Below are 144,179 nucleotides of genomic sequence, written 5' to 3' on the forward strand. Positions count from 1 at the left end.
AAAGGAAAATTGTATGGATGAACCTGGAGAACATTATGCTAAGTGAGAAAGCCAGTCAAAGAAAGACAAATACCACATGATTTCACTCATATATGGAATCTAATGAACAAACTGAACAAGGAAAATGGGGACAGACTCATAGATGGAGAGTAGGATGACAGCTAGTTGGGGGAGAAGTTCGGGGTGGAGGGATTGAGCAAAAAGGAAAAGGGTCTCGTGGACCTGCACAGCAGTGTGGTGATAGCTGGGGGGATGGGGTAGAAGGGGGCTACAGGGTAATGGGAAAATACAATGAAGATTAAAACAAATAAAAATAAAATAAATTGGAAAAAATCCTACTACTTGGTGTATAAATTTTTAAAATATTTTGAAGCATTCAATTTGGACAGATTAATATAGCAATGCCAGAATGATATCATACTTTGAATTTTTAAAATTTATTGATTGACTTTAAAGATGGGAAGGGATACACACACACACACACACACACACACACACATACACATTATTTTGTTGTTCCACTTATTTATGCATCCAGTGGTTGTTTTTTATATGTGCCCTGGCCAGGGATTGATCCTGCAACCTTGAGACGATGTTCTAACCAAATGAGCTACCTGGTCAGGCTGTACCATGATTTATAATGGCTACATAGTATTACATGGTGTAGTTCTACTATAGTTTAACCTGACCTGATGACTAATGCCTACTTAGGTTGCCTTTTTTCACTCAATGGTATGATAAATATAATTGCATAGTACAACTCTAAAATGATTTCTAATTCCACCTTTACTTTCTTCGCTTCCTCCTTAGGGATTGAAGTGGTGGAAAAGACAAAGTTCATATATTCTAAACTTTTTGATTTTTGTTATTCAGGTATCCCTTCTTATATAGAAAGGCAGTTTTGTTTTTTTTTTTAACCTCAGCCTCCACTTACCTAAACACATTTTGAGCTGGCTTTCCATTGTTTTTGGAAGTTCTGTCTCTGTGTCTTTCCTAATCTTATCTTCACCTCCATGCTCTTATTTTTTATTTTTTGTGAATCCCTGGAATATGGCAGATTTTATCTTTCTCTGACTCATTAGTGATTCTGACTCAAATTCAAATGTGTGGGTTCCCTCCCCACACCAAGCAATTCTTGGACAACAGCTGGGTGCCCTACAATTTAATACCATTTTGACACTACCTACTCAGAGATAAAACATCAGATTTCTTAAGGTGAGGATTCAGTCCCATGAGACTGCACCCACCCCAACTCCAGTTCAGACACCGATGATAAATTCAGGTTTCATACATGCTCCTGATTGATCAGCTATAGCTTAGAGGTTCCAACGCCCCTCAACTTGAATTCAATTCATTTGCTAGAGCAGCTCACGCAGAGAAACATTTTACTTACCCTTTTATTATAGAAGGATGTAACTCAGGAACAGTCAGATGGAAAAGACAGTAGGCAGAAGGAGAGAAGCTTACGTGCTCCAAGCTATGCCCCTCTCCCTGGACTTCTGTGTGCTCGCCCACCTGGAAGCTCGCCTGACCTTGTTCTTTTGGGGTGTCTATGGAGGCTCCATTACACAGGTACAACCAGTTCCATCACTGGCCATTGGTGACTGAACTCAATCTCCAGCCACTCTCCCCTCACATGGAGGTCTGGGCTTGGGACAAACAGTTCCGATTCTCTAACCTTGGGGTTATTTCCCCTGGCAATAGTCTCCACCCCTGCATTACCCACAGGGTTTCCAAAAGGTCACCTCATTAACATAACAAAAACACCTGTATTACTCTCACCACTTAAAATTTCCAAGGGTTTAAGAGCTGTGTGCAAGGAACAGGGAACAAGACCAAATATATATTTATACCTCACAATATCACATTAGTCATTCTAGCTTTCACAATACCAGATGGATTGGTCTAAAAAATTTACAGTTGCAGCACTCTTTATATACACTCTATGGTGCAGGTAATTCTCAAGTTTGTCTATGCAACAGAATCGCTTGGGAAACTGGGGGCAGGGGGCGGTGGGGAGAGTATGCTCCTGGGTCCTATTCTGTATAGTGAGGCAGAATTCCAGAGGCTGCCCCCCACCCCCAGAATGTGCATTAAAAACCCCAAAACTTAAAGCTATTAAAGTTCTTATTCATTTTTTCCCTCCTCTTGTTGGTAATGGGCTTCATCAAATCTGTGGGAGAACCTTTGGACGCCCTCCCTCAGGTCCACCCTCAACTGCAGGGTCCGGGTTGGGGCCAGTAGTGAGGGAAAGTTCCTGCCTTCTTGGAACCATCCTGCCTGGTTTCAGAAGCTGTAACCCTGCCAACAGCGAAAAGGCCCCACGGCTAGGGGACCTTGGGAACATAAGATTTAAGGAGACAAAACTTATCCTCCTGGCCAGGGTGCAGTCTCTGCTCCCTTTACTTCACCCTGGAGGGTGGCTAGGTAGTTAATGACAGGTAAGATTCCTCAAGGAAGGGACAACCTAAGATAGGTGCAGCCTTGAAGGGACCATCAGGAAGACTCAGGGGATTATGGAGGAGGGACAAAGACCCTCACCCCTCAGCTTTATCTAGCCTGAGTCATTCTATCTAAAAACTTTTCTTATATCTTGGCTGCTTAGGTTCTGCCGCCTGACTCAGGTCTGAAACAATTTCAAAGAGGGGTGCAGCTCTGTGTCAAACCAACGGTTCCTGGCGGGGGGCAGTCAGGCCTAAGAAAGAATGCATAAAGTCCTATGAAACCTGCTTTGCTAAGAATGCCCTCAATTTAAATGTCAAGGGTCCAAGCACAAAATAAGTTTGCTTCCCAAGGTTTTAAAGCTGATAGGCGTCACACTGTCACCGGACTCTGAGTTAAAAAGACAGAAATGTTATCTGTAAACCATACCTCCTTTCTTTGATATGCATCCCTATGCAAACTAAACTCAGTGTGTCCATTGAGAGAAGAGCTAAACGCCTTTCTCCTATGAGAGACTGGTCAGCCCTCCTTCCCAAGCAGATCATGTGGTAGACGTATTCTCATCCACGGCGGCTGGGGGAGCTCTGCTGGACGAAGCTCCCCCACACTGTCCTTATAGAGTTCAGACAAGGGCTCCGACTTTTGCACCCACGGCACAGGGCCCTGGGTTCCTGCCAGAGAAACATGGTTGGAGCTGTGTGTAAGGTGGTGTCAGTGTAAGAAATGTCTAAACCTGTAAGAATTTTTATGAGTTTATTTGAGCCAAACTGACAATTGCTGGGAAGCAAAACCTCAACGTATTAAGAAAATGCTCCAGAAAAGGGCAGTTCTGCACCCTGCTTTATACATTACGATCAAAGGAGAAGACATAAGTACAATAGGTTACATGAAATCCACTGGTGACAGAGTAGGGAAGTGGGAGAAAGCAAAGTGGGGAAACCTCTGGGGCCGGATAAAAAGTAAAATGGTAGACATGTGCTTCTTTTACACGAATGGGTACAGGACAGTAAACAGCCAACAGTCAACTCACTGACAATGAGGGGATCTGTGGTCTCTGCTCTGCGCTATCTGTGCTAAAAGGAAGTTACCTTGACATTCTAAAGGTATATTATTGTAGATGCAAAAAGACAATAGATGGGCAGCGTGCATTGAAGATCGACTTTTGCCAGGGAAGATTCTAGCCTAGGACATAACTAGCTGTTAAAAACTACTTTTGGTTAGTGAGATCCAATTTTAGACCATCCTTTGTGGTTATTTTAGGTCTCTGAGTTAAAAGGCTGCCATGCAGGCTTCCCCTGAGCTTGTCAGGTTTAGTGTGTGGTCCCTTTTCACCTGTCCACAGTGGTCTTTTCTCTTGGTTTTTATTTCTGCTGGGAAACATCCGATAGAAAAGGAAAGAACTATCAAAAAGGGTAAAATCCCCAGTGTCAACAGCTGAATATCAACCACTTAATTTTTCTGTTTCCCCTGTTGGGATTGTTCCATCCAGTGGTATTAGTATTTCATTTCCATTAAAGACCAAATAGTTTCTTGAACGAGCTTAGTAACTTAGTTCTCCTCTCCTTTATTAAATCTGTAAGAAAATGCATTACAAGTTCTAAACTGAGATTTTTGTATGCCTTGAGGCTTAGGAGACCTGGGTTTGAACTGGAGTCCATCACTTATTAGCTGGGCAAGTTTTCAAACATCTCTGGGCTTCAGATTCTCTAAAGCAAGGATAACACCTAGGAAATGCCTGAAACCGCACTCTCAGTAAATGTTAATTCTGTTCTTTCTTTCTAATAGTATCTCTCAGTTTGTTGACAGTTTTTCTTCTTATGGCTAATTTTTTCCTCATTATAATGGGCTGTTCTAACAAAGTTCGTTCTTTTATTTTTTAATCCCTTCACCTATTTCATCCAGCCCCAAGGAGCCTCTCCTCTGACAGCTGTCAGTCTGTTCTCTATATCTGAGGCTGTATCTTATTGGTTTATGTTGTTCCACAGATTCCATATATAAGTGAAATGTCAGCTAAAGTTTCTATTCACTCATTCATTCATTCACTCAAGATGAACTGGAAACTTGTTTCCTAAGGTGGATTGTCTGTTATTGAATATAAATTACTTCAAGTCTTGTTCCCAACTAGTGTTCCAACTAAAATACTCCAACTTTACATTGTGAAGTATTATTCTCCCAAGCTGCATCAGTTATGAACCCAGGAAAATCTTTAAGTATTGTACAGCACACTGGTCAGGTTCTGATACTAATGAAAATGTAAATTACATCTGCATTCTTGTGAGAGGCCAACTTTTCCTATTTCTGTTTTAACTACATAGGGTGGGGTCAGAGGAATCAGAGGAGGCAGTGACCTAGCTTCTTACCCACTTAGTTAGGCTTGTCTGCCCGTAACAGACATATCCCAGCCTCACTCAAGGTAGGGTGGCTATGTGGCATGCCACAGTAAATAGGTGTGAGCCTATACTCTTCACATCATAGACTGGCAGTGGCCAGAGTCCACCTCCATGAGATTCTGCTTAAAACAGATGATAGAGAGGCAGACTCAGCACAAGCCTTAACCTTAAGGAGCCTTTTCCCATCTGTGAAATGGGAATACCTTCTAACTATCAGATGACTCAAATGGGCATGTAACTTGGCATCAGTGACAGCAGCTTGGATTACAGTAGGTGTTCAATAAAAATTGGTAACAGGAATCAGTTAATGAACGGATAGATTTATTAAAACGAAGGCAGAGTTCGTAAAAGAGAGAGTGTGTGTGTACATGGCCTATGTGTTGGTTGGGGGACTAGCAGGTTGACAAATAATATAATAATATAACTTACAGATAACAAAAAAATAACTTTTTAATTCGAAGAATCACTTAACAATGATGCCATGCTGTACTTCCTACAAAGTAGAACTTGCTGAGATTGTGCAGAGCACCCATATAACCAAATATCTGAGTGGCAGATGATGTGTAAACTGGCCAATCAGTCAGCCCCTCCAAAGTCAGGGTTATCTTATAACAGCATCAGCATTACAAGAATACTGACTTTTAAGTTTGTGTTCGACTTTGTGTAAGGTGGGAAGTATGCCGCTGGAGCAGTGCCCCTCACAGCTCGTTTGCTGATACAAATCATTCACCATCTTTAGGAACAAGTTTAGAATAAAAATCTGAGTTTTATTACAAACGAAAATAAATAAAAAACTTTCCTTCAATTATACAGTATATACAAGGATTTCTGTATTACATCATTTTACATAAAATGTTCTAAATGATGGAAGATGAGCTCCCTACCATTTGAAGACAGGAACTGACTGCTGAAAACCACACACCTACACAGAAAGAAACACGTTTCGCAGGCATGGCCTGTGATCTCTGGCTACAGGCAGGAGCTGAAACCAGAAACATCAAAGAAACTTGGAAGGGAAAAAAAGACATTTAATACCCTAGAACACATCAGCAAAAATAGTCAAACATTTGTAAACAACACTTAAACAAATCTCTTCAATAAGCTGTACTGCTATAAGGTAAGTATTTTTTTATAATTTATTTTAAAAATTAAAAAATGTTTTCAATTAGTTTACATTCTGTATTATTTTGTATTAGTTTTGGGTATATAGCACATTGGTTAGACAATCATATACTTTACAAAGTGGCCCCCGCAGTATTCCCAGCACCCACCTGGCACCAGTTATTACAAATTATTGGCTACATTTCCTATGCTGTACTTTACATTCCCATGACTGTTCTGTGACTACCAATATGTACTTCTCAACCCTTCACCTTTTTTACCCAGCCCCTCCCCCGGCAATCATGAATCTGTTCTCTGTATCTGAGTCCATTTTTGTTTGCTCATTTATATTGTTTAGATTCCACATATAAATGAGATTATACTGTATTTTTCTTTCTCTGATTTATTCCACTTAGGCTAATGCCCTATAGGTCCATCCATGCTGTTGCAAATAAGATTTCATTCTTTTTTATGGCTGTTTATTATTCATATTTTAAACCTTTTCTTCTTAAAAAAGGCCCTTTATTTCTTTTAATACTGGTATAGTGGTAATAAACCCCTTTAGCCTTTTCTTTCTGGGAAGCTCTTTACCTTTTCTTTCTGTCCTTTAATTCTAAATGATAGTGTTGCTGGGTAGAGTAATCTTGGTTGTAGGTCCTTGCTTTTTATTACTTTAAATATTGTGTGCCAATCTCTTCTGACCTGCATGTTGAAAAATTGGCTGAAAGTCTTATGGGAGCTCCCTTGTAGGTAGCTACTTTCCTCTTGCTGCTTTTAAGATTCTTTTTGTCTTTAATCTTTGGCATTTTACTTACAATATGTCTTGGTGTAAACCTCTTTGGGTTTGTCTTGTTTGGGACTTTGAGCTTCCTGGACTTCTACGGTTATTTCCTCCCTTGGCTTAGGGAAGTTTTCCATTACCATCTTTTCAAATGTTTTTAATTTCTTGCTCTCTTCTCTTCTCTTCCTGGTACCCCTATGATGTGAACGATGGTATGCTTGAAGTTGTCCCAGAGGTTGCTTACACTATCTTCATTTTGGGGGGATTCTTTTTTCGTTTTGCTGTTCTGATTGGGTGTTTTCTGCTTCTTTATATTCCAAATTGCTGATGTGATTCTGTCCCATCTAGTCTACTGTTGATTCCTGGTAATTTATTCTTCACTCCAATTAGTGTAGCCTTCATTTTGAACAGGTTCTTTTTTATGGTTTCCATGCCTTCTTTTAATGCTAATTTTTATTTAAGTAAAAGTATTATAATAAGTATTTTTATTGCTTAGGTATACTTCCCTATAGGTTAGATAAAAGCTTTATTTCCTTTCCTGGAGGCAAGAACCCTTGTGCGGGGACTATTTGTGAATTTCTTAGACTGGGGGCTTTTAGCTACTTGTCTGTTATTTCCACCCCAAAACAAGGGTTAGAATACATGGTAAAACCAGAATAAAAAAATTGGCTCCCCAAAAACATCTCTCTTTGAATGTTTGATGGGTAAGGATACTGATGAAACTGGCTGTGGACTTCAGCAATCACTGCAATCCTTTTCTCTGACCATCAGTGATAATCAGGACTTACAAAGTATGAGCATAGCAACACAACTTTTTAAAAACCAAGTAAGGCTGAAGTGCACCTGTGTCCAGGACAATTACAGTAGTGAAAATCTCTAGCAACTTACTATAGAAAAACAATCAAGTGTACAAAAGCCTGTTCACATTCGGTATCATGACTTCAAAACACTATTTCCATTTACCTATCTGCATATTTTTATGAAGTGACTGCATGTAATAATTACAGTAATAAAAAATTTTCCCTCTATGTATGTAGAGCAAAACCACATTAATGATTAAGAAACAGAATCAAAATCTAAACCCTAATGGAAGTTGAGCCTTAGCATCCATGTCTGGATACCTCACGCTCCTCTGTGATAATGAGAAAAACCTCTGAACGTTGACTGGGCCCCTTTTCGTGGAGTGGCAGATGTATACGCAAGCAGTGGTGCTATGGCCGAGTCATGCTTTCCCTTACTCTACAGTTACTTCTGTGCCAATTTTATTTTACTATTAATATGTCAAAGCCCAGGATTACTTTCACCTACGTAATCAAATTATTTGGAAATGATAACCCTCCTTTTTTTAAATGATGTGAGAGTAGACATTTAATAGCAGATTTTGAAGAAGCTAAAGATGACACAGTTTAGTACAAACTGTCCTTTACTTTTATTGCTTGTATACACAAAGAATACATTATAAAACTCAGTGGGAGAAGGAAAAAATAACGAAAGAAAAAGTTACCTGCTTTAGCATTTTTAAGAATAGTTTGATAACTTCTTAGATTAACTTGCTTATATGAAATAGAGCAAAACTACAATACAACCATTATATAATTTTAATAATCACAGCAGTTATGCTTTCAGTTTTAATTTTTTCTTCAAAAACATTAATGTTATAAAAATGAGGTTGATGACATCCTTATTTAAAAGACACCTTGTACTGGTATCAAAATATGATTTATTTTAATACCAACTGAAAAAAATAGATCTCATATCATCTATTACTTCAATGAAGTTTTATTATTACTTTTATTTTCAAAGTTGGTAGCAAAGTTATTTTTAACAATATAAAACTTTTTCTTTGTAAGTGTTGAAATTCCCTTAAAAGTACTGAAAGGCAACAGACATTCTAGGAAGGGCTTGCTAGGAAAATCAATTATTCCAATATTGATAAGTAGGATACTTGATGAATTTATAATTACTTTCACTTCCTTACTAACATTTCCTGATTTGCCAGGTTTTTTACCCATTTGGTATCATAACAGTAGCTAAGTTCAAGCCTTTTTTCTGGAGCCATTATTTCCATTATTTCTCTTCACTTTTTCAAATATATAGTAAAACGTTCCAATAATCACTACAGGAAGGAATGATCATTTAAGTTGGATAGTGCTGATTTACCTTTTAATTTCATTTAAGAGCTATCAGTATTAGAGTCATAAAGCTTTACAGTTTCAACACACATACATGCCATTACAGAATTAAACATCTTTATACCCTACAGAAAGGGTTCCACTTGGTTTAATGTATCATAGTCAAATTTCAGTCTAATGAAATATGCTTTTATTAAATACAGCAGCCACCACTTACCTTTAAATATTTTATAGATGAAACTAAGTTCAGTACTGAGCCGAGGATGCTGGCATCGAAGCCCTAACTTCCAACTCTCCCTTATAAAGGTTCTGCATTTTTAAAACGCACCACCAATTATTTTAGATTTATCATACCCTGTTTTTAACCTGGTATATACCATCTTTCGGAAAAGATTTACTTTTTGAGATGAGATACAAGAACAAAATCATTCTTGAGGTTCCACCTCGAAAAAAGGATGATGTTTGCACATAGCAGCTATAGTCTGAAACCCCTGTTTTTGCTGGGCTAGCCTTCACACAAAGAGCATGCACATACAGCCACGGTTCACGTGTCTGTTTTGAAGTTGGGAACTGCTGATTATTCAAGTCACGGATGTCCTCAATATGCAAGGAGACAGTTGAATTGTATGTCCACCATGAGAAAAGAAAAATTAATGATGAAACAAAGTAGCAAATAAAGGCAGCTGGCATTCAGAACACGCCAAAAAGCTAACACTCTTGATTGTCATTATCAGGGTTTTTCTTTCCTTTAAAAAAAAAAAAAAGAAGTCTTTTTTTGCATATTTTAAAACTTAACGGTCCCAGAGAATCATGAAGTGCCTTGTCGTTTTTGCTGCTGACTTCTGATGACCTCTAGTTGTTTTTTGCATTGCTGGTAGTAAGTAGAAAGGCTTTTGTTTTCATCTAAGAGCTTTTTATGTTCCTGTACCAGACGAGATGTATTTTGCTGGTCCTTTTCATCCTGGTCCAGTTCAGCAACTAGTTCTTGCCTAAAAACAAATACCAATAATAAGATATTCTACACGATGGAAAGATTCCTACCTTAACAGCTGTTGATGAAAGCTCAACGGATTAGAATTTTTATTCTGGGTCGATCATTACCATCTTAGATGCAGCACTCAAACTTATTTACATGCTGGAATATAAACTATCAATCACTTCTGGTGTAACCATAGAAATATAATCTTTTTAATAAGTAACTGTACTTAGATAATTAGTGAAAACAGATAAAATGGTGTAACACAAGTTTCAGAACATTTCCTCTGATACTCTTTTTGACAAAGAAGAATAAAAGGCTGGGAAGGGCTTCATCTGACTATAGGACAAATAACACAAAATTTTTATTGTTAACATTGTACTTTTTATACTCATGTACTTATGCTTTCAAATCATAATCCTACTTAAGTACAGTGCAAAGTGGTAGCTAACAACATTTGCCAGGTAATTAAACTATGTATGTTATCAACTTAAATCTCTTTCCTACTTTAAAACAGTGAGAATAATACAAAGTACCACTTTTAAACTATTCAAGTTTGCAAACACTTTCAGGAAAGACCCTCAGAGTCTTTTATAACTTTATAAACTTTTGAAAGTCCCTTTTATTTGGGGGATATTAAGTAGTAGCTCTTGAAGTGAGGCTACTGGATATACTTAAATATTTCATAAAAAGTCCTCAAAATGATTTCCTAGTAATATTTCTCAGTTAAAATAAGTATTTAAAATTGATTAAAACTGTCATGATTTCACATTTGTCAAGATAGTATTTGGTTTTCTTGCACAGAACTTCTCTTTCAAATGATTAAAGTATGGAAAAAGGCCCTGGCTGGTGTAGCTCAGTGGACTGAGCGTGGGCTGAGGACCACAGGGTCATCTGTCTGATTCCCAGTCAGGGCATGTACCTGGGTTGTGGACCAGGTACCCAGTGGGGGCCATGTGAGAGGCAACCACACACTGATGTTTCTTTCCCTTTCTCCCTCCCTTCCCCTTTCTCTAAAAATAAGTAAGTAAAACCTTAAAAAAAAAAGTCCCAACATTTAAAAAAAAACTATGGAAAAAGTATAGGTTAAATATGTGAAGTGAGAAATATAGAGGTTCTTTTTTTTTTTTAACATGAAGTGTCAACAGTTCCATAATTCGCTCTACAATTTGCAGACTCTAATACAGGATAGGGCAAAAGTAGGTTGATAGTTGTTAATATGAAAAATAAAATGATAATTAACAAAGAATAATACAAGGATAAACTGTGTTTTACACACTCACAACTGTAAACCTACTTTGCCCCACCCTGTATTTATTTCCTTTAAGATACTAGCTTGAATTCACTTAAATCACTGTTATCAGCAAATTGTGATGAAACTATTCTTTCCCTTCTTTGTTTTTGAAGTACAAACAGAGAACTTTCCATAGATTAGTGCAGAAAACAAAAATTTTTACTTGTCTGATGGAAACTAACAGAGGAAACTCTGTCACCATGCATGCACACAGTTTCTGTGAGTTTTTCCCCGCAACAACTCCATGTCAGCTACCATCATAAGTCAGCTTCGGAGGCATAAAACTTCCTGAGGACCATGCTTAAGCAAACTAAAGCATTTTTTTCTTTTAAAGAATTGTAAATAAAGGAATATGAAAATAGTACTATATTTCTTAAAAATGAGACAAAGACAATTTCTACAACTCTCAGAAAAAAACATGTGTGAGTATAAAACTCCCCAGAAAAACATTCATAAGGTATGAAATAAAGCCCACTAACAAGTTATTCTACTCTCCTAACCATGCTCCTGGAAAGAATGTAACCACAAAATGTTTCTAAGATAAAGCACAAGTGAACATGAGTAAATCAAATTATTTTACCTATGTCCAAGAGAACGAGTCTTTAGAACAATAAATGTAAACAGCTTTTAACTTTAAAATGCTGAGAACACTAAACACATTTATGTACCACCAGTTTCCTTTCCTCAGTACTAATATGATATAGTCAAAGAGTTTTTAAAAAAATCTTAATCCTCACCAGAGGATGTATTTATTGATTTGAGAGAGAGAGAGAGAGAGAGAGAGGGAGAGAAAGGCATCGATGTGAGAGAGAAACATTGACCAGTTGCCTCTAGTAGCAGGGACAGAACCAGCAACCTAGTTATATGCCCTAATTGGGAATTGAACCTGAAACCTAGGTATGTACCTTGGACTGGGGACTGAATCTGTGACCTACGTACGTGCCCTGACCGGGGATCAAACCTGCAATCTTTTGGTGCATAAGATGACACTCTAACCAACTGAGCCAGGGAAAAAGGGTTTATTTTTGCATGAAAAATAGCCAAAAAGGGCTTAAACACAAACATATATAAAATATCCAAGCTAGAAACATGCTTAATAATTAGTTTTAAAAATGGTTTCATGTCTTCAAACAATACTGCGCCTTAACATATTTCAAACTCAAAATACTAATGAGTTTTAATTTTTATTCATGAAAGATAACTTACTTTCTCTGTAATAACAATGCAATTTCTGTTTGAACTTTCATATATTCTTGTGCCATTTTACAATGCTGTTCAAACACTGCCATAGATTCTTTGGAGTTTGGGCATGGTGCTAGAGGCTGAAAATTAAAAAAAAAAAAAAAAAGTTAAAACACAAACTAAATCTCATATCTTGCTAAGACTTAAGACAGTGTGATATATTTTTATAACACTGTAGTAATGATCTTTTACAAGTGAGTGTTAAACCATGCCCTAGAAAATCTGTGTCCTTTGGTCACAGTTAACTCAGAACTTAAATTTACACTTATTGTTTTAACACTTGCTATTCCATAAAATCATGCCTAGAGTGCGCTTCGCCTCTGGTTTTACCTTCCAGGTTACCAAGGGTATTATACCAAAATGTGTTTATAGTTCTCATACTCATGAGACACTGCAGTGCATTATTTACATTTTTAGTCACTACGAAAATGCCAGCGTATCACCAAATTTATTATGTACAAATGAGCTTATATGAATTTCATATTTTAGTGCACTAAAAGTAAACAACAAAAATGCTATTCTTAGCAGTTTTAAAGATGTGAGAGTATTTTAACATGACTGTTGGGATAAGAACATGATTTTGCCAATTTTAGATTTGATTAACTTAACTGAAAGACTCGTTTATTTTAACAAGAATAAGGAGGTGCACTGAGAGCATAAATAAATGAATATACATGACAAAAACACAGCTGTCAGCCTTAAAGATACATCGTCCACATTCTTCTAAGAAAACACTGAGTGAGAAAGCAGAGTACTCCTTCACCTGCAGTTGGTGATCCAGTGTAAGGTAAGCCATTGGGATGGAGTTATCTGATCCATTGGTATCTGTAATTCAAGCATGTTGTTTTATTTCATAAAAACATGAAATACTTCATAATTCAATAATTCATTTTCTTTCATAAATTCTTATAAACAAAAGTAGGAAAACATGCATGAAATACTGGTATTTTTTCCTAAAGTAAATAACACATAAGTTATTGTTACTGGTGATGAAGAATCTTGTTTTGAACTCTAAAGATAAACAAAGGATATCCAATTACCAGATAATTAGAATGCAATCATACTTTCAATTTAAGTTGGCTATAAATTAAATAAAATGAAAGCTTGTAAGCCCCTGTTTAATTAAAAACAAAAATAGTGACATACTAAAGTAATAATCATTTAAAAATAAGTGTTAAACCACACCCTAGAAAATTCTGTGTCCTTTTGTCAGAGTTAATTCAGAACTTAAGTTTACTCTTGTTTTAACACTTTTGTGGTTATACAGGACCATGACTATAGTACCCTTTATATTTATTCCAGAATAATGCCCTTTACATTTTAAATTCAGTCCTCACACACTCACTCTACCTACACAAACCCACATCTCTTTCCTTCCTTGATCACGCGAGGTTTACTACCGGGCTGTCTCCACTCTAGCCACACTAGTGTTCCTTAACAGGGAAAAGGGGAAAGCAAGAGACAGATGCTCTTCCAGTGGGTCACCTTCAGTTTCCATAGATTCCAGTGTGAGCCCCCAACCCCGCCCCTCCTAATGAGAGCCACTGCAGAAAATGAGAGATGTTATTGATGGGAGTACATTACACACATAAACACTGGCTCGAAGGCATGCCTCAACAGTTAAATGGGTTAATTTGAACCAGTCAAATTTTATCCAACTATTTGAACAGGTAGCTTTTGTTTGTATTTCAAAAGAGGTAAAACTGCCCTAACTACTTGCCTGAGAAGCATGCAATTGTCTCTTCCCAACATTAATGTTTGTGCACAACAGTTCCAGAAGCAGGCAGGATAACTGTGAATATGGATTTTCCCATTTTGGAAGCAGCTGTTTTTCTACTGTTAGTAGAGAACAAAGAACTAAACAAGTGGGCTGCTGCTTAGCCCTTTTTCTGACAAGTAACTCATTCGAAGAGTAGTGTGGATAAAGGCAAGGTCAGGGTAACACCAAGGCACTGCATCCAATGTGATGAAAAACTAACAGTTTGATGGTTTGATTGATAGTCTAGTTTTTTTTTTTAACTATTGAGAATGTGCTTGTAACTCCAAAAGCTAAACTAAATCAGACCACATGATATAATGCATGTAAGAAATACTATGCAATGCTAGCATACAGTAAGCACTCAACACACGACAGTGATGGTTATTATTATTCTTGTTATTGACACTAAATGAAGAACAGTGAAGGCAGGGCATTTTAAAATACTCAAGTTTGTATTTCAGGTTGAAAAAGTAATGTTTATTAAAGATAGGAGAGTATTGCCTAGGAGAGCCTGATTTACCCTAAAATCATATGCTAACATAAATGTTTTTCTGAAATGGCTCAGTAAGAAGTACAGTTAATTTATTTCTCTGACCAACTCCCTCCTCACCCCCAATAGCAGTTTCAAACTACGCTCCCACAGAACACTACTTTCCACAAAGTTAAAACTGCATGAAAATGACTTCTCCTTGACTTTATAGGAAAAACAGTCTTATAAGGTTTTCAATTAAACATTCCCACTCCTATTAGTTTCTTAAATTTTTGATAGTTGATATATCTTATTAAGTCAGTAACCTGTATCTGATATGTATTTTAGAATTAAGTATAATATACCAATGTTTCACAATGTTCTAGGGGTGGAAAAAAGTCCAAGAATTTGTTCAAACAATTAAAGCCTTTCAGTGGTAGGGAACATAAGGTCCTTTACTGAATATTGGTTTTTCTCTAAAACCAAGAAGTGAGGTTTTACTTTCTCACTTACACACAGATCAAATTTAGTTTTTAAGTCTGTAATAGCAATAATTGATTGTAAGACAGCAAAGGATAAACCATGGGTTTGGTTTTTAATGTTTGAATTGCCAATCAAATCTAATCTCATCTCCTGACTGTTGAGATTCACATTTGTTTGCTTAAATTAGGCAAAAATCTTTTCTGGCCTTTCAAAAACAATACTTATAACCATCTCATATTTTCTAAATACATGTGCAATGTTGTCTTCTTTCTGCCTTATGACTAAAGAACAAGTCTCACAGTTTTACAAAAAAGTCACAGACTCTGCCAGATCTTACCTTAATTTAGTAGCTGATCACACAGCATGATGACTTTTTTTAATGTGTCAGTATTACAATGCTCTAATCAGACTGCAAGCAATGGATGTCTCATACTCCTACCTTGGCAAAGTGCTAAGCACAGGAGAAACTCTCCTCAGGGAGTTTTCCCATGTTCTGTGGCTCCCCCTACTAGGTCTAGCCATCACTGTCACTGGTTACTCTTGGGCACATTTGTTTTTATTTATTTTTTTATTTCCACTATTTTATAAATAGAAACCCAGAAACCCAAGAGTACTCATTATATGCTATGATTATTAAATCATCATACGCTTTATTTTTCTCTGAAAATTACACAGAAAACTCACCCCTTTTTAAAAAATTAACTAATTAAGTTGTTTTAACTTACGTATGCATTTCTAATTTTTTCCTGAGTCAGTAGGCCTTCAAAGAAAAAGTATTGATAACTTGATTATCAATACTTTTCCTTAGAAACTGTACAAAGCTGAACGTCATTAATTATAAACTTAAACTAGAGCTTCAACTTATAAAATTGTATTCACTATTACTTAAAAAATAAAGACCACCCATTTGCAATAATTTCAAGGCAAAGAAAAAATTCAGTTAATATCACAAGCTGGACCTATGTATGATTTCTGGCTATTAGTATTTTATGGTATTTTAGGTTCCAGAAAAAAAAAATGAAAGGGGGGTTAGAAGGGCGGGAGAGAACGCATGGAGCAGAAACCCAGCAGTTAAGTGAGGTGTGTGTGGGAGAGTTCCGATTTTACCCTCATGAACTCACAATCTGTCACATGTGACTGGTATGTCTGGATTAGTCCAGACTGAAGTCAGGGGGCCCACCATGTGGAGCACCAGGTTTAAGCAAACACTATAATGTCAGGGAGAGTACTTCTTCACTGGAGGGTTTAGGAACCAAAAAGAGCTGGTATTACCTGACTGCTGATGATCAAATCTGTCAAGAGCATTTCCCTGTCTGCCTGTGAGGAGAAGCACGTTGTGGGGAACTTTGCACATGTGCTGAGAAGTGGTAAATGTTCTGAGTGATCCTAGGCTGTGCTGTGCTAGGGGTGAAACTTAGAAGAGTTTCTGCTACCACTAAATTTAAACTTACTAAAACTACAGAGTACACACCCCTGGCTAAACATAGTTCCATCTTAACATGACAGAGAAAAGCCACCCAGTTAATTTTTCAAATTAAATTATAAATTTGACTAAACCATGCCAAATATCTATAAATATGTATAAGCAGTATTTTAGTTTGTAAACACAGTAATCTAATTTTTAAATTTCAATTTAATTGCCACTATTAATAACATAGTTGATTTTATATAAAATCCCAAATGGTTTAATTTTCCAAGGTCTAAGAGATTGTTATTTTTTCTCTGACATCATACCATATAAATAATTTTTATAGGAGCATACTGCCAAGTATTTATCAAGGCATTCTTCTAATGCTAAGGAGAAGTTAATTCCACTACGGCGCACAATTTCCTGCTTGCACGTAATGAAACTACTCCAGATTAGATATTAAGGCTAACATTTTGACCAGTTATTCATGTTAGGGAGTTTTAATAACTCTTAACAGACTTTTAAAGGTTTAGTTAACACACTATTTATATAACTGAAATGAAGTTTCCTTATTTAAATTTAAAATTGATTTTTAAAAGGTCATAGTCAGAAATTTTTTTCTCACTCGAGTACCTGATATCTTACTATCTTTAAAACAAAAGGCTGACATGAAGATAATTATTTTTACCATTCTGTAGATGTTAGGTATTGGTCTCTGTGTCAGTATTCAAAAAGACATTTTTAAGTTAATGCTAAATATTTGATTTTATTAATATGAAAATCTAAACTACTGTACAATGCCTGCCTTTATAAAGATTATAGCAATGGCACAACTAAATGACAATAAACATGGTAAATTCAACTTCATAATGGTAATTAGGAAATAGACTGGTCACCTGTGGAATCATCAGGGGTCCATGGATGACTTCGAGGTGGCTTTTCTGAGGTTGGTCCTGGGGCAGTAGCGATCATTCTGATGCTAGGACTGGATGACCTACTGCCCACCTGTAGGAAGTTGACAGTTTTTTTTTTTTAAATGACAAGAAAAAATTTCCATCATAAGGCACAGGACAGAATTCTATTTTTTCAGGAGAAGTCCTGAAACACTCTTGCAAAAACAAAACAAAAAACCCAAATAAATCCTCTAAGGAGGCTGCACATATACACCACACACACACACACACACACACACACATACACACACTGAACACTAATGGTTGAGAGCTTTTGTTTGGACTGCCTCCTGCACTCAGAGGAATAGGTGTGAAGTCTCGGGCCTTGGTAGGACGTAAGCCAGGCTAGAGAATCTCATTCATGCTTAAAGCTAAAACCCAAGAAAGGCTTCACTCTCAGGGAAAGAAGGAAGTAGGAAAAAAACCCTGTCCTACAAAAGAAGGTAATATGTAAATCTGTCTATCTTGGAAGTGGCTGTGGGTGGAGGGGTGAATGAAAATGTATCCACTGTGAATCTGCAATTTCCAGAACTGATGGAAGATATAACAAATACCAACCATAACAAATCCTGAGCATAAAAAATATGAGAAAACCTATATTGAGTTAAACACAGGGCAAATTATAATCAAATTCAAAACAACAACAAATAGAAGACCGTAAAGAGCAGCCATAAGAAAAGATAGATTATCTATAAACTACCAGAAAAATTCGCAATAGCAACAAGGGAAGCTAGAAAGAGGAAAGTAGAATTACCTTCAAACAGATAAAATAGAATAACTGAGACCTAGAATTATTTAGCCAACAAAAATGTGAGTATGAGGTCAGAGTAACATTCTCAGGTGAGCAAAAACTGAGTCTATCATTCATAGATTCTTACCATAAGGGTTTATATAACATGTTCTTTAGGGAAAAGAAAAATTCTTCCCTAATAGAATGGCTAAGTTGAAATCAGGATTATTGGTAAACACAAGTATGGATTCATATACTGAAAATATTAAACAATGAAAACAATGACTAATTTAAAGAATTACCAAACAAATAAATAAGATGGTACTTAAATCTGAATAACAACAGCATCAGCAAGAGGAATGTAAATTTAAAAATCTTCCTATCAATTACAGTTAGGGTAAAAATACTAACTTTAGGTTGGGAATGAGTGTTAAAATTTCCCAGGTAATCACTACTAGTAGTAAGATATCTAACTCCGAAATCAGATTAAAAAAGAATGGAATGAGAAATATATTTAATGAATTCAAAGAAAGATAATAAAGGAGGAAAAAGAGAAATAAAGCATATAATAAGAGATAATAAATTTGTTAGCAGTCATAATAAACATAAATGCATTACACTCTTCAGTTAAGACATTTTTTAAAAAATCAGATAGCCAGGCTAGACTAAATGCTATTTATAAGAGATATATATGATTCACAGAGATAGAGAAAACAGAAAGCTAAAGGATGAAAAAAGATAACCAGGCAAAAACTACCCAAAATAAAGTTATATATATATATATATATCAGAGTAATATATCTTAGAGCAAAAAATTATTAGGAAAAGAGATATAAATGATTCAATTGATAACACAATTCAAAACTTACATGCTGTGCTTATAACAGTATATGCTATACCTATACATAGCTTCCAAACAGATAAAGCAATAAAATGGTAAGAGAAATATTCACGATCAATCATAGTGAGGTATTTTAATCCTCTGTAAATGATACATAAAATCAGACCAAAACCCAAAATATACACATAGCATAACCTAAACTCCATGAACCTTATGTCTGAAAAATGAGAATATGTATTTTTGAAGCACCCACGGAACATTCATGATAACTGATCATGTACTAAGCTATAAAACAGATCTTAAAAAAATTTATTTTCATATAAACTGATCTTTTTGTATTGATTCACAATTAATCTTGAAAAAAATCCCATGTTTTAACATTAAAGACACTTTTAAATAACTCACTGGTCAAAAAAATGGAAATTAAAAAATATCTGAATTGAATTTTAACTCTAATCATGCTAAAAGTTGTGGCATACAACTAAAGAAGCACAAATATTTAATTCCAAGTTCAAGGATGAGGAATGCCTATAGCAGTGTGCAGCACACAAAATGTTTATGGGTTGTTATTGGGTCAGTTCTGAAATTCTCACCCTGGCATTTCTGAACTTCCATCTGCAGGTTTACCTTACCTATACAGAATGTCCCTCCTCTGACAGTTCCTAACGCCTTTTCCCTCCCTGCTTTTAATCTGGACATAGAGTCATTCAAGAACTGTATGGTATAGTGCAAAGAGCATGTATGAAGCTGAGCTATATGTAACTGCCACTTTTATAGGTCAAAAACAGTTAAATGCAGCAAATTTACATGACTTAGTCCAACGATTTTCAAACTTTTTCGTTTCATGGCACACGTAATCTAATTACTAAAATTCTTATATAAAACACACATAGTGACTTAAACCCTACTGCAGACTTTTCTCCTTCAGTTTTGGCTGTATTTACAGTCTGTTCCTACATAAACTTCAATTTGATCCAGAAGTGCTTTATACTACTTTTAAAGTTTGTGATTTTGCAAAAGCATAATAATCTCATATGTACTTCTGTATTATACTCCCAGGATTTAGGAAATGACTGACTATACAATAACCACATAATCAATACTCATTGAATAAGATAACAATACAAGCTGTTGGCACTCAGATGACTGGTGGTGCTGCTTAGGCTTACTTCCCTTTTACACAATGTGTAAGAAGAATAACAATACACACCAAAGAGAACCAGTCAGGAAATAGATTTCTTATTTTTAAAATGCTGCTGTTACCCTTGGTAAAACAAGTACAGATATTATTCTTACTGAGTCCTTTTAACCTATTTTACTGAAAACAGGTCTTGTGATTTAAAAAGAGTACACTGATTTGACCACAGTTTTAATTTCTATTGTAAAACAAGAATAATTTTTCTTCAAAGTGCTAGTAGAGGAGGATTTCACAGTCAACCTAATTTTACGTTAATAGATACAAGTAATAATCAGGTTTAAATATAAAAGAATGGATTTTGTATATTAAAAAGGCCACTGAACATTTGTCATATTAAAATAAATAATCCTATTTGGACCTACTATGTATTACAGCATTTCTTAAGTTTATATCTTTTTCAAGAGAATTCTTTGCTACTTATTTTTCACCTTCTATTTTCCAAGAAACTCTTCTATAGCACCTAAAGTGCACAGTCATTTTTTTCTACTTGAGATTTGCTATTGCTATAAAACTAAAAAATAAGGCTAATATTTTTAGGTCAAGTTTTAAAACTGGTCTTTCCTTAAAGCTACAAGAAAAGTTCTAATGAGCTGAATTTAAATACATAAAAAGACTTCATAACTCAAGGAATATCTTATATATTTATAATATCTCAATGAATAACATAATATGTATATGTTTATAGAAAAAAACTAAATTTTTTTTTAAAAATACAACCATAATTATATATTTTTAATACCTGAAAAATAAAAGGTATAAATAAGAGGAACAGGTAATATCTGACAATTTACAAAAACCTAGTTTGTAGGTTCAATTTATGTTACTGTTTACAATTTGCTATGGAAGATGTCTTATTTTATAATAGCTATTTTTTAAAACAATGACTGGTAAAATTCAGATGGCCATAAACACTCTCACTCTATTAACCTACTTAGGGTGCTCCTTCCTTCAAGACATTTATAATGACTTTATTCTATGCTTACTAAACTGCAAAGTTTAAGAGATATAGAAAACTTGACTTACCAGAGGGACTGGATACGAAAGTGGTTACAAGAATACAGAAATGCCACATAGCAATTTAAGGCAGCAAAAGAATACTAAGCCAAATTTAAACTGCAGGGGCAAATTTACCATGGTAGACACGAATGAGAATTGGACTTTGACCAGAACTTTATCTCTATCATTTATAAAAAGAAATTGGGTGTTGTTTTACAGACAAAAATAAAGCTTTGCTTCTTTTTATGTCTCACCTGAAAGACTGGGAAAATATTTTCATGAGGCAAGAATTTATGGCCAGTACTACTGTTTAGACTGACATTTTAAAGCTATTTAAAACCCTCAGAAATCTCAAGTTGCTAAAATTACACAAGCACTAAACAGAGATTAAATGTTGATTTATATAATATTTTAGCCAAAGTAACATCTGAATAACAAGTATTACAAAGAAATGGGTATCGGTTGGTAACGCACATTTACAAGTGTACTTCCACCATTATGACAGCCACAGCTAATCCAATTAAATTTGCACACAACAGTATGCACTGAACACATTTTTTTCTAATCTGAAGGTATAGGCTCAATTTAATTCTGGCTTCACTTACAGTTTATTATGAAAAAATTTTAGAATTTTATTATTCTTATTTGGTCTTTAAGTTCTCTAACAGAAAAATATAAAATTCCTATGACAACTATTACGTAAGTTTCTGATTTAGTTTTAACACAAAATTATTTACACTAAAGGTACAGATTGAGGATGGACAAAAAGTAGCATAATAAATTACATCTCTTAAATAAAACAATGTATGATAATACATCTCTGGGTATGTGGTAAGAGGCCTTTAAGACAAATATTTTCCATAATCCCTGATAGAAACTTCTCTTCTGATACAGAAAGAATAGAGTGCCAACAGATTTTACTTCTTTCCAAGTGTTTTTTTTGTTGTTGTTGTTTTACTTCTAAATTGTAATACACTACAGAGAAAGCAAGGAAGTGGTAAGAGCCCTGGAAGGCAAGGCTCATAATATTAAGCATCCCCTGTGTGTCTGGTACTTTTATATGTTATAAGCCCAAGGTGTGGGCATTATGGTCCGCACTGGCAGATAAGGTTACTGAAGCCTAGTCACATATCTGACTAGTAAAAGTAGATTTTAAACTCCATACAAAAATTTAGTATGTCTACCTTTCCAAATAATCGTAATTGCATCATCTTGCAGTTGTGATTTTACTGACTTTAGTCCCATCTAAGAGAAATCTCATAAATAGACCTGTATTGGATACATTCCCAGCAGGTGTACACGAGATGTATAATTTTAGTGAACCACAGAAAGGTTAACCCAACTGTATAAAACATAAATTTGTGCAGTCATCTGTAGCCGTTTATTATCAAGGTGGGGTAGACTTACTCAACAACACGATGCAGCAGAAATTCATCATCACCGCAAAACTATTTAATTAATGACAATGAAGACTATCAGAAGCCAAAACACTTGAAATTAAAGGGCTCTGGGATTACTTTAGCATCTGTTACATTCAGTTTTATATGCACAATGGAATGATAAAAGTGTAGAGGTTGGGTGCTTTGGTATCAGATCTGGATTCAAAACTTGGGTGACAGCAATTACTGACAATGAGACTTAGTAAGCTTCTCTAACCCCCAGTTTCTTGATCCACAAAATAAGGAAAATAAGTAATACAAATTTATAGGATGAAGATTAAATATAGTATGTTAAAGGCCTGACTGGCACAAAGTTGGTACATAATAAACAAACAGCATCTGTTATTAAAAAGTGCTGTGGGGATAAGATCTGCCCAAATATGCTCCTTGGGGATTGGGCGTTCTTGGTAGTCTATGTCCCCTAGCCAAAGGCCACCAGGAACACACCTACAGTAAGACAAGTTGGTTTCAATTTTTGTTGCAGTGAACCAAAAAATTCACCATGGGGCACTGTGAGGTGTCTCTGTAAGAGGGTTTTAGAAAGAGCTTATTACAAGATTTGGGATTTTGTTTTATGATTTGGGCAGGCTCCAGAGGAGGGGTTCACTCCAGATGGGGCCAGAAAGCAGGAGCAACTCTATAGGGAGAACAGACCAGAGTGAGGATAAAACTATAACCAGAAGAGCAGCAGCGGTCATTCGATTAGCTGGGAGAAGGCAATATGTGGCATTTTGTGGGTGGCACGGGGACCTTCTTTTTGTCTGTGCTTAGACAGCATCACAAAATGGTCTTGTTTCATCTCATAATGCTCCCAACATAGCCTTGCCTACTGGTGCTCTGAGAAACCATTTACGTTCCAGTAACACTGAGGCCTCAGCATCAGGTCAGTTTGTGAACATCGGGCTGCTTTTTCTCAGCATCTTTTCAAAGCATCTAGGAGGTCAGATCCATTATGTGTGCTTAGTAGTAAGCTTCCTGAATAAATACCTGAATTAATTAATTTAAAAGTGATTTGTGTATTTTGAGTTTACAAAAAAACTTACACAACTACTTTTAATAAAGAAGCTTGCTTGATTCACTATGCCTCTCAATAAAAAATGGTAGTATAAAAACTAAGTTGATTGTAGTTTATAGATGGAAAGTCTAAGTGATTTTATTATAAGATCAGTTTTGAACCAAGAGCCAAAAAATATAGACTCTGGTCAGTTTACTTTCCCCTATGAGATGAAATGTTAAAACTTTATTAGAAAGGTTTCTCTCTTCCTCTGATGACTGTACTAGGTGGGCAAATTATTTTCTTCACAGTCTTCATCAACCCCCGTGGCTGTAACAAACGAACAAACCCACCAACCCTGTGTGTGTGTTTCATCACTACTTAGCCAGCCTCTAAAAAGAACTATGCCTTCAATTTTGAAAATGCATATTGTGCAAACTTTTCTTCTTCAAATATTATTATTTTCATAAGTAATATAAATTACTTAATGCTCAATTATCATTAACATTTTCAGGGGGAAATGTTTTCATAGTACACTAGGGTTACTGTTGGCCATTCTCATCCTGAAGTGGATATTAGGCATTTTAAGCTTCCAATACTTAAGTAATTTTGAAAGAGGGAATCAGTTTTAAAAACTGTCTACACATAAGTTATGCATCACCTATTTTAGAACACATTTTACTGTCATATCACACGCACCCCTCATGACAAATCTGAAGTAATCCATGACAACTCATGTAAATGAGTGTCCTACAACCAGTCTGCCTTAGTTCCAGTGTTTTACTACCTGGAGATATTGTAAACAAGGCTAACAATCATAATCTCAAGTAACACAGAACTTGTGAGGAAATAAGTAAGGCTTTGTATGGTGAGGTCGGTCTTGAATTATAACAATGCCTATTAGAGTACAGAGAAAAGCATTTGTACTAGCAGATGCTTCTAAACTGTCTTAGGGCAAGCTTCTCATTCCTAGTCAATGGGAAAATACTTGGCTAGAGTTTCTCATAACAGGAATATCAATGGCAATAGTAAAGAGTTAAAAAGGCTGAGGTCATCAAGCCTTTAAGGAATCAGAGCAAATACCAGATATGTTAAACTATGTTACTAAGTGCTCTGATTAATACTTTAAGTGCCCGAAGAGGTGAAAAGTGGGAAACTTCTTTCAAAAGTTCCAAAGTTTCACAAAAACAGATATACTGAAAAAGCTGCTATTAATAATAAATAAAATCAAGATCTAGGGTCACTTAATATCATAAAATAAACAATAAATTAATGTGTATATATATTTTATCTATGCATGTGCACATCGGTGTGTATGAGTGTGTGTACAGGCATTGTGAGGAGTAATTTTTATTAACAACTACAAAGAATCTCCAAAATTCAAAGTATGTCATAAAAATGAAATAATAAAACATCTTTCTAGGATAAATGGTATTCATATATCTTACCATAAATTGAACACACTATTTATAATATATAATCCTATAATTTTATATGAATATGGATAATAATGTGATATTTTTATTACTTCAGATGCATACTGTACTCAAAATTTATTTATTTCTGCACAACTGAAAACATATCAGCAAACACCTCATAGTTCCCATTCATTTTAAGAATATGACATATATAAGGTATGTATTATATATGTTAAGTTTATCAATCTGAGTAAGAGACAAGAAGACAATGACTGAGCTGCAACTTTACTTGGTGGGTTAAAACTCTGTACTAGTCAGTTATGGCTTAATTATAACACTGTCCGGCTCATCTACAAAAAAGCAGTATTAAAGAGATAAGGAGCGTTTAGCAGAACAGCCAGAAATATAAAGATGAAGAATGAAAATCTTAACCAATGGGACAGAAGTCATTCTAGAGTTTACCCATCTACTCAGTTAATATTTTTCATAAAAGTATAAATCCAGTGAATATGACAAATTAAAAAATGTTAAGAGTCCTTCAGGTATGTCAGTGTCCTATGTGATTGCAGAGAAATGACATCTTATTAGAGAAATATTTAATGATTCCCTATAGAGGACAATGGTAATGACAAATTACTTCATTACAAAACTGAATACTTCCTTATTAAAGCATATATAAAAATCATGTAACATGCACAGGACACTCTTGAATTAATCCAACTTTCCTAAATTATCCTTCAAGTTAAATTAATAATGGCATGTAGATTTTTTCTCCTAAGAACTTCAAATGCAAATGAACTCTATCACATGTGCAATTGAACTTCTGTATCACAATTTTAGGTCAGTTCATAGAATAGTTTTGCAGGGTATATATATTACAGTTAATTCTTGAATACTACCCATTACTACCATTCAACGACTGAGAATTCAAATGTAAGTCTTACCTGACCAGCTTCTGTTGTAGTAACAGTCAAGTCTTGGATGGATCTACGTCTTGGCTGTCCGTTGCCTTTTGAAAAATAAAAAAATGTAAAATACTGAAATCTAGTCAGACAATAAGGATGTAATTGCTACAGTAGGAAGTTGGAACTTGTTGCTTCTTGAATCTACACAAAATGTTTGTGAAAAAAGTGAATTTGTTATAAAAAGGAAAAAGAGAAAGATGTAAAAAAAAGAGAAACAGCTGCAGTGTTTTAACTCAGAAGTTGCCAGCCTGTAGTGAAGTATGCCCTAATACAATAACCACTCCTACTACACGAGTAGCTGCTGAACTTTCTCCCACCATCTTCTGTCATGTATTTAAATAGATGAATGCTTGGGGGATGGGACTGATGACGGCATCTATTTCAAGGGCCTTACGTTACGCTTCTACAGCAAGACAGCTATCAGGTTGTAAGACATGACTTTTAACCAACAGCGGTACCTTGTTCATGTCAGGGCCTGAAAAGATGCCTGGGCTTTAGAAACTTCTATGCTGTAATAATTTAAATTTTGATTTATGAAAGAATTCTACAAATTTAAGTTTTCAGCAAAAGAGAATGAATTAAGCAATAGCTGCATTCAGCACTTTTATTTGGGCATAGGGATGTTCACATAGTACAAGATGAGAGATCAGCTGTCTAAAAGGAAACACCAAAATATTATGAATAACAGCTGACAAAATGCTCAAAATTCTTTTGATTCTGAAAGCTGTGTTATGTAATTTCCCAACTAGAGTGGGCAGCCCAGGAAGATGTACTCTTAACTGTTGTGGCCTGTTAGCAGGCAGAACTCATTCTTAAAATCTATCCATAATCATAAGTATCTTATTTTAAACTGATGAGGAACATAATTTAGCATCTTAATCCATGTGATCCCCTTATTATATTCTGCACATAAACTAAAAGGACCTTACAATAAAATTAAATAATGTTCAATGCAATATATGTAGTGAATACAAAAAGTCAAATTTATAGCCACCCTTAAAAGTATAAAACATCATCACCCTTTTCCATTTTAAGTTTTTTAGAATTTTGTATAACTGTAACTCAAGAATGTATTACAAATTTCATTTTATTCCAAGTTCCAACTTCTGATTACAAACTAACATAACAAACTGCACATTTATTCACTCACTCACACTAAGATAGTTTTGTGAAAACTTTTAACTATCACTGGTTCCGGAGGGCAAAAAGGATCCTCAGTACTATGACTAATAAGCAATTTTAGGCACATTTCATTCAACACAATCATTCTAAAATTAGCTGGCATGAGACAGGCTTGTAAAAGTGTCTGGAATTCTCTTTTCAGATAAGCAACCTTTGTGAATCTGGGGAACCACCTAGTACATGTGTCTAAAACTCATTACATCACCACTGCAATAACAACAAAAACAAACTCAAATCTACGTGGGGGTAAGAGGAAAGGGAAGTAAAAACTTCTAAGGAAGTAGGCTAAAGAAGAGCTGACAGTTAACAAATGCCATAAAATGAAAAGTTTTTAAGCTACAGCATGAGCCAAAGCAAGCAATATTAAAGCAATGCATTTTAATTTGCATAACCATGGCAGAAACCATCTGGCATACAGTTCAGACAAAGCAAAAAAGGGCTGTAATCGAGATACTTGTTGCTCCAATATTAAGTTTAGGTCATAATTTAGCAATATGAATGTAAAAAAAATCAAACACCTATTATTAAAAATGAAAATTACTAGGTGTGTTCTTAGTAAATTAGATTGATTCTGAATTTGTTTGCAACTAAGTACTAATTTAGAAACTCACTTGCTTTTACGTTTTTTGTGGTTCCTTGATATATGCATACCTATGTTACACATGGTAGTATAAAAGGAAAAAGAAACAGAAAAGAGGGGTGAAATGCCTGATCAAGAAATCTGAAACCTGAAACGATGTCTTTAGTATTCAATTCTGTAATGAATTCTGGAACTTTTCATGACTTATGATAGAAGACAATATTAAAAAAAAAAAAAAACACCTTTCTAAGTAAGAGCAACAAAAGGAATACATTATATCCCTGGGCTACCCTACCTCCCACTCCTAAAAAAGAAAGGGTGGCTGGAATAGTAGCTTACAGGCCAATTCAGTTGTTCCTACAATAATGTCACAAAAACAGAATCCACCTCTTCAAAAAGCTGCTCTATTAAGTACAGCTGATTTCCGGAGCTGGTACATGAAAGACACCAGAGTTCTTTCCTCCAGGGGCCATCATCAGCTTAGGTCTCAGTCACTTCTGTGGCTTTTCTTACCTGTTTAAGCAAGGTCAGGGTTTTCCCTACCTTAGCTAGCTACTCTAATTCTTCAGTTTTCCAAACTTCCCAAGAATCTCAAGTAAAAATCAACACTACATTTTCTTGGAGACATCTCCTAACTAAAATGTTAAAAATTCGGAGATCCATAAGCTTTGAATATTAAAAGTTGTGGGACAATGTGCTCTTTGTGTGTAAAATGTATAAGATTTTAGAAATCTGAATAGCATTTTACTCTGCAGTATTATAGTACTGCTTCAGAGTAAACCAAACATGTGATTTTAAAACATATATTCTTATTTAGGCTGTCACAAATTTCATATTCTTTTTCATATTTACTACTACTTTTTAGAGCCAGGGCCACTGTACAACAAGTATCAAAACTGCATAGTCTGATCCACACATAGGAAGTCCTGAGGTATTACAGGTCCATTATTACTTGACTCAAGAGACTACTAAACTGCTGAATATTGTTGTTAGCCAATGGCTAAGGTTGTCTGCTCTTCCTCATAAACGATGGCACAATACATAACCGTGTTGAAGATCAAACAAAAACCAAGATTTGAATTTGTTTACCTAGGACTAGGTTTAGGCAGTTCAGTCGTTATAAAGAAGTATTTTTAACAAAAATTCTTTTGACCCATGGACACAGACAACAGTGTGAAGGCCAGGAGAAGGAGGGATGGGGGCTGGGTGAAGGTGGACAAAGCAGGGGAAATGGGGGACATCTGTAATAATGTCCACAGCTAAAAATTTAAAAATTATTTTGAGCAATAGTGTATATTTAAAAAATTTTTTAAACTTAAAAATGCCAGGAGTAACCAATACTTCAAATAAGATTATTTGTGCAGTTAGTAAGTACACATAACAATTTTTGTCATGCTTAAAAGAATGCTCTTATTTAAATCTTATTTAAAATGTCAGTTTGTTTTGAATATATTAGATTCAGTATATTGCTTTGGCCAAAGGAAGTGTTATTGAAACTCTAATACCTATCCATAATAGATAAAATAAAAAAATATAGCTATATTTTAAAAAATGCTTACAACTGGGATCTAATGTATTATCAGTTTAGATAGATCAAATAAATATCTGGTAATAACCCATAGCTTGTGGGAAACTGACTTTAAGGAAAAAAATTCTGGAAGGTATTAATAAATTAGGAGAATAAATATGATCCTCCTTTATAATAAATATGTCCATGTAAGATAATAGAGATGTTCTCAAAGTATGGCTTATATTTGTATTTTTAACTATAAAGTACAACTTAAGAACAAGTTAATATTTGGCTTTTATGTCTAATTGTTTCAGTTCCAGTGCCTGCAGTCTCTTATTAAAAGAAAGCGAAAACTGATTAGGTTAATGTTGGACATTTGGGGGAAAAGACAGTAAGAACATTTAATGAAATGTATTACTGAATACTATTTCCATTTGAACAGCATTGTTGCTCTTGCAATTAAATGTAGAATTAAGGTTTCCTGACTCCGTAAGGATCCAATGTCAGAAAAGAGTGTCTCATGGCTGAAGGGCTCTCTTTAATGCAAATCATGAGGAGGAGTGAGGCGGAATTACTCTTTTTCTCTGACTCAAACTGAAGAGGAGAAAATGGATGTTACCTGCAGTCAAAAGATCTAGGTTGGAATACTGCCTGTGAGACTATGGGAAAGACACTCAACATCATCAGACCTAAGTTACCTGTATACCTGTAAAACAGCTATACTACACACAGTTTTACCTGATAATCCTACTTGTAAGACTGTTATGAAGGTCAACTAAGATGATGTATTTTAAACTACTTTACAGAACACACAGAGCATATATCTGACCAGGGTTTCTTAGCACTGGCACTGGTGACATGTTAGGCTGGACAAATCTTGGCTGTGGGAGGATGTCTGGGACAGTGTAGGATGTTTAGCAGCATCCCTGACTTCTGCCTACTACATGCTGACAGCACCTGCTACTTGTGACAACCAAAAATGTTTCTACACACTGCCAAATGTCCCCTGAGGGGCAAATTCACCCTAACTGAGGACCACTGAGACTATTTACTATCTTCTCCTCTCTCCCTGACCGTGTACAGGATTGGCTATATCGCCTACTGTGTGTGTGTGTGTGTGTGTGTGTTCTTAAGCCTACTCATAAGACTTGGATTAAGATTATACTACATTTGCTTAAATTTTCCTGATTCCCTCAAACAAAATAATATTATCACAGCTCAGCAATATGTGCATTAAACTGTTGCCGCTTAGTTAGAATATTATTCCCTTAAACATAGTACCTTTCAGCATGAAAGTTAAAATGGTATCAGGTACTTGCTAACTTTGAAGATAGCCCCTGACTCAAATAACATTACTATGTAAAAAATAGGTTAATTCTATTCTCTGAAGAGCAATAGTGATGATGTACTACAAACTACTTTGATAACCAGAAAAATTAATATAGAAATTGTGTAACTTATTTTATACATATTTTTAATTTATACAGTTTTTATATGTATACTAGTTCCTGGTCACTGGATCTCAATAATAGTTTGTTCATTTGTTTAACAGGCACACATTTATTAAACACTATGTATGATAGTGCTGATCCAATCAACACTGAATAAGAACCCTGACTGGTGTGGCTTGGTGGGTTGAGCATCATCCTGAAAACGGAAAGGCTGCGGCTGGATGCCCAGTCAGGGCACATGCCTGGGTTGCGGGCCAGGTCCCTGGCTGCGGGCATGCAAGAGGCAACCTACTGATGTTTCTCTCCCTGTCTTTCCCTCTCTAAAAATAAATAAAAAAAATCTTAAAAAAATACTAAATAACAAAGACATCAACTCTATCCTCAGTTCTCAGTTTACTAGAGGAGAAAGCAACCACCAGGTATTCAACTATAACACAGTAGTATGCTGAAAGCACAATCACAGGCAAAGTACACAGTGCTGGAGAATTCTCCCAAAGCACACCCATGAGTGTGTGTGGGAAAATTGTACATTTTCTTATCAAAATTTTGGGGAAGGAGGTAAAGGAAAACCTAAAGCAGAGGGATAAAGAAATGATAATTTGGATAACATACATTAACTAATACTGAAGGTCACACATGCCATTTAAGTTTCTATCAAAAAAGGTGATTTAGATTTTATCTGTGAAATCATCACTATAGGAAATAAAAGTAATTTAGCAATGTGAGACACTGAGTACCATGTGTGAGTTAGGTATAAAAACAAGTAATTTGCAAGAAGATTCTCCTGATAATATACAAGAATCGGAAATGACCATGATTCTTTGGCAAGATACCATGCAAAACAGCAAATCTCACTTAATTTTACTTTGCATCTATTCTAAGTTAAGGCAAAATCGTATTTAGCAACTCTCTCTTCAACTTCGTATTTTACTTGCTACCAACAGAAAGAGGCTGGGACAGAAAGCTTAGAGGGAACCCCAAAAGTAGTGACTTAGGAAGAAAAGGAGCCAAGGACAACAAGTACTTTTAAATACAAGTAGTTGTTCCTCTTTCTGCTGGGTGCAAAACAGATCTGGGTTCAATTTATCTACTCACCTAAAAGCTGAGAGGAAGGTGGTAAAGTCTGGGCTGGCATTCTCCCTTCTGTGAAAAGGTTTACTTTGCCTTCTAGTTTATCCTCATTTTTGGATATCTGAGGTATCCTGTCAAGCCCACTTCAGTGTAGATAAGTGTATACAGTTCTCAATCTGTCTCCCTAATTACTGCATGCAAGGTATCTATTTTCATGTCCTATAAAAATTGGAGCAAGAAGCATTTTATAAGTACCAGGGATCATTATTCCGGTTCCACAGTTATTAGACCAACTCAGGTGGTCTATGATACCTGATACGACGATCTCAGGGACATCCAGAATGTTGCCAAATGAAGCAGTTTTACGGTGGCCCGGTTTAGGCTTGGAACAGGCTGCAAAAACATATATATACAGTATACATGCAAACAACCACAAACGGTAACACAAAACAATAAATTACAAAAACAGAATAGTTTTCAAATAGTTATGTTAATAACACTCCATGCAGAAAGGCATGCAGAACTATCTGACTCTTCATCCATGCTCAGAAAAGGCGGGATTAAGAAGCAAACGACTACCAATACAAGATGTTTCACATATTGGCTTTAATTAGCAAAAAAACAAAAGAAAACAAACAAAAACCAAAAAAACCCAAAACAAAACAAAACAAAAAAAACACACAAAATGGACAGAGACAAACAAAGTTGCAGGGTAATGAGGAAGCTAAATTCAAACATGTTTACAGAAACAATCTACCTAAGTGAAACTACTGATATGTGATGGGGCGGGGGGTGGCTAGGATGGAAGCAGGAAAGAAAAGAAGAATTAAAAGAAATAAGCTGCCATGTTTGTTTTAATTACAAAAATACAGAAATATATGTTCAAGTTAGGTGTTTCTTGGAGTGTACTACAAAGTAAAACTCACTGATTAAATGATAATTATTGAATTGAAGTATAAAATGTATAAGCTTTTATAATGATAAATATTTATACTACTTTTGGTAAACTAAATATTTATTGTGGTTTCCAAAGTTTAGGATATAGTCCCACTAAACATAGTGTTGAAAAGCTGGAGAATACGAACCTTTCAAAGTAAGGCATTGCACTAAAAAAATCTGAATTGTGTAGAATTTAATGGCTGTTCAATAGCATCTGTTCTACATTTAGGCAAAAAAAAAAAAAAAGGATAGGGTAATTTAAATATGTGGTTATCTTTACCCTAGTGAACTAGCACGTCCATAGAAAATAATTATAAACCAGTACCTGACTAGAAAATCAACACTAGCAGACATAAAGTAATAATTATAGCACTACTTCCTGTTTTAGAGTCACAATCACTATTTGGCAGGTCTACCCTGAATGGTATCCCCAAAGTGGGAAAGATTCCCCAAAGTGTGAGGGTAGATCCATACTCATCTGACATTACAGTGAGACTCCCTCCCTGCACAGAAACACTTCTGACTCATGGAGACCAGGAAAGCTTGTCAGTGGCTTGTGACTTCCAATCAGCTTGATTGTTCCCGAAGCCCAATCTATGTGGCAGAGATGCTTATGCCCAGCCAATCATTATTTTCCCCTTCTTTCTTAACAGAAACCTCAGTTTTACTCAGGACAGCAATGTTCCCAGGTAAAACTTCACAGATCCTTCTTTTTGTTGGCACCATGTATGGCCAATAACATGTATGTGGAAGTTGCTCTTGGGAACTTCTGGAAAAGCTCCTTGCAAAGCCTGGGCATGTGCCTTTTTGGCCTTTTCTTAATTTTTCCTTCCTGTGGCCTGGATTGTGTGGATGTGATGACTGGAACTGCGACAACCATCTGGACCACAGAGTATCCCTGAGGATGCAAGTCGCACCAGAGGGATGGTGGCACGAAGGGGCAGAAGGAATCCAGTTGCTTAATGACCATGGAGCTGACCTCCAGATTTGTTTAAGTGTGAACAATAAAAGTTTATGGGTCAAAGACACTGTTATTTTGTATACTGTTTTATTGACCTGATTCTAATACTAAATAATAAAATCAGTGATCATGGTTAGTTGAAGGCAAGTATAGTAGGTTGGTCCTCTGGACAACTTCTTTTTGAGAAGAACTCCACACAAAATGAGAATATTCAACTTAGAAAAGAAAAATGAATGACAAAAGACCTAAAAAAACCCTGGTTAGCTAATTTAAAAAATACATATATATATATATTCACAGTTAGAAGACTAGAGGTAAATACATAAAAATGTTATTTATTTCTGAGTGGGACAACTGACAAAGACTGAACTTTTTGTTTATATTTCCATATTTTTCACAACAGAAATGTATTTACTTTTAAAATCAGCTCCCCTCCACCTCTGGGATGGGAAAAAAGCAAATTAAATCAGCATTACTAAAATGAAACCTGGTTAAAAAGAAGGGTAGACATTCACTCAGGTATTAAGACATACAATATTTTTGTGTGACTAGTCCTTCTATATTTAATCATTTTTAAGAACTGACAAAATGGAATTTAAATGTTAGCTTTTTCAAGATCAAATTAAATTAACATGATCTTTTATTTTTACAATTACAATCATTAACCACAACCAACTTAGCTATCTTTGTCATTGGCAGAAGGAGACAACAGTAAGGCCATATCATGTGAATCTAGGATACATTTTTTTCTAATTTCAAAATAAAATACTTGCTATTATTTGAGTTTAGCACAAAATTCTAGTAGAGTCACTTGAGAACTTCCAAAACATCCTGGTTTTGGTAAAATTTCAATTTCTCATACAGATTTTCTGGTCATGTTTGCACTGAATTACATTTGCTTAATTTTATAAGTCGTATATTCCTTATTTGGAATGTGAGAGAAATGTATAAATTATGATAGAAGCTTAGAAAGTATATTGTAAGCTACTTCCTGCTTTAAAAAATTTTAAGACACAAAACCCCAATATTCTCTCTACTGAAACAACTGAAACTATCATTCTCACTCCTTTTCAGACTTTTATTTCCTTTTTACCTGTGGTCGCAGCAATCCTGGCTTCTATCTCAGACATGTCGGCACTCATCCTCTTGCCCTCGGAGGTTGGGGGCAAGCTCTCTACGCTGCTCCCACGGGAAGCTCCCAAGCTTAACCGGCCAGATTCACTCTGTTAAAATTACAGGTCAATTTGAATTACTGTAACTCTTTAGGTTTAAACTGCTAGACAGCTTAGGAGAAGAAAGCATACTAACTGGGATTCTTACAGGTTCTGTTCTTTTTCTGAAAGAAAAGGCAAGTTTTCAGGGAGAGGGAGCTACAGGGCTAAGGGAGAGCAAGCTGCAATAGTGACTGGCCTTTAGAAAAGGGTGGTTGCTGGAGTTTGGAGTTATATGCCCCAATTACTTGTTAACCTAAATGTAAATGTTTCAGGCAAAATGAATAAAATCACATCTTAAAATATTTTTTAACCAATAATAGCAAAAATATAATAAATCTGAATGACATGAAATAATACATTTAAGAAAACTCTTTTAACTGAGTAGTACAGCCAAGAAATTGCCATTTTATAGTTTTAAATATCAACTATTAAAGTTAGGGATCACTGTAGGGAGGGAGCTGCATGGTTAGCAAATGCAGCAATTATCAGAAAGGAAAACAATTTAGTAAGAAAAGATTCTTGCTATATGTCTCTACTCCTAAGCTTATGTTTCAGGCACAATGTTCAGAATTTGTATAATGGAGGATAGCAAATCACTTCGGCTGGTATAACATTATGGCTCCTACTAAGGTTACCAAATGATTTTACTTTTAATTACAAAACAAACCTGTTGCTTTGCCTGATTTTTCAATAATTTTGATTCTAAGCGTTTAATAGTATCATTTGTGGAAGGAACTTGCTCCATATTAGTGTCACTTTTATTACTGGTATTTGTAGAAGCGATGTCCATGAATGAGCCTAGGAAAACAGAAACATTTATGATTATAAATTGGGAATAATTTAATAATTACTTCATTCAATATATAAATTCTTAATTCAATATAAATACTTCATTCAATATATAAAATAAATACTTTTCTAAATTAGTTAAGACATAAATGGAAATAACCAATACTTTCCAAGCTAATGAAGATAGCTCCAAAACTTACATTTTAAATAAAATTTAGGAATAGCACAAAAAGGGAACCAAAATGCTGAACAGTCTTTTCATAGTCAAAGATGACTTTAAAGTTGTTAGTCTGAACCAGTAGTATGAAGTGGTTATTAATCAAGATGGGGAAACCATGGCAGGAGTGAGTCTGAAGGGGGTATCAGGAGGTTATTTTGGAAAATGTTTGAGTTATTAGAATTCAAGTATTGGATATAAGAGTGGAGTTCAGGTCTGTGATGGATCAAAACACCAGCAGATAGATAGTATATAAACTCATGATATTAAAAAAGATTATCAAGGAAATAAGGCCAAATAACAAGAGGCCAAATTACTGAGCCTTGAGAACTCTTAACATTTATAGGCTAGGAAGACAAGAAATAACCATCATACAAAACCATCAGAATAGTGCTCAGAGGTAAAAGACAAAACCCAAGCTCATACAGTATCCTGAAGATCTACTGAAGAAAGTTCTGTAAAAAGGAGAGTGTAATGAACTATATCAAATGGTACTGATAGTCAAAAAAGATGAGAACTAAAAAGTATTCATTTAGTTTTAGTAATTTGGAGGTTAAGTGGTGACACCTTGACAAGCACATATCTAGAGCAGTGGTATATATTAATAAAAGCCCGAGAGGAGTGGACACAAGAGATAATGGGAAGAGAAGCTAAAGAATAAATACAGATTATATGCGCTCTGGGAATGATACCAGTAGAAAGGCTGAAACTGATGATGCAAGAGACAGAAGAACTGCTGGAATGGGACTTAATACATGAGTTCACAGGCCTGCCTTTGGCTGGAGGCAGGGACAGTTCAGCCACACTAACAGACGAGAATGTGGAACAGATGAGCACATTGTAGTGAAGGAGCTTGTGGAAGCCAAGTTCCGATTAATCCAATTTTTTTCAGGGAAATAGTAAACACGGTCAGCTGAGAACGAGGTTGTGGGGGAGGAGGTATTCAAAGTTAGAGGAGAAAGGCTAAAATATAAAACTAAGTCATATAGGAGAGGGAGGAGGGACTAAAGTAAAGCCATTTGTCCAAAGCACTAAATAGGCATTTGAGGATAGAGAGTATGTGTCATCTCCAGCCACGTTCAGCTGCTCTGACACAGGCAAGGAATAAGAGGAGAGTCAGATTTAACCAGGCTTGAGGTTTAGCCAAGCAAGACTGAGACAAGGCTAGAGGGCTGGGGATTATTCCCAATGGAATTATAACAACTGCCTGGAATTCAGTGGAGGAGAAAAAGAACCTAAGAGGACTGAGGGTCGGTGAAAGGTCAAACGGCATATGGTCACAGTATAGGGACAGGGTTTGAAGGTAGTAGTAGAAAAAAAAAAGTACAATTTTTCTAAGTTACAGTATTACTTCTACCATCTTTTTTGATGAACACAAACTATGAATCCCACTACTACTTCATGAAAACTGAAGAATTCTGAACTAAAACAGAAGAGTATCTGTAGACTCTTCTACAAAGAGCAAAAAAATAGGGTGTTCATGGTGAAGAAATATGTTGTTATATATATTTACAATAATTTCTAATACTATTTAATGTAGCAGTATTTATATAAAAATGATTCAAAGAAGAAATGACATTCACAGCAATATAACAGCCAACATTTTTGTATACAGCTATGGAAGAATTCCGAGACTTTGAAGCAGGTCTTCAGAGCTCTTCCAATCTGGGCCTTCATGAAGAATGATGCACCTAGAAACTCAAATTGAAGTCAATCGTATAAAATGAAGAAATTAAACTGCAAATGGGGACATCCTTCATTGCTTCTTAATTATAATTCCATGGGATAGATACAAAAAAGTTTAGTTATTACTATTTCAATCTATCTATTTACCTGTACTGGTGGCAGAATTGCTTTGTCCTTCATCTGAATACTGACAAGGGTATTGTAATGGCTCATCTGCTCCTGGAAAGTACTATATATAAAAAAAAAAGTAAATCCAATTTAAAATTTCTTTAATACAAATTAAAATCCTGTAAAAATTAACAAGTACATTGGACTTATTTAATTTTCATGGAATTTGAATGTAGCAAAGATGCTATTTTACTTTCCTTAAGTCATAACTGAATTAGTAGACACCTAAGGTTTTGATTTTATAAAGATGACAATAATGTGTTCATTTTCTGAATTTCAATTGTGATCAATGCCACGTATTATACCTAAGAGGGTACTTCACACTGAGGCCAAAGTCTTAAAGAAAACAGCAATATTTCTCTTATATGAAATATAAGGATTATATGAAATGCAACAGTATTATCATTTCTCACAATTACATAAAACATATTTATGTTCTCACAGCAGTGACATAAACGTCCAAATTATTGAAATGACTGTTAGTCTGACAACTGAGATTGGTGTGCCAAAGAATAATTGTTAGAACTAATATTTTAAGTAAAAAGATTAGATTATGGATATCCCTCTATGAACTGGACATATAATATTAGGGATATTTATTGCACAAAAATTAGAACTTAGGAAAAAATAAGATTTTCTTCTTAAATTAAAAGATTTTCTTCTTTTTTAAGAAAAAAGACTTTCTTCTTAAAATTTTCTTCTATCAAACTGCACATCTGCGATTTGAACGATTTATATATCCCAATGTTTGAAGGTATCTGACTACAGAGACTAAGTTGTTTCTTTACGAACATCTTCAGGCCCCAGAATTCCATATATAGCTGGTACCCAAATATGATGGTAAGTTTTAATCACATTAGTTTGAGGTGATTTGCCTGAATTTTCAACAGAATGAACAAATTAAATCTTTGGCCATTTAGGAAATCACTTAGCTATATTTAAGGCAATTGAAAAATTCTTCTATTGAGCATATTGTTCTGAAATTCAAGTACTTTTATTAAGTATATTAACTTTTAAAAGTCAAAATACTGCTTGATAGATTCTGTTAGTGAACCAAAAACAAGAGGCCTAAAATTACTCAAATAATTCTAAAAGTATTTCGTTTATAGACTAGGGAATTTTGCTAATCATTTAAAAGGGTTGTTCTAAATTTAAAAATTCTATAAATTCTAGAAAACAGTAACTTTTTAATAGCAGATAGAAGACTGAAAATGTACAATGAGAAAACAAAAGGTAAAAAAAATCACTTAAATAAATGTGTCGGAATGCAATCTCTCTATGGCCTTGTATAAATAACTGCTTGATGAAGATTTGCACTAAAGAAAATTAAAAACTTAGTTTAGCAGATAGAGTAATAAAATACCTAAGTCCTATAAAGGCCTTTGAGATCACCTAACTCAGCTACTCTCATATTACATATGAGGCAAAAGGCAAGAAACAAACACATTTATCCACTAAGTTAAGCAGCTGAAAAAAAAGCAAGTCCAAAAACCCATCTGGCCAAAAACCTATCTAGCTGCCTTTTCATTATAAAGAACTAGATTTTTTTTCCCCCCAAATGTTTCTTCCTTTGATTATGAGTAATAAATGCCCTTTGCAACTTGGAAAATATGGAAAAGTATAAAGCAAAAAAAAATTAGCTATAATTTCCTCCTATCTTAAAACTCCATTAAAACTCAATATATATCACATTCCCCTAAACCCAAAGCCCCTCAAAAGAAGGATTATACCCGCATCAAGTGAGTCATTATTTTCACAATTTCCTCCATTGAAGGGCGCTGAGAAGGATCTTTAGACCAACAGCGAGTCATCAGGCTCTCAATGGGCTTTGGTAAATTTTTGATCAGTGGTGGTCGAGTACCTATAATTCAAAATTAAAGGAGGGTGAGAAAGAATGTATTTACCCAAAGAATGTTGTCAGCTTTTTATATGTATTTCTAAATTAGTGTTTATTTTAGAGACCTTGTAATTTAAGATTTTTTGGAGTAATGAAAGTGCATTTCTTCCTTTGTTTGGTCCTTTAGTTTAACACTGTATTTTCATTAAGAGAAGATACACCATTTCAAAAGTTAAATTAAAATTTTTATATGCAGAATGGCAATAGTAAGACTAAGAATTAATATTTCATTTGTTACAAATTTCCTAACAAATAATAATGGCTTCATGTGTGTTTTATTAAAAGAAAAATGGAATGGTAGTTTGGGGTGATCTTGAACTATATTTTCAGATTCATTACAACATTTCAAATGTGTTTAAGAAATCATCTTCCATATATAAACAGCCATCTCCAAATGACTCTTTTGTTGGGGCAGACCTTTTGCCTGCTGTGAATCAATCATTTCACAGGCTGAAAACTGCCAACTTTTGTGTAATTATCAAAACTGTAATATTATCAGTAAGGTCCCTAACTTAAAGGTCTCAAATACAATGAAATCTATGCAATCTTATCAATTAACAAGTTAGTTCTTTTATCCCTTACCTCACTGCTGTTCCATTATCATCTACTGACAACTGACAGAGAAAAATGCTCTAGCATTCTCTACAATGACATTAAAGGAAGTAAAATGAAAGGTAGTACAGGAAATTGGTAAAGTATTAAGATTACTCAGGTGATGGTACTGTTTGCTGGGTCTACAAATGACCTAAACAGTTAGGGTGATATCTGTTTGTAACACTTGTAGGCTAATGTATTAAAACGTCAGTAATCAGAGTTATTATGATCAAATAACAGAAATTAAGTAACAGAGGGTGATGTTAAAAGTTTGGAAAATTAAGCAATTTTCTTTCATGAAGAGTTTATTTTCCCAAAGCACATATGAAGTCACTTGATCAATGAAGAAGATGAATTCTAACATCATGGATGGTTAAAAACATTCTAGGTAGGGATATAAAATGAATAAAAGGGATATAAGGACAGTGAATCTCAGTCAACATAACTTCAAAATGAGCACTGGAGTCAGAAAGATGTGGACTGGATCCCAGCAATATCAGTCACTTATCTTGTGACCTTCGGCAAGCTGCTTGACCTCTCTAGGTTTCCTAGGTCTCAGTTTCCTAATCTGTAAAACTGTAAAATGAGGCACTAATAGTACTCACCTCATAAGGATGAATGACAAGATATTAAAAAATATATAAATCACTTTGTGTTTTTCCTTTCTGAATAGCTTAAGTAACAACTCATTACCTTTTCCTTTCTCTTCTCTTTTCCTGAGACCCTTGTGCTTCTCAGGAAAAAAGGCTATAAGCTCCCCAATAACCTTAACCATGTGAGAGATTTAATTAATTAGTTTATTTAAGTTTAACATTTATTCCCCCCCAGAGTCCAGTCCAACGCTTCTCTGGCCTCTGCAGAGAGGCAACCGAAGTGGCTGGCTCCTGGGGTCTAGTGATGGCCTTTCCCAACCGGCAGAGCCAGCAGACCTCCACCCCCCAGCCTTGGGTAAACACTGGGACCACTGCCCAGTCCTGCCCTGCCTGAGATTTGGGCTGTGGGGAGGGTGGGAAACTGAGAGCAGAAAAGTACTCTGGTAACAAAGAGTTGTACATTTTAATGTTAAAGATAAATGGTCATCTTCGGGGGAAATATGCAAATATATTAAAGAAAAATGTCTGTTCACAAACCATTATGAACAGCCCACATGATACGGAAAGCTGGGCCACCAATCTCATCAAAGGGTTTCCGACGTGTTATCACTTCCCAGAGGATAATACCCCAGCTGAAGACGTCACATTTTTCACTGTAATTGCTACCTAGAAAAAAATATGGTATAATTTCAGGACTTTTTCCCACAGGTCTTACAGAAACAACTGTTTTCATAAATTTGAAGAATGGGTGTCATGTACAAAAACAAGAGGAGGCTACAAGCAGAGCTGAGAAGCTACTCTTTCTGTAGTTTCTTAAGTTTTTACAACAAATACACTTTTAAAAAATGTGCTCAGGACTGTTATTGTTTTTTTTTAATTATGGATTTTTAGAGAAAGAGAGGAAGAGGGAGAGAGAGAAACACTGATTTGTTGTTCCACTTATTTATGCATTCATTGACTGACTCCTGTACATGCCCTGAGTGGGGACTGAACCCACAAACCTGGTGTGTCAGAACAATGCTCAACCAACTTAGCTATCAGGCCAGGGCCTAACAAATACACTTTTTTAATGAATTAAGTATTAATAATGAACTACAAAATCTACTTTAGAAAGTTTGTCATTTTCTACTTTTTCATCAAGAGACACAGGACTTATCTTTAAATAAGACATACTTTCTCTGGGGCAGAGAATGAATACTTATATATCCTTTTCCAAAATATTTTTCTAAATTTTTTCCACAGTCTAAGAATGAGGATCAGCTGCACATATGCTGGAACTTGCAAGGAAGGTGCTAGTCAACTTAAATCCTCCCAGGAGATTTAAGATCTATGGCTATACTTAATACCTCCTCAGACTTCAGTATATGCTTTGTAACTATGCACCACGTAGACACAAAACCAGGCACGAGATCATAAACACACACTGAATTTACATGGAGTAATAAGACAGATTACCAATCACGTCATGCTTGTCATTTTACCTTCAAAAACTTCAGGTGCCATCCAAGCAGCACTCCCCTTGTTATTGGTCATGTGTGTCTGAATGTCACAGGCTGTACCAAAATCACAGATTTTTAAAACTGTCCCTCCTGCAACCAGCAGCAAGCTGTTAAAAAAAACACAAAAAACAAACCCAAAGGTTTAAGACTAATATTTGATTCTACAATAAGAGACATTTGTGGAAATCATAATTAATTATATATCATAATCATAGTTAAGCAAAATGTCACCATTCAACTTCTGCAAAATGTTACCTGTTCACTCTAACAGCTTAATATTGTTCAGAGGAGTATCAGCAAAAATTAACTGACCTTAACCTAGTTCTCTTAGGAAGACTGCTAAACCCACAGGGATGTCTCCGTCTCTATCTCCACAGTCTTTCCTGACAACAGTTCTCTCTGGGCTAAAATAAGACATGGGGTTTAAAAAACTTGTAGTAGGTGAACAAGATGGTGCCCCTAGGTAGAGGAAGATCAATGCCTTTATAAATCGCAAAAATCCAGATGACAGATCTGGAAAGCCAGATCGCAAAATCAATTCAGTAGACTATGATAGCATCTTAAAAAATAAAACAATACTGTGGAGAGGGGGCGGCGAGAAAATGGAGACAACTATAATTGAACAACAATAAAGCAATAAAAAATAAAATGATACAAACTATCAAAGGGCATTACAACAAGATTTGTTTCATGAAAGTTGTTTCAGTTGTATACACATTAATATGTAACACATTATAGTCTGTCAAGTATTTTATGCTCTGGATCATGGTCTAAAAGTTTTTGCAAACCTTGTTTTTATTAACCTTACAGTGAACAAAAATGAGTCTTTAGTTTAGTCTCTTGTAGAAGACTGGTTAGCTGTTCACTGACCCATTTCCTCTCCCTCATGGGCACACAGATTTCCCAGGATTATAAGTAGTTAGGTATCACTACACGACCATTCTAGCTAATGGAATATGGGTGGAAGTGATGTACCTCACTTCCAAGCTTAGTCCATAAAAGTTTCCCACATGTATATGCCTTTCCCTTTCCCCAATGCACTGAACGCAAAGGATTCTGAACTACAGGACAGAAGGAGACTGGGATCCTGAACCGCCATGTGAAAAAATGCCCACTAATCAGGAACACTGACTTTGCAGTTCATATGATTGAAAAAAAAAATCCCTGTACTGTTAAGCCATGAAATTCAGGTCTTACCTATTATAGTAGTGTTACACTAGCCAACATAAGAAAATGATAACTATGTTGGTGTTGCTCTAACAAAATTCTAATGTATTTTGTACTGGCTTAGCAAAGGCAACAAAAAAACCCCTGAAACTGGAGGCTGGAATGATAAAGATCCATGCAATGATGTGGAAAAACATTTGGTAAAATGTGTCTTCTGTAATAGTCTGTGGTTTTAAAGGATTGGAAAAGCTGACTGCTTCTATACTCCAAACAGCAGGAAGTAAGGCTGACAAAGTTCCATTAAGACTCAGTACTGCACCCTGACCACTGTGGCTCAGTTGGCTGGGCATCGCCCTACAGGGCAAGAAGTCCCTGGTTTAATTCCCAGCTGGGGCACATGCCTGGGCTGTAGGCCTGGTCCTCAGCTGAGGTGCATGTGAGAGCTTCTCTCCCTTTTTCTCCCTTTTGTCCCCTCTCTAAAAATACTGAAATAAAATCTAAAAAAAAAAAAAAAAAAAAAAAAGACTCAGCACTGCAGCAAAGGACACATTAATAAAAAAAACCTTACTGCCTAAACTTGATAACCTCAAGGTGTCTCCACATTCAGTTGAGAAAAAGCATTGAGGCCAGGAATCGTATTAACCAAGTCCAAGATTGTGTATAAGAAAGAGTTCTGTTAGCGTCACAGATGCATGGAACTGACTAGAATCAGGGAAATCAAAAGCCTACCTTCCGAGGAAATGTTATTGCTAAGAACACCACTAGTCTGCAATAAAAAAGCCTTTGGTCCCATATCTGTGGAAGGAGGAAGCAGGCTGTGAAAGCTGTACAACTTGTGAGGGGAGTATATGCCCCCAAACCCAGTTCTGACGTGGCTATGGAGAATGGACAGGGAGGAGCCTACAAAAGGGTAAAGCTAGGAATCTCGAGCAATGGATAAGGGAGTTCCTCTACAAGGCCAGAGTCAGGGTCTAACCAAGAAAGCCTCACACCTCCAGGGCAGAGGGACCAGACAATGCAGGTCTTCATCCCTATGAACCAGTAACTACTGTATGCCTCCAATTCTACTCTTTTCCCAAAGGAGGCTTTTACTGATTGTCTTCTCTTCTACCATTGTGTGTGTTTGTGTTGCGGGGAAGGGGATATGGAAGGTGAGAGATAACTTGTCTTTTTAATTCATTTACTTTAAAAACTGGGAAGAGCCACACCCAGACTGGTTGGAGAGGATTGCACATCATCCTGAGACCCTGGGCTGTGAGCTGGATGGTGACTGAGAGTGCCTCTGGGGTGTTTAATTAGCAAAGGGCAGTGACTGGTTCCACCTGTGGTAAAAGTAGAAAAGATCTTGGGTCACCAGAAAGGAGATATGGCTGGGACTGGCCAGCTGCTCACCAAATCCATTGCTTCTTCTGGAGCCTACAACTCATTTCCCACCCTCTTGCACAGGTAGGTGTGGCTAAGATTGAGTTGTGGCCACCGGTATGTGGGTAGAAGGGACACAGGTCACTTCTAGGTCTGGCTCAAAAAACTTCTCTTACTGATCTCCATTCTCTTTATCTGTTGGTCCCTGAAGTCCTGGAGGATGGCAGAAGTACCAGATGAAGGAGGCCTGAACTAAGTCCTTAAATTACCATGTGGAGGGTCAGCTACCAAATATGAACACCTGCTTTGGATGTCAGATGAGTAAAATAAATTTGTATTATGATAAGCCTCAGATTACCTATAGTAGCTAGTGTTAGAACAACTAATATACCTAAGTATTTAGATTTCCTTAAGAAACAGATTTGCATAGTCTTAAGGTTTATACCCCAACACAACTTGTTATTTCTATAATGAAATATATAAAGCATTCTGAATGTATAACATGAACGATGAAAGTAAAAGATAATTTTTGTAATTTTATTTAAAAAGGCACTGTTTAGAAATGTAAATGACTATACCCTTATCTAACAGACTTACAGACATGTAGGTTACTCTGCAAACCAACGGGAACAATTCTGTATTTTGAAGTCCCTCTACTCATCTGACATGCAGGACACTGTTTCACAGAGCCAGTGTGCACTTTAACGTATGTCCTCTGGTTTTACTTCACCACTCCTTTGTGAATCTTGTATTTACCTTGTAAGTCATCTGCTTTCTTCCCAAAATACCTTTAATGAAGACCTGCTTATAGTGAATTTTCTCAGGTTGTGTTTCCAAGTGTCTTTAGTTCACTCCCCTACTCCTTAAAAATAACTTAAGGCAGACACACAACTCTGTGAAGTTGATTCCAGTCCTATGGCTTCCATTTTGGTGTTGGAAGTATGCTTCAATCCGACTGTCAAGCCTTTATAGGTAATCTATTTTCTGTGTAGCAGATTTTAAAATCTCCCTTTGTTTTTGTTGTTCTGTAGCCTCACTATGGTACGTCACAGGGTAGATTCCTTTTCATTTATCCGGCTTAGAATTCATATTTTTTTATCCAGAAAATTCCTGGCCAATCCCTCTTGAAGTCTCTCCCCATTATATTTTCTTTTACCAGAATTATAATTATGTACTATTAGTCCTTCTCTTCCTTTTCTACGTTTCTTACTCTGTCACTTTTTCCCTCATCTGTCTGTTACCTTCTGGGTAACTGCAGATATATCTTACAGCTCACTAATTCTCTTGTCATCTATTTCATAACTGCTATTTAAAATTTTTAATTATTTCTAAATGTTTATTTAGTTTTTTTGCCATTCCTTGCACATTTTACTTCTTTAAAATTTTTAAGAACTGTTTTGTTTAGTGATTTTAGAGAGACAGAGGGAGCAGGGTAGAGAGAAAGAGAAACACCGACTTGCTGTTCCACCCATTCATGTACTGGCCAGTTGCTTCCTACTCGTGCCCCAGTAGGTGTGCCCTGTAGCCTTGGCATATTGGGACAATGCTCCAACTGAGCTACCTGGCCAGAGCTCCTTGCACATTTTCATTTCTTCTTTTATATCTTATACTCCATATCTGATCATTCCAAATATAATGAGTCTTAATATTTGAGGGGTTAATTCTGCTTTGTCTCTGCTACCACTCATGGTGACTTGCATCCTGTGGGTGTGGTAATTTTTACCGTGGTTTTATATTTGATCAATCTTACTCTGGAATAATCAACCCTAAAGGCCTAGATTGAAAGCATGTGACTTTCAGCACTTTTAACCTGTCTTGTTAGGGTTTTCTTAATAGTGTAAGTAGGGCAAATTAAAATCCACAATAGCATGAAGGGAGACCTTCAGTTAAATAAAAGTTTACCTAGTCAGAAAACTGATATTTTTCCTACCTTACTTTCCTTTAGGTTGTTCCTGCCTAGCCTACTAAATTCATACAGAGGCCTTGGTCCTGCTACCTCAGCTGGTTCCAGTTATACATGAGCTATTAACACCTGGGGCTCCATATTCTACATACAGGCAGAGGCTACAGTAAAGCTCTTGGCTTCCATGCATGGTTTCCAAACTCAGGATTCAGTTCCTTCCATCTTTTGCCCTGATGACATCCCTGATTTTCTTGTAGGATCACCTGCATGTGAAAGTATGTTTATTGTACTATGAAGCATCTTTGGATGTTAGCTGTACAATGTTTTTTCAGTTTATCTGGTTTGCCATATTGCTGGAGTGCCAACATTCGTATCATGTGAGCATTAGAACCCAAAGCTGTGGCTCGTGTAGCTCAGTGGACTGAGTGCGGGCTGTGAAACAGGGGGTCACCAGTTTGATTCCCAGTCAGGGCACATGCCTGGGTTGTGGGCTGGGTCCCTGGTGGGGGTCACGTGGGAGGCAATTACACACTGATGTTTCTCTCCTTCTCTTTCTCCCTTACTTCCCCTCTCTCTAGAAATGAATAAATAAAACCTTAAAAAAAAAAAAGAACACAGCCCTGGCTGGTGTAGCTCAGTGGATTGAGCGCGGGCTGGGAACCAAAGTGTCCCAGGTTCGATTCCCAGCCAGGGTACATTCCTGGGTTGCAGGCCATAACCCCCAGCAACCGCACATTGATGTCTCTCTGTCTCTCTCTGTCTCTGTCTCTGTCTCTCCCCCCCTCCCTCCCCCTCTCTTCCCTCCCTAAAAATAAATAAAATCTTAAAAAAAAAAAAAAAAAAAGAACACAAGCCACATTTCTATATCATCCCTCTGAACACACACAGGATGTTAGTATTAAAATGTATACAAATCCTGGCTTAAACTTTATGTGCCTCTCTAATGAGGGTATAAAACCTTGCCAGTGTATCAATGTATGCTAGGATAAGTGGCAGGGAGCCTACAGAGCCCCAGGTTAAAGTTAGCACATCTCCCTGGACCATCACTTCTACTCAGTCCTAAGTATTTTTAACACCCTGATATTAACTTTAAAACAAATCGCATAATATATGAAGTTGAACAGAAATTCGTATGTAACTTTCCTTAAGGCTTTTATAGACCCTGTCCCTACTCTCAGATCTACTGAGGTAATATTATATCATTACTCTGTTCTGGGCAGGTGGAAAAGTTTGAGAAGCACCAACTTAGGGCATTTAAATTTTTAAGAATCTCCAAATGTCAAATGATTTAATAGCATGTTATTTTCTAAAAACAGCTCTATAAATCAGGTCTTCCAAGTCTAAGGCTGCTAATAAAGCCAAAAATAGTTTCTATTTTAGGTGCTCACTTTACTTAAGAGTATGTAAGAAATACTATTGATCTATTAAAAATAAAGAGGTAAATATTTGTATGCAAAGATGTCCATGTAAATGGAAAAAGCAACATTATGCATAGTATAACCCATAAATGCTTAAAAACAAAGCAAAACAGTGGCTACTACTGAGGAGTAAAAATGGGAGGCAGGCTTTGTATTTTTGTCTACTGTTTGAATTTTTTTTTTAAGATTTATTTATTTATTTATTTATTTTTAGAGAGGGAAGGGAGGGAGATAGAGAAAGAGAAACATCAATGTGTGGTTGCTGGGGGTCATGGCCTGCAACCCAGGCATGTGCCCTGACTGGGAATCGAACCTGCGACACTTTGGTTCGCAGCCTGCGCTCAATCCACTGAGCTATGCCAGCCAGGGCTTGAATTTGTTTTTAATCATGAACATGAATTGTTTTAAATATAACATTTAATTAGAGAAAATAATTAAAACCAATATAAAAGGTAAAATTGTCATTTTACATGTCCATTTTGAAGAAACTTTTTAAAATGTTCAAAACCAAAACCATTTTTACATTTATAAAATGTATGTGGGAGGAGTATAACCTATTATTGTTAAAATGACTTAATGAAAGACTTCCAGAAAATTTTCTGAAATGAAGATTCTGACTGTCCTAGGTGTGCTATAACCCATGTACAATCACAAAGAAGCATACTCTTGCTCAGGTTTTCCTTCTGATGACAAACAAATAAAGACAGGGTAACATAATCTGCATCATTATGCTATAATAATATTCAACAGCAGTATATGGGGATTCATTTTAATTACAATTTTATATATTCTTTGTATATATAATGTTGTACTAAAATTCTAACTGGAAAGATTATTTAGAAAATTAGTTTTCTTTTAGTCCAACATGACTAAGATAAGCCAGATAAACTACTACTCATATCTCCATAATGCCACACATACTATAAGTAGAAAGAATACTAAATGCAATTTACCTCTATATGCTCCTCAACAAATTTTTTCCCCATTTCCCTGTTCTTGTTCAAGCTCCTCTAGTACTCTTTACCAAAGATAGGAACTCTGTACCTGGTTTCTATGTTTTATCCTGGTATGTTCAAGATATCACACTAATCTTTCTGAATCACTTTTATATTATTACTATTACAATTAGCACTCCTTTACTCATAAGATGTTAACAGTTCACCAACTCTGAGCATGACATTTGAGGTTCACTGAAATAAGAACCTAAATTATCTTCATAGGCTTACTTTCACAGAATTAGGGCCAAAAACACATTTTTATTTCTGATGTACGTGCAAATGAATTTGTAAAAGATAAATAAAATAGGGACACGAGCGCAAGCTGATACTGTATAAACATTTCACCAAATCATCAGAAGACTTCTTTATATGCCATTTTGAGGAACCTACATGTACATTGCTCAAGTGCAACCTACAAGGTGAATTAGGGACTAGGGGCGGGGGGCAGAGGGTACACAGAGAAAGAGGGAGAGAGAGGAAGAGAAAGAGAGAAAGAAAAAAAGAGAGACAGACAGACAGACAGAGAGAGAGAGACAGACTTACTTTGGTGGTTTCAGGTCCCTGTGAATTAGAGCTTTGGGCTGCATGCTGTGAAGATAAGCCACTCCTTGGGAACACTGTAAACACCAACTCATGGCATGGGCAGCAGTGTAATACGGCAATGGCTCAGCACCATGCAGCACTGCAAAAGAAAGGCACAAACTAAAAAGAACTTTATTGTATATAATAAAAGATACAAGATGAATGCAAGCACTATCAGAATACATGACTGGGTATTTTTTAACACATGTTCCCACCAGTCCTGCTTTTAATACTTTTCTAAATAAAAAGATGGAAATATCTAATAATTTCAAATGAATAACCAGTACATAAGTACCTAACATTTTTATAGCACTTCTACTGAACATTATACATATATTTAAGTGAAATTAATATACACTATCATAGTTTTCCATATTGACAGTTGCATCCACACAATGAAATAAATAATAAGCAATGTGAAGCATGCTACTCTGAGAGAGAGAGAGACAGAGAGAGACAGAGAGATTGGCTCAAAAGGAAACATAGTATGTACCAAAATGTTTACAACTATGCTTTCTATTTATAGCTAAAGACTAGAAATAGTTCAACCAAATAAAACAATGGAGTCCTGGCTGGTGTAGCTCAGTGGGTTGAGAGAAGGCTGTGAACCAAAGGGTCGCTGGTTCGATTTCCAGTCAGGGCACATGCCTGAGATGCGGGCCAGGTCCCCAGTGGGGGCCACATGAGAGGCAACACATTGATGTCTCTCTACCTCTCTTTCTCCTGCCCTCCCCCCTCTCTAAAAACAAACAAACAAATAAATAAATGAATGAATGAAACAATGGAGTATTACATACCCACCAACAATGATGAACACATGGGCAGTAAATATAAGTAAAAGTTTATATAAAATAATGTAAATTTAAAAAATAAAATGAGCAATTTATTTTACAGAAATAGTGCAAGTGACAATACATTTACATATATGGTTAGTGTTTCTCAGAGTGAAAGAGCTCTGTTTTATAAAGGGAACTAGTTATCAATACACAGTTTTCTTTCATTGTTTTAATTAAAATGTTCTGTAAAGTGAACTTTCAGTTTTATTTTTTTGGAAAAAAAAAGCAAAATGGGGGGTGAAGGCTGAGTGGAGGAGGGCAGAGGGAAAAATGGGGTATCTGTGATAGTGTAAACAATAAAAATAAAGTTATGAAAAGAAAAAAGCAAAATAAAGCAGAATGAAATAGAAATATATTTAGAGTTCTAAAATGAGGAGGCTCAAAGCTAAGAGAGGCAAAAAAATTAAAAGATATTTTAAAATCTATTTAAAAATTTTTATTTTACTTAAATGTGTTTAACATTATGAAAAGTTCCACCAAGTAGTTAAAAGACTGATATACTTAGAGTTCTAAATTGTACGAACTAATGTTCTAGTGCTTATTTTATTTTTAATCTTTAGCAGATTTTAAAAAAGTTATCTCCTTTTGGGACTCTGAAGGTAAACTGTGAAGAACATTAAGTAAGTAAGTTTATATTGAAAGCTTTTCAATTATTTTATTCTACTAGATAAAGATAGGTCTAGTGACACTCACCATTATATAAAGAGCCCCCTTCAGCATATTCCATCACAAGACACACCTAAAGGAAACATAAGTCAGAATAATTAACCACAGAGCACTTTGGGGACTTGAGAGATAACTCAGTTCAATCTTTGATTTTATAAATGCATTAAAAAACATTCTTTTGGTCTCTATGTAAATGACACTAGGGGGAAAAAAGTTATCTATGATTTAAAACGTTGTTGGTTTAGGCACCCCTGTCCAAGAGTAGAGAAGTATATAATGACATCATCACAAGATCTTCGGGGACTTTCTCCAGTGCTAATGAGTAGATGCCGCCACACAATAGCATACGCCTCATAAGGAGATGAGGTTACTGGATAAGAACACCTAAGACAACAACTTCAATATACGATATTGCTAAGACTAGAAAGAAAATAAAGTAGTGCACAATTTTTTTCCCTAGAAAGAAGATGTCATCAAAATAGCTAAACTACACACCTGCACACATCTGCCATGCCATTTCTTAAGCAGCTGACAATGAAACTTACTGGGCTGAGGAACTTACTGGATTCAAGCAGGCTCCATATAGCTTTACAATATTGGGATGGTTCACACGGGATAACTGCCGAAGCTGTAACAAATTAAGGTTTCTTTTAGAAAGTGCTAACTCCTGAGGAACTGATTTCATAGCATCATCAAAATCTTAGGATTGTACAAAGCATTAATCATTCAACAATCACTATTTACTAGGTAGCAGGCACTGTGGTCCTAAGGCCTTCCCAGAATAGTGCAGAATCCCTGTCCTAAAGATCTCACAGTTTAGTTGGGCAACAGACATGTAAACAAATAGTTAAAAGCAATGTGCAAAGTACCGTAACCAATGCACGAGTACAAACAAGAAGAAACTAACTTTGCAAAGAAATGACAGAACACCATCCCAGAAATGGCACCAGGCTGTTACTGAAGCCAGAAGAAGCCCTCTTATGTCATCACCATCATCTTCAAACTTGTGGCCGAATAATCTATCTACTACTCTATGCTGGGCCCTAGTGGGCACTTTAAAGACATTGTATAATTCCCCACTACTCTGCAAGGTAGGTATTATAATTTCCATAGATGGAAGAACCTTTTTTAAAGATAAGGACCTTTGAGATAAGATTCAGAGAGGGTTAAGTGAGTTGCGAAATATCCTAAACCTAGGAAGTAGTGCAGCCAGGATTTGAACTTTGGTTTGACTTAAAATTTATACGTTTCTCGCGTATTTGTCCTCCCTTCCCCACACTCCATCTCACATCTCCTGAACAAAATTCCTCCTCACCAGGCCCACTACCATTGCCTTAATAATTCTAACCGGAACCACTGCAGTAATTACTATGGCCTTCTCCTAACTGGTCTCCCTACTTCCAGTTTTAATCTTCCCTGATCCAATGATTCATACTGAGGTCAGTGAGGGGTTTGGCTGTCCTCATTTCTCTCGCTACACATCTCAAACTTCTACTCATGTGTCCCCTTAAACTGCTCCTGGTTTTCTTTCTTCTCTTCCTCCTCCTCCTCTCTTTTCTGCCTTTCCCTCTTTCTTCTTCCTTTCCTTCTCTATTACCTACGTTATGCTGTTGGTTCACACAAAGTCTACTAAAGTAAACCTTTTTACTATATGGAACTAGAAAGCTGTATTTTTCTACAGCCAATATTTGTGAATTTTCAGCCTTAATAGAAGAATTAATATCACTACTATGCATATTCATTTATTATATATATATTTATTACATTTCATCTTGTTCAGATTTAGCACGGAGCTTCAGATAGCAGACTATTCAGGAATTTACTCCTGCTCCTTCCCCAAATCCTGAGACAGTAAAGGCATTTTTTTCAAGGCATAAACTCAGAAGGATGGAGAGAATGTAAAAGTTCTGGAAGTAGGAAAGAGAATGACTAGTAATAACTGATAAAGCAGGCTTAAAAGAAACGAGAAAAAGTGAGAAGCAACCAGATTTAGCTCACAAAACCTTCAAAAGGTTGGGAAGTGGTGGTAGCATAAGATGCCTATGCAAATAAGCTAATAAAAGAGAGGAGAGATTGACTGGAAGTTAGACCCAAAGATCTCCTCCCTCCCTGACTTCAAGCAGGTTAGTGACTGGCTCTTTATCAGCCCGAAGATTAAAGGTAGACACTTTATAGAAAGTATAATAAAGAGTCTCTGGAATGGGGTACATCAAACAAAATAAAGAAACAAACTCAAAGTAGTTGCCTTTGAGAAGCAGAAAACTTGATGTGAGGAGGTATAGAAGCGTGAAATTTTTTCAGTAAGAATATGTAAGAATACAGTTTGACAATTTAAATCACATAATGTATAACTTTGATTAAATTGTTTCCTCCAAGCTATTATAATCTTTTTGACTCTTATTTCCTTGCATTTAACACTTACGCTTGTACCTAGTTTTGTGAAACTGCCAATACAACAGTATATGATAAATGACCTTATCTAAACTATAAACAAAAGTTATGAATAAGGCAAAGCTGATACCAGACTCCTGGAGCATAGTATTAGAAATTATCTTTCTTTCTTTTTTAATACTCATCCAATGATTTTATTTTTATGATTTTATTATTGATTTTAGAGAGAGGAAGGGAGGAGGAAGGAATGATGGACTGGGAATTGAACTCACAACCTTTTGGTATATGGGACAATGTTCCAACCAAGTGAGCCACTGGGCCAGAACAGAAATTATCTTTCTTTATGATACCATCAAACTATTCATCAGTATTCCTCAACTCATTTAATTAATTACAAATTCCACTTCATCATATCACAACCAAGTTCTCATTTCTCAATGTTATACATTTAAAAATATCATGCAGTATATTTTAAAATTATAATTAAATAAAATCACAAGTATAAATTCATAAGGTTTATAAAGTAAAGACTACTTATGCTTTGGCTAATGAAGTTAAAATGTGATAAAACCACTGATTTAATGAAACACTATGATTTAATATACAAAATAAGACAAAATTAATAGAGAATAAATCTGATAATACAATTTCATGATTATTAAATTCTCCTTCATCAATAAATTTGTATGAGAACTGAGCTGTAAATTTTCATGCTACATGAGAAAAAACAAATTTGAAATTATTTTCTCTTAAAATAATCTCATTCGAATTTCTAAAAATATCCAGTCAAAATAAATGCACAAAATTTCCCTTCTTAATTTTAGACAATGGGAGAGAATAGCATTTCTTTTCTACTTTAAAATTTAAAATCTATGTATTGAAATAGATCTGAATTACATGGATGAAGTTATATTTTAATTCACAGATGAATTCATTTAGGTAAGCCTCCTTCCCCCTTAATCTTTAATGAGAATAAAGAGTGTGAATGAAAAAACATTCCTATAGCATTGCCTATAGTTCAACCAAATTGCTGATATTCAAGTATAATGAGAAATGACAACTGAGAACAATTTTTTTTCATAATTAAATTCAGAGTATCTTAGGTGAAAAAATACACAACAAAAGGACATCTCAACTTACCTCTACAATGAAAGCTTTCCTCTCAGATTCACTTTCTATTTGTTTAATAGCAACATCTTTTTCTCTCCACTTAGCTTTGCAAACTACCCCAAAGGCTCCTCTTCCAACAACCTAAGTTAAAAAAGAAAAACAAAACTGTAAGAATCATAAACAAATAAATCCAGTCCAACATATAACACTAAAGCCCATCTGAAAGACTTATTAAAGTGAGGATAAAAGAAACGCGTTTGTCTCTATCTTTGAAAGTTTATGATCTAGACATCTCTTCATTTTCAAATAAAACCAAACCAGCAAACAAAAAAGACTCCTAGAGACAGGAAACAAATTAAAACAAGCAAGATGAATAGGAAGACAGAAAATGGTTTGAAAAAATAAAAAGCAGAAACATAATGTTTTAAGCCATCATATTTATTAAATTAAAAACAACTGTGCATAATTCAGTAGCAGTAGATAGTGAAGGGAAAAGGATAAAAACACAGAAAAAAGACTGGCCACTATGAAATAGGACAGAAAAAGCATGGCATTATGTATAAAATGTTTTGTCAAGAAAAAGAAACAAACTGATACATGCTACAACATGAATGAACCTCAAAAACACTAGGGTAAGTGAAAGAAGCCAGATATGAGAAACCACATACTATATGATTCCATTTATATGAAATGTCCAGAAAGCCAAATCCAGAGATACAAAATAAATCAGCCTGGGGCTGAGAGTGGAAATTGGGATTAACTGTATATGGGGAGAAGGAATCCTACCAAGGTTTGAAAATTGAATTATGGTAATGACTGCACAACTCAGAAATTTGTACAAATCACTGTAACACTTCAAATGTGTGAATTTTTCTATGTAAAATACCTCATAGTTATTTTTTAATTATAAATACCTAAAAGTTATTTTCTTATTATAAAATACAGATTGGCCATGTATTATATTGTTGTTGAAGCTAACTGACGGGTCCCTCATGGGTTCACTGCTTTCTCATGCTAGTCTACTTTTATAAATGTTTGAAATTTGCCATAATATAAAAACAACAAAACAAAATAGGTTTTGATATCTGTTGGAACAAAATCATTAGATTTTATCATTATAAAGGGCCTTATCATTACCTGTCGTTTACTGAAATCTTTCAACTTCCAATGTATCTATGAACTTTCCCTTAAGTGAAAAATCTACAGCCCTATAAAGCTATCATTTATGATGTGCTTTCTATGTAGTGGGCACTAAGCTAAGTGCCTAGTAACTTGCCCAAGGCTATGTCGTTAGTAAATACCAAGTGTGGTTTGATGCCAAACAATTTAACACCAGAATGTTAAAAATCCTAATTTGTACACACGTATCTGTATTATATCTCAGAAAGTATCCCTTGGAAGAGGAGTCTTCACTTTAGACAAAAATTACATGAACAAATTTCTGGACAAAAAACTCTTCTATAACAAAGGTGGCTGTGGCTATGGTCATTATAGATATTTTTCATGTTGCATAATGTAAAAACCACCCATATGGTTAACATTTATTGTTTATCATATACCAATGATAATGTCAGATACCAATATGATGTTTATCATATACTAGTCTATGTGCTTTCATGAACTGTCCATTTAATCCTCCTCTGTTTTAAAGGTAAGTAAATTAAGTCACAACTTTGCAAGTTGCCCAAGATCACGTGGTCAGTAAGTATTCAGAGAAGCCAGAATGAGAAGCCAGGATTTGAAGCCTGAGGTAGGTAACAATGAATTCACTCTATTCAGCTTCTGTGTGTCACTGGCTTAAAGGGAAATGGACTGAGTCTAGGCAAAAGTAGGCCAAGATCTTTGGTGTTAAGTCTTTCCTTTAATGACTTTCTCTTTTTCCATTCCTGGCTTACTGTACTCAGGGCCCATCTGTTCTTTAGGTTCTTACTCCAAGAAAGGAACCTAAGAGAAAGGAACCAACATCGGGCATTTGCACTCATCATCCAGGTGCTTTAACATAAACAAGCAGTGGCTAAACCTGGCGCCATTAGAATAAAATAAAGATGCCTGGGCTCTGGAACCCAACAGACTTGAGTTTGAACATTGGTTCTGTCTACCTATTAGTTATGATGCCAGACAAGTTAATGTCTTTGAGCTTCTGTTTTTTCAACAGTGAAAATCTATAGAGTTCATAGGTCAAAACCAGGAATTTCCTTCAACATTACAAAAGACAGTAAATGCTTAGGTTTGGGTATAAGCCAGTGCAATGAATTGTACTACTTATTTCTCTCACAATTAACCATGATGAATAGCAAACAGGTCCTAAAACAAATTTCAACTTTATTGCAAAGCCAGGCTAAGAAAGTATGGATGGAGACTTTCCTACCAATTTGATATTACCAGGAAATAGTGATTATGAATTCACTATATTCTTCAACCATGTATTTATAAATACGTCACAGCAATGGCACTGAGTAGGTCTCCTCTTTTTTCACGTTCCTATTCTCAGGAACATTCACACAGGGATTCCAAACACTGCATCTGTGGATCACACACTTGTCACAAACTAGGTTAGGGATGTATGACTAATTGTGATGCACAAGTGCCACCTAGTGCTGAGACGATGGTTGACTCTGAACTTGCAAATTAAAACCCTGGGAACAAAATGTGGGCAAATGAGGACATGATACACTTTCCCCCTTTGGCTTAAGAAAGCAATTTTTTGAAATATAAAACAAGCATATTCATGTAAGAGGAAAGCCCATGGCCTTAAAAAGCCTTGAATCAAGTTAGGGCCATAAACTATATTACAAATATGTAAACAACAGATCTTTTTAGCTAATAAAGTTCAAATGCCCACCCAGGCTGTACATATAAAATGAATTACATGATAGGAAAAATAACTGCTGTGAATTCAAAGGAGTGAGGTTAGATGCACAATGTTCAAAGAATTGAAATTTCTGCCTATCAAATGATTCTGACCACCAATTCCAACGTGTGGAGGGGGAGTTTCCCTACACCACCAAGCAATTCTCAGATACCAGCTGAATGTGGATGTCCTACAATTCACCTCAATTCTGACACTATCTATCTGGAGACAGCATCAGATCCCACAGGTTAAGGACTCAATTCTACAGGGCCGTACCCACCCCCCACCCCTGGCTTCTGACCAACCACCTACAGACTGGAAGTTTCAATAACTTCTTGGGTTTAATTTGCTAGAGTGGCTACTCAGACAAAAATTTTACTCACTAGGTTACCTGTTCATTATAAAAGAATATAATTCAGGAACCGCCAGATGGAAGAGGTACATAGAGCAAGGCATGGAGAAAGGGAGGCTCCATGCCCAATTGGTGTGATGATCTCCTCCAATCTCTGTGTTTGCCAACCTGGAAGCTCTCCCAACCTGGTACTTTTGGGTACTTAAAGAGGCTTCATTACAATGGCATGGTTGATTGAATCATTCCCTATGGGGTACTGATTCAACCTCTAGCCCCTCTGCACTCCCTGGAGGAAAGGGAGGTGGGACTTAAAGGTCCAACCTTCTAATCACATGCATGGCTGGTCCTCCTGCCAACCAGCCCCATCCTCAGGTGGAGTCCAAAAGTAACCTCCTCAACAAAAGACAAACAAAAGATATCCTTATTGCTCCCTCACTTAGGAAATTCTTAAGTTTTGAGAACTGTGAGCTAGGAACCCTGGACAAAGACCAAATATATTAAAAATACATATTTTGGTCATCTCAAAGATCAAATAAATATTCCTTGTAAATCACCATATCACATTGTATCAAAAATGACTTCATTTTTTTCAAATGGCATAAATGTAGAGATATAAGGGTGAAAGAAAAGAATACAAAAAAAATTGATCCCTGCCTTTATGGGATGAAAGTATGGGATCAAGAAGAAATTTAAATACAAAACAATAGTACTTAAACCTTTTTTTTAAGCATCAGCTGAAGAAAGCCAACAGTGAGAGTCCATGACAGTGGCTGAAGAACCACCCGGTCTCCTTCTGGGACTGGCATAAGGATTAGAGGGCAGAAAGGATTTATCTCCCCACTTCACAGTGAGATCCCCTGGAGGAGGCAGCCCCATAGAATATGCTTTGCCAATGTGGGAAGCTGCAAATGAGTAAGAGTGGCCAGGGAGATACAGACAGAGGGAGGCCCTACTCAGATTCTCTCAGCCCCAACAGAACGTGGAAATGATACAGAAAAAAACTCTTGCCAAGAGAAAAGCAAGGTTACTGAAAACTGAAGAATCTTCTGACTGCAGGAAGGAGGCTCTTGTTGGGCACAGTGTTGGAGCCCACATCAGAGGCTGTGGGATGGTATACATCTCAAATACAGAGGGCTAACTGCAGAGCTCAGCTGAGTCTGAGAGGACCAATGACAGCAGAAGGGGAAGGTGTACTCAGCAAGCAGGGAGAAATGGGGTAAGGTCTGCTTTCTAGAGGTGAAGTGAGGCTTATACCAAGAGAACAATGAACCTCACTTGTTCTTAAACCAGTATTTCTTGACTGTCTTTGGGATATCAGAAATACAGGAGTAAATAAATAATACAATGTCTCTGATCTACATGGAATGTACTTTCAATTAAATGGGAAGGGGAGAAGCAGTCAACAGATAAAAAGATGAATTAAAAAACCATCCAACTATAAAAAATGTCACGTAGGAAAAAAAAGAATGATATGACAAAGAGATTACAGGCAAGATAAATGTGAAACTCATCTAAGGAGGTTACTAACTTAATATCTGAAAGATACAAGGAACCAACCAAAGAAAAGAAACAACTAATGTAAAGGCCCTAGAGGAAAAAAACCCCCCTCATTCCCTATTCAACCATATTTGAACCCCATCTACAGGCTAGGCGCTATCCTAGGCACTCAAGATATAGAAAGTAAACAATCAAAATCCTTGCTCTTACTGCTTATATTCTCAAAAAGGGAGACAAATACAGAGAATGTAAGATATATAAAAACACAATTTTTAGAAAATGATTAAGTGTGCTAAGGAGCATAATTATATGTGTATGCACGTGTATATGAATTCCCCTCACCTCAATTTTAAACAGGGTAGTTGTGCAAGGCTTCACTGAGAAAGAGGGCATTTCAGTGATGATCCAGAGAAACAGTGTCCAGTTGTGGGCAGTGCATAATGGGAGCAGGGAGCAGTGAAGCAAAAGGAGGCTGGAGAGAGAGGCACCGTGTAGATCCCAAAGGGCTCTCTGCATCATAAAAAGGACTCTAAATTTCAGTCCAAGTACAATGGGAAGCAATAGGAGAGATTTAAGGAAAAAAGATGATATGATTTCAAATTTTAAAAAATCATTCTAGCTCTTATGTGAAGAATGGATTGGAAGAAAGCTGGAGTATATAGAGAGACCAGGTAGGAAGGCTATTACAGCAACCTAAGCAAGGCAAGAATAGTTGTGAAGGCAAGGTTGACAGTAGTGCAGAAAAATGGGAAGATCTGGGACATGTTTTACAGGTAGACTCAAAAGAGTTTGCTGATTGTTTACATGTGAACAGAATGGATGGATAGGAAGACAGATTAGGCAAATGGTTTACAGGTACCAGGATTTCATGGAAGAGAATTTTTCTAGGACTGGGGTAGGGACTGGAAGGACAGGAGGCAGAGCTCAGGCCAGGGAGGAGAAAGGTTGGGCACCCCTGGATTAGGCAACAGAAGGATAAGAAACAATCAGGCAGGCAGATTTTTTAAAAATAACAGTTCTGTTTTAGTCACACAAAGTTTAAGATGCCTATTAGATATCTGGGTGGAAATACCAAGAAAGAAAGTGGAAACATGAGTCAAGAAGATGTCAGGCAGGAGGTAGTAAAGTGGAAGAGTTATTAACATTTAGTTGTATTTCTAGTTAATCTAGTTAATTTCTAGATGAGAGCGCTAAAAAATAATATTTAAATACTGGGGTCCCAGAATTGAGCTTTGAAGCACTTCAACATTCTGAACACAGAGGAGAAAGAACCAGCAAAAACTGAGAAAGAACAGTCAAAAGGAGGCAGGTCAACCAGGGGAGTGTCACAAGGAGCCCAGAGAAGAGTTCTAAGAAGCAAGCAGATATAAAATCAGCAAAAGCATTAAGCCAATGACTCTCAAAGTATGGTCTCTGGTTCAGAAATATCAGCATCACTTGGAAATTTGTGAGAAATATAAATTCTCAGGTTCCAGCCCCAAATTACTTAGCCTGAGAGTTGGGCCCAGCAATCTGTGTTTCAACAAGCCCTTTGGGTGATTCTAATGACTGAGAACTATTAGGTCACGTTAAAAACATAACTAACAGTGAGGCACAATACCTCAGTGGAAGCCATGACACTAACCAGAAAGTCTCCCCCTACTGTTGGTATTATTTATGGAAATTTCTCAGAGTGCTGAGATGCCAACTTGGGCAAGAAGAAAAAGAGGAGAATTCTCGTGAGCAAACCAGTATTTTTCTTGACACACAGTGGATCAGTAGAAAAGACCGGCACAGACAGAAAACTGACATACACTGTCAACTGAGGTAAATAAGGAAAAACCAAAATTCAAACTCCAAAATTCTGAAAGGAAGTCACTTTTTACCTACTACCAAATTTATGATTCAAGTGTACAAATCAAATATGCTCTTTAGAGCATATTTGCATATATGCATTCATATATGAATAACATGAGTTTCTTTGATATGTTATCAAAACAATTATTTTGAATTACAATGTTCTCCAAGGACCAATTTTCACGAAGTGTAAAAAAGGGCACACATCCAAATGACAAGTATCTCCCCAATCACACACATCCATCTAGAAATATTTCAGATGTTTTTCACAATCCCTCATCTGAAAAAATAAAAGAACAGAGGAATGCAAAGAGGCTTTGGTCTTAAAGAGGAAGTAAATTTAGAAATATTTCCTTCTAAATTTATAATGTTTTCTAAATTAAAATGTTCTCTCAGCAATCCTTTTACGATATGCCTCTGCACCCCCCACCCCCTATGGTTTAGTCTCCTCTCTGTGTTGAGTCCACAACTTTAATCTCATAGAGTAAAGCATATTTAAACTAAATTTCTCAATAAAAAATGTAACAGAAAAATATAAGAGATGGTGCACAGAATGTTTCTATGTAATTGGTATTAAAAGGTACACATAAAAAATATCAGAATTTGGGGGGTGTGTGTGTGTGTGTAAAAAAGCAACTCCTTTAAAAACTAATTTCTTCAGGATGGAGGCTACTTCATTCCTTTATCCAAGTCAGTTTATTAAAAACAAAACACCTAAACAAAACTAAATGGAAAAGAATGTATGCTCTTGTGTTTTTTATTTACTATGAAGTAATTCTTAACTGTCCCCAATTCATGTTATTTTTAATTCGGTGACTAGAGCTGTCGACGTAGTCTGGCCTCTGACAGACTGGCCTATGGACTCTGTGAATGGACCCTGGCTAGGCTGCCATTATGCTGGCTAGAAATCTGGAACATGATAGAACCAGCACAGGTCTTACATTTATTAGTTAGAACTTGAAGCCTCCAACTATTTCAGAACTTCAAAACCTATTAATAAACTGTGGCAGAGTGGAACTGCCATCTGCTGATAAAGCAGATTTGATAACACAAAAGATTATTCAAACTTTCTTTTGAATTTTTCATGCAGTCTTTTAAAGTTTGCCGTAAGATGTATGATCCACTTAATAGGCCTTTCTTTCAAATAATATGCTTGTATCACCTTTTAAACTATACACACATAATATAAAAGTTATCACTGGGCTATCTCTTCACTCTGATGATGATTCCAGATCTACTGAAACCAATAATCACTAAGTTTCACATAGAAGAGTTTATTAATAATTTTGGATATCCATAATTAAACACCAATAAACCTATGGATTAGGTTTTTTTCAGGCCACTATAAATTATGTTTTTCTCTATAACCAGTTTCCCATACACTCATAACCTAAAACTACAAAATACACATATATCACTTTCAAAGTTTTTATATCTCCCTTTAAAACAAAGCCTTTGCATGTCTCTATAATGAAGCTGAAGAATATATAAATGTGTAATGATTATATGTGCCCTTCTCATATGCTATACTTGAGGTCAACACTAGGAGCTTTCCTTTTAAAAAGCAACCATGTTGCCTATGGTCTATTTAGCATTTTAGTAAAGGCCCACCAATATCAGGCTTATTCACAGCATCTGACCCCTGCTAAAAAAACCTATTTGCTAGGTATAATGGAGTGTCATATGGAATTGACATTTGCAAAAAGAATCAGATTACATTTCTACTTGATATGCTCCCTTACTCAAATCACTAATTAATCTTAACTTCTGGCTTTATCACATGTAATATAACAGAACCAGATGGGCACTAAATATTCATGATTATGCTGTAATAACTTCATTTACTCATTCAACTAATATTTATAGAAAACTTTCCAGGTGCTAAGCACTGAAGTTACAAGTATGAATAAGGCACCTTACACTTTGCTGGGGAACACAGTTTTGGTGACTGGTAAATACCACAAGAATAAATAGAAGCAACAAAGATCTAGGTTGCTGAGGAAAGCTTCTCTACGAAAGTAACATTTGAGGTGGGACTTGAATGGTAAGAAGGAACCAGTTGTGAAGTTCTGAGCAGGGGGAAAGAATTCATTCTAGGCAGAAAAACAACGGCAAAGAATTCCTCTTAGCACCTTTCCCAATTCATGAGGCTCACTTTACTCAAAAACTAGTTTCAAACTCTTTTCCACTCAATGGAGCCTTGTGTGATTAAACCTTCTTTCAACTTATAGCTTAAATGTTCAATTTACATATTCAGTTTAAAATTTGGGGTCCTAAAAACATAATTAACTGTCCTGTGTTTATTCAAGTCAAAATTTTTAAGAAGAGAATCCTAAGATTCTTCTATTCATTTCCTCAGTACCTTAGCAATATTGTCCAGGGAGGAGAATGTTCATTAAGTGCTTGGGACCAATTATGTACTAGGAAATCAGTATTTTGTCTCCTCATTCTTAAAGTAAGGTTTGGTTATAGAGCACTTTACAAAGAACTAAAATAATATTGTAAATCCAGTGACAAAAGCAATGGACTCAGAAAGGAGAATCTCAAATTAAATTCCCAACTCTACCATTTACTTAGGCCTAAGGTTTCTTACAAATCAAACTCTATGATCACTTGTCAATATCTGTAAAATGGGGCTATCACTTGCCCTGTCTAACCAGAATTAGTTGGTCAACCACATTCCATGGGATATCATGATCACTGTCCTTAAAGCTTACTGTGGAAACAGCATAAATACAAAAACAATAAAATGTGTTTTCATTTCAGAATTGGAAGAGATTGTAAATGATCTTGTTCAATCTCTCATTTCACAAGAGAAATCAGAGGCCCAGAAAAATGAGGTGACTTGTTCAAAATTACTGAAATACATTATGGCAGAATCATTATGGCATCTAAATTTTTTAAATGCCCAGTTCAGTATACTTCTCCCCATACCTCATTGTGTTTTCTTCTTGCAAACTAGTTCCCCAAGTAGATAACCTCACAATTTATCCTAACATTCTCTACACTTAGATCCAGATGGTAGAAACCAAATGGTACTTTTTTAATGAAGTACCATATAGATTTCTAAGGCTAAACCTTACATAATTTGATACCAGAACTGAATTTAGGAAGTGCCATTCTCATGTTACTGAGTCACAATATCAGGAATGCAAGGGTTAAAATCAGTTCATACCTTTGACATATGCATCTACTAAATGATTGCCCTGTGGTTGGAATGTTTTTTCTTAGTTTCCAACTGAATCCATAGAATGCTGATTCAGTTACATTGTTATTTGAGAAATATAGGATATGATTTTCTTTTATTTATAGGAAATGTATCTACCATATAAAATAATGAAAGGGACGTAAAATACTTTTTGTTTCTGGTCATTTTTCTTTGTTCTCTTCCTCATGATATTAACCTAGAAGCAGAATCTAAGTTGAGAAATAGCTACTGAGTGTCAACAGTACAGCCTGGATCATATACTGTTTTCATGTGTGCAAATGAAGAATATGTGACAGAAATTATGTAATGGCTTCAATATCAGAAAGGCTGAAATTCAATTATTTAAAATGCAAATAAACTGGGTATTTAAAAAAGTCTGAAACATCATCTAAACTGAAAGAAGAGCCTTTGGAAACATAATGGCTTTGGGGTAGAAGTAGCAAAGTGATATCTCCTTAATAACTTCCATTCCTCCAAGAAGCAAGAATGTTAAATGTTTTAGAAAGCAGTGTGCAAAAACTAAGGCTGTAAGGCTCAAATGATGTAAGTCTATGGAAGCACTTGGTAGACCATGAAGTACAAGTTATTATTATATAACAATTTGTAGTCTACAAGTATGACAGTTCACCACAGAATAGACGTAAATGCTTATTTAAAAACTGCAATTCTTTTATACTGACTCACTGAATTTTTATTCTTAAAAAAGAAGGAATGTTAGCCATGAAAGCTGGGTCAACTATCCATTTCTGAAAAAGGAATTTATAATAGCCTCAACAGAACCCCCCCCCAAAACCACATACACATGAAAAAATTCCTCCCTTTTCAAAATATGGGTCCTTCTTTTAGCCATGTGACCTTAAACCAGGTCACTGTTTCTCGCTGTAACTCATTTTCCTAGTAACGTGTCAGACACTGTGTTTGGTGTTTTGCATACTGCCTAACAGGTTCTGTTATACAGAAAAAATAAATGGAAATTACTCCTACTGTATAATTAAGGAAACTAAAGCTCGAAAGGGGTTAGGAAATTTGCTCCAAATGACACAGCTATTAGCTGATATATTGGACTTTCCTCTAACTCCAAAGGCCTTGCTCTTATCTTGTAAAATAAGACTGTTCTTGGTGATTAATCCATCATTCTTCCAAAAATACTAATAGGAAAAAACTTATTTGTTAAATGACAATTATCTCACTACTTTTAGTTTGCCACTACCTAAAAATAATCTTGGATTTTTGAAGTAGTGATACTTAAGAGAATAACATAGGACATACAGTGTTTTTCATGGCATATGTAATGCAAAGTACTTAACTTTAAAAACGATGAATAAATGAGAATAAATACTATTTCCACCAAAGTTTTACTTTACAAAGTCAAGTCTTTAAAAAAATATATATGCAATTTTTATTTTTCTATATGTTATGGTCCTTAGAACCAACCTACTACTCTGTGAATTTGAAGAAACAATGTACTAAAGACACATTATTACCTTGCTCTAAAATAACTTAGTTACTAAAGAATAGAGGATGGAGCTGGGTTTTCTAACAGAGATTTCTGGTCTGGTGTTATATTGTAGTTACCAAAGAAAATCATTAACTATCTCTTCAAAATATGCAACTTAAAACAGTTTTTCATTGTAACCATCTACATTACTAATGTTGAAATTCATCTAAATTAGTCCAATTGAAGGCAAAATATTTAGTATTACTCTACAGAATAGACTAAACAAACCATTCCATACTCGGGGAAACACTTTGTTAGATATGATGATGATGCATTAATTTACCAAACAGTTACCGAGCACCCACTACGAGCCAGGCAAAGCTAGATGTCCAACATAATAATACAATCTCTGGCCCGTAAGTGAACTGAAACTCCAAAACGGCCACAGTCTTTGATGAATTTACTAGTTACAGATAAGAGAACCAGTGGACCACACTGTCTCACCAGTTCACCTTCCTGTTTGACATGTCCAAAATCCAGGCACCTGAGTATCAAATTCAACTCAAGAATGCCTAAGTGAGGCAAAAAGAGAGCTATCTCGGATCAGCTGAATGCACACTTCCCACAACACCCGGTTTCTGTGGGGCGATGGGGACTTTTGGTGAACACTGTAGGGGCCTGGAAAATCAGAGGGACCGAGAAGCGCCCTAAGAGTCGGGACCAGGTAGAGGCGGGGCCCGCCCGGGCCGGCATCTCCCTGTTGGGCCTCGCTCACCTCTTCCACCTCGATCTCCTTGTAGTCGATCTCTTCAAAGTTGAGAACTTGGGAGGGGGCTTCGATCATGTCACCGGCCGAAGACGACGAGGAGGAGGAAGCGGCGGAGGTTGTAGACATGATCTCTCTCGGAGCCCGGGGGGCCCGGCGAGGCTACCGCCCGGACCCTCCGGGCGAGACCCGCGCCCACCCGCCTCCGGACCGACCTTCAGCCTGGAGCCACGGCGACCCGTGGAAGGGACAGGGGCTGCGGCCACAGCCGAGTCCCCGCTCCGGCTCCGCTGCGTATTCCGCTGCCGGGCCCCGCCCACTAGACTTCCGGTTCCGGCCTGAAGTGTGAAACCGGAGGAGGGCTGTGAGCTTAAGGAAAGGGAGGGGAGAATTTTGTAATCGAGAAACGAAGGACAGTTTTGAAGATGGATGGGGGAAGGAAAGAGGCTAACTTTGATATGTAGGACAAATTTCGCGAGATCTTTCTTATGGTGCCTCAGCAACCGGATGATATCGCGAGAGCTGACGCTATGACGTACTGAAAATGCGCGAAAGGAAGTGGCTCAAAGCACGGCGGAATAGCAGTGTCGTTGGTCCTTTAGGAACTAGCGGGAAAGATGAAAGCTGTGGTTTCAAGTCTGCTTTTTCAGCTCTTCTATGGACTCGCTCCCGTTTCTTTCAGAGACCTGCGGAAGGCTGGGGTAGTGTTGGACTGAGTTTTTGTGACAAAGCTTACTTTTTAGTTTCACCCCAAACTAAGCTGACCTATTTCTTTAAGAAGCTTTGGAAAATGTGTTTCTTCGTGGAGCAGGGAGGGAAGAAGCACTTGCTACTGTTACTGTGAGCCAGTCCATGATTCTATGAGAGACTCGAAGAAAATAATATAGAGCGAGCCAGCGCATGTAACCTGAATGACTATGTAGGCTGGGTGCTCAGGCACAGAAATTAATATTAAGTAAGATAGATATTTATAATTTGACATAATTTGATGTGTTCATCTGACGTTATAGGTTGCACTAATAGCACATAGTGTGGAGCTCCGTGCTAGATGCTTTATATTTCAATCATTAACCATAGCCTTGAAAGCTAAGTATTTTTGTTGCCATATTCAGGACGTGAGAAAATACTCAGAATTAAAATGTTAAAAAAATAGCTTCCACAAGTAAAGTGTTTTTTGTTGTCTTTTTTTTTTAAAGTAAAGTTTCATTGAACTAGAATGCTAGCCAAAAAGAAGACCGGAGTCTAAAGCACAGGAAGCATGGCTAGGTAGAAAAGACGGCATTTCTCTCCAGAATTTTGCAAGCATTTTTATGCATCAAGTAAGGGGAAGAAAGAGGTAGTGTTAAGAATTTACAATAGCTATACGCAAAGGGGCGGGAGAAAAGTGAAGTGAGGCCAGCTCTGGAATATGCACTAGGCCACCTAAATACTTGCTCCTCTAGGTTGTTGTGGGCAGCAGCCTGGAAAGCCCAGGTGTAAATAACAAGAGGAGGCTTATGGAGTTAGTGCCTGGCTAAAATGATCTGTGGAAATGGCCACCTGGAAATTGATCCAACATTCCAACAGGCAACAGAAGGAATGTAAGCAGTCTTTTGTTAGCTGGCCAGCAGCCATTAGCAGACTAAGAGTTCTGTCTAGTTCTCTCGCTCTCCAGCCGCTGTTATTTAGAACATCTGAGAATTTTCTTGTCAAAACAATTATGATTCTCACAAGCTAATACAACTTAGGTCAATGTATCTCCAAGGTGGATAATATTTCCTGTGTTGTGCTCTCAACACAATTTTTAGTTTTAAATTAGCTGTTACACTTTATTCAGTTAGTTTAGTTTAAAGCCTAACTGGGAAAATTGGAGTTAGGGATGAAGGTTTAAGGACCAAGGATGAAACACTGCGAATGTCAAATTCTGTGTCAGTAAGAGATTGAAAAAGAACAGAAAGGGGGAAAGTGAGGGGGAATGGTGATCACTGGAGACCTTTCCAGTTAAGGAGTAGACAGCCAAATAAATGCTGTACAGAATTAAACACGTTATGATTGCAAATAGGTTATTGGATTTGGCGGTCAAGAAGGAATTCCTGGGAAATATTGTTATTTTTTAATTCATAACCCTAGAAACACTTGATATTTTGGTGACTAGATAAAAGAATGAAAAGTTAATTTTTCTGGTTCACTCTTTGGGTAATTTTACCCAGGGTCTTGACTACCTATAGCATTTTTGTGATGATGATTTCCAGTCTCTCCCAGTGCTCAGTTTTTTTCCTGAGTTCTGAATCTATTGGTCATATCTGTTTAGACGTAACACCTAAATTTCAAGGTTCCAAAAGCAAATTTAAAAGTTATTACCCACCACAAGTTTGTCCTACTGAGGGCATTTTCTATCTCCATGAAGGACTGTATCATCTCAGTTGTCCAAATGAGAAGTTGGCTTTATTTCTACATGGGAAATAATGCTTGGTGCACTAATAACCAAATGGAAGCAGATTAAGTCAATGGGGTAACTATTTTTACCTGTCATTAACTCTACTTGAATTTTCAAGCTAGAATCATCTCTTAATCTTGTGCTCTCATTCTGCAAGTCATATCTGATTTAACACCATGATTTTAATACAGTAGATGCTGCCAAGTGAGAACTCAAGATAATATTTGTTACATGCTCTGGGTGAATGAATAGCTTTTGACAGTCCTCCCTTTCCCTGCAAGAACTGTTTTCTATACTTATAGGACTAGAATTCTGACAAGGCACTAATCACTACAGCCATGGTATTATTCTTCTGCTTGGTTTATTAATCATCCCCCAATGTTTTGTTATGAATAGCAAACATACAGAAAATTACAGTGAAGACCTATAATTACTACCAAGATTCTATCATTAACTTTTTACTGTGTTTGCTCTATCACATGCCTGTCAAGTCCATCCATATCCATGTATTATCTTTTTTTGTTCGATGTATTTTAAAGTGAATTTCCTGCATGATTTTGGACATCTTTCTACCCCAACACTTCTGCTTCTGTGTTTTATCCACTGATTCTGATGTCTTGATACTACTTTAAAATCAATTCACGTTTATTTTCTTGGAGACCACCTTTTTTTTGGGGGCGGGGGGAGGTCTGCCTGACATGTTTTCACTAGCTTCTGATAATAAAGTTCCAGCAGTATTCATGTCTCTGCATTGAGTCATCCCCAAGGTCTAATCTACTATTCTGTGACTTGATTATGTGAGGTGATAACTTACAGTTTTCATGGTGATTCAAGTTGTATTTTTGTCACATGCAATCAGAATCCTATGGACAGTTGACCATTGAATGAAGTGCATGGGTTCACTTATATTGAGGATCCCCCCCACCCCGCCCCAGTGAATACATGTGTTGTTTCTGATCTATGGTTGGGAGTCTGTGGATGCAGAGGACTGTGTATGGATGTATGGCATTTTATGTAGGGTCCTTAAACATCCCCAGATTTTGGTATTTGTGAGGTGTCCTGGAACCAGTCCCCTTCGGATACCAAGAGTAGTTAAGTTTTGGGGAAGTCAAAAGTTATATGTGGATTGTCAATTGTGTGTATGTTGGGAGTGGCAGTCAGTGCCTGTAATCCCTGTGTCATTCAAGGATCAATACAGAGAAATGAGGAGGGGAATTTAGCCCATCTTAGTTCACTTCAATTTTGACTGCATTCCCTTTAATTTTTATGAGTTAATGATGGAAGTTTGGACTTCATAATTTCATGTAAACTTTAGTCATTAGTCTATTGTGTCACCACAAATTTCCAAAGATAGATATCAAGCTATTTAAGTGGTCTCCTTGAAGTCTCTTTCAGTTTGATCTCTCTCCCTACCCATTCTCAGACAGAAAAACAGATACTAACTGAGACAGATGCCGATCATAATTTAAGTCATGGAAATGAATGAGATCACTTAGGGAAGATGTGTAAAGTGAGATAGAATAGGACTTAAAACAGAGCCTCAAGGAATACATTTTTAAAGGTGTGGAGGCAGAGGAATTACCAAAAGATTTTTAGAAAACTAAAAATTATGATGTGTGGAAACCAAGTTGAAAGGGTGTTTGTTCACTATTGAATTCTAAGATAAAGTTAAACATGAGAAAAAACAGCATCCATTGGACTTGGGTCTTGTGTCTTGAGTTCGAGGTGTCCATATGTGGGTGTGTAAGCTTCCTTGCAATATAGAATTTAGTCTAGAGTAGGAGAGGGGTATAGGTTAGGAGCTGAAGGCTAGCTTTGTTCATACTACTACATCCTGGTGAAGGTAATTTTGTCAAGGTAGGAGGGTGGACTATATCTCCTTTACCGGTTTGCTATCTTGAGTTATAACTGATAAATATGTAGACATACAGTATGTGAGCCACTTTATATTCTTGCTCTGGGCCCCACAAAAGCTAGGCCTGTTTTTTACAAGTTTAGATTTTTATTCCTTTGTACTAGTGGTCTATAGGTAAGCTGTTCCCAGCTTTAATTTGCAATTTTCCAGATTTCCCATAGATGTCTCTCTCTTATCACTTAGGTCTCAGCTCAGTCAGCACCCCAGAGGTAATGACATTAGCCCCCCTTTAGCTCTCCACCTCTTCTCTGTCTATTCATTACTCAGTTTTATTTCTAGCCCTTTTCCTACCTGACATTATCTTCTTTAATTATTTGCTGCCTCATTTATTTTCTGTCCTCCCACCTGCTTCGCACTCCTGTCCATTGAATGTTAGTTCCACTGGGACACGGATCATAAGCATTATGTTTACTGCTTTTTCTAGGATTTGGAATACACCTGGAATTAGTAGCCACAGTAATTTTCTATAATGTAAATGAGTATCTACATTTTAAAGTAAATGCTGATTAATTTATTTCAGGTGTAAGGAATGGGTTAACCAAATATTTTCTATAATATCCTTGAGGGAAGATCGAATAGTCAAATTGATGTACAAGTAGTATACTAGTTATTTATCATGGGGATTTCTTAAGTATTTGAGAGTTTTGAAAATGTTTTGTTCTTCTGAGTGATTTCAATCTCTCCGTTCTTAAAATTACTAATTTTTAGGATAGTTCTCTTTCAAGATTTTGCAAGGGTAAACTTTAGTTCTTCTTCTTTCTAAATGTGCACTACTATTTAATCCATTTGAATTGTTTTTTCATTGAAATTTAATAATAAAATGTTATTGTGACACTAACGATTACTTTCAGAAATAACTGATATTCTTACTAAAATACTTGTACAATCAGACAGAATATTTTTATTTTCTAAGTTTCTAAGGCAAACTTAAACATCACAATGTACTCAGCATCAGTTTTTAAAAGCAGAAACTTAGTTGAAAACATACTTCAGGAATAAAAATAATTGTGATAAACATAGTATTCTTCACTGATCCCATTCCTGAGTGCTCCACCCTCATGTCCTAATCACCTTTCAAAGGCCACACCTTCAAATACCACCAGGCTGGGATTAAGATTTCAACATATGAATTTGGAGTGAGGGAACACTTGTGTGCAGTGACCTCAATAAGTTCATTTATTAGTTCTAGTACTACGCTTGCCTATTCTTTTAGATTTTTTATGTACACAATAATATCATCTGTGAATAAAGGGTTCTTTATAAAAGATAGTGCTCTTCACTACAAAAGCACATTCATTAAATGTTTTGTTTCAAAGACTAATGTGTCAAATCAATGTTCTTATAATTGACGGTCTTTCTCAAACAAAATTCCAGAAGCAGTTTGGCTTCAATTTACAGGAATAAATAAGGGTGTTGCATTTCACACAGCCTCAGGGAATCACAAATTAAAACCTTCCACTAAAATGGATGCCATCTACTATTCATTATTTCGATAAACAAACCACTCCACTGTGCTGAAGTTGCAATCAGAGTAAGGGATATATAGTGCTTGAAACCTGCAAAGCTGAGAGGGCCTACTTTGCATTCTATTCTTAAGCAGCCCATTCATTTCACATCTTCCTCTGAGTTCTCCAGCACCCCACAGAGCTACTCTCAGTGGTATAAAGCTCCATTAAGTAAATAGAGGCTCTACATTTAGAAGCCATCTCTGGAAATTCAAAGTGTTCCGGGAGGGAAATTGGTACTATCATGATTAAGGTATTAATGAAAAATTCTGTTAAATTTGTTGGGATGCTGATTAATCCTCTAAAAATTGTTAATCGGTTCAATTATATAACACACATAAACTTTAACATATGGTACAGGAAGAGTATCGGTGTCTTTCCAATTATGCCCAGAGGCATTCAGAAAGAACATTGAGGCAAAGAGTCTAAACAGATCATCAGATGGTGTTTTAGTCTGATTTTCAGTATTCACCTCTTCTATCACATTTGATAAATTTGGGAAATCAATATTTAGTGCTCAGTTATTTGAAGGGATATAAGAGGTATTAGAAGGCATTCAGGAAGTAAATTTTGACAACTATTCTTTAAGGAAATCTCCTACCTAAAGTATAGAAGACAATATTAACATGGATTATTAAATGTATGCTGGTAGTTTTAGCTTGAATTGTTTAACAGGGAAGTAATCTTTTAATTAAATTTTTAATATTTAAATCCTAACTGTGATGTCACTGTTGAGGTAAATGAATTATGCTATGTGAGTTATGCTATCTATATTCCTATCATCATTAAAATATTTGTTTTATTAATAGAGATATGAGACATCAATATTGTAAATTATTAAAATATCAATATCTAAAGCTTAATGTGGAACTAAAATGAATAGCACAGTGCTTAGAAATTATGTGTTGCTTAAAAATGTTAATGTGAACAAATTCTATATAGAGGAGCCATCTACATAACTAGATGACTTGATGGGACAAGTTAGCCTCAGCCTACAGGTCACTCAGTGTTACTGCTTGAGATTCTGATCTAAGTAGGTCCAAGATGTGACTGAGGCAGCCTTAGTTTATATTTCATAGTCCAGTCAGAGTTTGGAACCATTAATGTCACATATAGGCAGTGGCATGTATTTTTTTTAAAGATTTTATTTTTTTATTTATTTTTAGAGAGGGAGGGGAAGGAGATAGAGAGAGAGAGAAACATCAATGTGCGGTTGCTGGGGTTATGGTCTGCAACCCAGGCATGTGCCCTGACTGGGAATCGAACCTGCGACACTTTGGTTCTCAGCCTGTGCTCAATCCACTGAGCTATGCCAGCCAGGGCGAGGCAGTGGCATGTATTTAATAAATAATTTTAATTCATCTGGAAGAACCAAAAATTATTGATACCGTTTTAATGTTGGACTCACTTTCCTGTTGTTTAAAGAAGGAAGTTGATGTTAGTGATTCTCTTCTGATCTGTGATACATTTCTTTTGACTAAAGTTGAAGAGGGTTTTCAGTAGGGTCCATGGGACAATTCACCTTGCTCAGGACAACTTGATCTTGGCTGTAATCTTTGGTTTTATAAATTCAGTAACTCAATTTTATTGGTTCACTCAAAGTAATGAATGCATCAAATGTAATGTTGTTATGTTGCATGGCATTGAGGAGAAATTGATAATTTGGGGAGGATGAAAAATAGTAAATATTATCATTCAATTTGTGTTAGGGTTTTAAATCTTTAAATTTCTTTAGAGATTTATTCTAGTAAATATTTTTGGTTTCCTTGATAAATGGCAGTTGCTTAAGATATGTCATTATCATGAGCCAAACTGAATGAAATTCATAGCCTAAAGGGAAATTTCATTCTGGAATCAAATTAAGCAATTCTTGATCAATCTAAATGAGGGTAAGTTTTACACCCCTAATACATTCAGATAATTCAAAACTTAATCAATATAAGCCATCTTCATTAAAAGATAATCAATAGTGTATTGAATTGACATATGGTACTTATTAAACTAACAAAAATGGAGTCGTCTTTGGTTTCAATTTCTTATAATATTGCTTACCTTAACTTTCCTGCTCAGAATTGATTTCTACTTTTTTCTAGAGGACTCATTATCAATTTTAATAACTCTCAGATTGATTCCCTTTGGAAAACAAAGAACATATTATTTCCTGTGTGTCTAGCTTAATTTGTAAAGAAAAATAGGTATCAGAAATGATAATTCATCTCCAATTGAAGCATATTGAACGGGCATACCAGTTTCTGAAAGCAATGCAATTTAGCTGCAGGATCATAATAAGATGTAAAATTTGTATTAAAAATTTAGCTGTGAAATGCCATTGGATCTTGAAAAATAATGTGGGACATTTAAGACATATAGAGAACAAGAATAACTATTTCTTTCAAGATGTTTTATTAAGATGCTTTTTTACTTTAGATTTTTAATTTATTATATAATTGTGTTTATCTTAGGGCAAAATTGTTAAGGTTTAATCTACTATTTTATTCTCGATACTTTATGGCTAAAACAGAGTATATGACAGTCTCTTACAGAAGAAAGTCCTGCATCAAAGTTATCCCCTGTAGTCAAAAGTGAATTAAAATTTGGATGTCAGTGAAAGTGGGCTGCTATGACTGCGTGTGGTGTTCTGGTATATCTGTTCCTGGATAGCTCAGTCATAAATTATTTATTCACTACTTCATCAAGCAGCAGTGATTTACTGAGTGTAGACAGTGGTAGCCACTATTTATAGTGCCCTTAAAGGCTATTTAGCATGGTGTTAAGAAGTTGTAGTTGATCAATCTAAATGAGAGAAAGTTTGACACTTTGTATATCCAGATAATTCAAAACTTAATCAATATTAGCTATATTCGTGAAAAGAAAAACAATAGCATATTTGCATGGTACTTACACATGGTACTAAAAGGACAAAAATGAAGCCATGTTATTTTCATATTCTCTCTTTTTTACTGTAGGGCATCTTCTGCTATATACCAATTGAGGCTACTCCTCTGATACAGCAGACACTGTTGAGTGTCTCCCCGATACGCCCTCAGATTTCTTACTATTTTCTGCACATGCTAGCTTGATTTCCAATGGCCAGCAACTATATCTTTGTTGGGGCCTAACTTTGGGTTTCAAAACCTACTTTGTCCACATATTTGGGTAGGCTAAAAGTGTGTGGGAATTAATGTCCCTCATGTGATGGCACTTAACCTATACAGGGGTGTCCAACCTCTTGGTGTCTCTGCGCCATACTGGAAGAAGAAGAGTTGTCTTGGATCACACATTAAATACACAGTGACACATAATCACACACACACACACACACACACACACACACACACAAAGAGTCTCAATGTTTTAAGTAAATTTATGATTTTGTGTTGGGCCGTACTCACAGACATCCTTGGCTGCATATAGCCTGTGGGCCACAGGTTGGATACCCCTGGTAGAGGTATAAGTACCCAGGTTCTTCACCCCTTTGCTGGAATAATTATAGAGGTTTTCCATGGTACCCACGAGGGTAGTTGCTTTAGTAATGTACCCTGTGTTGGCTGCCGTTTCTTTTCTCTATTACCTGCCATCTTGCTGTCAGAGTCACTGTTCCAAATAAACCAAGTACACTCAATCCTTGTCTCAGGATTTGTTTTTAGGGAAAACCCAACTAAGAACTTGGTATTCTGCAAACAATCCAGGTAAAATTTTGTTGTGGTAGTGCAACTCTACTAAATACAGGTAGTGGGTAGGAGTTTTGCTCCTTTTTTGGGCCTGAAAAATGAATACCCCAACATTTGAGTGGCAGATTATTACTAGGAATTATATTTGATTATAGATTCACATTTATATAAATGCTGCATTGTATTAACTGGTTTCACTTCGAGAGCAAATAATCCTCCAAATTGCTCACTTGAAAAAATGGAAATAACAGGGTAAAGTGATTATGTATGCCATACTTTAACTGGACAAAACTTACTGAACATCTACTGTGTGCCAGGTACTATTCTAGGCTTTAATGATATAGCAATGAATAAGACTAATGATTATTTAGTTTCAACACTCTGCCTTCATGGAAGCTTAAAGTTGAACTTATTTTGTTTCCAGCTATGTTTACATGATGCTCTAGCAAATGTAATATGGTATTCTTGCAGATGTTAATAATTGTTAGTAGGTTATTAGTTATACTTACTGTGTTCAATTTTTACTCCCAGCATTTGCATTGCAAGACTCAGAGGTGTAATATATTTCCTCTGTTTTACTTTTCATACTGATGTAGCTTACTGATTTTACATTTCTGATAGGTCTACTTATTCTTTTTTCCTCTTCAGTTTCGTTCTTTTATTTTAAGAATTCTGTTTCAAGAATACCTTTTCATTATTGTAGAATTTGTTTCAGGGTCTACAGTCATCCCTCGCTATATTGAGGTTCAGTTATTGTGACTTCACTGTGTCATGGGTTTTTTAAAAGCCTGGCATAAGCATCTTGGTTTTCTTTGGAGAATGACCCTTCTCTGTACTTGGGTTTCAGGTGAATTCATTATTCTCCCCTTCAGTGGTGGGAACACCAACTAGGTGTGGCCATGAAGAATAGTAGTTCCGTTTGGGCACAGTGATTGGTTCAGGAGTGGATATGTAAACTGAGTCAGGGCAATCAGAGCCAATAGACTTCAGCTAGCACTGTGGGAAAGAGGTATTCTCTTTCTGCTAGGGTTGCTAGACTCTTAGTTTTCATACCTGGATCCACTAATAGCTCTTTTTCACAATTTAAGAAGAGCTTGCTTGAGAACAAAGCCTATAATGGGAATTGCAGTATGGATGGAGGGAGACAGCATCCTATGGCAATGCCCAAGCATCTAGGTCCAGTGGTGCCTACATATCCACCCCCAGACTCTTACATGAACTCCAACTCTTCCAACACTCCCCCACCACCCCTTCAAAGTTTGCATTTTTTTCCTCACTTGCCACTGTAGGTTTCCTGATACTTACTATGTAGACCATATGAAACCATTGCTCTCCCTTTCCTAGTAAGACTTTTGTAATCAAAACACCAAATAAATAGGTTCTGGCCAAGAGGGAGGTGTAGGTAGAAACACTTCACTTCCTTGTACAACCAAAATAAAGATAACAAACAATTTAAAAACAATAAACAACCAGAAGAGCCAGAAAATCAAACTACATGGAACTCTGACAACAAAGGAGTTAAAGAAACATTCACCCAGACTGGTAGGAGGGGCAGGGATGGGAGATGGGCAGCTGAGTGGAGAGGGAGTGTGGCAAGGTGGCTGACCATGTGGGTGAGGTGAGGCTGGCCGAATGGGAAACTAAAGTCCCAAAGCTAGCTGTAAACTACTGCAGGGGTTGCACTGGTGGTAGAAATTCCCAGGAGAGTTTGTTGAAAAGTGGGGCTAGAGCAGAGCAAGTGAGCAGCATTGTTTTCTCTCTTGCCCTACCCTACAGGCAGCACCACAACACAGCAAAGAGGGTTGCCCTGCCCTGGAAAATACCTAAGGCTCCTCCCCCTTACAGGGTGCACCGAGACAAAAAAAATATGGCCCAAATGAAAGATGAGATCAAAACTCCGGAAAAAGAGCTAAGCAATGAGGAGATAGACAACCTATCTGATTCAGAGTTCAAAATGGGTAGTCAGGATGTTCACAGAACTGATTGAGCTTGTTGCAAAGTGAAGGAAGACATGAAGGATACCCAAAGTGAAATAAAGCAAAATATGCAGGGAACCAATGGTGAAGGGAAGGAAACTGGGACTCAAATCAACAATTTGGAACAAAAGGAAAAAGTAAATATCCAACCAGAACAGAATGAAGAAAGAATTCAAAAAAAATGAGAAGCTTAGGAACCTATGGGACAACTTTAAGTGCTTTAATATATGAATCATAGGGCTGTCAGAAGGAGAAGGGGAAGAGCAAGAAATTGAAAACTTATCTGAACAAATAATGAAGAAGAACTTTCCCAATCTGGTGAAAGAAATAGACTTCCAGGAAGTCCCAGAAGCTCAGAGAGTCCCAAAGAAATTGGACCCAAGGAGGAACACACCAAGGCACATCATAGTTACATTACCCAAGATTAAAGGTAAGGAGATCATCTTAAAAGCAGCAAGAGAAAAGGAGAGAGTTACCTATAAAGGAATTCCCATAAGACTGTCAGCTGACTTCTCAAAAGAAACCTTACAGGCAAGAAGAAGCTGGAAAGAAGTATTTGAAGTCAAGAAAGGCAGGAACCTACATCCAAGATTAGTCTACCAAGCAAAGCTGCCATTTAGAATGGAAGGTCAGATAAAGTGCTTCCCAGATAAGGGAAGGTTAAAGGAGTCCATCATTACTAAGCCCTTATTATATGAAATATTAAAGGAACTTATTTAAGAAATAGAAGAAGATGAAAAACTATGACACCTGACACCTTTTTCATTTTACTGTTCATGAGCAGTAAAATGACAACAAACTCATAACTACCAACAACTGAACCTGAAAAATAAAAAGTAAACAAACAACTAGAACAGCAATAGAACCAGAGAAATGGAGATCACATGGAGAGTTTTCAGTGGGGAGTGGTAGGGGAAGAACGGGGAGTGGGGGAAAGGTACAGGGAATGAGAAGCATAATTAGGGCATAAAATAGACGGGGAGAAGTTAAGAATGGTTTAGGAAACAGAAGCCAAAGAGCTTATATGTACAACCCATGAATATGAACTAAGGGGTGGGGGGGAATGCTGGGGGGTGAAGGGGGGGATGCAGGGTGGAAGGGGGATAAAGGGGAGAAAAAAACTGGGAAAACTAATAGCAAAATCAATAAAATATACTTAAACACAAAGGTTGAGTTCTCAAAAGATAAAAAAACACCAAATAAATAGACTTGTTTTAAAAGCCTTTCTGCTCTTGGGGTATGTGCTAGAGAGTTAAGGTTTTCTTTACTGTGAGACAATAAGAGTTGTCTGTCTATGATGTAAAAACCATAGTTAGATGCATAAGGGCCATTAAAAGTCTGAGTATGACCTAAATCTATAATCATATAGCAGGCCTATTGTCCTTAGAGATATACTGTTTATTCAACAAATGTTGCCAAGTCTCTACTATTTTAGGCAGTGAGCAATACAGATAAAAATTCCTGATGTTTGGAGCTGACATTCTTGTATATTTCCAGAAGACTTGCTACCCTGAACTGGAGCCATTTCTGGGGCAGTGGGCACTCAGGAAGACATCATTTCTCTGTCTAAAATCCAATGGTTTTCTATTTTACTCTAGTAAAATTCAAAGGCTTTAACATGTTTATCAGGATTGCAAGGATCTGGCCCATGCTCAGTTGTCTGAAACCTTATCCAAGGACTTACACCCCATTGCTGCTCCAGTAAAACTTTTTCCCCTTTCATCTAACATTAATCTCTTTCATAAACTTTTGTATCTTACTGCCATCATCTTAATTATTACTTCCACCTGACACCTCACATGGTCACAGCCTCAATGACACTTCTTCATAGAGATACTACCTCCCCACCCAGTCTAAAGTGGATCATTTTAGTATTCTGACAAAGAAACCTATTTTCATAGTGTGTGTGTGTGTGTGTGTGTGTGTGTATACATACATATACACATAATATATATATATATATAATTATATAATATATATAATATATATATAGTAGGAACTTAAGTATATTTGTTGAATAACTATGAGGCTTGATCTCAGACTCTTTAGAGGTAGCTTTTACTGTCTCAACTCTTTTTGGAGCCTCATGCCTTCTAAGTCAAGGACCCTTTGTAGCCTACTTTAGCTGCCTGTCCTGGGGTCATTCTGGTACAGCAGTCATCATCTATTTATGTGATAGGCTGGGCATCAGACACCAAACTGGGAGAGTGACCGCAGAAACCTGATGATATAACAGGAACCAAAATGGAAACTCCACCCTTAGAACTAGAATTTCCTAAAGCTGAAATTAAAAGGGGCAGGGTAATCCAAGAAGTCATTGGTCATCATAGAACATTGAATCTCAGGCCTGACTGTGTGCAGAAGAGGCTCAGGCAGCCACATGGAAGCTAGTGACAAGACTGGGATTATGAGCAAGTGTGCCAACTTCTAAACTTGTTTGTCTGGAGGATAATTTTTGTGTCAATTAGGAGTAGTTATATAGTGGACAGCTGTTTATGTTTCCATACTGACTGTCTAACGCATAGAATGGCTGGATAACCAGGCAAAGAATGACCCTCCAGATGGAGAGTTGATATAACCTGGGGTGCTGGTAGGTGCTGGGGGACTCAGAAGCAGAAGTGAGAGAGCGGACATACTGATCTTGCCTATTCCCATCCCATTCTGGTTCTTTGCTGGTTTTAGAGGGAGTGTAAACAGATTAAGTCTTAGCCTACTACAGTCCCTTTTAGACTTAAAATCTTAGATCCAAAGAACTTCTCAATATTTTATTAATGAAAGTTTTCAAACATGGCACATTTGAAATAATTTTACTGTAAACATCCAAATATTTACCACATAGATTCTCTTATATATTTTACTTTGCTTGTTTTATCACATCTTTAGTCTTCATCCATCCATTAATGCATCTTAGTTTTGGATGTATTAACTGATGAAAGTAAATTGCAGACATTGGTACATTTTCCCTTAAATATTTCAGCATTTGTATCATTAACAAGAGTTTAATATTTTTTACATTTTTAAGTAAATTTTACATATAATAAATGTACAACTCTTTATTATAATTTTGCTGAGTTTTACAAAAAGAATACACCTATATAATTCAAAACCTGTCAAGATATAGAACATTACCATCATCCTAGTAAGTTTCCTCATGCCTTTTCCCTGTCAATTCCTACCCGAAACTGAGAGGCCAGGCCAGGGCTGTTCTTTTCATTTTTTTTTCTTGACCCCATCATTATTTCAAGACATTGACTTACACCAGTTAGTGTCATTAATGAGTCCTCAAATAATCTTTCTCCAGTAATCTGTTCTCATCATTCAAATAGAAAAGAACACTGTTTCCAAAATTTATTTTTTTATCTAATCCTTATTGTATTTTTCTATTACCATTTAGTCCCCTTATACTCCCTACCCTCAGCAATCACCATACTCTTGTCCATCAACCAAAACTTGAAAGAGAGAATTTGGCATAGTGTCAACTTCTTAATGACTTTTCCCACTTAGGGCCTAGTGTTATGTTATTAATTCGCATTTCCTTAGGGTGCATAGGGCCAAGGGTGACAGGGGCACACTAACAGAAAAAAACCCCAGAATTTTTCTGGTTATCCTCTCCCCTTCATTTCTGCCCTCTTTTGCCCCTCAACTACCCAGGCCCACTCTGAAGTCATTCTGACCTCTTCTTACCAGTGCTTTCAGGAAGTCTCCACAAGTCTCACATGAGCTTGCTAACAACATGGCCAACAATCATCCCTCTGTTGATGAAAGCTTGTTACCCTTACTCAGTATCTTATTGGTACTCCTAAAGTCTCTGCTAACCTAAAGATGAGTTATTTCCCAGGAGCACCCTTGGTCTCTTATAGAAGTAGACCTTTAGTGGCCAGCTTTATCTTGGTAATTGTTGCTACTTTCAAAAATGACATCTTTGAAACTAAACCATTGATAAGGGACACACCTTTTTTCTAGGCCTTCTTCCTCCAATACAATGGAAAATACTTTATATTTTATGTTGGACTTTAGCTTTCATACATCCTTTTTCATGTATTAAAATGTGCACTTTAATACATTAAACATTGACACATCCAACTATCTTCTGTACAATGAATTTGAATTCTTCTAAACCATCTTACCAGCAATGATTTTGAAATTGTGCAGAATTGGCACTGACTGGCAGCCAAAAATTTAGCCTCAACTATCTTGGTTTTCTTCAAGTACAGTATTTATTTAATATTTGCATATTCCATTTTACCCTTATTTGAAAAATTAATTCACAATAGAAAAATGAAGAGGCTGTAAGAAACAAAGGCCTAAGTTTTGCCATGATGAATTTGGAACAAAGACTAAAATTATTAAATGAGCTAAAAGTAGTGATTTGTCAATTTCAAAGTTTCATTAGATTTAAGTGGTTTGTCTGTATATTAAGGTATATTTTTTTTAAAAAAGAAAGAACATATGTGGGATGGTTTAGAAATACATCACCAAAGATTGGGTCTAAAGGGTAAAGTATAGCCCTTGCCGGGTGGCTCAGTTGGTTGGAGCATCCTCCTGGGTCAGGTCACATATCTGGGCTGGGAGTTCCATCCCTGGTGGGTTACCTGTGAGAGGCAGCTGATTGACAGCTGATTGATGTTTCTCTCTCACATTGATGTTTCTTTCTTTCTCTCTTCTCTGCCTCTAAAATCAGTGAACATATCCTCAGGCAGGAATTTAAAAAAAAAATAAAGTGTAATGAGATGATGTATGAGGTCTGTCCAGAAGGTATCCAGCTATGTAATATGAAAAAGAGACATTTACTGAAGAAGATATAAGATACAAGAAACATTGTACATAGGACAATGACATCTCAGTCCCCTTCAAGGTGTGCACCTTAGGAACTCACACAGTTCTCCCAATTGCCATCAGTTGCCCCCATTGCATTTCCCTGAATCTCATCGATGGTCTGAAATCACTTCCCTTTCAAAAGTGATTATAGTTTTGGAAAAGCCAGAAGCTACAGAGCACCAAATCTGGGCTATAGGCAGGTTAAATCACCTGGATGATTTGCTCTTTCACCAAAAAAACTGCACGAGATGTAATGTGTGAGCAAATGTGTTCTTGTGATGAAGCTGCCAATCACCAGTTGCCCATAGCGTTGGCCTGAATCATCTGAATAGTTTCTGCGGGGGAATTATCAAGCGTAAAACAAAATTTAATGCAGATTTGTTGCTCTACTCGCTAGTCATTTTGGATGCGACAGCTACACAGGATACGTGCTACTCAATGGTGTCTACAATCCCCACTGACTAGTAGAGTGAAGTCATCATTGTTCACACATACACATTCCAGTACACTCTCCTTGGCTGCCAGGCTACATAGACATTACTCAAACCATTCTGGTTCTATTAACAATGGCTGGACTTTGTTTTCCAGCCAGACCTTGTGCAACAGTTTGTAGCTCTTTGAGAAGAAAGTCCACTGTTAAAATAGTTTATTATAGTTTCCGTATTACTAGTTACTGCAATTAATAATGACAGTTATACATGCAATTATTTATCCAGTGTAGATTTATCCTACTGATAAATATATCCCTGAGTTTTTTTCTTTTAACCACTCTTCCATGAGAATCTAGCAAAGTGACTAGCATTTAGATTGGTTCAATAAATATGCTGAATGGAATAATTAATTTATATGAATAGTCCTATAGAAAAGCTTCTGTGGCATGAGGTTAAAAGATATGCAGGTTTTAAATATTGATAGGCATAGCCAAATTGCTCTCCAAAAAGCATAAATCCCATTATTGAGGTATCAGTACAATCTAAAAAGGATGTATGTTTGTCGTTTTCTTTTTAATATTATGCTATTTTTATTTTTATTAATTTTTTTAGATTTTATTTATTTTTAGAGAGGGAAGGGAGGGAGAAAGAGAGAGAGAGAAACATCAATGTGCGGTTGCTGGGGGCCGTGGCCCGAAACCCAGGCACATGCCCTGACTGGGAATCCAACCTGCGACACTTTGGCTCGCAGCCTGCGCTCAATCCACTGAGCTACTCCAGCCAGGGCCTGTTTGTTGTTTTCTTGTGAAGAAGTTAATATGCTGGAAAAAAAAACTCGATTGTGTTTAAAATGTTTGGGTAGAGAGGAATATTGTATTGAGAAATTATGTTTTCAATTTTTGAAATTGTTGCTTCTTATAGGTTGATGGTATGGTTACTTCAAAGTAACAAAATACTAACTTGTGTATGTAGATATTGTAGGAAATGTATTTTTGATAGAGGGAAGAGCAAGTGCAAATACATGATATAAAAGCAAAAATCCAATAATTCAATATTAGATGTGAGATTAAGTAAATTATTTTTTGGATAATATGGAGTCATTACAAAGAATGAGGTGGTTCTGTAGATACTGACACAGAAAGATATTTCTATCATATTTGATTGAGGGAGAAAACTCAGGTGATATAACCCTGTTTTCTTGAAACAAATACTCTGAATGTGTGTGTACTCACACACACTTGGACCTTTGCCCACAGAGGAAAAGTGTATGAGAAGGTAAAAACCAAAATGTTAACTTATTCCTGGGAAATGAGAGGGTGGGAGATGTGATACAGAGATTCTTAATTTAATATACTTCTGTTTTAATTGAGTTTTTTAAAAAACACCAACATTTATATACTTTGTAATGAATTATTTTTCAAATGGAAAAAATAAGAATGTGATATGTGGAAAACTGGTGGGCTGCTCTTAAAGTACATTTGTTGATAAATGTGCAGGAAGCACCAGGATGTTTCCGATAGCAGTTCTCTATTAGACGTATACAAAATAGATTAAGTGAGATTGATGATTTTCTAATATTTTTAAAGCCATGTCGCTTTAACTTGTTTTAACTCAGTCCTAGGCAGAATTCCCATATGCGAAAATAATAAAAGCAGAGTCAGTTGGTGGAAGCTGGTAGTGAGGGGCCTCTCTTGGTGTTCTCCCCTTATAATCTTTTGACAGCCCCTAGGGCTCTGCTGAACACAATTTGAAATACACTGGTCTCTTCCTGGGATGCTTTTGATTTAGTCCTTCCTGAAGGTCAGATGGATATACAAGCTCTGTGATTCTAAAGCATAGAGAATAAAGAGTGCCTAAAGGTAAACCTGGAATTCTCTCTTGCCTTACAGAAAACATGTTTAGAACAGGAAACATTTGTGTCACGGAAGATATTTGAAGCTGTACCATAGAAAAGAAACAGTTTTTATTTTGCATTTCTTGGCTTTGGGGTCTTGTAATCTTATTTCTTAAAATCCAAGCTTTATGATTTATGCCCTTTTTATATCCTCAAAGTGACTAGAACAGTGTTAAACTGACAAATATAGGTTCTATAAATGTCTGGCTGACCTGCTAATCTTAAATATAATGAGACAAACAACTTTAAAAAAGAGAATATTACTTTGTATTTATTTAAGAATATGCCTTTTCCAGGTCCAAGCAACTAAACAAAGAAATACATGTTTAAAAAGCATTAAATACTATTTAATAGTGAAATCTAAAATAATTTTTAAAATAATTATTCTTCTTTTAAGAGTTGCACATAATTTTATTTTTAGTGTTGCATGCCTAACATTTAATTATTGGGATTATTTGTAATTTAGAAACACAATTTCTTAATACCATATGTTATATTTAACTTGTTGATAAAATGTACAATTTATTTTGATATAAACACGCTAATGTGTTTGAAATAACACAGAGGGCATGCAATCCCAGTTTATTCATTTAGACCCAAGTTTTTGTCCTGCACCTTCAATGACTTTATTAATTTTTATTTAAAATTTGTTTAGGTCAGTGTGACTGACTACATATAGTAGAGGGGAATAAAAAACCATAAAGTAGAAGATGAAACAAAAATCTCTTCTCCACAAGGTGGTACTGTGGTTCTTTTACTCTTTCAGAAGCTAAGCATAGAACTGATATTTTTCTACATGTCTTCCTTCCCCCAATATTTCACAGGTGATCTTCAATGAGATTCTAATAAAGCTGAGAAATAATTTCAAAGGAAACCTGATACTTTTGGGTTTGAGGTAACTGGCAAGCAACTAAAAATTCTCTAGTCTACTTTTAAGAGTTTTCCCCCTTAGCTTTTTGCTTCCTTAAAAAGAAGAGTTCTGACACAGAAGTTTGGCTACAGTTTACTACAGTATTTTATTTATACCTTTTATACTATGTATACCATGATAGTATACATAGTAGTGGTAGTTCTTATTATAAAGAAATAACATTATTACACATCTTTTAAATATTTCAGTAAGTAAGTAAGCACCTCTTCAGTTTTAGGCAATTCAAGTTATAGGCAATTAGATTTTCTCTTCCAAACAATCTCAATAATTAAGAACTTGATTTAAACCTCAGTTATAGAGGTAAAAATTACAGAACAGGCTTAAAAAAAAAACACGAGTAGAGCTTGTGCTGTTTCTTTTCACATTGTACATTTCAGCTCATTTGAAGGTTAAAAAATGTGTTCATGTATGAGTATGGAACATCACATTTAAATTCGTTTTTCTCTGTAGTAAGAAATCAGGGTGGGTAATCGCAAGACTGGGTTCTGGCTTCAGCTTCCAGGATCTGCTCGCTGGTTGCTTGAGGATGTTCGCGGAGCCCTCGCATGGATGTCTGGGCCTGGCGCCGGGGACACGGTGACAGAGAAGCCACAGCGGCCCTTGCCCTCAGGGCAGCGATGGTCTCAGGGGTCCTGCCTAACAGAAATTTAGTGGTTGGAAGTGGGAGGGGGGCGCGAGGGGACGTGTGTCTTGAGACAGAATTTATACAGCAAACGGAGCTCTTTTCTGACTGTCCGATTGATTATTTGGGGCGGCCCACAGAGTGGGGCGGCGATGGAGACTAGGAAAATTCTCTTTGGGGAGCTCAGAGTCTAGGAAGCGGAAACATATCTTTGATGAATTTATTGGCTACAATAATGAACATGTGAAGAAAGGAGAAGAAAGAAGAAAAAGGATTCCGAGAGATTGGGGAGACAAAATCAAGGGAAAACACAGGACTGAAAATGACAGCAAAGCCAGGGAAGAGAGAAGGTAGAACATAGAAAATAAAGAAACGTAATGCAACGAAGACGGAGACGGCATATTCGGTCCTGTTTCCCGGGTGGGAAAACCTAGACTTTAAGAGATTAGGTAACTGCTCAAGGTCACCGAATTAAGTGTCAGAGCCAGTATTCTCGCTGCTCCCAGACCGCCACCAGCCCGGGAAGGACGCGGACGCGCGGGGCTGGGGTTTAAGCGCGCCGAGAGAGCTCCGTGGACACTGCCGGCGGGAAGCAGTCGTTCCCTTCCCAAGCAAGAACGCTTTTCAGGGGCGCGGACCCGGTCCTCCTCAGACCTCTCCTCCGCAGCTCGAGTCTGAGCGGAGCAATGAGGGCCAAGCAGCGAAAGCCGCCCCCACACCTCCGCTCCCCAGAGTTTCCAGTCTCTTCCCGAACCTCGCTTAGGTTTCCCAGGGTCGGCATCGCAGCGTGCCCCTCTCTTGGTCCCGCACTTCTAGCTCGGGCCAGGCTCAGCGACATTCCCCGAGGGCTGGACTTGATGGGCGCCCGATTTGCCCGCACCCTTCAGGGCTCAGGCGCTGCGCGCGGACAACGTTTGCAGCGCCTGGGTTCCCTGTCAGTGAGACCAGACTCAGACACGAGGAGGCCAGGTTGGGGAGGGAGGTATTTCCTAACCTCACAGTAATTTACACAAATGTACACAAATACATGAGACCAGGGGATGTGTGCACTTCTTCGGACGTAAAAACAAAACAACCAAGGAACAGTGCCCCACACAGTCTATATTGTAAATCGATGCAGTTCCATGTTAGGAGCATTCTATTAGATGAATAGCTCCTGCCAATCCTTAGTGATTACTTAATGATTATTAATTGACGAGACACCTTTCACCTGAAAATGGCTTGTCTGCATTGTCTTTTTTCGCAGAGAACTGCAAATTAAAGTTTCTTTGTTAGGGAGAACAAAGAAGAATCCAAATTATTTTAAGGAGGCTTTAGTGTTTGACTTGGAAAACTGTTTAGCTAGAGATCATCCTTTGCTCTTTGACTCGCCCCCTCTCTGTCACAGTCTCACTGCTCACTTATCTTTGCAACAAGGCTAATGCTCCCGACAGGTTTGCGGGCCCCCACTTTCAGCGATTAGCAATTTAGAGTTAAGAGGTAATTTAGAAGCCTACTTTTACTTTCACAGCAGAGGTAAATGAGGCCTGGAGAAGTCAAAGCCATCTTGGAAGTTTGTGCCAAAGCTTGGGACCCGACACCAGGCCTCGACTCCGGCGCTCTGCGTGTTTGCTGCGGTGGTGGTGGTGGTGGTGGGACTGCTCCTAAGATCTTCTTTCACGTGGCCCCGCATCCTGCCTTCATCCTCCCGCTTTGGAGCCCAGTAAAAACTCCCCTTTTGAAAGTTTGTCGAGAAGGCAATGTCTTCTTCTCATTTAAAAAATTATTTTCTTTTGCTGTCAGATTCATTCTGACATAGATCAGGGGTGGAAAAGTGTGTGGTATAGAATAGAGTCATTAGTAAATCCATCTCGTTTTTTGTTTCATTTGACAGCAACACATTAAATTAATCCCTGTCCAAAAGAATCACATTAAGGGAGCTGTCAATGCTAATCCCCAGCTCATTGTTGCTACCTAACTCAGGGTTGATTTTAATAGGTCGCTCTGACATTTGTTTCTTCAGAGGTATGATGGTGACTTCATCCAGACCCAAATCTATTCTCATCAAAAGGTGGAGGCCTGGCCAGTTTTCATAGACCCCAAATTCTCTGACCTTCTAGTTTGGGTTTTGGGTTGTTGTTGGAAACACTGATTCTCACTTATACTTTTAACTGAGTAAATATGCTTATAAAAATAAAAAGAAAGTAAGGTTGAATCCTCCCTAAGAAAAATACGCAGCTGATATTTTAAAATATTTAAAAATAGGCTGAAGTATCTACTGTTCTACTTGATTTTAGAGTCCTGTACCAGCTACTCCTGTTGTCTATAGATCTGATTGTATACAAGCCAGATTTCAGATAGGAAAAAATTATTTAAAATATTAAGTGGTTGAGAGAAGAATAGATTGCATAGAATAATGAAAGGGGGATAAGAGACAAAGATGGAAAAATCCGGAGAAATACAAAAATAAAAGATCTACAGAAAAGAGGGAGGGAAAGTAGGAAATTTACTGGCAAGGAAGAATAATATCTAAGCAGTAACTTGGACAGAAAGAATTTAGGCAGTACAGAAACTAAGAAAAATAGATTTCAATAAGATTAAAATATTTCTTTAATTAACATTTAGAAACTATGATTATAGAATGTTTTCTTTAAGTGTAATCTCTCTACCTCCCCCCCTGCCTTCTGCACCCCACACCCCACCCTGATATGGATTATCCAGCTTTGTGCTTATGACATTTATGGATTCCAGATCTGACAATCATATATTAGCTTTTGTCTGGGTGGATAAGAGAAGGCAGAGGGCTGATCCATCTTAAATCTTTTAACCTGTTCTTAAAATATGCTTCCCACCTGGTTATTCTTATTTTTTTATAGCTCTTTGGCAAGGTTTTAAAGATGAAAGGGGGGCTAAAAATTGAGAAGTGGGTGTCCATTATTTAACAAACTTATATTGCTTGATTAGTGTACAAAAACTACATATTTGCTATATCCACATATCAGAAAAGATATCTGTATATTCTATTTTTATGAACTGAATCACACTTTATTCAGATAGCAAGGTGATACTGTAAATCTCTTTTGTCAAGTGAATCCTCTCCTATGCCTCATTTTTTCCCCTGAAAATCTGTACTTTCAAGTAAATATGACACAGTTGTCCTTCTTACTCTGAGGATTTTATTTATGTTAATTTTATTTTACTTTTATCATAGCTTTCATCTTCTTTTTCTCCCTTTATCTCCTCAGAGTTATTTCTGGATATAACCATTTTAAAGTTACTTTCATATAATCTCTGTGAAAACACTTTCATTGAGCTATCTATTGAAGGCAATTTTATTTATTTCATTGAATAACTGAGGTTCATTCTGAGGAAATGGTCTAGGGTTTTGGTGGTTCAAACAATAAACGTGCAAAGGATCAGTAAGAAAATAACTATGCATGCATCCAGGAATCTCCAGATAAATGCCAGGAGTATGAAGAATAAGAACTTAGGTTCCTATTGTACCAGTGGACTAAGACCTAGATGACATTTTAGAAATTGGTGAGAGCAGACATGAGTGGAATACTAAAACTCCAGGGGCTCTCAGCTTAATGATGCCTGTACTCAGCACAATGTCTTATACATAGTGAGTACTCAGTAAATAATCTTTACATGAGTAATGAAAGTATGTGTAACACATGCATGGGGCGGGGGAGGATACAGGACAGAATGAATACAGAGATGAAACAGAAAAGAGAAGACCAGAGGAGGTGGCAAGGTGGGATATTGTTAGATGTGGAATTGGGCAGAGTTGGCAGTGCCTTGCTGGGTTGCGGAGACTGAGGTGCTGGCTCTGTGGGAGTTAAAGCAGAGGGTAAAGCCAGTGAGGAGTAATGTAGTAGCTATACGAGTGCTTGCCTCTGGACATGTTTCTATGTGTACTGTTCACTGTATTAATGCTCAGATAAGAGGTTTGCTGTCAAGGAAATTTATTTTAAAGGAAAAACATAAGTGTTCATATTTAGATAATTCACTATGTGTAATGATGTTGTATAAGGGAATGGCTTTCAGTGATCGGCTTTCTATGTGTACCTCATGGTTCTTATCTGTGCAAAGAGTTTCTCCCTTTCTTCTTCTCTGCTGGACAGAGGAAGCAGGGAAGAACTACAAACCATTGGTGGTGGATCCTAAGGCCACTGGTAGAGGGTGGGATGGGACCTAGGGGCTGTTGTTGGTTTGGTGATGGATGCTGTGGCAGTGGGGTTCTACACCAAAGGGGACTTTCTGTAGAGTAACCCCCTAGTCATTCTCTGGAGCCTCAGATCATTTACTAATATCCCCTCTCTCCACCAATCCCCCTACTCTTGTTTTCTTCACTGGCCCAAGGGTTGGACTGCCTGTTTTCCTTTCCACATCTGTCTCCCGTGGTTTTTGTCTGGGGTTTCCATTATCCTATGGCGGAATAGAGTCCTGACTTACTGCCTTTGCTCTATCATTTTCTGACTTTGAGGAGAGCAAACACAGCATTTTTTGTTTTTAAAAAGAATTGTTGCCCTGGCTGGTGTGGCTTAGTTGGTTGGGCATTATCCTGTAAACTGAGAAGTCACTGGTTTGATTCCCCGGGCAGGGCACATGCCTGGGTTGCAGGTTCAGACCCAGGTAGGGGGACCATGCAGAAGTTGATGTTTCTCTCCTTCTCTTTCTTTTCCCTTACCCTTTCTATAAAAAATAAATAAGTAAATGTATCTTTTTAAAAAGTAATTGCTTTTATTAGTAATAACAGGAGTGTAGAGAATAAATAGAGGTGAAAAGCTACTCCGACTTTTCTGCTCTTTTATACACTTAGATTTTTATGGAAACACAACTATATGCAGAAAGACCTAACTCAGAGGCTAAGTTTCAGACCCCACTCCTCTAGGCAGTTGTCACAAGAGTTGGAGTATATATATGTCTGGGAAGAACAAGGTTTCTGAGAGAATAGTGAAGATTTGAACAAGGTTGTGGATTCTCCTGGCAATGTCAGTGCTTGGACTGGTTAGGGTAGGGACAGGTAAGAAGTAGTCAGCTCTGGGGCTTCAGCCTTCATTCAACTCTCCTCACTTGCCATTGCTTCTGAACAGTCTCCCCCAACCCCATGCATAGCAGGGAGCAGGATGAAAAGTCAGATGCAGGATTGTTTCTAAGTGTTGATCATTTCTCTGAGCTCTTGATGGCCTCTCCTTACTGACTTGTGGCATATTTCTGTGATATTGTTTTCTGGGTTAGTAAATCAAGCTGTGGAATATAAAGAAGACCCAAGGGGAGAAAATGAGGTATATGAACTTATATACTTTTAGTTTTGTTCTATTGCTTCTATGCCTTTAAAAAAGTCTGTAACTGAAAAGTACAGCCTAGTTTCAAACTTAAATTATATTGTGTAATTTTGGTTAAAAAAAGCCCTGGGCAGGTATTATACCTTTTTTGCTGTGTCTTCCAGGGTACCAAGCACATAGAAGGCATTTAACAAATAATGATAATAACTTAAAGCAATGGGAGCATTGGATGTATAGGGAGATAAGAAACTGAAAGACTGAGGTCCACTAATAATTAATAATGTCTCAGGAGGTGGTCCTACAGTTTTCAGATTTTAAATCCCCTTGTTCAATTTCTTGCTGCAGTGAATTCCACACAAAAAAGAATAATCTTTAATTTGATACTTAGTCACTTCAGTGTCCTCTGCTGGGCTGGCTAAGATTCATATTCTTATGGAAATATATGCATCCTTAATCAGTCTGATAATGTTGCTCCCCCCAGGGCTTCTAAATACAAAAGCAAGAGATCATATATTCAGATATGTGGCTTCAAAGTCATAGAATTCAGAGAAGTTTGCTTTTCTCATTTTTTAAACTTTTATTCTTGGAATTGAAGACAAAACAATACTGTAAAAGCTTATAATTAATTAAAATGTGATGAAATAAGTCCTGGCACCTTCAAGTTAAGGCTTTACCAGGAATGAATTCTTGTCCTTTCATGTGATAGGGTGAAGTTGACACTCTTTTTAATAACATGACAGGACAACTACAATATACCTTTGGTTAAGGTTTGATTATGAGTTATTTTGCTGACCCTGGTGCTTCACATCCTGAGGACTTCGAGTTTGCCTTTGTTTGGGTTAAAGTATTCAGAGACTATAGGAAAAGGTACTCCAGTGAAAGATGGGAAAGAATGCCAAGTGTGTTTTCTGTGCCCATCACTCCTTCCAGTGTGTTCTTTTTCCTATGTCTGGTGCACCCCTTAGCATCTGCTTTGGGTTTGGTTTAGACTTTCCTTCTACTTCCCATAGTAAAGCTTATGATTTTTTTTTTGTATTTCAGATTGCTTTCATAATATTCTTGAATCCTTCCTCTTCTCATATCCCCTTTGTCATGGTCATATTTTGAGACTGCACCATCTCTTGTCTCAATAACTACAATAGCTTCTTGAATGGTGCATTCAGTCTAGTCTTCTTGTAGTTCATCCCTTACTCTGCTGTTTTTTCCCCCTAGAACACAGATCTATTTTTGTCTCTCCTCTAGTTTAAAAACTTGACACCTCACTTCTATAAACTGCTGGATAAAAATCATACTTTTTAGCAGAGCACAAAAAGTACTTTGTCCTCTGGTCCCTGGCTGTCTTCCCAGCATCATCAATTGCTTCCTGACCAAGGATCTTTATGTGAACTGCTTTGCTCCATGCACACCATTGAGCATGACATTTTGTCTGCTTGGATTGCATTTCTCCCTTTGTTTCCCTGGAAGATGCCTACCTTTCTTTCAAGGCTCAACTTGAAATTACCTTTATTTCAACACCAATTATTTCGTCCTCATTCCAACACTTTCTTTTAAGAGAATCTGTCTTTGGACTAGGGTAGGGTTAAGTCAGGTTCTCTTCCAAAGGAGCTGATATGGGGATAGAGCAAGTGAATTAGATGGCTATGGGTATTAGATGACTAAGGTCTTATGGCCTCATGGTTGATATGGTTAAATGTGTAAGAGAGCTCATTTGTAGGAAAAGATTGGGAAATGGGCAGATTGCAGGGAAAAACATATTAAAGATATAGTAAGAAACAGAGAACAGAGAGCTACCTTGGTTCTCATTGGCTTATCAATTCCTATTTGGGTCCCTCTTGAGACTAATTGCTGAGTGGACATCTTAACTCTTTATGTTAATATCTTCTTTATTTAACTTTTATTGGCATTACATTGGCCAATAAAATTATATAGCTTTCAGGTGTACAATTCTATAATATATCATACTGTATACTGTATTGTGTGTTCACCGTCCAAAAGTCTAGTCTCCTTCCATCACCATTTATCTGCTATTTACTCTCTTATACCTACCCCCATCCCCCATTCCCTCTGGTAATCACCAGACTGTTGTCTGTGTCCATTAATTTTTTTCCTTAATCCCTTCACCTATTTCACCCAGTCCCCCATCCCCCTTCCGTCTGACAGCTGTCAGTCTGTTTTCTGCATCTCTGAGTCTGTTCCTATTTTATTTGTTTATTTTGTTCATTATATTCCACATGAAAGTGAAATCATATGGTATTTAGCTGTATCTGACTGTCTTATTTCACTTAGCATAATACTTTCCAGGTTCATCCATTCTGTAGCATAAGATAAGATTTCCTTCTTTTTAATGGCTGAGTAGTATTCCATTGTGTAAATGTACTGTAACTTTTTAATTTAATTTTTATTTTTTATTGTATTTTTTCCATGATCATTTATTGCCACTATTCCCTCCTCAACTTCCATGCACCCCTCCCTCCCACAATCACCACACTGTTGTCCATGTCCATGAGTTCTTTTTCTTTTTTTCTCAATCTCTCCACCCCAATCCCTACACCCCCAGCTGTCAGCCTGCACTCTATCTATGAGTCTGCGTCTATTTTGTTTGTTAGTTCAGTTCATTAGATTCCACATATGAGTAAAATTATATGGTATTTGTCTTTCTCTGACTGGCTTATTGCACTTAGCATAATGTTCTCAGGTCTATTCATACTGCTGCTAAGGGTAAAGGTTTCTTTTTTACAGCTGCATAGTATTCCATTATATAAATGTACCATAGCTGTTTTATCCCCTCATCTAGCCCCTCATGAACATGGGGTGCTTCCAAATCTTGGCTATTGTAAATAGTGCTGCAATGAACATAGGGGTGCATATATTCTTTCAAATCAGTATTTCAGGTTTCAGGTCTGTCTGGAAAGAGTCTAGCCATTGTTAATATGAGAATGGTTTGCATGACATCAATGTAGCCTGGAAGCCAAGGAGCATGGAATGCAATGTGCATGCACAAACAACGACAACTTCACTGTACTAGTCAGTGGGGGCTGTAGATGCTGATGAGCGAGCATTGTACTATGTGGCCATCACATTCAAAATACTGAGCTAGTAAAGCAACGAATCTGCATCAAATTTTGCTTTAAACTTGAGCATTCCTCCATGGAAACTATTCAGATGATTCAGAAGGCCGCAGCTATGGGCAACTGGTGATTGGCAGCTTTACCATGGCAGTGTACCTGCTCATGCATCACATCTCAAGCAGAGTTGGTGACACATCAAATCACCCAGGTGACTCAGCTTGTCTACAGCACAGATTTGGCACCCCGGAACTTTTGGCTTTTCTCCAGACTAAAATCACCTTTGAAAGGGAAGAGCTTTCAGACCATTGATGGGAATCAGGAAAATACAATGGTGGCAGCTGATGGCAATTGGGAGAACTGTGTGAGGTCCCAAGGTGCCTAATCTGAAGGGGACTGAGGTGTCATTGTCCTGGGTACAGTGTTTCTTGTATCTTGTGTCTTCTTCAGTAAATGTCTCTATTTTTCATATTACATGGCTAGATACCTTATGGACAGATCTTAAGTTCTGAGAAGTGGAATTTCTTGGTCACAAGAAAGTCCTATTTTTAATTTTTTGAGGAAGCTTCATTCCCACCAACAGTACACAAGGGTTTCCTTTTGTCCACATCCTTGCCAATACTTGTTGTTTGTGGATTTATTGATAACAGCCATTTTGATAGGTATGAGGTGATATCTTACTGTGGTTTTAATTTGGATTTCTCTGATGATAAGTGTCATTGAGCATCATTTCATATGCTATTGGCTATCTGTATGCCCTCTTTGGAGATGTCTATTCTGGTTCTTTGCCCATTTTTTAATTGGATTTTTTTTGTGTGTTGAGCTGTTCTTTACAAATTTTGGATATTAACTTCTTATCAGAAGTATCACTGGCAAATATGTTCTCTCATTCAGTGGGTTGTCTTTCCATTTTGTTGATGATTTCTATTGATGTGCAAAAATTTTTTAGTTTGATGTGGTCCCATTTGTTTATTTTATCTTATCACTTTTTGTTTCCCTTGCCTAAGGAGAAAAATTATTGCTATAAGAAATATCTAAGGCTTTACAGCCTAGGTTTTCTTCTAGGGTTCTTATGATGTTGAGTTTTTCATTTAAGTCTTTATCCCATTTTGAGTTTATTCTTGTTTGTTGAGTAAGGAGTTTGTCTAGTTTTATTTTTTGCATATATTTGTCCATTTATTGAATAAACTATCTTTATCCCATTGTGTATTCTTGCCTCCTCTGTCAAATATTAATTGATCATAAAGACATAGGTTTATTTCTGGCTCTCTGTTTTGTTCCATTTATCCATATATATGAATTTATGCCAATACCATGCTGTTTTGATTATTATGTCCTTGTAGTATAGTTTGATATTTGGTAGTGTGACACCTCTAACTTTCTTTTTTTCTACTGAAGATTGCTGAGGCTATTCAGGGTCTTTTGTGGTTAACCATACAAATTTTGGGGGTATTTTTTCTAGTTCTGTGAAATACACCATTGGCAATTCTCATTGATAAGGATTGTGTTGAACTGATAGATTACTTTGGGTATTATGGTCATTTTAATAATGTTAATTCTTTCTATCCATGAACACTGTATACGCTTTCACTTATTTGTATCTTCCTTAGTATCTTTTAATTTTCTGAGTATAGGTCTTTTTCCTCCTTGGTTAAATTTATTCCTAGGTACCTTTTTTGATGCAATTGTAAATGGGATTGTTTTCTTAGTGTCTTTTTCTGATAGCTCATTATTGGTGTATAAAAATGCCACTGGTTTCTGAATTTTAATTTTGTATCCTGCTACTTTACTGAGTTCTTCGATCAGTTCTAGTAATTCCTTGGTGGAGTCTTTAAGGTTTTCTGTATACAGTATCACGTCATCTGCAAATAATGACAGCTTCACTTTTTCCTTTCCAGTTTGGATTCCTTTTATTTCCTTTTATTCCTTATTTGATTGCTGTGGCTAGGACTTCCAGTACTGTGTTATATTGAGTAAGAGTGAAGAAAATGGACATTTCTATCTTATTCCTGATCTTAAGAAAAACACTTTTAGTTTTTATTGTTGAGCATGATGTTGACTGTGGGTTTGTCACATATGGCCTTTATTTTGTTGAAGTATGTTCCCTCTGTTCCCACTGTGCTGAGAGTTTTTATCATAAACAGGTGCTGGATTTTTATCAAATGCTTTTTCTGCATTTATTGATATGATCATGTGATATTTATACTTCATTTTGTTTATGTGGTATGTTTCATTTGTTGATTTGTGAATGTCGTACAAAACTTGCATCCTCAGAATAAATCCCTTGATCATGGTGTATGATCTTTTTAATGTATTGCTGAATCTGGTTTGCTAATATTTTGTTGAGGATTTTTGCATCTATGTCCATCAGGGATGTTTACCTATAATTTTCTTTCTTTGTAGTGTCTTTGTCTGGTTTTATAATTAAGATAATGCTGACATCGTAAAATGAGCTTGGGAGTCTTCCCTTCTTTAGAATTTTTTGAAATGCTTTGAAAAGGATAGGTGTTCTTTGAATATTTGGTAAAATTTGCCTGTGAAGTCATCTGATCCAGGACTTTTGTTTGCTGGGAATTTTTTGATTACTCCTTCAATTTCAGTAGTTTCAATTGATCTATTCAGATTATCTGATTCTTTCTGATTCAGTTTTGGAGGACTGTATGCTTCTAGGAATTTATCCATTTTGTCTAGGTTGTCCAAGAGTTTCTGTTTCCTGATTTTAAGTGAGTCCTTATTAAGTTGCATCTAGTACATGCAATAAAATGATTGTATATATGTTCGTCTTTTCCACTGAACAATAAACTCCCTGAGGGTAGGGATACTTTTAATTTGAGATTCTCAGCAATTAGTGTAGCTGTGGTTGATTGACAATATATGCTTGAATGAATGAAAACTAATCTCATTTTTAATGCTTTTTCTAACAAAGAGCCTAGGAAATTATAAATTTGGTGTTGCTACCATAGTGGGTGATAAACTGTTAGGTCTTCCCGTAACATTTGTATTTTAGTAAAGGCTTTCCGGAATCAATCCTTTGAGGTATAGGAAAAACCATAAAAGGAGGAATTTATCAGTATTGGATTTTATGGTGAGGTATTTTGGGAGCCTTTCATTGTCTCTTAAAATGTGATGTATCTTTTTGTTCAGGGCCAGCAGTAAGAGGAACTGGCTGAGGGACAGAAAGACTTTCCTACAGGCACCCATGAGGTCGGATCTAGGACTGCCACTTCACTGCCAGGAACTGCATTTACTTCCTTCCAAATAGTTTTGTATAAGCATAGATTACCCAGGAAAAACTGAAATACTCTAAATTAAACCAATCAAAACACCGGGTCACTTGAGGTGATATCATGGTGGGAAAGTTCACCTTGTGAATCAGGATTGCTCTTTAAATATCGTTGTCTCTCACACTTAGTGTGTTGGTATTGCTGATCAAATGACACTTAACAGACATCAAATAAACACTTCTTTGCTATGGCATTAATTAAAGAGGATATTTTCACATCATCATCGAGACATCACTACAGGAAAATGTAATGAAATGGATCATTGAGATTAGCCTGAGATGAATGTTTCCCTCCCCCAAATTTAACCTTCCAACATTTTAGGTCATGTAATTCTTGATCTCCCCTTGTAATAATGAGGTGTACATTTTACCCTCTTTTATTGTCTCTTTACAGTATTATATTAGTAAACCTCCACCTTTTTTTGGTTACACCAGTACTACCCCTTTTTTTTTGTCATGGTTAAAGCAGGGCAGTGAAATTCATTCCTCAAGCAGCCATCCTTACTGACTGGCATTTTTTGTTGGGGTAGGTACCTTTGAGAACATCAACCTCGACCAGGCTATGGAAGGCCAGGCTTCTTCCAGACAAACCTTTAAACAGGGAATGCATCCTTCTTAGTACTATTTCTTGTAAATAAGCACTAAGAGGCTAGACAGGCTCTAGCCTCTTAGGCATTAGAGGCTAGCCCCGGTTGAGAACTTAATCAATTCTACATGTAGTGTAAGGTGATCTTACACTACATGTTTCATGTTAAATGTAATTATACATTTCATGTTAAATGTAATTATAATAAGATAGATATGCAGTGTAAACATGTTGCATAAAAATATAAACTTACAGATTTTTAATAGAATTGGCATTTACTCTTTCCTCATGAAATTGTTGCTCAACTCTGGTAAAACATACATGCATAGACTCCAGAGACTCTAAGAACATAAATGGAGGTTAAACAGCAGGACAGAATGCCAATGTCTTAAAATACAGCTGCAAATCAAAGTTAGAAAGCAAAAGACCTTTTAACTTCAAAGGTAGCCAATTAAGTTGCAAACACTATTGATAATAGTTGCTTTATTCAGAGCCTTATTTTATAAAACACCATGCTGTCTTGAAACTGAAGAGGTGGTGGAGAAGTTGTCTCCATAATCCATAATTGAAAGAATCATAAATGTAACAATTATTTCCCTCTATGATTGCTTTCACAATTTCTTGCTCTCTGCAGGATCCTTGTTTTTTTCCTTCTTTCATCTCATTGCAACAATCAAGCAATTATAGAGTGATTCATATTTAAGATTAAATTTTGCATGTCTAATGAGGTACATAAAAGTCTCTATTTTTTCATAATTGTGAACTATGTTTATATAATTAACCAGCCTTTTAAGTAAACAGCATTGTTTGCAATATACTCTTTATACCTCTGGCCTAAATTTTATAAATTTTATCAATCTATGATTTATAATAAAATGATGTAATTAATTTGAGTAAGGACATAAATATTATAATATTCAAATTGGAAAAATTACTCTGTATGATGAAAAAGAGATACGAAATAAAAACAGTTCTCATGTGGAGTATTTAAATATAATCTTTAAAAATTTCTGTCATTCTCCAGAAGCTATTTCTGGCTTTAAGTACTTTAAAATGTTAGTAATGATCTAAATGAAGATGTTAGTACTCCTCAGGTTCGATATTGTCATTCTGTAGATATCACGCAGTGACAGAGGACTCTTACAAAAATCTATTTTTTTCTTCCCTAGATTTAAGAAGTTCAGTTAATATTTGTTTAAAAGTGATTGCTCTCCAGGCTGGGATTGGAGAGTCGCCGGCTTTTTTGGGGAACCCTAATTTAATGGTTGAGTTTAGGGAGAGGGAAGAGGCTGTGTTTTTTCTTGTCCATCCCTCACTCATGCTCTCGTCTAGTGGAGAGAAGAGGGAGTGAAAGCAAGTGGGAAAGACGAGAGGAAGAACTGAAGAGGAGTGAGGGCGCAGTTCCAGAGAGATTCTCATGTATTTTGAACAAGTGAAGTTAAAGATCTCCACATGTAAGTTCAAACTCTAATTATTTAAAAACAAAAAAAGCCATCGAATTTTGTCATCTTAACCAAAGCTAATAGCACTTTATAATATTTTAGACCACATTTACAAAATGTTCAAATATTTTTTCTTTCCATTTATATTTTAACAAAATACAAAATACATTTGTACTTTAACAAAATACTATATATTTTAACCAAACCCTTATGTTTTACATGATTTCAGAGTCCATCTAATTCATTCTCCTAAGTGTATAGTAGAACAACTGAGTACTCTATATTATAAGTAGAGTGATTATGTACTTTATTGTCCAAATATTGACACTGAGAATAAAATGGGTTGCTACAATAATCACCACAGGACAACAGGGTTAAACTGAGAAACTAGGTTTTATGAGCACCTTAATTTAAAAAAATAGAAACTAAGATTACCAGACGTCAAATCATTAAAATTAATTTAATTGTCTTCTTTAGTCTTCTGCCATTATGACGGAGTAAAAGAGTTAAATGGACCGTTCTAATAAAACTAACACTTATGGATTACTTATTATGTACCAGTCATTATTCTGATCATTTGATTTCTAAAAACATGATTAATCATCATGATAACTCTGTAAGTTGCTACTCTTATCCCACTTTCATAAATGAAGAAACTGAGGCTCAGAGAGGTTAAGGCACAAAGCTAGAATAGAGCAGAAGTTTGCAATCCTAGAGGTCTAGAGGTCATACAAAATTGGAAGTTCTGGGTAGAAGGTTGTGAAGTAGATGCTTAGACCAATGCAAAGTATCTGGTATTATAAATCAGAAATTAAAGAGTGAGGCACTTATGGATGCCTGTCAGTGTGCTTCTTAAGGCATGAGTCTTACGTATGGCTTCAAGGAATGATAACCACGTGGTGACCCCAGGGCTAGCCATCAGAGGCAAAAGGAGCATCTGACTGAGGTGAGGCGTAAAGGTAGGGAATGGAGGTTCTTGACCATTTATTTGATCTACCCATAAGCTATATATACTACCTTGGTTTTGATTGTTGTTGATAGAAGGGAAAACTTTGCTCTTGCTTCAAGGGAATAATGCTATGAAAATGAACTGGTGGAAACAGGGACAAAAGGAGGTATTTCAGTCAATGCACAGAATCCCCTTGGCACAGCCTTCAATTTTGGCTACCACTAACCTGCTGGAGGGAGACCTTAGCAGACGTTCCACCATGCTGAGGTTGTGCTGAGAAATCACAGAGGAGACATTGGACTGGATTGTTCCTTGACTTTATCTCTATTTATGATGGGGAATCATGAGAGTCAAAAGCTGAAAGGAATACACTGCCAGTTGTAATGTGAGTTCTGCTGGTCTTTTAGGCAGTTATTTCCATCCTTATCAACCAAGATACCTCTAGTTACAATCATTTATCATTAGATTGACTTTGGTATAAACATATATTTATTACATATAATTTGAAACCCTTTGACATATCGTGCCTAAGTTTTCCTGTAAGAATATGAGAACACACTCATTCACCTGGGTCTCAGTTTGTATTCATTAACTGGCAATCTCAATCTTAATTATACTGGTCAGTGTTAATTATACTTGATGACCCTTTTATTGAGCAGTGGTATCATTGGGAGAAAATAATTCCCATCTTCAAAGTAGAGTGGTAGAAACATATACCAAAAATCAAAACAAAAGATAAACAATTTAATCAACAGTAACATAAATAGTGGGACAATGATAATAGGAATTACTTATATTAATTCTCAGTGATTATAGTTTAAAAGTGCAATCACCAGACATTTTATCCTACCCTAATTTTTTGAACATTATTGAGTACTTTTACAAAATGGTCAAATACAGTGTTAAAATCTAAAAATAATGTATCTCTTTAAAAGCTAACAATAATCACAGTAATTTAGATTACATTTATGAAGTATCTATATATCTATATGTGCTATTAAAAAAACTCTCTAGTTTAAAATTAGAAAGGAAATCAGAAGTTCTCTAATTCACTCCCCTCCTTCGCAGAGTGAGCAATCGAGAATCAGAACATTTCACAGCTTGCTCGAGTTAGTTTGGGAGTACAAATAGAACTGGAATCCAAGTTCCTGTCCCCAGCCTGCAGTACTTTCAATACTTTCTATTCACTTAAAATAAAATATTAATATCATATGTATTGAATATAGATTGCATTCTATGAAACTGGTACTGAAAGATAAAGGCAGAAATCTAATTCAAGAATGTGAATTTTTTTTCTGTAACAAAATATCACACTCCTGTGATGCACACAAAGCACCCGCCCAAATCAGCAAGCTGCAGAAATAGTTCTAAATTCTAACCTTGCTTCTGTCACTGTTTCTGTGCAGCTTTTGGTAGGTCAGTTCACTTGATTGATGGTTACCCCACCTCTATATAACAGGGAAAATAATGTCTTGACTTTCTCAAGCCGGGAAAAGTCTGTGTCATTTTTTAAAGAATGCATCAACAATGGAAAGGAACTTGAAAATCCCATGTTATGTACATACTATCATGCTTGATAAGAAGCAAATTGTTATATAAAGTACAATAATGATTAAACAAGGCAAAGAATCTTTAAGCATATTTTCTGTTTATGGCCTTGATTTCAATTCTACTCTTCTAGATAGACAAAATTAAGTATTTTTCTGTATATATGTTTTTCTTTCTTAACCAAATTCTTGTTAGAAATATTGTATTATAGAACTATAATAACTTTCCTGGACTTAGTAAGCCATGCTAAATCATCCATGCAATTTCTCCCTAAACCCTTGCCTTACCTCAATGAACTATTGGTATAGGTCATATTAACTGGGTAATTTCTGAATCTTCTTTACTTTCTGATATTATAACTGAACCAAAAATAAAAAAGCATGAACACTGAAGGTAAATTGTGAACAAATAGCATAGTTATTTAATTTTTTTGTATACAAATATTTATATTTTTTAGAGGTTAGGGGTAGACTTTCATTTCAGGTTAAAGAAATAAAAATGAAAGAAAAATCAAAATAATTTATTTTGGAGTAATAGCTTTCTTAAACTAAATGGTTAAATTATAATATTAGAATAGGCATAACCCCAATCTACATTTCAACTTCTATACATGCAATACTTCATTATAGACATCATTAATAACAAACTATTTGGCACTTTTTAAAATAAGAACTAATACAAACCTATTTGACATAGGTCTGTTTGCTGTACCTTATTAGTGTTGTCTGTCATAGAGTAGATAATCCTTATTGGCATTATCTATTCATGTGTGAATAGATAAAATTCATATTGTTCTTGTTATTTATTAAAACATGCCCATGTTAATACAGAAGACGTAGGTTTGGGTCAAAGAAATACCTTTTAAGTAAAAATATTTATTGCAGTTAATATGTTAGCTCTTCTTTCATGTTTCTGATTATATTTTTATTTTAACCATAAGAGGGCACATTCGTTCAAGAAAAATTAAAGAAAAAACATAGCAACAAAAAGGAAATAGGCCTAGAAGTAAGTGGTAGGTAGAGAAAATTTGTATATTTTAATTATGCTATTTTCACTCAATTTATTGCTATTTGTAACATAATTTATGGATTTTTTTATTTGATAAGAATTTATGTATATGCGGTTTTATTAAGAAATTACTCTTCATTTTTTATTGCTAGCTACTCTCCGAGGAGAATGAAGTTGGCCTACGTGATTTTGATGAGGCTGCCTATTATGTGACCAAGGGGGACATAAATCATGGCATTTGAAGAACATCCTGAGTTCAAAGGTATGTACAATTAAGTTATATGAAGTTAGTAACTGCCAGTCCCTGGTCTTGTAGTTAAAAGAACAATGCACCTATGTGTGAATGAATGCTGCTCAGCAATTATGCTTCACTGCAAGTATTTATAACCTTTAAAATTTGGTACAAATTACGAGAACAATAGATGGCCCCAGAGTGAATACATGGCTTTATTTCACTAGAAAGGCTTGACTGAGGTCATAAACTGCAAGAGGGTGGGCAGTTCAAGTGGCTTATGAATGACTGGTGAGTCGCAGAATGACTTCGTTTGTTTAAAATCTATGGCAAACTGTTATTATTTCTAATGTTCAGTCTTTTCTCCAAAGGCTGCAGGTTTTTAATCTGCAAAGACTGAAATAGATACTAGCTAGTGTTTAACAATAATGCTTTAGTTAATTTAAAGGGCTACTTTAAAGGATTAACCATTATTTATAAAATTAATTGAACACCTACTAAGTTTCAAGTTCTGGATCGGGTACTATAGAGTAAAGGTGGATTGATACATTGTTTTTGGCTTGAAAATATAATTTTTAAAATTTCCCTGTGATTTACAGAGAAATAAATCAGCAAATAACTATAGTATACGATATCTTTATGTGTTAATGGGAGAACAGAAACAAGATTTATTAAACCTATTACAAAGTGTACTTTACATTGTGCTTTTAAGGAAACTGAGGGGTTAGGCAAAATCATTAGTATATATTATCTCCAGTTTAAGACTGCAGAGTGCTCTGGTAATGTTTTTTTTTTTTTTTCCGGAGAGTCAATTATGCAATAAATTGTAGTAATTAGTAGCATAAAACAAGGCCATAATGTAATTAAAACCAAAATATTTACTTGGTATAGGAGATACTTTTATGCATTTTAATTCTGCTCCTTGTAAGCTAATAATACTCTAGGAATTTCTGTGTGGCTTTTACATCTGGTGGTTTGGAATTAGCATGTACAAAGAGAGTTCAGAATTATGCTTTAATTATAGTTTGAATGATGATTTGAGTCTGAGCATGAGTTGTCAACAGAATTGTGAACCGGGGGAAAAAGAGATAAGGGCTGTTAGTGGGATAAAAAGTATATTTGCAGTCACTTTAAAGTGCCTTTTGTTTAAAAAGAAGTAATTAATGTTAGGAATTAATTGGTTCAGATTCTTGATTTTAAAGTTATCACTTGGTTGCTAAGATGAAGCCTTTTCAAAATTACTACACGATATGCAATGACAGGAACATTTCAGCTGAAAGGTAGAAAACATAATTGAAAAGCTAGCTTTTGAGTGCCTGCTTATCACTTTAATTGATAGCAGACGAGACTGAGGAACTAAATGCTGTAGTTCAATAAAAAATGTATTTAGCTGGATTTCACATTATTATGCATGGTTTCCTCTAAACATTATTGCTGAAGTATTCATACAATAGTAGGATTTAAGTGGAGCCTGGTCAGTATGTATTAACTATTATAAAGCAATCATTAAGTCAAAATTATGTGCAAACAATGGATCCAGGTATAGTATCTAAAAATCTTCTAAGGTGTGCGCAACTCAAATAGAACATTCATAAAATTCATAAAATGCAGCTATAAAGAATGATGTTTTAGGTGTATATTTATTGACATGGAAAATATATTATAAAATATGCTACACAGTAGGAAGGTAACTACTGTAAGAAAAAATGATATAATCATACATTTATATATATGTAAATTGGAAAAATTAGAAAGGACATAGTTAAAACAGGAAAGGACTAAGTATTAACAGTGGTCATCTCAGGCACTGGAATTATGGGGGATTTTAATTTTAAAATCTCTTTCTAAAAATCTCTTTTTTAAAAAAGATTTTACATATTTATTTTTAGAGAGAGAGGAAGGGAGGGAGAAACAGAGGGAGAGAAACACTGATGTGAAAGAGAAATATCAATCATTGCCACTTGTACTTGCTCTGACCAGGGACCGAACCTGCAGCCTAGGCAAGTGCCCTGACTGGGAATGGAACCAGAGACCTTTCACTTTGTGGGACAGTGTCCCATCAACTGAGTCACACTGGTCAGGGAAAGTTTAATTTTCAGTAGGCTTATCTGTGCTTTTCTATTTTTCTACAACAAATATATTTTATTAGATAACCAACAGGATACAGTATTCCAGTTTGCTTAATGTGTAGCAGAAAAATCTTCATAATTTTATGTACTCTTGAAGATATTTAGTTGGTCCTAACTTAAATTTACAATTTCTATTTATTCAGTTCCTTCTGTGTTTGTTTTTACATATTTAATTATAACAAGTATTAGGATTAGCAAAATATAACATAGATAATGCCTAATTTGTCTCATATAAATGAGAAGCTGAAGTGAATTCAGAAATAGGATAAAAGGACAATCGAACAATAAATCTGAATTTAAACTTTGCAGAAATAGATGTGAATATTTAAAATAATATGAAGGAATTATGTATAGGATGTGACCTAGGAATATAAGAAAAATGAAATAAAAATAAATTGATCTAAATTTTACCACATTTTTTATCTGCACATGGGAAGGAAGATGATAAAACTATTGGTAATGGTTGAGCAAACCAGTCATTCAGGACAGATGGTACTATTTTAATTTTTTATTTATTTATACATTATATTTTATTGTTTATGCTATATAGTTGTCTCAAATTATAGCCCCTTGGCCCCCTCCACCCACTCCCTCAGGCAATCCCTACACTATTGTTCATGTCTGTGAGTCATGTATATAAGTTCTTTGGCTACTCTATTCCCTATACTGTACTTTACATCCCCATGACTATTCTGTAACTACCAATTTGTACTTCTTAATCACTTCACCTTTTTTACCTAATGCCCTGACCCACCTCCCATCTGGCAACCATCAAATCATTCCTTGTATCTATGATTCTGTTTTGCTTCTCTGTTTATTTTGTTTTTTAGATTCAATTGTTGATAGATATGTATTTATTGCCATTTCATTGTTTATATTTCTGCTCTCTTTTTCTTAAAGAACATCCCTTAACATTTCATTTAATACTGGTTTGGTGGTAATATACTTCGTTAGCTTTTTCTTGTCTGAAATGCTTTTTATCTGTCCTTTTATTCTAAATGATAACTTTGCTGAGTAGAATAATCTTGATTGTAGGTCCTTGCTTTTCATCACTTTGAATGTTGTTTGCCGATCCCATCTAGCCTGCAAAGTTTCTTTTCAGAAATTAGCTGACAGTTTTATGGGAGTTCCCTTGTAGATAACTAACTGCTTTTCTCTTGTTGCTTTTAAGATTCTCTAATTTGTATTTAGCTTTTAGCATTTTAATTGTGATGTTCATTGGAGTGGGCCTTTTTGGGTTCATCTTGTTTGGGACTCTATGTGCTTCCTGGACTTGTATGTTTATTTATTTTTTACCAAGTTAGGGAAGTTTTCTGTCATTTTTCCAAAGAGGTTTCCAGCTTCTTGCTCTTTCTCTTCCCCTTCTGGCACCCCATGTGATGTGAATGTTAGTATATTTAAAGTTGTCCCAGAGGCTTCTTATGCTATTCTCATTTAAAAAAAAGGTTTTTTTTTTTCTTCTGCTGTTCTGATTGGTTGTTTTTTGCTTCCTTATATTCCAAATAACTGATTTGATTTTTGGCTTCATCACTCTACTGTCAATTTCCTGTAAATTGTTCTTTATTTCAATATTAGTATATCTTTTGTTTTGAATGGATCTTTTTGATGCTGTTGAGGTCCTCATTAAGTTCCCTGAGCATCCTTATAACCAGTGTTTTGAACTCTGCATGTGATAGATTGCGTTTCTCCATTTTGTTTAGTTCTTTTTCTGGGGATTTGTTCTGTTCTTTTATTTGGGCTATGTTTCTTTGTCTTCTAATCATGGTAGTCTCCCTATGTTTGTTTTTGTCTATTAGGTAGAGGTACTACATCTCCCAAGCTTGATAGAGTGGCTTAATGTAGTAGGTGTCTTGTAGGGGCCAGTGGCACATTGTCTCCTATTACCCAAGCTGGGTACTAAAGGTGCGCCCACTGTGTGGGCTGTGTTCACCCTCATCTTATAGGTGAACCTTGATTGATGTTGACATGTGCAAGGTCAGCCACTGCCTGTGTTCTGTCTGGGGTCACACAGCATCAGCTAAAAAGTGATCTGCAGATGACTGCTACTGGTGCTGAGCTTGGAGGTGCCCAGGACAGGCCAAGCTGTGAACCATGACTGGCTGCTACTAGTGCTGGGCCTGGGGCAACTTAGCAAGAGATATGGGGCTCAATAAAGTCAGATGCTGCTTGTTTTAGAGAATTTAGGAAAATCTGAAGCATGGGCCAGGACAAGCCATTTGTATGGAAAAGCCACTGGAACAGCTTGTGTGGGCCTAAAAAATGGATGGGGCAGGGCCTTAGGGAATCACCAAGGTTGGGCAAACAGTATCAGCCAGGATGATGGAGTCTCAGATATAGCACCAGCCTGCTGACTTTGAGGGTTTAGGGTAGGTTCAGAAAAGGAACAATAGCCTTTGCTAGCACTTCTGTCTGGGAGAAAGCTTTCCCTTAGCTCTCTTCCTGATGCCAGAAAATTCAGTTCCTCCCCATAGATCTTTGATGCCTTTCTCTCTCTCTCTTCCTTTTTTTTTTTGAAAATTTTATTTATTTACTTTTAGAGAGAGGGGAAGGGAGGGAGAAAGAGAAGAAGAGAAACAGCAATGTGTGAAAGATAATATTGATTGGTTGCCTCTTGCACATTCTTCTGACTGGGCACCCGGCCTGCAACCCAGTCATGTGCCCTGACTGAGAATTGAACCAGCAACCTTTTGGTTTGGAGGCCGGTGCTGTATACACTGAGCTATATTAGCAATGGCCCTGATATCTTTCAATATGCTGCCCTGGCACTGGAGCTCATAGGGTGTGAGCCTAGGTAAGTCTGTGAATGGGCCCTTTAAGAGGAGCTGCCTGGGATTCCAGCAGTTCCGTCTTCCTCAGCCTCAATCTCTGCTGGTTTTTATAGCCAGAAGTCAAGGAAACTTATCTTCCTGGCACTGAAACCATGGGAAGGTGGGCTAGTGTGGGCCTGGGACCCCTTGCTTCTGAGATATCCCTCCTGATTTTTATCTGTCTCCTGATTTTTTATCTGGGTGTGGGCGCCTGTTCCACATTGCCACCTTTCCTACCAGTCTTGATGTGGTTTCTTCTTTAATTCTGTAGCTGTAGGACTTCCATTCAGCTCAATTTCTGACAGCTCTGAATGATGGTTGTTCTACAGTTTAGTTGCAATTTTGATGTGGTTGTGCAAGTAGGCAAGCCATGTTTACCTATGCCTCCATCTTGATCAGAAGTAGACTTCCCTTTAAAGTAAGATGGTGGGTTGGCTAGCACCCTGGCTACCCATTTCTATCAAGTTGTATCCTTTTGAGTGAGGAAAAAGACATGTTCCAATAGATCTGCTCAAGGAAAGTTTATTTTCTTGTTTCTATTTCAAAGAATGTCAGGGCACTATAATTCAGACATCACATCAGTGTGAATAGTTGAACCACACATACAAAAATCAAATGAGATGGATTTGAGTGAAGGTTGAGCAGGAATTTCCATTGATAGGAAGAGTGGAAATGGCTTCTAGCAATTTACTTGAAACACATACACATGCAGGTATAAATATTACAACACTTTGTGGCATCTCTAATCTATCTTAAATAGGATCATGCTATAAAAGAAAAAATGCTTTGCTTATCAGATTAGTAGCTAATATGAGGTAAGCACTTATTGAGTTGTTGCAAATAAATGTTATAAAATCACAGTTTAAGGGAGAAAGTTATGTTTCAGGGAACTCGGTATTAAGCTTCTTTCTTCTTTTTCTGATTAAATGAGGTAGTCTAGTGGGTGTTTTATTTTTTTCTGCTTCATAGGCTGTCTTAATTCTGACCTGTGGAAAACAGTTTTTAACCACTAGTGAATAATCAATTTTCCATTACAATTTTATTAACAGTAAGTAATCAGTCTTACAATTTTACTTAGAATGTTGGTTTAAATATATCCGGCTATAATTTTTTTCAGCCCAGATGAAAATTTGTAGACCAACCATGTTTCAAATTGGTCCTTTAACCCATGACCTGAGTTTCTTGAGAGAGAAAGCTTAGAAAATTTTCTAATTAGTGCTAGGACCTGATTTTCTGTGGCTCACTGCTTCATGTATTCTATGTCTTCAAATTAAGCTGTGGGAAGTGTCTTTAGAGGTTGGTGTTTTCTATTGATCTCTACAATTGTTCTTAGTAATTTAAAAGTTAATTGTGGTCCTGGTTGGTGTGGTTCAGTGGATTGAGTGCTGGACTGTGAACCCAAAGGTCACTGGTTCGATTCACAGTTGGGGCACATGCCTGGGTTGCTTGGCCAGGTCCCCAGTAGGGGACATGTGAGAGGCAACCACATATTGATGTTTCTCTCCCTCTCTTTCTCCTTTCCTTCCCCTCTCTAAAAAGAAAAGTTAACTATACAGTGATTTTTAAAGAATGTACTACAGCCTTGAGTCAGCATACACTCCTCACCACCAACCCAGGGAGGAAAGATCTTTGTATCCCCTTATTGGCTTCAAGCATAAGAGTGGTACACATGGACTCCAGCTGTTAGTTCATTTCCTGTGTATAACTCTCCCCTTCTTTCAGCCTGTAGTTCATGCCTTAAATGCCTCTTTCCTTATCAAATGAGAGGAGATTAGTGCCGCATACCTGAGAAACTAAAGATCATTAATTAGAAAGGTGCTTCTGGGCAACAGGAAATTTTTTCATTGGAAAGGTTTCAAATCTAAGAAAGTAATTAATTTCTCTGTGGAAGGTGGTCATATTTATGTCTTCTGATGCCCTTCCCTATTGCAGTTGTATGGTTTAAAGCATAACAGAGGGAATATGACTCTTCTCTCATTAGCCCTCACAGTTTATCTCCTTTCTGTGACTTTCCTTTCTGCTTTCATAGCACCTTTCAGGGATTTGGAATACATTTTATTTTTATTTTTGTGAAGAAAAGTTTAGTAATATGTTTTAGAGAATATAACACAGTATTTTTCTTAATGTGCATGCACTGTCAAAAGTTTTTTAAAATGTATCTGTTTATTAAATGGAAATTGAAAATTGGAAAATATAGTTGCCTTTACTTGCTTTTCTCCATTCCATATTTGCATGTCTCTTCTTCTGAGGTGAGAACTCTGGCTTCTGGCAACAGCAACACATTTACTCATATGCTAATCCCTTCGATGCACACAAAATAGTTTAAGAATCCATATACCTTTACTGCCACAAAAATAAACCTACTAAGATAAGTTCTAGATTTGTTTGCAATTCTTTTACTCACTAGCTGGTGTTCAAAAGTAACTTTATTAGGTCTTCATTTCTCCCAGACTGGATATCTTTATTTCTATTTGCATTTAATTTTAGGTTTTCCCTCATCTTTGTTGATTTACTTTTTTTTTGAATATGTAGAACATTAGCACACTTCCACAAGTATCCCCCTTTATTCTCAGGAGATATGTTCCAAGACCCCCAGTGGGTACCTGAAACTGAGCCTTCTATATTCTATATTTTTTCCTATATATACATATATACATACATGCCTATGACAAATTTTAATTTATAAATTAGCCACAGTAAGAGGTTGATAATAATAATAAAATAGAACAATTGTAACAACATATTGTAGAAAAAGTTATGTGAATGTGATCTCTCTTTCTCTCAAAATATCTTGTACTGTGATCATGTGAGGTGATGATGTCAACATTGCGATGTAGCATTAGGCTACTGTCCACCTTCTGATGGTTTGTCAGAACCAGGGTCATCTGCATTGGGAGATCCTGGACCACAGAGCCATGATGATGTACTGGATGTCAGGGGAAGATGACGTCAATGATTGGGGATCCTCAGTAGCTAAAGTTTTTTTATCCCCAAATTTTGAAAGAACATTATAATCAGAAGTTGTCTCTTCTTGAGCCATTCAAGTATTGCTGTGGAAGTTGTAATCCTTTGGTGTTCATATAGGCCACTTTAATACTGCATTTCATCTGAGGATTGTATTCCATAATTTTTTCTTTTTCTTTTTTCTCATCCGAGGACATGCTTATTGATTTTAAAGAGGAAACAAGGAAGGGAGAAAGAGGGGGAGAGAAACATCCATGTGTGAGAGAAGTATTGATCAATTGCCTCTCACATGTGCCACTTGGACTGAATCTACACTCGAGGCATGTGCCCTGACTGGGAATCAAACCCATTACCCTTTGTTTTATAGGACGATGCTCCAACCAACAGAGCCACAGTGCCAGGGCCATAATTTTGTCTTTAATACCTATGAAATTCAAAATACTTTGGCAAATTTTAGTAATGTCTATATTGCTGGTTCTGCTTCAGTTTCTTCATCTTCCCCTGTAGATGACTTAAATTCTTCCAGTTCCTCACTGTTAGCACTTCTGAATGGCTTTCAGTGTGTTCTTTCACCTCTTTAAGCATGTTGGCAAATTTTTGTCCATCAACATGTCTTGCTGTGTAAATGATTTTCCTAGCTTCTCCATTGATCCTTGGGAAATCATTAAAATTATTCACAACTTCACTTCTTAAGTTCTTCTAGCAGGCATTTACAGCTTCTTGTTTTAATTTATCCACTGCAGCTTTTATGAATGTTATTGAGTTAGCAATAGTGAATGATTTCCTGCATGGTGTCTATATTAGGGTGTGCATCAATTGCTTGTCAAATATGATAAAAAAAACCCAGGTGGGTGTATGTGGCCTTGATAAACCAAATGATGCCCTGGTGGAGGAGATGAAGCAATGATGTTGTATTTTGGTGTAAAAATACAAAGTCAACATGTTCAGTTTCATAGCAAAGATTCAGGGTGGCCAGATGCATTGTCTATTATTAATAGTACTTTAAATTCCAACCCTCCTCTTTCAGGTATATACATATTTTTTACTTCTGGATGAAGAATTGGTGAAACCAATTCATAAACAAGATGGTTGTTACTCAGATTTTTTTATTATGTTGCTAGAACATGCAAATAATTTTTGTTTTTGAGGGTGTAGGTTCTTCTCTCTGTATACTACACCAGGCTTTATCATATGCCCTGCAGTGCTGTCACATAGTACAGTACTAGAGTTAGTCCTTCCTTCCATGTTTTATGCCTTGATGCTTCTTTTGCGCTTGTATGAATGTAGATTCTTCTGCCAGAAAGGCCCAGTTTTATCACAATCAGAGACTTGTTTGGATGATATCCTCTATTAAGTTCTTCACCTCTGCCGGAAATGAGGCAGCAGCTTCTTCCTTCTTCATCAGCAGACACCAGCTCTACAGTAGTTTTTATAGTTTGCAGTTGAAAACTATTTCAGAGTTTGTGTAATTATCCCTAACTTGCAGTAAGTGGCTAGATGTCATGCATTTCCAAGGCTCCCTTGCTGAAATCTTCCTATGGGTTCAGTGCTTTCTGATGCAACACGTTCATGCCAATCAGGATACACTCTAGGCTCATGGTTTCCACCCACAAATTTAATGCCTTTTCCACCTTAACTAAGTACTTACACTCATTGTGGCCATTACTTTTGCACTTTGAAATGTGACACCAAAACTAGTACAAATTTCTCTTTCCTTCATCACAATTTCACAGATAGCTTTGTTTTAATACAGATCTTAACAACCTCAGTATATGCTTTTCTTCTTATTAAGTCAAGAACTTTCACCTTTTCACTTAAAGGAGGCACTTTGTGACTTCTCTTTGACATATCTGAATTGTCAGCATCACAACTCTTGTATTTTAGGACCTGTATTTTAGTACTAGCACTAAATACCCCTACAGCACTGTAACACTAGCACTAACACTGTAATACCCCAACAGTCATGCTGACCACCCAGACAGCTACTGTGTGACTAAGGGGCGGATAGCACATATAGCCGAGATAGGCTGGATGAAGAGATGGTTCCTGTCCTGGGTGGGACAGAGTGGGAAAGCGTGAGGTTTCATCATGCTAATCAGAACAATGTGCAGTTTAAAGTTCATGAATTGTTTACTTCTGAAAAATTTTGTTAAATATTTTTGGACCTCAGTTAACTGCAGGTGACTGAAACTGTGGAACATGAGATCTAGGATAAAGGGGGAGACTGCTACAGGATACTTTGAAAGAGAGATCCCTCATTCATGCAACTTTTACTATAGTATATTATTATAATTGTTCTATTTTATAATTAGTTACTGTTACTAATCTTTTACTGTGGCTAATTTATAAATCAAACTTATAAATCTGTAATAAATTACAGATATGCACGCACACAAAAAAATAGTATATGTTGGGTTCAGTACTATCCATGGTTTAGGCATACTCTGGGGGTCTTGGAACATGTCCCCATGAATAAGGGGGACTACTGTATATTCAACAGACTCTGTGACATGTGGTATTACTTTGAATATTATTCAGAAATTTGGTGATTTATGTTTATATTTTCTTTCACTTTTTCAAAGAGTTGTTTAAATAAAATAAAAAATAATTTCCAAGTTGGAAGGCCTTTTTGATATTTGATTGCATTTTTCAATTCTAATTTTGTGCATTCTCATCAGTCTGTGTTGTTTATTATGTTTCTTCTTTATGTAAATTGATGTTTTCTTTGTCACCTAATGTATTATCAATTTTGGTGAATTTTCCATGTACACCCTGAAAGAAGTTGTTTTTCAGGGTTAGTGTTGTATTTCATACATATTTGTAAGATATATTCTTCCCTGACTAGTGTGGCTCAGTGGGTGGGACATTGTCCCACAAAGTGAAAGGTTGACTGTTCCATTCCCAGTCAGGGCACGTGCTTGGGTTGTGCGTTTGTGGAAGCTGGGGTGTGCATGAGACAACTAATTGATGTTTCTCTCTCACATTGATGTTTCTCTACCTGTTTATACCTTCCTTCCACTATCTCTAAAAATAAATAAGTAAAAATAATAAAAATCAATAAATAATAAATAATAAAAATTAAGAAAAAGATATATTCTATGAATTATATTTTTTAGATCTTCTATATTCTTATTTATCTTTTTCCAGTTGATGAGTTTTGTATTGATAATGGTGTGCTAAGTATTACATTTTTCTATTATTTGTGTTTCCATCTCTTTCTCTTTGCATCATTAAGTTTTTTGATTTGCTTATGTACTTTCTGTGCTATTTGGGACATAGGTAGTTATAACTATTGTATCTTCCCTGTGAATTCTGGCTTTTAGCATTAAAAAGTGTTTTTATTTTTCTGAAGTATTGCTTTTTTGACACAAATTCTACTTTATATTAGGATTACAACTCTGCTTCCTTATTGTTTCCATTTGCTTTGTGTATCTATTTCCATATCTTTATGTTTAGCCTTTTAATGTCACTGCTTTAGATGTTTCTCTTATATACAGCATAGTAGGTTTTGTTTATGTACAAATTTGAAATATTTTTCTTTCTATAAGCAAAGTAAGCCACTTTACATTTATTGATATGATATATATTTGGTGCTGTGTCATGTTATTTTATGTTGTAATTACATACATAATTGTGTGTATTATATTATATTTACTCTCTCTAACTTGTGTTTTGTCCTTTTTAAAGTTTCTTTTGGTATTTAAGAAAATTTGTACTTTTTATAGTTATTTTAATTCCCCTCTTTTTTAACAATTATAATCTTATTTGCCAATATTTTTTTGATATTATACATGTATTTATCTGTTTCTTTTCAGAAGTTTTTTAAAAAAATTTTGTTTATTCACTTTTAGAGGAGAAGGGAGGAAGAAAGAGAGGGAGAGAAACATCAGTGTGTGGTTGCCTCTCATGCGCCCCCTACTGGGGACCTGGCCCGAAACCCAGACATGTGCCCTGACTGGGAATCAGACTGGTGACTCTTTGGTTAGCAGGTCAGCGCTCAATCCACTGAGCCACAGCCAGGGTATCTTTTCAGAAGCTTAAAAAAAAACTGTTGTTCAGTTACAGTTGCCCTGTATTTTTCCCCATTGTCCTCTACTGCATCCCCCTACTCCCACAGTCAATCCTCCCCTCTGTTGTCTGTGCCCATGAGTCCTTTATTCGCATTTCTTTGCTTGCCCCTTCCTCATTTTTCCCCTGTTATTCCCTCCCCAGCCCCCTCTGGTCACTGTCAATCTGTTCTTTATTTCCAAATCTCTGTTCTATTTTGTTCATTTGTTTGTATTGTTGATTAGGTTCCACTTATTGGTAGGTCATATGGTATTTGTCTTTCACCACCTGGTTTATTTCAGTAGCATAATGTTGTCCAGTTCCATCCATGCTGTCACAAAAGGGTGGGAGTTCTTTCTTTCTGCTGTGTAGTATTCCATTGTGTAAATGTATTGCAGTTTTTTTACTCACTCATTTACTGATGGGAACTTGGGCTATTTCCAGCACTTGGCTATTATGAATAATGCTGTTATGATCATTGGTATGCACAGGTTCTTTTGAATCAGCGACTCAGGATTCTTTAGGGCAAAGGACCTGCACAGACACTTCTCAAAGGAAGATATACAGAGGGGCCATAGACACATGAAAAAATGTTCAATATCACTAGCCATTATAGAGATGCAAATTAAAACCACAATGAGATACCACTTCATACCAGTCAGAATGGCCATCATTAATAAATCAACAACTAACAAGTGCTGGCAAGGTTGTGGAGAAAAGGGAACCCTGGTACACTGTTGGTGGGAATGTAGAGTGGTGCAGCCACTGTGGAAAACAGTATGGAATTTCCTTTAAAAAAAAAAAAAAGATGGAACTGCCTTTCTATCCAGCAGTCCCATTGCTGGGACTATGCCCTAAGAATGCTGAATCATTTGCCAATTTTAAATGGTACCTTTTCAATCTCAGTTATTAACCATATAATAACTTTATTTTTTATATTTATTTAAAAAATTCTTTATTCTTCCATTATTTAGTTCCATTTGTTTTACTTTGTTAGAATATACAATGTTTGCAAGTTATTTTTTTTCTTTTTAAAGCTTTTATTTATTTATTTTTAGACAGAGGGGGAGGGAGGGAGAAAGAGAGGGAGAAAAACATCCATGTGCAAGAGGTATATTGATTGGTTGCCTCTTGTACACCCCAACTGGAGATCCAGCCTGCAGCCCAGGCATGTGCCCTGATTGGGAATTGAACTGGTGACCCTTAGATTCTCAGGCCCTTATTCAATCCACTGAACCACACCAGTCAGGGCTACAAGTTGTTTTTTTGACCAATATCCCCAGTATTTTAGTTGTAGCTCTGTAATTAAGTATGGTAAATATTCACTACAGTGCTTCTGCTGATGTTTCCCTAATTCCTTATTGGTTGGGTAAAGACCATCCTCTATTTTGTTATTTAAGAGAGGCACAGGTGAACAATGTTCTCTGAGTTTCTGCTCATTCAAAACTTTTTTCTGTAGATTTAAAGGATAGCTTGGGAGGATAAAAAATTCTCCACTCTTCCTTTTATTGAGTTTTTTGAGAATGCTGTCCCACTGCTGCCTTCCTTTATATATTGCTCTTGAGAAGTTTCCTACCTGTCACATTTTCTTATTTTATAACTTTTTTGTCTGCAGGTCTAGAGATTTTTTTCTTTGTTTATCAAGTCCAGTAGTTTTACTCAGATTGTTTTATCTAGTTTTGTCATGTATACAATGATACCTTTAAATATGTAAAATTTGTTATCTCTCATTACCAGAAACTTTTCCTTGATTAAATTTTAGTTCTGGTATATTATTTTGTGTTTCTTCTACTGGGATTCCAATTACTACAAGTATGTTGGACCTTCTTTTCCTGTTTTCCATTTGAAGCATTTTTCTGATCTCCTTCTTTATTTTAGTTTAATTCTGTTGGTTGTTATTCTGCCTTTTCAACATTACTTATTGAATATTTATTTGAATAACTTACAACTTATTCTTTCTGGGATGGTTTGTCCTTTATACCAACTTCTACATTTAATTAACTCCCACACTTATTTTTCAGTTTTTTAAAGTTCTTAAGTTTTGAATTTCTAAGTCCAATTTTCTCTTAATTTTCAAAATGTTCATTTGATATTATTAATTCAGTTAGGAGAAAACAGTAGTTTTTTTCTGCCTCGTAGATATTTTTTTTGGAGGGAGAAAAAATTTTCATTAACTGAAATGCCATTATTCTTTTCTTTGTACAGTAGCTTTATAAGAAGCTATTTATTTCTACTTCTAGGCAGTTTTTTTATTACAGTTTCTAATTTAAGAGCATTATACTTTCCTGAAGTATAATGAAGTTCATTCTTTCAATCAATGATATTGTTAGTGCTGGTGCAGGTGGAGGAATTGGTCTTTCTTTTTCTTTTGTTCTTGTAGAACTTTAAAAATTTCTTTTATTAAAAAAATTGAATTTATTTGGGTGACATTGGTTCACAAAACCACGTAGTTTCAAGTGTACAACTCAATAAAACATCATCTGCATACTGCATTGTGTGCCCATCACCCCAAAGTTTTTCTGTCCCCATTTTTTGCCCCTTTGCCCACCTCCACCTACCTGCCACTCCCTTTTCCCCTGGCTATCACCACTTTGTTGTCTGTGTCTTTGTATTATGTATATAATATGTTTTAATATATATGTGATATGTAATACATGTATTATCACAATATATGTATTACATATATGTATAGATAGAGAAGGGAGAAAATCCAATATAATATTGCTATGTATGTAATATATGTTATATTACACATATCACACATCACATATATCACACACATAGCACCTGTGCAATTACCTATATGTATATATGTAATATATTGCTTGTATTAAATATGTAATATATATGTTTTTTTGCTTAATTCCTTTACTTTCTTTCACCTAATCCCTCTAACTCCCTCCCTTCTGACAGCTGTCAGCCTATTCCCTGTGTCCATGCCTCTCTATTTTGTTAGTCAGTTTATTTTGTTCATTAGATTCCACATATAATTGAGATTATATGGTATTTGTCTTTTTCTGACTAGCTTATTTCATTTAGCATAATAATCTCCATGTTCATTCATGGTGTCACAAAAGGTAAGATGATTTCTTCCTCCTCTCTTCCTCCTCCTCCTCCTTCCTCTCCCTCCACCTCCTCCTCCCCTCTCATCCTTCTTCTTCTCCTCCTCCACCTTCTCCTCCTCCTCCTTCTTCTTCCCCTTTCCCTTCCTTCCTTCCTTCCTTCCTTCCTTCCTTCCTTCCTTCCTTCCTTCCTTCCTTCCTTCCTTCCTTCCTTCCCTCTTCCTCTTCCCCCTCCCCTCCCCCCTACTTTTCCTCCTCCTCCTCCTTCTTCTACAGCCAAGTAGTATTCCACTGTATAAATATGCCAGAGGTTTTTTATCCATTCATCTACTGATGGCCACTTGGGCTGTTTCCAGATCTTGGCTATTGTAAATAATGCTGCAATTGAACATAGCAGTACATATATTCTTTTGCATTATTTTTTGTGTTTCTTAAGATTCCTAGAAGTGGGATCACTGGGTCAAAAGGTAGTTAGTTTCATTTTTAATTTTTTGAGGAAACTCCCCACTATTTTCCACAGTGACTGCATCAGTTTACATCTACCAATAGTACATAGGGGCTCCCTTTTCTTCATGTTCTCACCAGCACGTGTTGATTCACTGATGATAGCCACCCTGACAGGTGTGAGGTGATACCTCATTGTGGTTTTAGTTTGAATCTCTCAGATGATTAGTGACATTGAGCGTCTTTTCATATGTCTATTGGCCATCTGTATGTCCTCTTTAGAGAAGTGTCTATTCTGGTCCTTAGCCATTTTTGATTGGGTTGTTTGTCTTCCTGGTGTTGAGTTGTATAAGTTCTTTATATATTTTGGAAATTAACCCCTTATCAGATGTATCATTGGTAAATATGTTCTCCCATGCAGTGCATTCCTTTTCATTTTGTTGATGGTTTCTTTTGTTGTTCATGATGGTTTCAATGCTATCCTTCACTATTTTTTCAAATAAGTTTTCAATTTCTTGCCCTTCCCCTTCTCCTTCTGGCACCCCTATGATTTGGATGTTGGTATGTTTAAAGTTGTCCCAGAGGTTCCTAAGCCTGTCCTCATTTTTTTTTTTTTGAATTCTTGTTTCTTTTTTCTGTTCTAGGTGAATGTTTATTCCTTCCTTGTGTTCCAAATCATCTATTTGAGTCCTGGCTTCCTTCCCTTCACTGCTGGTTCCCTGTATATTTTTCTTTATTTCACTTTATATAACCTTCACTTCTTCCTATATTTTGTGGCTATACTCAATTATTTCTCTGAGCATCCTGATTATCAGTGTTTTGAACTATGTGTCTGATAGGTTGTCTATCTCCTCACCACTTAGTTCTTTTTCTGGATTTTTGAACTGTTCTTTCATTTGGGTCATGTTTCTTTGCTTCCCTCAACTTGTCAGTACACTTGTTATGTTGTAAGGGGTGGAGCCTTAGGTATTTGCCAGGGTGGGACAATGGGCTTCAGCGTGATTTAATACTGTATGTGGGGAGGGGTCCGACAGGGAAAAATGACACTTGCTTGACTCTTGGCATGCTTTCAGTCACTTTCTCCCTTCCCCCAAGTGACTGGCACCCTTCCAGCTGCTGCCTTGGTGCTGATTTCCTAAGTGGGTGGGCTTGTGAACATTCCAGGACCCTGTGGGCCCCTCCAATAGACTGTCTTAAGAAACCAGCAGTTTCTTCCACTGTTGCAACCCCTGAAGGTTTTTACAGCCAGAGGTTATAAGGCTTTGTTTTCTTGGTGCTGGAACCCTGGGTTGCTTGGTCTTTCCTGGAGCTAGAATTACTTGCTCCCCAGTTGTCCCTCCTGGTTTTTATCTGTAGGGGAAGGTGGGACCACCTGGTCTGCCAGCTACTGCCTTGCCCAGCTAGTCTGCTACCTTGCCACGCATCCTCTCCACCCTGGCTGCCCATCTCTGCCCCTCATACCCATATGAATAAAGTCTTCTTTAACTCCTTGGTTGTCAGACTTGCATACATTTCAATTTTCTGGAAGCTCTCTTTGTTTTTTTGTGTTTGTTTAGATTGGTTTGTTTTAGATTGTTATCCTTCTTATGGTTGTTGAGTAGGTGAAATGTTTATACCTATGTCTTTTTCTTGGCTGGAAGTCCCAAGGTCATATATATATGATTTTATTTATTCAATTTTAGAGAGGGGAAGGGAAGGAGAAAGGGAGGGAGAGAAATATCAGTGTGTGGTTGCCTCTCACATGCCCCCAACTGGGGACCTGGGCAAGCAACCCAGGCATGTGCCCTGACTGGGAATTGAACTGAAGACCCTTTGGTTCATAGCCCGCACTCAGTCCACTGAGCTATACCAGCCAGGGCCCAAGGTCATATATTTTTATAAGGTCGCAGTCAATGGTTTGTACAACATTATCTTCTACTTTTTCATTTAGCATTGTTTTACATGAGCATTGATCAGTCTACATTTCATATTTAACCTTTTATTGGCATCATATATCCTATGTCAGAATGTGTTCCATTTTAGAGACTTGGAGTTTCTTAAGTTTTCCACTGTTAGTGCAATGGTGTTATAAATATCTTAATTTTTTTACTCCCTTTGAATGATTTCTTCCCATTTCTTCATAAAACTCTTTTCTCCTTTGGCTTTTTGGAAAGTACTGTCATAGTCTTCTCTGCCTTTTTTTTCAAATGGCCTCTTATCTGTTCTTGAACCTTAACTGTCATTTTGGTGTCTGAAGCAAACCATTTGGGAGTTTTTCACTTTTTTAGGAGATAAAGTGGTGAATAGGATATGGCTGCTGCTTTCAAAGACCCTCTAGTCTAGAAGAAGACATAGGCATTCAGGTACACTTACAGGAGAGTAATATGGGTTCTGTAAAAAGAAGATACACTGCAGAGGCTCATTAGTTCTACTGGCTGAGGGAAGATCAGAAAAGTTTATATAGAGGATATCCTTTTTGAATTCAGTTTTGAAATAGGGGTAGAAATATGAAGGAAGGCTAAAATAAATTCCAGGGCAAAGGTAGGAAACTATTGCTATAAACAAAGCAGGAGATGACAGGGGTCTAAACCAAGATGGAAGTAATAAGAATGGACAGATAGAAAGGTGGAAAAACCAGCTAAGATTTGGCCACTGATTTGCTACACAGTCAGCGAAGTAAAAGAAGGAGATGAAGATGAGTCCCACATTTGTGACTTTAGTTGATGCAGACACCAGTCTGCAGTGTCTGTGTCATTATGGATGAAATGAGACATTCACACAGACTACTGAGTTCAGTGGAGGAAAAGGGACAGCATGGCTTTTCTCTCAAGAGGAGCAAAAGTCTTGGCTCTTGCCATGACCAGCTTTTATTGGGTTTCTCAGCACATTACATGATGGTCCTCATTCACTATGCACAGGTTTGCTTTAGGTGGTTACCTTTTACAGAAAACAAAGGAGCCAATGCTGCTAATCATATCACAGAAGAGGAATATTTGCAAATGAAAAGGAAAAAGTGGTTGGACCAGTTACACTCATCCTTGGAAGGTTTAGCATGGATTTTAGGAAGTTACTTTGCAGTAAATGTTCTCAATTCAGGGTGAGGGAGTTTTTTTAGCAAGGGCAAGACTCAAAGTGGCCTAGGCACATTGCAGGCCTGATTCCCCATGGGACAACCTATCTGTGGTCGTGTGTCTTGTGGATCTCTGAGTGGGAGCTGGGCCCACACTTTGCAGAATAGTCTCCTACATTCAGTGACAATAAATATTTGTCCAGTGAATGAACAGCATAGATAATGGTACTAGTGCAGATAGAGAATTAAGAGAATTAATTCAGTTTTGGTTGATTTAAGTTGGAGGTGCCAGTGTCAGATGAGTGGTTGGATATACAATGAAGCTAGACATCTGAAGAGAGGTTTGGGCCAGAGCTGTAGAACTATGTGGTCAGCTCTGAGTTGTTCCTTATTTCCACTTGTTGCAGGTCTTGCCTACCTAGATATTCTGCCATCACCTGAAATTCAACATAATCAAATTCTAACTCATCAGCTTTCTCCCCAAACTAGTTTCCTTAACTCCTTCATGGTTAATATGGCACTGTTAAGCCATTCGACGCTAGACTCTAAGTTGCAGAGATAAGCTTTATGCTTTTTATTTTTATTGGTATTGCCAAAGTTGCATATTTTGAAGTCCTGTAATTTCTTTCTTCAAATTTTTTCTAGAAACCTAGGTTTTAGTCCTGACTGTGCACTAACTGGGAAGATGATTGACTTGTACAAACCACACAACCTTCCCAAGCCTCAGTTTTTATATCCAAAAAAATTTGAATTAGATAGCCAGTGGTTTCTCTTCCAGGTATTCTGTCTATTACCCTTTTTTTCTGATTCTGACATTACCATTTAGGTTATAACTGCTTCCAGACTGGTATCACAGCTTTTGGTGTCATTCTCATTCATTCTATGCATGTAACTGTCACCTGAAGCTCCCTTAAATACTCATCTTTCATGTTATATCCTTGCTCAAAATTAGCCTAATGGCTCTGTTTTGCTGATTGCATTAAGTATCAAGATTTTACAAAATGATTTCTACTTAGTCAAGCTTCTCTCTCATTGCCTTATAACATCACACCTTATCTTCAGTCAGTTTAGGCTTCGGGCTGATTTCTTCAAAGAATTTGATCATGATCTTTACCCCACTTGAAAATCCAGTACCTTTCCCTCTGAATCCTAAACTGTCTTTCAAAAATCAACTCAAGTCCCCCCTTCCAGGGAGATTATACTGAACTATTTCATCCCTTAGTTTTCTCTCTTCCTTAGATTTACAAGGGCATTTATATTCTGTATCCCAATTTAGCTATTCATAGACTTGATTTTTGATTGATTCTTGTGTGGGGACCATCTTCTGTGTGTGCCACAGCCTAACAGAGTATGAAGCCTAACATACCATAAATACATATTGGTATATTAGCTTTCAGGAGCACACACATTTCTCAAAGCAAGGAACAGACTGTAACCTCAGTGCTTGAAATAGCAAAACAAAATAACAAAAGCAGAGCGCTGTTGGAGGAATAGCACCTGTAAGATGATTAAAAAATCATACACTAGCATGGATAGCATGGACATGGGTAATTAAAGAACCTAAATAGTCTATTAAATAGAAAATTAACTCTTGAATTATTTTTGGCGTTTACATGCAATTACCAATTTGGGAATTATGGGTTTAGGTATCATCATTAGAAACTGTGCATTTAGGAATTGAATCATCTGCACTATCATAAAAATATTTTGGTTTTAAGGATACCATTTTTAACTACTGGAGAAATTTAGTGCAGTTTCAAGTTGCATATTGTTTTAACAGTTCAGTTAAAATAGATTACATGAATTTTGTGAAGAAAGCAGCCATAGAGTACTTGGTTATGCCTCTAGGTAATACTTTTTGGAGTTTTGGAATTTGTATGCCTCTTTGGACTTCATAATTTATTTCTATTACATTATGTTTTAAAATACAAGAGAACTTATTTGTGGCACTGCATCTTTTCTCCATAACTGTCATCAAGCTCTTACCTGGTCTTGCAATTATTATTTAGCACTTTCAAATATTGCAAGGCACCTTGAAGTAATCTTAATTATCAGCATGTTACAGAAATACTATGTGATTCTATATGAATTTCTATATGAAATTTTTCTGGTATCTCTGGGTTTTTGGCAATCTCCTGCTTATAAGAAAGTTGATTTTGCTACACCACTGCCTTTAAAAAGTTTTAAGTCTCTCAGATTAACAATGCACCACAGAGCAAAGACAGACTAACCTAAAGTCAGAATTTAAATGGCCTAATGCAGGATACCAAAGAGAATCATGATTCATATTCTATGTTGCATAAGCTGAACAAATATCTAGACTCCCAGGAGCTGCATGTCAGCAGGCTTTAGCACAGTGATTCTCAGTGTAGCAAAAGTAGTTGAAAACCACATCAAGTATTGAAAAGCTGAAGGGTCAAAGCTGTGTCCTAAATCACAGGAGACCCAGGGAATGTGAAGTATGGCTGAGACCTTGTGGTTTCCATCTGTTCAAAAACAACTTGGGTAAACATCTCAGTTGGTATTCATTTCATGTCCTCATCCTGCTGGTGTTTGCTTACTCTTCACTGCATATGCATTATATATTTTTATTAACTGCGTGCAATCTGCTTTTCTGTGATATGGATGTGATTGCACAATTACTTGTTGTATACAGTAGCCCCCCATTATCCACAGGGGATATGTTCCAAGATCCCCTCCGCCCTGGATACCTGAAACTGCATATAGACCTCTGTTAGAGTTCAGTTTATAAATTAAGCACAGTAAGGGATTAACAGCAATCACTAATAATAAAATAGAACAATTATAAAAATATACTATACTAAAGGTTGTGTGAATGTGGTCTCTTTGTCTCTTTCTCAAAATATCTTACTGCATTGTGCTCACCCTGCTTCTTCTCGTGATGGTGTGACCTGATAACAGTGCTTGCATGGTGAGATAAAGTGAAGTACTCAGAATGGTGCACAATTTGAAACTTATGAATTGTTAGCTTATGGAATTTTCCTTTTAATATTTTCAAGTAGTGGTTGACTCTGGGTAACTGAAATTATGGAAATTGAAATCATTCATAAAGGGGTACTAACTGTAATGATAATGACACCATCATATGTTTTACAGTTTGCAAAACACTTTCATAGACACTGTTACATGCAATTCTTATGACAAGGTTGTGATGTAGGGCAGAAGTTATTCTACTCATGAGTAATTTGAAGCTAAGAGCAGTTAATTGATTTTAATAATGGTTTTAATGTTATGTATATTTTACAATTAAAAAATAAAAATAAAGGAACTGGGACTGGTACATACTATCACACAGATAAATCTTGAGAACATCATCTATGTGAAAGAAGCCAGACACAAAATATCACATGTTATGATTCCACTAATATGAAAATGTTCTATAATTTTGGTGACATTTTTCATATCTGTAAATATATTAAAAACTATTGGCATTTCTGTACACCAACATTGAAATGGCAGAAGCAGAAACCAAGGAAAAATCCCATTTGAAATAGCAAAAAGAAAAATAAAATATCTAGGAATAAACCTAACCAAAGAGGTAAAAGACCTGTATTCAGAAAACTACATAACACTGAGGAGAGAAATCAAGGAAGACTCAAACAAATGGAAACATATACCGTGTTGATGGACTGGAAGAATTAATATCATCAAAATGTCCATACTACCGAAAGCAATTTACACATTCAATGCAATACCTATTAAAGTACCAATGGCTTATTTCACAGACATAGGACAAACACTTCAACAATTATATGGAACCATAAACGACCCCGAATAGCCGCTGCAATTTTGAGAAAGAAGAGTAAAGTAGGAGGGATCACAATACCTGGCACTAAACTACACTACAAGGCCACTGTAATCAAAACAGCCTGGTACTGGCATAAAAACAGGCACATGGACCAATGGAACAGAACAGAGAGCCCAGAAATAAACCCAAGTCTTTACGGTCAATTAATATTTGACAAAGGAAGCAGCAGCATAAAATGGAATAAAAATAGCCTCTTCAACAAATGGTGTTGGGAGAACTGGACAGCTACGTGCAAAAAAATGAAACTCGAGCACCAACTTACACCCTCTACAAAAATAAATTCAAGGTGGATAAAAGACTTAAATATAAAATGTGACACCATTAAAGTCCTAGAAGGGAACGTAGGCAGGAAAATCTCAGATATTTTCACAGAAACTTTTTTACTGACATGTCTCCTAGATCAAGGGACATAAAGGAAAGAATAAACAAATGGGACCTCATCAAAATAAAAAGCTTTTGCACAGCTAAAGAAAACAGTATCAAAATAAAAAGACAACCAACTGTATGGGAAAACATATTTTCCAATGATACCTCAGACAAGGGTTTAATCTCCAAAATATATAAAGAACTTACATGACTCCACTCTAAGAAGACAAGTAACCCAATTGAAAAATGGGCAAAGGACTTGAACAGACACTTCTCCAAGGAGGACATACAGAAAATCCAAAGACACATGAAACAATGTTCAATATCACTAGCTATCAGAGAGATGCAAATTAAAACCAAAATGAGATACCACTTCACACCAGTCAGAATGGCCATCATAAACAAAGCAACAAACAACAAGTGTTGAAGAGGTTGTGGAGAAAAGGGGACCCTACTGCACTGCTGGTGGGACTGCAGACTGGTACAACCACTATGGAAAGCAGTATGGAACTTCCTCAGAAAAATAAAAATGGATCTGCCTTTTGACCCTGCAATTCCACTGCTGGGTCTATATCCTAAGAACACTAAAACACCAATACAAAAGAACCTTTGCACCCCGATGTTCATAGCAGCACAATTTACAATAGTCAAGTGTTGGAAGCAACCTAGATGCCCATCAGTAAATGAGTGGATCAAAAAACTATGGTACATTTACACAATGGAATTCTATGCAGCAGAAAGAAAGAAGGAGCTCCTACCCTTTGCAACAGCGTGGATGGAGCTGGAAAACATTATGCTTAGCGAAACAAGCCAGGCAGTGAACGACAAATACCATATGATCTCACCTTTAACAGGAACCTAAACAACAAAACAAAGAAACAAGCAAAATATAACCAAAGACACTGATAGAGGACAGGCTGACAGTGCCCACAGGGGAGAGAAGAGGGAATTTCAGGGGAGAATGGGAAGTGTTTACAGGAACAAATTTAAAGGACACATGGACAAAAGCTGGGGGAGGGTGGTAATGGGAGGGAAGTGAGGAGGATTGGGTGGGTGGGCTGGAATGGGAGTAAAAGGGAGAAAACTGTACTTGAACAATGATTAAAATAAAATAAAAAACTATTGAAATACATACTTTAAATGGGTGACTGGTATATATAGTATGTGAATTATATTTCAATAAAGCTGTTAAAAGTTTTAATTAGTTTTAAATCTAGGATCTTATTTATTTGAACTTATGAAGGCTTTAAGTGGTGTCCAGTAAATTCTGGAACCTGATTCTGATGACATGCTGGAAAAATGAAGAACAAATAAGTGAATAAAAACCGAGATTTAGAATGGTTGTCAGGGAAGATCAGGAAGATCTATGAGTGGGCCTGGTAGCTCTCCAGTCATGGTGGCAAAAACAAAGGCAAGACTATGAAACAAACTGGTTGATCACAGACCTTTATTCTGGTCTCTATCGTTCATTAAGCAGCCTACACAAATCATTTTCTTTCTCTCTTCCTCAAGCAGCAACAGCTGCATCCAGGCAGGAAGTAGGAGACAACAGCAGTGGAAGATCTTGCAGAGAAAAAAATCACAGGTGAGATCTCTGTTTATTCCAGCTTAGGTAAAGTTAGAATGGGAAAAGTGTATCAGTATGACTTTCCAAGATCTCTTCTTCAAAGCTGAGGCCTGCAGAGGACTTAGCTGAAGAATGCAGGTTAAAGGCTCACAAAAGTGTGCAGCTCAGTCATCATCAGTTCAAAGTATCTTCCAGAAGAGCAAATTCTTGCACAGCTTCTATTGCATTATCCAAATCTCTCCCCTGGAGTGTTTTCTTCTCTCCTTGTTGAGCAGAGCAGTAGCCATCTTTTGCAAATAGTCTCCAAAAACATTTCCACACCTTGGGATTCACATTAACCAAGGGATTCACTGGTGAGGGACACAACTTGGAGAGACGAGCCCCAGGCACACTTGTGTTGGGGGCTCTGGAAATCAAGGACTGGGGAGCTATGGTGCTGTGGGGCTGGTTGCCTCCCCACTTGGCTACTCCTCCTGGGGGAGGGGCGTGTGCTTCCAGCAGCCACTGCCCTTGGCCCTGAGTGTGCTGTGTGCCATTTTTTAAAAAAGAGATCATAGCTAATAGAATGGTATTAAAAGTGGAGTCCAGGTGTCTTGACCCAAAGTCCAGACATCTTTCTATTATTTTTGAATTTCTATTACCAAGCTTGTTATTTATCACATTCATGGGTAACTTTGTTTAATGGGAAAATGGTGATAAAGATGTGAAAGTATTCATATTTCATGGAAGAAGGAGAATGAGGAGTGAGTCCCTTTATGTTGCTTTTTCAATTGTTGAATTGGATTTGATAATCAATAGAGTGATGAATAGATACAATCTTTGTTATAATTGTTGCTGTTATATATGAACCCCTACAGTTACCTGAGCTCTTGATTTATGGGATCTTAGAGAAAAACACATCTTGTTTTCAAACAGTTTCAGAGAGGGGCACTCTAGTTTGTGATCTAGAAATAATATCACAAAATATTTATTTCTAACCTAAATCCTGAATGCTGCCATTTAAACCCAAATTCTTTTGTTCAGTAGATGCTAATGTAAAATTTTTATTTATAGTTTTAGAAGGGTGCAGGAAATATATTTGAATGATTTCTCACTTGTGACAAGCCCTAATAACTGATAGTCCCAGGCATTGAACTGAATGTCCTTTGGCTGGGATGGCTATTTTTAGAGGAAAAGACAGAAACTGGCAGAAACTTTTTTCATACAGGTGTGATTTTATGGTGAAATTTTATGACCGAAAGCAATCAAGTGTCCTGTATATGGTTTATGATGTTATCAGCTTCTAGGTTGAGATTTCTTTCTCATTATTCATGTTTATTTGGCTTAAAGCAAATTAAAAATCAGACAAGAATATTGTGATATAATTTTGATTTTGCAGATGTAATCTGACCTGAGCAACTTCAGAGAAATCTCCTTCTTTTATTTGTGCTATTTAGTTCTGTTCTGAAAAATGCTTTTGTTTTTTCAAAGGCAGATATTGTACTTATCTATATGGCTTGTGCAATTTTGAGCATTCTAGCAACACTTGGTATTAATGAGAAACAAGAAAAGCTGTGCATATGAGAGTTATTTTTTAGCTTCAAAGATTTTAAAGATGGGATTTTAAAAGATAGTCCACTTGGAAGAAAATATTGTAGCTACAGTTTTCAGACTATGGTGTCTACTGATGTATTTCTTTGATTTTTTTCAATTTGTACAGTACATGGGATAAAATTCATGAAAAAATTTATGTTTGTCCCTTCTGGAGTCCCAATTTGTTATGATGCATGTTTAGTGCCAGAAACAGGTGTCTCTTTCAGAGAGATGTTAGAGCACCTGTCACTTTCATAGCTTTCTTGTGAGCAGTCACCTTTCCATGGCGATATGTGGACCTGGCCCTGCCCAGATCTGATTGGCCCAGTTGTGAGTGTCAGACCAAAAGGCAGCATTTATATGCTGACCGGTCTATCCTTTTCAATGTTTGCCTCCCAGTTCTGCTGGCCCTTATGCTTCATAATCAGCATGCTCACACACATGTGCACCCTTTACCCTGTTTCTTTCTCTTCCTACATCTCCAGGCCTTCCTTATTATCTGTTTGTTGGTACCCCCATTCCATCTGCTTACTACCCAATACCTGATTTTCTACTTTTGTTTGAAAATCTCCCATTTGGTTCCTATTGCATCAGTCTCCATCCTCTTCTTTTCTTAAGCCCCTTCTTTCTTCATCCCAAACATATTCAAGTTTAAATAAATAACTAGAAATCAGTATCTATGGATGTCATATCAAAATTTAATAATGTAACTGTATAGCATTTATGAATGGATAGCATCTCTGCATGGCATACACATATTAGATATGACTCAAATGAGCCATGGACACCTGAAAAATGAGTCAAATCAATTTTCTTTTTGCCAGTGCTCCTTATTGTTATGGATTGAATTGTCTCTTCCTTTCCCTGTCCTCCCAAATTCATATATTGAACCCTTTACCCCCAGTGTGACTGTATTGGTGGTAGGGTCTTTGAAGAGGTCATAGGGTGGGCCCCTAATCCAATATGATTGGTGGTGTTGTTATAAGAAGAGGAAGAGACATCAGGTAGACTGGCACACAGAGAAGGGGTATTGTGAAGACACAATGAGAAGACAAGGACACTGCGAGCCAAGAGAGAGGACTGAGCAGAAAACAACCCTGCTAGTACCTTGGTGTTGGACTTCCAGCCACCAGAACTGTGAGAAAATAAGTGTCTGTTGTTTAAGCCACCCAGTCTGTGGTACTTTGTTATGGCAGCCCTAGCAGACTAAATACACTTATATGTGGTAGAATTTCAAGACAAGATTTTAGTGGACTTTGACAAGACATGATTTTAGTGGTCTTAGTCTTGAACAACTCAAAATGATATTCTTAATTCCAATTAGCATCAGTGTCAATACCTGATGGATTAAACTCTGTAATCATAACAGCTGGAGGCAGTACATTCAACACTGGTTTTAGTGGGGGTATGATCAGATCTTTGTGGCCTGTGCTTCTCAGTTATGCAAGATAAATAAGTTCTAGAGATCTTCTGTACAACTTTGTACTTACAGATAACAATACTGTATTGTACACTTAAAAACCTGTTAAGAGAGTAGATCTCATGTTAAGTGTCCTTACCACAAGAAAACAAAGCAAAGAAATCCCCTCCCCTATTTATTCACCTCCCCACTCCCTGCCACAGCTTGTTTGAAAATGCAGGTAGGACACATTTTGGTGTGTCAAATTGTGACACACCAAAGCACTTTGGCCAAGTGCTCTGTGTCCTGAGATCTGGAGCATTGAAACCTCTGACTTGGGACTAATATTGATCAGAAACTATAAATATTCATGACCTAGTATCCTTGCTTAAGAGGATATATGATATAACATGATCTGTTTAGCTTGGGGTTTCAAGACGGTTGTCGATGGTCACTTCATTAGTAATGTGTTTTTTGAAATTTGAATCTGCACACCTCATTAATTTAGCTGATGCATAGAGAGCCCATGTTGAAAATCAGTCTCAGCTCTCAAAATGATAAACAAATTTTAAATATGAATTATAAATTACATCTACCACAACACAAAGAAGAGGCTCAGACAGATAATGTGGGTTTACATTTGATCATGATACTTGGTGACAGGCGATCACTTGTGGCTGTGCGTTATGCAGAAGTGCACAGCCCTTTGTGGAGCAGGACTGGCCTCTGTGAAGGTGGTCTGCAGGTTGCATCAGTCAGGGCTTGGTTAGGAAGCAGTACTATTACGGAAAGAAGAGATTTCTTACGGAAATGAGATGAGACACAAATGTGGGAGAAACTGGGGAAATAAAGTCCTGAAGAGGAGTTGGAGGATCTGAGAAGGAGTTACTAACCAGTATGCCTGAAGTACTGGCCAAGATGAGTAAGTCAGAGCTTGCAGAGAAGTCTGCATTGCTTGATCTGAGAAGCCAAGCTCATCTAGTTCTAAGGTGGGACCATGGGAAAGTCTTTAGAGAGCTGTTGCTTCTGTTTGGCTACTACCCCTTAGGGTCCACAGATGAGTAGCTGGTGGTGTTCCTGGTGCCACTGTTGGCCAGCTGGGCCATCACTTGTCAAGAAGAGCTGGACAGAGAGCAGAAGAGATTGAGGATGAGCTGGGGCCTACCAGGCTACCATGTGTGGCTGACCACCTTCTAAGAGTAAAGGCTGCTGCTTCACTTCTGTCTTCCAAATCTTGCATGAATTCTTCTTCTGGCCAGCTTAAAACTAGAACCTTAAGGATTCTTAGTTTAACTAAGTTGACATAACACAGCATGGCACACCACAGGGCTATCAGTTTTCACAGGGCTCTGTAGGCCAGTAGAGTTATTGTTTGTGGTTTAGAACCAGCACCATGTTAACAGTATGAAGGAAAAAATTACAAGTGGTACCCATGAGATGTTCATATTCATATTTATGTTCATGGAGTTAACACGAGAATATTTAGAATAATTTTCAGTCTGAAAAGGTATGTGACTGTGTGATGATTTGTTCTTTAGTACCTGTAAGATCAACTTATTTTCAGCTTGCCTGGACTTTACACACACTACTTTAATTTAGTGTTGATTAATTCCATTGTGAATCTTGGGATGGAACTTTAAGACCAGGGTGTTTATTAATCTTCTATCCGCTTCCCTTCCTGGCTATCCTCCCCCACCTTTTCCCTTCCCTCCCCTTCCCTTCTTTCTTTCCTGGTATGGTTCTTTAAACAAAGTGCAGTGGTGATTTCTGTCTCCGACCTCTGGCAAACTGTGATCTTCTGCAAACTGACTTGAGCGCTTTCCTTTCAATGGGCAAGATTGGGGCACTTGGAAGCAGTTACTCCTGGGTGCTCTGGTTAATGGGAGATGCAACGTGCAAGAGCAAAATTGGTCAAACATGATAGGATGACCTCGAGGACATCTGAGGTGAGCAAGTTCTAGTTTATACATGAGACAGCAAGATAAATTAATGAGGAACATTGACAGTCATTTATACCACTGGCATCAGCAGGCATCTCAGCTAGGCTGCTGACAAAAGGTCACAGCTCACCTGTCACGGAGACAGCTAACAGTGAGGCTAAAAATAATTTGTTTTCAAACATTGTTTAGATACTTTATACTCCGTGGTGACAGAGGAGTGTCTCTTTTCCTCTCCCACCCCTTGGCTCTTTAGCTCACTTGTGAGCATGCACGTGCTTTCTCTTACTAAAAACACGCAGAAGCAATAAATCAGCCAGTTTAAGAAGACCCTGCCAGCCCAGCACAGATCGATTTCACAGGGAAGTCGATTGGCTGCTAATAGAATTACAACTACCTGTCAAAATAGGGAAGACATATCTGTGACAATGACAAAGGGCAAATCAATTTAAGAGGAAGTTTTTTTTTCTTCCAGAGACATAGATGTGGAGTACGTGGGTGTCTGAGAGCCTGTAATTGTGAATAGAAACCAAATACTTGGACTGTTAAAGCGAAGGTTATGTCAGAGATTCTGGGGGAGGATACTCTTCTTTCAAGGTGCCGTGAATTGCCAAGGACATCTGTCTGGCAAATCTTTATTTTCTAAGTCAACTCAATTGTGTTCAGAGGCCTCATAAAACTGTTCACAATGTGACTTTCACTAACAGTGATGTCCATGTGCTGACTTAGTTTCTTGCAAGGGGAATCTTAATCATGAGACAACTCCCAGCCTAAATCTGTTGGGTATTAACCTGAGGCTCTTTTAGGTCAAGGACTTGATTACTAAAGACAATCTAATATGCATTAACTTAGCCCAGCACCATAGATTTTTGGCAAAACAAACAAACAAACTGTAACATAATAAGAAATACATATTTTGTCTCTTCCCTCACTTCCTGGCCTATAGCTACTAAAACTTTTGGAATCTCTTAAGTGATAAGTGTTTTTTTATGTGGTAATGAGATGACTGGTGGCTGGGGGACTTCTATATAACCTTGGCATGGGAGCTGGTTTCCAGGGGAATCAACCATGTTATTAAAAGTTTGGAACTTTCATTCTTCCCCCCATGCCCCTCCTCTATCTAGGGAGGGGAGAGAAACTGGGAGTTGAGTTAATCACCAGTGCCCAATGATGAATTAATTACAACTATGTAATAAAACCTCCATAAAAACTGTAACTAAAGGTGTTTGGAGAGCCTCCAGATTGGTGAACACGTGAAGGTGCTGATGTTCTGTGGTGCACCCAGAGAACAGAGAACATCTGTGCACACACCTATACCCCCCCACCCCCATGGCCTTGTTCTAGGTGTTTTTTCCATTTGGCTGTTCTTGAGTGGTATCTTCTGCAATAAACATGTAATAGAAAGTAAAGCACGTTCTTTAGTTCTGTGAGCTGCTCTAGCAAATGAGCAAACCTGAGTGGGGGGTGTGTGGGCACCTCCAATTTATAACTGATCAGTGAGAAGCTCAGGTGACAACTGGGACAAGACAATTGGCAGTTTTGTGGTACTGGACCCTTAATCTGCAGGGTCAGTGCTAACTCCAGAGAGTGTCAGAACTGCTTGGTATAGAAAGCCCACATATTTGGCGTCAGAACTGCTGAGGTGTGTGGTGGAAGACAAGAGAGTTTTCCCTTTTAGAAACAAAGAAAAAGCAATCCAACATTACAGCAAAATCTAACTGTGTCACTGTAATCAGGAAATACAGTCGGTCTCATGCCCATCAAAGCTCAGAGTGATGGAATGTACCCTCATTTCTGTCCCTCATTGGAGGAGAGTTGTTGTGTGACAGCATGGACAGAAATTACAAAACACGGTTTGGAATTAGACACATCTGCATTTTTGTCTGTTACCTACCACTTACTAGCTGCATAACATCTTGGGTAAGCTGCTTAACCTCTTGAAGCCCAGTTTTTCTGTTATGTACAATGGAGCTATAATAGTGCTTACTTCATACAGCTGTTATGAGGAGTAATAAGCTAAAGTAAAAATCCTGTGGCCCCCCAATGCAGAAGGGAGAAGACCTGACACCACTCATTTCTGTAATCTTTCTACTTATGACAGGGCCAAGGACAGAATAATCCAACTGGCCATGTTTTGTTCCGGGAAGCTTGGTGAAGTCTCTCCAGGCTGTGTTTAAGATAATGCATACGTAAGAACTATGTTCACACCACCGCCTCCATATACATACTTCCTGTTTTTTCCCATATCTTAAGGACTTATATGTTCTTCTGCTGATGTTTCCATCTCTACCTTCTGACACAGGTTCCCTTTCTACCTGGGAAACTAGGTTGCAGACAAGAACATACCTTATGGTATCTTTAGTCCCTTGTGTTTGTTGGGGCATGACTTTGGTACCTGACTGTGAGGGCCAGTGATTCAGCCTCCTGGCTCAACTTGGCTTTGTCAGTCCAGTTCTCATTTACATGAACTCATTTGCATCCCCACTCTTATGAAAATGAGATCAAGCACAAGATTTTATTTACTTTTCAAGGATGTTAAATAGTAACCAATGGCTTTTTTTTTTGAGGGGATCTCGTTTTCCAGATTGAATGCTAATCCAAGCTGCATTCCATGAGGATTTAGTAAGAAAATTATACTTGGCTCATCTCTTTCAGAATGATGTCTATAAAGAGGGGCAGTAATCTCATTTGGTACTCTGGTGTCAGCTTATACAACATGCCTCTCACTTGGGCTCTAAGTTCATTCACATTTTCTACTGCAGTTCTCTGAAATTCATCACCCAGCTATCCCAGTTTCAGAGCTATTGTATTAGCATTGTTCTTTGACATGAACAAATATTGACTATAGCCTTAATTTCTGTATTTCTTTACATTTTTTATCCTTAAAGAAACTTACACAAAGGTACTCTGGTGCGTCTGTATGCATAAAGACAAAAACTCAAGTTTCCCTCGTTATTGATAGGCTAAATATATAATTCATCTCAATTAATAATTAGGGTAATTATGTGGTGACTTCATATTTAGGACATTTATGCATCATTACCCTGGAACTACAATTTTCTCACATAGTGGAACTGTCAGTCTCTGAGGGGTGAGGAGGACGATGGCCTGCGGGCTTGCTATTGGATATTGTAACCTTGATAGAGCTGGAGGAGGAAGAGTGGAGTGAGAGACTGAAGACTCTGGGTTCGCCCCTGGGTCAAAGCTTTTTGTGTAGTTCTCTGCCTTAAATTCATCTTGCTCTTGTGTATAAGTGTGTGTGTTGGGAGGGAGGTGTGGGAGAATGGTGCTTGAAAAGGTGGCCAAGGTCTTTGTGTTGGAGAAACTATCTGCTAATCTCATTGCCTAAAGCCAGAGTCAAGGAAGGTGCTCTGAAATGAAGGTTCAGAAGAACTAACATTTCCAGGCTCATGTCCAGCAAAGTGTCTGGCTTCCTCCCTGGTTACTGAGGAGATGACGTGGGCAAGAAAGGGCCTGTGGCTCTGGGCTAAGAGGTAGGCGTTCACCCTCCCCTTCGTGTCCCAATAGTCTGTGTGAGGTTTGGTGTGTAACTTAACCCAACTCTGTCTTATATTTGCTGCACAGCAAGTGTAGGAAAGCAGTTGCTCTGTTGCAAATAATAGGAAGTATTTCTTAAATTTAATAAATGTATGGTATGATTATTATTTTTTAGATCTATAGGCAAGAAGCCGATGAGGCATCGTTGTTCTACAGCCAGTGTGGTAATTTCCTTTTCAGCAGGTCCTCTCCCCTCTTCCTCCACCCCAGGGGCCTGTTGTGGCTGCCTCCTCTAGTGCACAGTTAAAAGTCTCTGTAGAATACTAGTTAATTGCTGAGTAGCTAATCAGAATTGTAAAGGTCAGTGATAACAAGCAGCAACTCACTCCTGTTCACAAACAGCAGGGTGTGACAAAAGCAATTTATCTTGATAAATGCACTTCAGAAATCTATGGAGCTTATTTTGTTTCCCTCAAGCTCTGTCTGTCCATCTTCATCTGCCAATTTTGGTTTCTGCTTTTGTCTCCTCTTTGGGTTTTGTTTCTTGGTATTCCATGTCACTGTATTTTTCCTTTTAAGGGGTTCTGCACCCAATTCCAATAAATGGGGGTTTCCCTCACACCACCAGCAATTGTCTGACACCAGCTGGGTATCCTACCAATCAACTCAATTTCGACATGGTCTACCCAGAGATAGCATCAGATCCCACAGGTTAACAGCTCAGTCCCATAAGACTGCCCTCCAATTCAGATGCTAATTTCAAGCCCAGGTTTTCTCCTGTGCTTCATTACTTGATGATTGATTAAATTATTGGCCATTGGTGATGGATTCAACCTCCAGCTCCTCTCTGCTCTCCAGAAATCAGGGAGATGGGACTAAAAGTCCCAATCCTTCATTCATGATGGGTCCCAGTGGCAACTGGCTTTTCTTTAGGTTACCTGTGGGCTTTTCAAAAGTCACTTCACTGAGAACAAAAGACACTTTTATTGCTCTCTCAACTTAAGAAAATCCAAGGGTTTTAGGAGCTCTGTGCCAGGAATAGGGATAAAAACCAAGTATGTATTTATTTTTGTGTACCACAAGATCACATCTTTGTTACTCTCCCCTCCTTGGTAACACTCCAGCAGAGAGGACCACAGTATTCCTCTCCTTTGTGTCTCCTCAAGCCTTTTCCTTTCTTTCCTCATCCTTTTTCTTTCTTTGTCCTCTTTCTGTCCTTTAATCCCAGTGTTTGTCTTTTCTTACTAATGGGACTAAGGTACTGTGATTCTATTAACTAGTTTCATGGCTTGCATTTCACCTGCTTCCACAAGACCCCTTGCTCTCCCCTCCAAGAATCTAGCCAATTAGTTCTGTAAATACCTGATTTGGAGAAGGAAGGGTAGTGCCTCATGTGCGAGGACGTGCAATACCATGTGCTCTATGAGCTGAGCCCCCCTTGAGCTCCACTGCTTGCTTCTGAAGAAGTTGCATGGGGCAGAATGCCACCACCACGGCTATCCATGCTCTCTCTGGCCACATTGACTGCTGTGCCCAGGTCAGCTTCTCATGCTGTAGAGGCTGCAGGCCCTCACCAAGCCTGAGTAATGATGCTTCATCTCAGTGTTTGCTGCTATGGTGCATCCTGCTCAGAAGTGTGGAGAGTGTCCCATGCCCCACCTGGGCCACACATTTCACTCTAGGACTGAGACAACTATCTGAGTGGCCTGCGTTAGACAGTTCCAAAACAAAAGAGATGGCACAATCAAAAGGGGTTTAGAGAAGAGTTTGAAGGAGGGATTGTTTTTAAAGGTGTTATTAGTTATTAATAGTTCATGAAATATTTTTGCTATTCTATTAATAATAACTATATAAAAATAGTAATCACACTAACGTTTATATGTTGGATATGAGGTCATTGAAGAACATTCGAGCCTTCCTTTTGGGACGTAGAATCAAATCCCCAACTCTTTACATGCCGTATGAGGCTACCTAACCACTCCTTACTGATTTAGCCTGATCTTCAGACTCTCCCCCCAACCCCTAAACTGTGGCTTCCTCTTGTTTTGCCAAGAGGGCCAAACAGTTTTCTTCCTCAAGGCCTTTGCACATGTTGGTCTCTACATGAAACACACCTCCCTCTTGCTTTCCTTTCTTCATGTGATTAACACATTTCTCAGGTTGTAGTGTCATTCCCACAGAACATTGCTATGCACTCTCATAATGCCATCTGTATTCATAGAACCATGGCAAATAAAAGAAGGCATCATAAGAGGGTTTTATGGACCTGTGATGACAGTGATCAATTCAATTCTGAGTTTGTAAGGTTTGGTGACAGATGAGGAGGGTTTATTTGTTTCATATCCATCTCCCCAATTTATGCTTGTTTTTGTATACTGATGCTTCTCTTATTATTTTTTTCTTAAAGATTTTATTTATTTTTAGAGAAAGAGGAAGGGAGGGAGAGAAATATCAATGTGTGGTTGCCTCTCACGTGCCCCTACCAAGGACTTGGCTCACAACCCAGGCATGTGCCCTGACTGGGAATTGAACTGGCAATCCTTTGGTTTGCAGCTCAACACTCAATCCACTGAGCCACACCACTTCTCTTGTGCCAGGGCACTTCTCTTATTATTATTAGAACATAATAAACTAAGTACCCACTGTATACCAGGTACTTTATATTATGTGCATTATTTCCATCTTTGCTGTAATTCTATAGGCAGGGATTAGCAAACTATGGTCCATAGTCTTTAATCCAGCTCATTAATCACTTTTGTCAATAGGATTTTATTAGAACACAGTACATCAATTTGTTTATGTATTATCTATTACAACTTTTGTGCTACAAAAACATAATGGAGAAGAATTACAAGAGAGACCCTTGTACCAGCACAGCTGACTATCTGGATATTTACAAAAAAAGAATCTGTTGACCTCTGCTATAAAGTAATGCAGAATCTCCATTTCACACAGGAGAAAACTAAAAATCAACAAGTTTCAATGACTTCCTCATATCTAGATTGCAAGTAGCACAACTGAGATTCAAAGTCATTATACCTCCTAATATCAACTTTTCCCACAAACAGATTTCCTTGGTGACATGCTTAGGGGAGTAGAACCAATTTACACAGGAGAGGTGACATTTGGTCTCGGTCTTAAGGGAAAAGTTGGGATTCTGCAATGGATAAAAGAGGACAGAACCTTCTAGGCTGAGACACAGAGGTATGAGAGAGCTTGGAGTGTTTAGGAGATAGCTTGTCAGACTGACAAAAACCTGGTGCTGGTGGTCACTGGGGCAGTGAAGGGAAACTGACAGGAAAGGAAGCTGCTGGTATGAGAGGAACCTGGGCCAAAGCAGTAGCCTGAACTTGAACTTCCAAGCCTGTGATCTATGCTTTGCTTGTACATTTTTCTCAATAAAATAATTTGAGCATTGGTTCCAAATATATTTATTTTTTCATAAATTATCTACATATAACATTATATTAGTACAATATCATACACATTATAAAATGTACAACTATAGCAACTTAAAGTAGGTAAGCTGAAGGTAAAATGAATATTTAAAATAATTTTCATTTTAGTTGTTAATGATTCACAGTGCCTTTTGGCTGCCTTCTAATGGTGATGTTTGAAGAGAGTCATGCTAATTCACATGCTTAATTATTTTTGAAAATCTTGGCTTAACACCGATGTGACTGTTTGAAGGTATTATTCCAAGATTTGTTTTCTTTAATATGTGGTTTTAATGGTATCACAGCAGAATATAACTCACAAAGATACATGTGTTCAAGTGAAAGAAGTACATTGTTGGTTTCACTTATGAATTATGATAATTATTTTTCAAAACTACCCACAATTATGCCAAAGGTTTTGTTTTAACTTATCTGGTGTGTTTACATCTTCTCTAATGTTAATTGCTGTCAATATGCAACCATTTGTGTATTTGAAAGTACTTTGTTTTTATATTTTACACAATGTGTTGTTCGCAATGTGTTCCAGCTACTGAAATTGTTCCTTGGGAAATTTTAAAAAAGATTTTATTTATTTATTTTTAGAGAGAGGGGAAGGAAAGGAGAAAGAGAGAGAGACACCAATGTGTGGTTGCCTCTCACGTGCCCCTCACTGGGGACCTGGCCTGCAACCCAGGCATGTGCCCTGACTGGGAATTGAACCGGCAACCCTTTGGTTTGCAGCCTGTGTTCAATCCACTGAATTACACCAGCCAGGGCCAGAAAATTTTAAACAGGCAAGAAAATTGTAAGTTTAGGCATCAAGATTTGGTTATATATGGTACATACCATTTCCAGCAACAAAAATCATATGACAAGGAAAAGGTTTCTAAATATTTGTTTTTGAAATGCTGTCTTCAAAAAACAGTTTTTTCCTGAGAAGTTATTTTCTCTTGCTCTCTCTCTAACAGTGTCACCTTTACTTAGAAGGAATGGATTCTGTGCTTATTACTTTTTATTTTAAGTAAGTGCATCATACTGAGAAGTCTGATTATCTCACTGGTGCTTTCACTTCCTCTTGTGGTTTAGTGAGTTCAAACTGGGAATGGCGGAAATGTCTGTCCTGCCATTTTCTTTTTATTTATAGGTATCATTAGTATTTTCTGTAATCCACAGCTTCTCTGAAAGATCTCTATGAGCCATTTGTCCAGTTTTTGATGGTTGGTCCAGTGAAAAGTATTCCATATAACCTGTAAATCTGTTTCACCTGGAACATGTAAACTGTATTAAGAAAAAATGAATGACCGAGAGCTCCACTGTCAAATTCTTGAAGTCAATGCCTATTTTAAATACTAGAAATCCTTAGCTACTTTGCTATATTTTAGATGTCTAAAAATAGAAGTTGTAACTTCTTATTCCCACACTCCAGTGGCTTATCTTGTCCATCCCTTGGGTGCCTATACCTTATTGCAGAGACTGCTGCTCTGAATACTGGAAAGCAAACCAGAAGTTACTAAGTGGGAGAGGGTGACATGATCAGATTCAAATTCAGTTTGTCTTTGGGATTATATTTTGTGGCTTTGTGTCTAGACACTTTAAGTATTCCCCTAAGGTTTTTTACTGTGTACATATTTAAATAAATAAGTTAGCTGGTTTTAAATAATATTATTCAAACATCTTCAGAATAGGCAAACACTCTGAGCCCCCCAAAGGCTTGTCCAGCCTCATTAGTCTCTTGATCCCCTCTGAAGTTCTCTGATAACTCCAGGGCTTTGCCCTCTAGGTTGGAGAATAATGTGCTTTGGGTACAAGGAGATGACTGAGATGACTTAAGCACCTCAGTGTGGAAAGAAGAGTAGTTGTGTTCTATAAGAGTCAGGGCAAATGCTTTTTTGTGACCCTATTAAAACTGAGGATTTAAGGGAAAGAATTATTAGCTCTGACTGCATATTAAAAAAGAATAATTACAAAAATGAGAAATGACTTTAGGTTAAAAGTTGCTTGAGGAGTTATGCCCTTTTTAAGTCTTAATGAAAAATTCTGATTTTTAAAAATATAAGCATATGAAGATTAAGAACCAACCTCTGACCTTGAAACAAAGAGAAAAAGTGGAGTTGGTCTCTGAGAAATAGGAGTTGTCAAAACAGTACCTACCTAGGTGAAATTTAATAGCCATTTTGGATAAAAGAGCTGTGCTAGTTTATTTTGCAGACTGTGTACCCAGTATGCAAGGGACCTTATCCCTTGTTAAGCCTGCAGGTCTATTTTGAAGAGAAGAATTTTTCATCTCTTTAGGAAATAATTATGTAAAAGTTTATTGCTTCATTTCATAATATTTTCAATTACTGTAATTGTGTGACTTTAGAAGACAAAATAAATTAAAAAATTTGGAGACAACCTTGTATAGCTGCAAATGGCTTTCAGCAAATGGCTTGCACATAGAACCATGACTTCCAAATTTTTGAGTGGTTATAAAATGCAAATGATGTCTTGGGAAAACTAATGTATAGATATACAAAATGTTAAATTGGAATCTTAACCAAGGTACCAAGACATGATCAATACCAGACACCAGAATGAGTTGTGAGACAGAGCATCTGTTTGGAATCTCAAAGTGGGTGCTTAAAGCCTGGTTTTATGACTCTTTAATCCTTTACTCACTTTGAGTACAGAAACAGGTTGAGAGGGGGAGTGTTTGTGGACAGGGAAATGGTAAAGGATTTCTTTGGAGAAAGGTGCTGGGTAAGTTATAAGTTTTGCCTCCTCTGCAAGGGAGAACTAGAGGATGCCTGCCCTCTTTGTTCTGGACTTCAGCGAAACTAGTTGAAAATATTGAAATGTGCCTACAGTTAGCCAGACACACTTGCCTTCTGCATGGGTGATCTAGAATATGAGGGATGGGTTGCCCAGCTGCCCTGGCACTGAATGAATGAATTGTATCTGATACATTGGGATTAGTCTTTAGCTCCTGAATTTGTTCAGATAAAGAATTTGTGGGTATTTCCCATGATAGGTATGAGTCATGCATGAAAGAGAGTTGATGTGCTAGTTGTCTTTGATCCTGTTCAATAGCACTTGATTACAGGTATAATGGTACCCCAGCAGGCAGGGAGAGCTTTAGGGCACTGATGGAGTGCTAGCAGCTGCAGAAGGAATTGGATGACCAGTTGGACTGAAGATGTGTTGCCTGAGTTTCAGAAGTGGCAACAGCATTGCAATGCTTGAGAATCTCCAAGCTCTCAAATATTGCCTCAAAAGTAAGGGTTTTAAATATTTGACGGGCTTAGTGAGCATGAAGATGTCTTGCAATGTTACCAATCAAATAAAATTTTTCTTCCTCCTTTCCCTCTCTTACCTTTCCCCATTATAGCAATGGCAGACCCCAGCAGTGAGATGGGGATAAGACTTTGAAAGTATGAAACAGGGTCAGCTCACTCATGTATGTACCTGATGGGACCTTTCAGGCATATGAGTTTCTGATCCCTGATCTAAGAGATTACAGGATTCTGAAGAAGGCTACCCAGCACCATCTTCCAGACCCAGACTCATGCTGGGTATTAGCAGGGGCCCACTGTGTCCCAATGGCTCCTCGTTTTACAAAGGGTGAACTTGGGTGAATTTCACTTGGAATTCCAGACCTCCATGTTTTAAGTTTCCAATGGCTATTCCATATGAATGGCTTGTCTTGGATCATGCTTCAGATTTTCCTAAATTCTGTCAAACAAGCAGCATCTGCCTTCAGTGATACTCTGTATCTCTTGCTAACTTGC

General features: G+C 36.8%; 1 protein-coding gene across 2 annotated transcripts; it reads right to left on the reverse strand.

Annotated features, from left to right (window-relative positions):
- Positions 1 to 6,976: 6,976 nt before the first annotated feature.
- Positions 6,977 to 67,151, reverse strand: MAP3K7 (mitogen-activated protein kinase kinase kinase 7). Of its 2 annotated transcripts, XM_028508815.2 has the most exons (17): positions 66,753 to 67,151; positions 54,826 to 54,936; positions 51,857 to 51,922; positions 51,322 to 51,367; positions 49,754 to 49,892; positions 42,345 to 42,469; positions 41,401 to 41,529; positions 39,510 to 39,640; positions 37,759 to 37,840; positions 35,587 to 35,717; positions 34,799 to 34,928; positions 32,118 to 32,198; positions 25,991 to 26,055; positions 17,374 to 17,482; positions 13,122 to 13,183; positions 12,323 to 12,438; positions 6,977 to 9,835 (listed from the first exon to the last, which is right to left on the reverse strand). In XM_028508815.2, the coding sequence occupies exons 1-17, from the start codon at positions 66,870 to 66,872 to the stop codon at positions 9,655 to 9,657; spliced, it is 1,824 nt and encodes a 607-aa protein (XP_028364616.1). In that variant the 5' UTR covers positions 66,873 to 67,151; the 3' UTR covers positions 6,977 to 9,654. The 2 variants fall into 2 exon arrangements, with proteins under 2 accessions (XP_028364616.1, XP_028364617.1); XM_028508816.2 differs by lacking the exon at positions 32,118 to 32,198 and having other exon boundaries at positions 66,753 to 67,058.
- Positions 67,152 to 144,179: the final 77,028 nt, after the last annotated feature.

The sequence above is a fragment of the Phyllostomus discolor genome, chromosome 4 (assembly GCF_004126475.2).
Source record: "Phyllostomus discolor isolate MPI-MPIP mPhyDis1 chromosome 4, mPhyDis1.pri.v3, whole genome shotgun sequence".
Classification (NCBI taxonomy): domain Eukaryota; kingdom Metazoa; phylum Chordata; class Mammalia; order Chiroptera; family Phyllostomidae; genus Phyllostomus; species Phyllostomus discolor.

Excerpts from the sequence above, each read along its gene's own strand:
- MAP3K7 (XM_028508815.2), bottom strand. The coding sequence starts at position 66,872 with ATGTCTACAACCTCCGCCGCTTCCTCCTCCTCGTCGTCTTCGGCCGGT. Across the intron at positions 34,929-35,586 it reads AAAATCAGGCAAAGCAACAG|AGTGAATCTGGCCGGTTAAG; the intron begins GTTTGTTTTGTA and ends TAATTTTAACAG. Across the intron at positions 9,836-12,322 it reads GCATTGTTATTACAGAGAAA|GCAAGAACTAGTTGCTGAAC; the intron begins GTAAGTTATCTT and ends ATTTGTTTTTAG.